The following is a 102,233-nucleotide window of genomic DNA, read 5'->3' as shown; positions in this document are numbered from 1 at the left end:
TCAGTGAATCTCTTGTATAAACTTTATTACACAAAAACCCGATTAATCATCGAGATAGTAAATTTTTGAAAATAAAATCATTTTTACCTCTTTGTCTAAAAATTTTATAAATTTAATAACAATTATTTATTATTTTATTCTTTATTTAGATTTAAAAACTTAACTGAAATTTTAGAAATTATTCTATGAATAAATTTTATTTTGATAGTGTGTATATTATTTATATTATAAATATTATTATTAATTCCATTTTTATAACTGATAAAATATATTTTGTCTATTCGGCTGTCTTCCTACATATACTATTGATTGTTCATGGTTCGGTGGAAACAATTTAATAAGTACAGGTATACCTCGAGTTACGTCGTTTGTCAAAAAAGTATATGGAAAAATAAAAATCAAGTTTAAGTCATTTTATTCGGCTTTACATCCGTCCGCCACGAATATTGAAGTCGTAATATCACTAGAAAAGCGTTAAAAACACATAAAATCATATTAAAATATGTACATTTAAGGTAAATGTTAATATAATCATCATAAATCTAGAGAATGAAACACGAAAACATCTGTGTTTCTGTGTTGTCGTCTTATTTAGCGGTCTTTAAGTGCTCATTATTGGCGTTTTCCACCGTAGTTTCGACTTACGTCGTAACTACACAAGTAAATTCGACTTACGTCGCCTCTCCTGGAACCAATTACCGACGTAAGGCGAGGTATACCTGTATATGCAGTAGAGGTTTGTTAATCCGGCACGCACTTGATAATCTGACCGGGTAATCATCTCCTTGAAAGTAATCGCGGGAATACTATAGATTGCGCCCTATGGAATTTCGGGACTTTGAGTATATTTGAACTCAGGGGACCAAATTAGTTCAACAATACCCTACTTTTCGACCGGAGGCGAAAAATAAGAAACTTATCATACTTTTTTCGGCGATCGCGCGATCGGGAGTCGCGTCGCTCTCTCTGCTAAGCCTATCGAGTGATTAACAGGCAGTCCGGAAAGTCGGCCATATATACCTTCAATAGAGACAGATGTTGATCCACGAGCACACTGATCGTCTGCAGTTCGAGTTAAGTTAAAGTGACCAGATATGTTAGGTTGAAATGCGGGACGCTTGGGTGTCGTGGAAGCTAAAAATGGGGTGGACCTCAAACATACATATATATAATAATAATAACTAATTCATTAATAAATAATTTAGTAGAAAATATATATAAATACGTAAATGCATAAATAAACTTAAAAATAATTCTTTATAGAAAAAAAAAATTGTTTTTTTTTCACAACTTGATGGCGCTGTTTGTATATTTGTCATGGTATGCATAGAACGGCCCCTAGATATTATTGAAATTAATAATAAATTCAGTATATTATTATTGCAATAGGAATTTTTTATTGAATTATTGATATGAATTTATTATTTATACCACGGAATGACACCGTTGCTGCTAGAACGCCCACTACGGGGCGTCCTGAGCTACTAGTAGTAAAAGAAAACGACAACTTTGGGCTCTTGACAACTTGAGAACATGTTGAAAATGTTACATGACCAAATGCGGGACACTTTCCGGGACGGTGTTCAATGCGGGACTAACAACCCACATCCGGGACAGTCCCGCACAATCCGGGACGTCTGGTCACCTTAAGTTAAGTCCACCGTCGTGCTCCTCCACCTCGGGGCCGAAGGCCCCTCAGCCGCCGACAAGCTCGCTATCGCTCGCGGTCGGCTAGTACTACGCGCCGCTATCGCGGCTTGTCCAAGAAACCTAACCTATCTCTCCGGGAGATGACCGTAGTCCGATGTCATGGTTGCAGACTTTACCGCAAGATGGCGGTACTAGCAACTACGGTGCCGTCTGCATGATAGCATTAAAAAAGTATGATAACTTAAAAAGTATGACGACTTTCTTATTTCTTGTCTCTGGTCCAAAAGTAGGGTACTGCTGAACTCGTCTCGGTCCTCTGAGTTCAAATATATACTCAAAGTTCCCAAATTCCACAGGGTGCAATCTATAGTACACCGGTACGGTGGCTAATCCGACATGTGTATTCCACAAATCGAAATTTGTTTGAACACGTGTATTTCTGCCCTTTTGAGCACCACGTGGTGCTCAAAAGGGCAGAAACCTGAAAAATAAATAATTATTATATATTCACAAACTATTGTTAATATCGTTTTCTGCAGGTTTTTCAATCGATCTTGACACAGTATAATTTTTATTTATTTTATTTTTGACAGTTTTCGATCTGTGGGGACTAACAAGGCCTGTTTTTCAAGCCATTATAGGTACAGCCAAGCCCACATTGGAAGAGCCGAGTGACGAGAGCCGGGGCCTGACATATCCGGAATAGACAAACCCCTGAAGAATTCTTGGTTGTTCGCTCACATTCTGGATCTCCCAAAGCGGCAGACTCACGTCTTACGCACCTCGACCATCCGAGCGAGGATACAACACAGTATAGTTATGCACTGTATCATTTTCAGACTACAGGTAACCCCCGTATAACACGGCACTTCTCTAGCATGGATTCACTCTAACACGGTTCGGGAATTAGGTAAAAACCCTCGTACAGCATGAAATGTATTAAAAACTTTTCCTTTTGAAAATTTCGTCCGATGGCGACAATTATATTTAGTAATTTGAAGACCTAGTCCTTTCCAAAAGAGGAACCACCATTTATTGCTTTTGTGTTCCAAAAATTTCGACGATACAGGGGTCAGTTTCCTAATCTACATTTACCAGCGCTCACTCAGTTGTAGATAAAAGCTGAAAAAACCCAAGAAAGTATGATGGGAAAGCAGAAGACGTCCAATATCACCAGTTCCTACCTTTTAAAAATGTTTGTATTTTTAACTGGATTTTTTTTTTGTGTTTTTAAAAGACTTTTTAACGTTTGGCGACTAGAAGCCTATAAAGAAAGGTCTGTCGCCAGATTGTATCGTCGAAATTTTTGGAACACAAAAGCAATAAATGGTGGTTCCTCTTTTGGAAAGGACTAGGTCTTCAAATGACTAAGTAATAAAAACTATTACCAGTTGATGATTCTCATGCTAAGATCATCATATAGGATGAATAATCTCTGGTAAAATATTTACTTAAATAAGTATTTTACCCATAAAAAAATCTATATAAAGCTGAAAAATTGGATTCTATCTCTGTATGCTAAAAACGGCCACTAGGGGCGCTCCTACCAATTATTTAAATTAACAATATAAATTATTTTATATATATTTTATATTTTTACAGTATAATATTCAGTATACAGTAATCCCTCAGTTATCGCGGTTAATAGGGACCAGAACCGGCCGCGATAAGTGAAAAACCGCGAAGTAGTATCACCCTCTCATTTTTAACGCGATCGTCGCGGGCAGCTTCGGATAGAGCTGGGGTAACTGCAGGAGGCGGCGTAGAGGCCGCAGAAGGAGTTTCTGCAGAACGTTTTCGGCACACAAGGAACATCGTGATGGGGAGTTGTGACCGTTGTTTTTTCTTCTGAGCAAAGATGCCCTTGTACAACGCCATTACACCGTCAATACGGTTACTGAATTCTACGGCTCTGACCATGTTGTCGTCGATTTCTTGGGCCAATCAGCTAACGAGATTCGTCTAGGAAGAAACATCTAGGCCAATCAGCTTGCGAGATTCCCGAGTCGGGAGGGATATCAAATGGCGGGATGCTAGCCAGCCAATCAGAGACGTGGATTTTGAATTGTGTGGGCACTCCCTGCCTTCTGCTAGCGTGCGAGCAACTTTCGCGCCATAATTCCTCAATTTTGAGTTTTTGATGAATATTTTTGAACAATCCGCGATATACTGAGGCCGCGATAAATGAAACGCGAAGTAGCGAGGGATTACTGTATTATTATTTTTATTTGTAACTTTGTATGCCCCGATGCCTGCATCGGGACATACAAAGTTACAAATAAAATCATACAACCCGATCCTGCATCGGGCCATACAAATAAATCTTTGTATGGCCCGATGCCCGATGCCTTTTGTGAATCATAAATCCGATTTAAAGAAGGATTTAATAGCATGTTTTTTTAATTTTTGGAACCTAACTCCCCTTTTCGCACTAGTTCTTTGTTTCGTATAACACGAATTCGCATAACACGAATTCGCATAACACGGCAAATTTTTGGAACGTAACTCCCGTGTTATACGGGGGTTACCCGTAATTAATTAAAGAACGTGCGTAAACAAATCTCGAGCATATGGCTTATTTTAGTTAAAGTTTAAACCACCTCTTTTCCTTGGTGGTCAAATGTGGTCACTAATCAATAAATTACGTGGAAAATTCAAGACCCTTTGAAAAAACTTACTTTATGCCATCGGAACAAAAATATAATTAGAGAAGTAAAATTATAACATAAGCTACGCTTAAAATTCATTTTTTAAGCCCAGGAAGTAAACTTTTTTCATATTGACTCTAATTCTTCGGTTCGAACCGGAGATCCATGGGGACACTATAAGTGATCAAGCTTTCTCTATTGACGCAAAGCAATTAAAATTTATTTATTTGAATTCCAAAACGTTTTTAAAAACATAATAGGAAATATGGTTTATCGGACCATCCACAATATAATCGTCTCGCACAAGGTAATAAAACACACCTATAATGAATGATTCAAATATTTTTAATTTTTGAGCTTGCTCCTTTTGAGTTTTTCTGGATTCGTCACTAATTCGAACTGCAGCTGCTTCGTTTTTACTATTTTCTCCAAATCTTCCAGAAGTTCCATTCTGTCTTCTCCCGATTTATAAATATTTTCATGATCTTATACTCGTACAATTAGTTTTACACTAAAAATTATTTTAAAAATCTATTGTTCTCCCGAATCGAATTGTTTTTCAATCTTCACATTAAAAATAAAGTATTTTCAATACAACAATGCCGGCATTGTTGTTTCATCGATAGTTTTTTAACGCTGTCTTCAACTTCAGCATGGCCGAGCTATTGAAGTAGCAGCCTACCGATCTGGAGGACCCGGGATTGAATCCGGAAGAGTCGAAAAACCATAAATATTTCGGCGAGTGGTCCTTCTGGATATATCAGGTCAAGTCTTTTGCTATCAAGTCACCCCATTGTGGGTCTTCCAAAATCATAATAGGCTTGCTAACAAAGACCTCATTGTGCCACAAGGCAGAAAGAGTTTTAAAAAACACTGATGCCAGAAAAGAAATTCGCTAATTTAATTGACTAACTTTAAAAATATCAATATATTACTAAATACAGTACATAATACTTTTCCAAATTCATTTATTTTATTAAAATTATTATAAACACGTGTTTTTTAACCCTATCCATTCATTCCCTAGTGATCTTTTCTCGTATCTCTTCTTTCCCTAAATACGGTTTATGAATAAAACCAACGAGCTAGAATATTCTACATAGAGTGACTGTAGTGACGCCATGTTTAGAGAAAATTGAATATACGTCCGCCATTTTCTTTTTATTCACGAGGGCGTGTCATTTGTGTTGTGAGCTAAAATATTTTACGTATGCAAAGAAAGGGAAGAGTTTTAATGTAATTAATGAAATTTGTTCTAGACATTTGTGTAAATAACGTAACGAACAAAAGATTAGTTCTTGCTAATATACCTTTGTTATCCAGAATGATTCATATCATGGACAATTTGTACACATCCTAATGGTGCAGTTTATACATATGCACTTACTGACGTGTTTTCTTTGTCTATTTTTGATGGGCAAATGCAACACTTCTTTCATTTTCCACAATTATTAGTTCCTTATTATCTCTTAGAAAGATTTTAACGTCAACAATGTGGTTCATAACATGACAAAGGTCAAAATGTAGTTTTTCATTGTAAATATTTTCACAAGTTGAAATAAAAATTTTTACAAACAAACTATAACTGTAATAAAAACACAATAACAATACTTATATCCTACAAAAATAAAAAAAAACACTGTCCGAAAAAAATCAACAACGTACTAAAAGTATGGTACAAATCAGATTGACCGTAGCACACTATAAATAAACAATCATGTGGCTGAGAGTAAAGCCCTTCAAGAACCGTTTCAAACTTAGATTATAAAAATATTGGTATATCCAGGATTAAGTACTACACATACTAGGGTTTCTCATTTCCCGGGGACAAAATTAATTATTTTTAAGATATACAAATTATCATGAAATCAAATGATATAATTATTTTTCGTCTTTTAAAGTAATTTAATACGTTCCGCAACCTCCAAAATCATATTAATAACGCTGTGTAAGATATATATTAAAAATTTCCTTTGAATTACGTAGAAATTTTCACCAATAGAAAAAATGTATTAAAGTTTGTTGGAAACTGCATACAACAACAACAAAATGCTTTGAATTGAGTTAAAAAAAAACTTAGATCAAACTTCTAACTTAGAAGGTAATTTTCGTTTTTTAAATAAAACATAATACAAAATATTGTAAATTTTTATAAGATTTTAAAAAGCAAAGATGGTCCATACTCCGATCACCCAATCTAATTCTTATTTTAGTAATGAAAAGTCTCGCTACCGAGAATGCCTTTTCCAATTCAATTGATGTGATTGGAATCGTGTTTAAAGCATTTAAGAGAAGACAGATGTGGTTTTTCACTTGTATCCCGAAAGATTTATAGTTCGTTTTCGAGATTTATTGCAGTACTTCTTTTGCTTTCTAGTATTCTTGATTTGTTTACCTCGACTGCTTTAATAGAAACATCATATCCCAATAATTCGGCAGTTCGTTTGTCTTTAATAATCGGGTTATGAAGAAAAACTTCATACTTGCAGACTTCGTACTCGTTTGTATCCTTGCCCAATTTGCACAACTTGGCGTTACGCAGTTATCGAAGCTACTGGGCATGGTTAAAAATTAACACAACGTAAGCGCAATTATTACAGATATTACAGGTAAAGAATTTTGAGAGTCTTGCCACAAATAAGCTACGTATTGATTATTGACTATTTGTGACGTGCCATAACGAGTAAAAATTAAAAAAACTAATAAGTAGGTTTAAAATTAATAAATACAAATGTATTCTGACAGTTTATGAGTTAATTATACTTTCTATTTGCAAAATTTCCTCAACCTTAACACAAAATAAGAAAAAAGTGAATTTTAAGAAATTTGTGGGATTTCCCGGGATATTTCCCGGGTTAAAAAAACAACCGGGATCCCGTTTGAGAAACCCTAACACGTACCAGTTTAAACTCCGATATTATCTTTTTTATAATAATTAAATAAAATCAAGAAAATAGCTAAATTCGAGATGAAACAATCTAGATTTATATCACTTATCTAATTGCCTAAATCTCAAATCTAAGGACAAACAAGACAATTTAGATTTAAATAAGAAAAATTGTTCTAAAGTGACAACCGGCCAAAACTTTTTATATTTTTAATTATTATAAAATGGCAAATTGCTTAATTTCAAGGGTAGGGATGGGTTTTATAAAAATAAATTGTAAATGCTAATAACGAGTAAAGTCGTCATTAAGTCCGATCCTTTTATCTCCCCACCCCTACAACCTTTAGTCACCCCAATTTAATAGCATCGATCCTCTAATAAACAAACCAACCTGCGAAATTTCAGAAATTTTCGGCAAAAAGCATAGGAGTTATTAAGCGAGTTTCTGATGTTGACGAGAAGGAGTGACACCAGGAACATTCTAAACGTCAATTCTGCAAGTAGATACTGATGGGGAGATGTATGAGATTGTCACCAATAAGGGCCGATTGGCTCAAAAGTATTCGACGAACCAGTTTGTCACTTTTCAAGAGACTTTCATTTTACAGGATGAAGTTCTCGATGTTATTATGGCTCTTCGTCAGTCTGCCAGAAAATTGTCTGTTACAGATGGTGAAAGGTATAAGAGATGCAACTGCAAGGGAAAATGCCTTTCGACAAAATGTAACTGCAAAAGGCATAGCATACTCTGAAATTCGTAATGTCACCACAGTTTGTCCTGTTCCAAGAAGCAGAAGTCGTCTGTTTAAAAATGATAACAATAAAAAATATTTCTTACTTTATAATTTATCACTTCAGTTAAAAAGATTTGGTTGTTACGTAGAATGACCAGTGAAAATAATTAATTGCCTGTATTTTATTACATTAACTATGAATATTGATTACAGTATTTTGTAAAATAACTAATGATTATGCATAGTAACATATTTATTTTTATGTCTTTTTACTCTTTGTGCACTAAGAAGACCTTTTTCTGTGGGTTCGTCCAAGCCCATAATGAAGTGGCCGGATGTTGTGGGACATGACCCGACTAACCCGGAACAGATCGCCCCCGAAAATTTCTTGGGACTATTTCGACCGCCTGAATTCGATTTCGGACCTTCCAGTGGTATTATAAGATATAGAATTAGTTTTAATTTTGCGTGTTTAGATTAAATTTAAATGTCTGTATGATATTTACAAGGTGCAATTTTTCGAAAATATGAATGTTCAAATTGAAAATAGATAAATTGTCCGAATTCGGTGGAAACATTCTGTTCAGAATCTGTAATAATAATCTAATTTGAGGATTTTCTACAGTCTATTCTTTAATAAACTCTTGTCTGGAAAGCAATTGATCTTCCTCAACATAAAATTCATCAAAGCAAATGAACTTAGAATAATACAATCATTCTTCTTCATTTTAGAACTTAATTATCTGAAAATAAAAACGAATAAGATTTATATTTACTTGTATATTAATCTTATTTAACAATGTTTAATTAATAAATAAAGGTTGATGTAAATTGAATAAACAAAAAATCATGTTATGAAACTATACCGTATAAATTTTTTTTAAAGCGATAAGTCCTCTTACATTATGGGAGAACGAATAACTAGAGATCATCAGTTAAAATGGAAACGTGTGATGAGGAAGTTGGTGTAGGGCCTATTAAGAAGCAATAAAAAAGCGATCACAATAATTGGAAATTTCTTTTACTATATTATGAAGGGCTTTGATTAAGTGTATAATATTTTAACCCTGTCATTAAATGTGGATTAAACTGAGAACTAAAGTAATTCAACATTTTGGCGACCTGCCAAGGGAGTGTCTTCCAGGAGAATTTTCTATGGGGAAACTAGTCCCTATTTAGGTGTTAGACACCCGAAGGAAACCCTAAAAATGCTACGTATCAGTTAGACACGAACTCATGACTAACTATTGGTGTTCAGTGGTTTTATCCACTCGGCTAATGGTGGGCAAATGATAAATGGATCTTCCTCATAAATATCAAATAACGTCTGTAATTCTTCAACAACCGTCAATTATTAAACTATGATTTTGCATTTCAAACTGTATTGGTGGTACAAAATCATGTGACATTCCATATTCAAACTTGGCTGCAGACTTCAATTACTGCGATGCCATTTTGAGACGTTCTGCACACTTCCGTTTTTATACTACATAATAATAAAATATATAAATCTGATTCTTTTTCTACCTTAATCATCTCATATAACACTATAAAATTATAAATAAAACCATAAAAGCATCTTAGCATTAGGCGAGGGATTTACACAAAATTTATTCAAATCGAAACGAAAATAATATATAATTTTATGATATAAAAATTAACAAAAACTACATAGAAATATATATTTATGTAAGTTTTAAATGATAATCTTACATATAAAGTATTATGTGAGTTCTCTCTGAAAAGCTGGATTATCATGCGACGATAACTTTGCAGCAGTAGAGCTTTTTTTCCTAAGTTTTAAAATAATAAAAATCTGTATTAATGAAATTTATTATATAATTTGTAAACTGAGCATTACCTTATATTATTATTATCCATAAATTAAATTGTTCGGAACTAAACATTAACAATAGCAACGCTAAATGCTAAATCAGTACGTAAACGTACTAAATTACAACGTACAAACGGTATAGTACATTAATCCTTATACCAGTGTGAATGTAGCCATTAGTGCTGCGGATAAAGAGTAAACGCTTATAAATTATAACTTATAAGCCCATATATGTAAGTGTGTTTTTAATATTCAAATCTTTTTCCTGTTACGTATTTGATTTTTTCTTCATTTTATTTATTTACAAAGTTAAGAAGTAAGTTAAGAGGAGACCGGCCTCTCTGGGCCCCTTCCTTGTTACAATACTGACCAATAGTAGCAATGATGTTATTATCAGAGATTGCTCCAGTGTGCTAATGGAAGTCCACTATGGAATAGATTTTATTCTGACGTATCTGTGACGCAATGAATTTCATGTAAAAAATAATTATTACATCACAGATAAAGAAGAGCAAATAACGATAAATGTGTTTTTAATGTACTGTTCCTCGTTAACAATAGATGGCACTTTAAGTACTGTACGGTACCAAGGTCTATATGAGAAGGTCAGGACACGCGTGAACTACTTCTTGAGCCGCCATTTTGAGGTATTTTGAGTCGCATGTTTTAAGCAAACTTGTACGAGCAGCCAGTTTTATACGACATTAATTAAACTAAAATTGCATAAATCCAGTGATTTCCAGTCAACATTATAATAATAATTTCAGATGATTATGCAACTCCAATTTTATGTAACTTTTCTATCAAATAGTTTAAAAGAAACAATCATCCACATCATTTGCTGTCGTGAATAAAACTAATTAAATAGGTAGTGTTTATGAAACCGTGCCGGTGCTTATTCTGCAACTTGAACACAAACTATATGGTGTATTTTCTCGGACACATGGCAAATTTCATCACTAAGTTTTCTTCAGTTGAAGAAACTGAATCAACTGAAGAAAACTTAGTGATGAAATTTGCCATGTGTCCGAGAAAATACACCATATAGTTTGTGTTCAAGTTGCATAATTAAATAGGTGCTAAAACTGATGTAATTACGTATATAAGCACTTCGTAAAGTAATGCAATAACATAAGTTATCCAAAATTTTATTTTAAAGCATTTACCAATACAATATTAATGCATTAAAAAATAAATACTGGACTAACGTTTATTTAATGAACATTTTTTACTTTACAAAGGCTTAAACGTCATATTTTCCTAATTACATAAAATTTAATCAAAAAGGATAATATTAAACACAATTTGATGATATTTTTAACAGAGCTTATCTAAGACATAACTTCTTTCTCTGTAAACACACAAGATACAAATATAATAAAACACCATTTTCGGAAGTCGGCAGAAGTACGCATAAATGAGCTTTTGCTTCCATACAGTTTTTTTACATTCAAAGTACTGTTCGTATCTCTGGCAAAAATATGTAATCTCACTGACATAAAAGTTGAGATTAACAGTTCAAACTGAGATTCTTCGACCTGAAGCTGAACAACAAATAATTTAATATGAGCTCACGTATACATCTCACAGACAGTACCTATAGAAAAATACATAACATACACTACCCTCTCATAGTTTAGAATGTTCAGTTGGCTGCCACTTATCCCGTCTGCAGTTCTGCACCCATTTCGCTTTCCTCTGCTTATATGCAGGAAATCTAAACAATCGAAGGTCGGTAGACTTACTTTTACAATTAGGTGCCGCAGAATAACTCATTGTTTAACGTTTTGAGTACGTATATACGTAATAATAGTCGACTCACGCAGGAACCACGTATGGTGGTCTCTATCGATATGCCCCAACATGGCCGCTGCCGCATAGAATCACGGGAGCGTGTCCTGACCTTCTTATACAGACCTTGTACAGTACATTCGTCGTATAGCTGTAATGTAAATTGCCAACCTCTTTCATGTATCGGCCACTTCAAGAAAATTGTTTTCTTGTCAAATAGTAACCCAATAATATTATATATTATTGGGTTGCAATTTGAAAAAACTTGTAGACTTATAAATTCCAACAATCCTCCTTCTGTCATCCTTTAAACTCGAGAACGGTGTTAAATAGATGGAAGTGGCGACGAGATGAGAAAAGCTTAAAGATAGGAGGCCCAGATTAACTATTTATGAAAAAGTTATCTTCCTAAATTTATTCGAAAGCGAAAAATTATGTGAAATTTTTAATATTTTTAAATAAATCTTTTATGTTTGCAAAGTTTTATTGGTTTATTATGTATCTATACCGACCAAATTGGAAGCACTACTCCAGATGTCCATAATAGCGACATCTAGATAATAAGTAAAATTCTTTAATACATGTTTAAAGTATTAAAAAACTTTTATTTTTATTTTAAAATTGATTATAATATTGTATTACAATTAATATAATAATTTTTGCAAAATTCAAATAAATTTAAATGCGAAACTGCGCATCATTAGCCTATAACAACCAAGGAAACATCGTCTGCTTTCTAAAAGTAAGACAATGCAAAAGTTTAATAATTAATATTTTATAATTAATCCTCGTCTGAATTTATAATATTGAAATTCGTTGAACGGTTAGTATTTTATATTATACGAATATAAACAGAGTATATGTCATACTCTGTTTATATATCAGTAACAGAGAATCATAGAAAACTGTTTTCATTTTAGGCTTACACCTAAGACTAAAAAATAAGCCTAAAATGAAATTCTAATACATGGTCGGTTAGATAGTTGGTGTTTATTGGCACAAAAGAAGTAAGTTTAAAGGCCAAGCTACGCCATATCAAACGGTAAAAACTGTATAAATGTATTAATAGATTCTATATACAGTAGAGCGTCGTTTATCCGAATCATTTGGGGACTGGGTTTGTTCGGATAACTTATTTTTCGGACAACCGATTATATACGGAAAAAATATATTAACCTATCTCATGTTGCAATTTTTATCCGTTGCGTGTCGCTTCGCGTCGAATTTTCGTCGATTTTAAGCCTAACGAAAATTTTTATTATAATAATCGTGGCTATTGTATCGTTAAAAATTATTTCTTTATTTTGTACAAACAAAATAAATATATTGAAAAATATAAAAACAAATATATATATACTTTAGAAGTTAATCTAGTATCAAAAACGTTCGATTCAGCACGACACAGTCCGACTGAAAAGCTTTCGGTTAACCGACGCTTCGGTTGATCGGCTTTCGGTTAAACGACGCTCTACTGTAATATTAAACACTAAAAATAATAAAAACAAAAAGTAACATGCATACAGAACTGTACAAATAAACAAAAACAAACAGCATATTTAATAGTAAAATAAAAGTAAACGAGCAATTATTTATTGTGACAGTGTCACAATATATAATTGCTCGAAATTGCAGCTAGTATTGTGACACTGTCACAATAATAGATACAATTTCTAATCATATTTTAAATTTATTTAATTTAAATTATATGATCTTCACCTCAAATTAGTAGTGGTCTTGCCCCTGTATATAATACTTTTCCAGTTAGCAAGCCCTTTGTACATAATACTTTTCCAGTTAGCAAGCCTCCTGTATTCCTGTTAGCAACAGAGTCGTGCCGGTTCCTCCTTTCAGGGGAAAAGTTTTGAATTGGAATAACGTGACTTTCAGCTTTTATTAGACATTTATAAACAGTTAATCGGGGCCTACTGCCCTTAGTCTTTTTACACTTGTCTCAGCTTTCAACTATTTAATTCCGTTCTCCAGATTAAGAAAGAACAGACAGGCAACAGACAAACCAAACGAACGACGGAATTTATAAGTCTACAATTGTTTTGAAATAATTCCTCTCTCTATACACATTAGTGTTTTTCAGAAAGTTTAGTAGCACATCAAGTCTCTGGATAAGAAATTCTATTAGAACATATTCATTTATTACAAATGCCATTTATCGTAATCAAGTTAAAATATAAAATAAAAGTGAGAATCGAACAAGGTAAAGGAAAACAATTTGATGACGATTTCATTAGAAGAGGTATAAGTCAACTTTCTGACTTGAGAAAGTGTCAGCTTAGGCTTTCTCAGAGTTCATATTGACTCCTTTCCCTCCACTCTTAGTTGCTTCTAGGGAATTTGCACCTTTGAATATGACGGAGAATGGTCGATTTTAGTCAATCGTCGGCCGTTCTTCCAGTCGTTGGGATTTGTACAGTAGAGAGTCGTAAATCGGAATCAATTGGCGACTGGGGTTGTTCAGATTAGTGATTTGTTCCGATTACCGATTATGTACGAAAAAATATGTTAACCTGACCGATGTTCAAATTTTTCTCCGTTGCGTGTCGCTTCGTGTTGAATTTTCGTCGATTTTAAGCCTAACGAAAATTTTTATAATAATCGAGGCTATCGTATCGTTAAAAATTATTTCTGCATTTTGTACAAACAAAATAAATACATTGAAGAATATAAAAACATGAAAATTATACTTTAGAAGTAAATCTAGTATCAAAAACGTTCGATTCAGCACGACACAGTCCGACTGAAAATCGTTCCGATTACCGGCGATTCAGATTACCGGGGTTCCGATTAACGACTCTCTACTGTATTTGTGTGCTTCATCTGCATTTCTGCTTTGACGTTATCCAACGAGGAGTGTATCATCCGAATTCGAAGCTCTACTACATCGAGGACTGTCTCCCTGTGCTATCCAACACGAAATGTATTTATCAGGATTCGTGAAATACCGATATTTGTAAAAATCTCTCTCCGCCATGATAACGCGCATTGATTTTTTGCAGCTTTTTTTTTTGTTTACGCAACCTTATATATAATATCAAGTAATTTTTAGTTAAAAAATTTTAAAGATTAATACTCTAATCTTGCATATATAAAGGAAGATTTATATATTCGTATTTATATATAAATTATTTTTTAAAAACTAATTAAAATTTAAAGATTTTACCTCCTTTTGTTTTCAAAAAATTTTAATAATAAATGAAGAAACATCAAAAGACAATATCCTAAAGTAGTTGCAATCGCAGCGTAATGAAACGTATATCTTCCGCCAAAAATATCCATTAAACATCCTCCTAAAATATTCCCAACTGCCCAGCCTGAAAAACAATATATATATATATATATTATATATATATATATTTAAAATAACAGCAATTTCAGGCAAAGGTTAAATGTAGGTTTGTGTTAATTTATTATTAAAATTGAAGTAAAAAGATTCCATATTATTTTCTGTTATAAGACATTGTAAAAAATAAAAAATTTGATTTACCAAATCCAGAAAATGCTCCTGCTAAAATTCCTTTCATCGTTACTTCAGTTCCTAGTGGAGAAATTTTTTTCGCATATGAAGTTAAAGTTACGTAAAAAAGTCTATAAGTTAATCCTTGCATCACTTCCACTGGTAGAACATACCAAGGATCTTCAAGTGCAGAATACATGAAATATCGAATACTGTAGCATACTAATGCAAAAAACGTTGTAATAAAATGCCCCAATTTTTCAATTATCTTAAAAGAATAAAAATATGTGGGAATTTCAGAAATACAGTTGATAAATAGAGCCATACCCATTAGTGTTTTCGATGCGCCGAGATCAGCAAGATACCAAAATAAAAAACTGTTTAAAAGAGTAGAAATGATACCGATATAAAAGGCAAAACAGATGAAAACAATATTTCTATAACACGAATAAAATAATTTTAAAAGCTCCATATTACTAGTCGCAGTTGAAACCACATCCACTTCGACACCACATAAAATTACAAAGTCGAGAAACATTACGCTTACCATAATGTAAAACCCAACTAAATAATCAGTTTTTTGTTGGGATGTAAATAAATCTAATATGTATCCAGTTAATAAAGCAAAACCACCGGTACCGAGTGACGTCCATAATTTCTGATTACCGTAAATTCGGGGGCTATTATGTACCAACTCGTAACAAGCGGTATCTGATAAATTGTTCATCATGGCAGCCAATAAAGATAAGAAAAAGTAAAGAATCAAAATCATCCAAAACTGAGTGTTAGCGTAATCATTAACAGTTGAACAGCAGCTGTAATTACAAGGGCAAACAATGGTACAGTTATAAACCACTTTTGTAGCACAGGTCGGTTTGCTGTCGTTTGATACAGCAACCATACCATTTTCAAGCGTTATCAGATGCATCAAACGTCTTTCCTCTTTCTGCTTACATATCATCGTTGTGGCATTGTCGTAATAATTTTCCAAAATTATATCTGGTATAATGTCGGTGATATTTGACGAAGGACTATAAACAGCGCAAGTTGTACACAACGTGCCACATACCATCGTTTCGTTTGCTTCTAACGTTCTAAATGGAGACTCTTCGGGTAGAGGCGTTGTCCATTCATACGAATCACAAGAAAACGTTGAGATCAACGTCAAACTATTCATTTTTGATGTTGGAATAAACATCACCACAATACAACAGATAGTATTTATGATAACTAATCCCATTAAACTTTGTTTTAGATTGTGTAGATAATTAGTAAATGCATTAAATAAAGGCTTGGCTACTGTAGCTATCAGAGGAGCTAATAACTGCACCACCCCTACGGCAATTGCACTAATTCCAGATTCTTTGGCGAATATAGGAAGATATGGAATAACAGCTGATTGAGCTGAAAATAAATAACATTTTTTAATTTTTTACTAAATTTAGATAATGTTGACACAAATTAATGTTTAAAATATATATTGTATAAGCTTAATTTTTACTATTGTTTACTTTTTTAAAATTTAGTGCAGTAATGGTAAAAAGTCAATTTAATTCAAATTTATGAGTAGTAAAAAAATTTCATTATGTTTATAAACTAAAAAAGAAGTTGATTGTTCATTATATTTTATTATAATCAGATTCTTTGTATGTTGTTTTAAGGCTAATTTCTTGACTTTTAATAATTCATTGGTGATTTCTAACTATTATTCTGTTTTCTCTTCTTTCTCTTCTTTCCTTTTATGCTAGTCTTATTACCGTTAATGATTTCTCAATTTTATATATATATAAAATACAAAGCATGTATTCATATACACCAAAATTGAGGTAAAATAACAATGCGTTTTATGTACAATTCTTAGAATGCTATTTTTCTAAATATATTAATATATATTATAGTAAATAACTAAGTTTAGATTAGACATATTAACAAGCGGTATCTGATAAATTGCATATATAAATTATACAATAAAATATACTTTTTATTGTATAATTTAAATACAGGAATAGGTGTTTTTAAACAATTTTATTTTATTATTCACATGCTACAATAACAAACTATTACGATTAATAATCATTGGTTTTTACACATTTGTAATTAAAAATAAATAAATAAAATAGTGGAAAATATTTCATATAGTAGAAAAACTTTCCTGTGTTTATATTCATTTTTATCTGTATATATTTGTTTTATAATTAAAGCTTGGTTTATTATAACAGGCCTGAACCCACGACCACGTTCTATTGATCAATGGTTTTATACGCTAGGTCACTGGAGAGCTGTCGTTGGAGTAAAAGTATAGAAAATGAAGTTTGTCATAAATTTTACGTGCAAATTCTGAACACCGAGCCCAGCATATATATATATTGGTCCAGGCCGCCCTATTGTGGATCTGGTCTAACCTGTAATAGGCTTGGTAAAATTTGTTATGTATATATATGAGAGTAGCACTTTACAAATTCGTAATAACAATGCAAATTAAATGAATAAAATTATTTCCGCAACATTCATTCCCGATTTAATTTGCTGAGTTTGCAGTTTCTTGGAACGCACGCTATTTTAAATATTGTAAAATAAGAAGCCATTGTTTGATAAACATTTTTATAAATCTACGATATTTATAGCAAAAGACAATAAATTATACAACTAGAAAATACTAGTAATGGTTCTTTAATGAAGGGATTGAATAATATATCATTTATATCAAAGAAGTAAATTATGGATTCAAAATTTCAACGAATAGTGTTTTTGAATTGAAAATATTTTACAATTAATATAGTATTGAAAACTAATCTTAAGAGTAATAGAGCTGCTTGTATCTTGAGACAGTTCAAGACTGAAATAATTAAAATAATTGTGAATACAGTATGAATGTGCGCTATATTGCAAATTATAAATTTTAAAATTGGTTCGATTTATAGAAGGGCTCACCAGTGGCCAAGCAGTTCTGTTCCCTAAACACTGGGCGCTCGCCAGGACGGGCTGACCACGTGGAGTTTTCCGGGTTTTCTCCACGACTGTAAAAACAATAGGGGTCAGTTACCCTTAAAAAGACCTCCCGGAAGGCATCCCCTAAGCAGATCGCCAAAGTGTTGCGTTGCCATAACTTAATAAAAACCAAACCAATCGATTTATAAGAAAATTTGAAGAAAATATTTAACCTATTAAAATTCGTTGTGTTCTTTTTATTCCAAAAGTACTGAAGATATATTAATTTTTTTAATGTAGTTACCTAGAAAGTCGTGCCTGGAAAATCGGATGGGATCCCCTTTTTTTTTATAAAATTTGTTTCGCTTGACCTTGAAAATCACGTTCAAGGTCAGAAAAACACTAATAAATTTAAAGCTAAAAATTATTCAGTGTTAAATATATTTATTTAAATTCAGAAAATAGCCGTACACTAATTAAGTGGGCTTTTTTAACCTTGTGTTATGGTATCGATTCGAACCAATACAATCCTTTCAATACGGGATAGTTTTGTACATTTGGTGATAAAAGTTGTCTCACGCCGTTATGCAACCCTAATTAAGTTGATATTCGTGACGAAAAACATTTAAACTAAAGAAGAATAGATGAAAATGAACAATATATTAGTAGTTTGCGTATCATTAGCATATATTATTTTAATACCTATTGTACTGGCGGTTAAGTTATGAATTATAATTATATATTAATCAGCAGGCTTTAAGAAAAACTTTATGCTGCAGAAGGTTATTCGCATATCTGTAAAAGGTTGCCCATCACTGAACTAGAAATATTTCGGTATTTAATTAAAAAATTAAAACCTGTTTCTCAACTTTCTCGGCAACATTTAACATTTTGGTGCCCTATCTATTATCATATTTTATTTTAAAAACATTTTATATTTTTAACTATTATAAAATGACAAAAAAGTTAATTTTAAGGGTAGGAATGGGTTTTATAAAAAATTGAAAATACTAATTGTGAGGGGAGCGATTTTCTTCACCCAGTTTGAAGCTTAATAACTTCTGTGCCTTTTATCGAAAATTTCTGAATTACACAAAGAGGTTTGTGTATTAGGGGCATTGATATTAAATTTTGGTGGCTATAGGACGAAGAGGTGAGGAGATAATGGTGGATTATTTGTCATATCTGAAGTAGGGTTTGACTTAATTAAGAATTTACTCGTTATTTGCATTTACAATTTTTTTTATAAAATCCATCCCTACCCTCAAAATTAAGCATTTTGCCATTTTATAATAATTAATAATATAAATAGCTTATTTTTAATAAAATCTCATAACAGATGGAGTCACACAATTTTGACTCTTGCAAGGAAAGTTTTTAATGGCTATCGTGGGTGAGGCAGAGTGATGAAGATTTAGTCTCTTCGATGTTCATCGATCTTTGTTGACTTTTTTATGAAATAGCACAATACTAAAATCTGTTTCGTGCTATTTTTTCTAGGATAGTCATTTCCTTTTTTCTTTTTCTTCATTAGAAAATCGCTTTAAAATCTCTTCCTACGTTTTAATTTTTTTAGAGTTTTGGTTAATAATGAATATTTATTAATATGTGTTTTCTTCAGAAAGAAAATGTAAATAAATTATTTATTTATCTAAAATATAATATTGCTATATTTTATTAAAACTAGAAATTAATACAAATTTAAGTTCTGATATCAATAATAATAATTTTTTGTTAATTTTATAAATAATTATTTACAATTTACTCGTTATAAATACACGAATTTTAAGAAAAAGTGATATAAAACGATTTTTTAATAATTAAAAATCGTAATTTATTTGAATTTTTTCGTAAATTCCAGAAGTTAGTTTCAAACTAAATACGTTAGACAAACTGTTCATGATATTTCAGAAATATTTATTGAATAATTAATGCCGATATACTGTTTTTAAATTACAATAAACTTTGAAAAGTAAAAGTTAAGTAAGATTTACGCAACGTTCATTATCTAAAATACGTGTTTTAATTGCATAATGTGGATTGTTTTAAATGATGTCACATTCGTAGAGAATGAGACTGCATGTGACAGTAATGTAAAGAAATCAGGGACATTTGTGACAAATAAAAAATAATTTTAGATAATTTTCTTTATTATATACACTTTTGTTTAATGTATAAAATGTATCAGACATCACAGTTGTCTACTGATCACACTTTGAGTTTTCAAGATCACTAAGCTAGGAGGTTTCATTTGATAGTTAAGGCCAATAATTATAGCAGTATAGAATCAGTATTTCACATGAATATTTGAGATAATGAGTTATTCTCTCGTAAATATTCGTGTAAAACACACACACACACACACACACTCTCTTTCTCAAATATTTGGTGAAAAATGCTAATTTTACATAGCGATTGGACTGTAATGAACTGTCTATCAAATGGAACCGTCTAGGTCAGTGATTTTCAAAGTATGACTCGTGGGCCACTAGTGACCGGTTTCATTAAAATATAAAATAGTATTGCTTTTATCATTATCTACAACCGCCACAAACTATAAAATAATAAAGTTTTCTAATAAAAATAAATTTTTAAGTTTATTAAACAATAAAATGTAAGGTTAAATTTCATAAACTTTTATCTGTTTTATACTTTTACTTTTCTGGCTGTTATATAACAGGGGGAAAGTATGGCAATCGGTCAAAAAATAAACCCCTGAAAATTTTGCATTTTTGGAATCAAAAAACCTTTGAAACGTCCAGAAATGCAGAAAAAAAAATTTCCAGTGTGCAATTTCCAGTGTTCCAGGATGTTAGTATGTGTGGGGAGCGTGATTTTTTCACGAGTTTGAAGCTTAATTCCTGTGCCTTTTGTCGAAAATTTCTCAAATTTTGCAGACAGTTAGGGAAACATTTCTAAATATTTTCAGGAAAATCGAAAATTCTAGAAACATTTCTCCCTAAAATTCTACGAAATTTCAGAAATTTTCGACAAAAGGTACAGAAATTATTGAGCCTCAAAGTCGTGAAAAAATCACGTCCCTTATACACACACTAATATTTATACATACAGAAAAACTCCAATTCTTATTCATTTCTCGACGTTTCAAGATCCCCTGAGACCGAAGGATATTTATATGTTTTAGAGGTGAGGGAAGGTAATGTTTTTAATATTTTTAAAATGGTTAAATCGATCCTCTTTTTTACCCGTAATCACTTATAATAGTAATTTTATGTATTTATCTGAAGACTTAATGGTAAAGCAGCAGTTATTAGGGATGTAAACAAATAAAGAATGCCGGGAAAGTCCACCAATAACGTTACCAGCTTTTTTTCCTTTAAAAATGAATGTAAGGTAATATTCTATATTTTTATATGACTATTGTAAATACACAATATAATTATAAAGTTAAGCGTATGAATATTAATATCATTATCTTAAAGAATAATTTACTAAAGAGCAAAATAGTAACTTACCTGCCGCTAAAAGAAAGTAATGTATTTTTAACGGTAAAAGTCTCCTGTTGATAAGGCACTTTTGTTTTTTCTTATTCGTTTCTATTTCTATAATCTCTATATTGTTCATGGCATCATTAAATTGATCCTCCATGATAGAAAGATACCATAACTACTCGTTTTTAATTCTATAATGTGGCATCAGATAATATATCCACGACGAGAAGAGATCATAAAAATGAATACTACATGATGATACCGCAATTTATAGTAAATAGAACTTTGTTTTGCAATATAAAAATTTACATTTCATACAATTGGATAGAAATATTTGTTAAATTTCGAAAGATTTTTGAAAAATATATGTTTAATATACAACAATATACAACCAAACACTCGATTTGTTCACATATCTTTAATTAATGTAACGTAAATTATATTTTTCAGTATAAAAATTTTACAATTTTTAAATTATTATGTAGTTTTATATATAATTTAGATAATTTTGTTGATTATTTTCTTAAAAAAAGCTCTAAGTGATCGATTAATAATGGCATCTTCAACAGTCTGTTCTGCTGATTATAGAAATCAGGTTGTTTGCTTCATATAAACACTTGGATGAACGTTCAAACTTAATTATAATAATTTATATTATTATTTTTATCTGTTTTAATTTTTTATTTAATTATTTATGGATAAAAAGAAAAACCATGTTGACAATTTTAGTTTTCCTGTAATAAACAATACAAAAATAGTAGCTTATAAATTTTAAAGCGATTATAAAATATATAAAAATTCTAAATATAAAGCATATGTTTTGTTTATGATTATATACTTTTTGCTTAATTAATTCGTTGGATTATATTATATATAGTTATATTAAATCATGTTTATATTTTAGGTACAAGTTACATATCCAAATTTTATTTAATAAAAAGTGTGTTGGTGAAAGTTTATACTGCTTATTGTTGATTTTCACACAATCTCCCATTCCTACATATTTACTATTGTTTTATATTAATATACTATCACTACTTATTTATTGCATATTTTGAAACACCCATGTGATTTTAATTTAAATTTGATTATAGATTCTCTTATAGTTTAAGCTGTAAATTCTAAAGAACAGAGCTAACTTAGAGCCCATTATATAGGTATTTTAGACCTCGAATTTAATTTCGTAAGTTAAGAATTTGTAGAATTGTTTTGAATGATGTTTCACCAGAAATTTATTTATGCAGGTCTTCCGTGTGGTGTTGTATACCTCCGGTTTCACTTATTCCGGCCTCACAATTAGCAAACGAATTCGTGTTGCTCGTCGATTCATCTTGCCTAATATTGTCGAGTATGTAAGACCCTAGTCAGTCTATCAGATAGATTCAAACAGAAAAATAGAAAGTAGAGGAAAGCCAATTAGCCAGTGGCACGTTATATCTTCACGAGGCCCAGTAAAATTTGAATTAGGAAGCACGCGTAGTGTTGACTTTAGATATTTTTTTTCGAGAAAATTTTTTAGAGAAATATCTTCCTATAAAAGATTGATTTGGGGCCTCTGTTGGTGGAGGCCCCGGGCATTTTTCCATTTGCTCATAGGTTAACGCTCCACTGCAATCAGCTAGAAAAGGAGTGTAGTAAGCATACTTGGCTTTAACGATATTTATATCTGCCAAAGTTTTAGACTTCGAATAACAATATTTAAAGAATTAAAGGAATATGCTTTAATTAGAAAAGAGTTTTCAAAGCTGATTGAAGAAATGATGATCAAGAGATAAACCAAAAGAATGATAAATCGAAATCGTATGATACGTTACGTGCCAGATTTAGTGCCCCTTACCTGCCACTTTGGGCACGCGTGTCATAAGATCGCCACTCCTGGACTAAGGTAATAAGTATTTTTAATTTCAGTCTAAATTTTTCCGTCATTATTAATTTAGACTCATTTTAAACTAGGAAAAATTCTTAACTATTCCCGAGATTCGCCATCATTAAAAATTTTCACGTAGAAAAATATGTAGAAAGCGCTTAATTCTCATTTTAAAACTAAAGACGGTAATTAATGAAATTCGATCTTCTACTAAATTATATCATTGTTATCAACAATATTAAATACAGTAAGACCTGTTCAAAACGGAAACCTGACAAACCGAAAACCGATTGTTTTCGTTTCATGGTAGAAGAAAAGATTAGTAATATTTCTCCATTGATACTAGTGATGTAATTTTTTTCTTTTCTTTTTTTTTGTTAATCCGAAATATTTAGAAGGCCCGTTTTGATCTTTCTACATTGAATTACACGATGTTTGTGGTGTGTATTAAAAATATTGTCATCGACAATAACTATGTATACATTACATCAGCGATAATAACTAATGATTTTATGAATGAATGGATTCTTGGTTGAGAATTTATGCATATTTATTTTAAATTTAGATGTTTATTCTTACGTTACGTATTGAATAAATTATAAATAACAGTTGCGGTTAAAATCAAAAATAAATTTAAGGCTAAACTTCTAACAGCAAGAAACGTATTACCATTAAAAGAAAAAAAAAAAAAAACCATGTGGGAGATCTGCTGAGGGAAGATGCCACTCGGAAGGATTTTCTATACAAAACTGGCCCCCATTTAAGTGTGACGTGAAGAAAACTCAAAAAATTCCAAGTAGCCAACTCATTATTAACCCATTTTTTTCGGTTCGAACGTGTGTTTTTACTTTTCCTGTTATAATAGAAGGAAAGTATGTCAATCCAGCAAAAATGACCTCTCCAGATTTTTAAATTTTTGGGCTGAGGACATCTTGAAACGTCGAGAAATGCAAAAAGTTCGGTTTTTTTCTGTGTATTTATAGGATATTAGTGTATGTATGTGGAAGGGGCGCGATTTTGTTCACCCTGTTTGAAGGTTAATAACTCCTATCATTTCTGTCGAAAATTTCTGAAATGTTGCAGGGAGGTTTGTTTATTAGGGAATTGATGTTACTAAATTTTGGTGTTAAAGGTAGAGGGAATGGGGAGATAATGAGGGTCGTGCGTATCTCCAGTAGGGTCGGACTTAATAACGATTTTACTCGTCATTAGCATATACAATTTCTTATAAAATCCGTCCCTACCGTGAAAATTAAGCTTTTTGCCGTTTTATAATAGTTAAAAAATATTATATTTTATTAAAAAATCTTTTTATAGCAGATAGAACATCAAAATTTTAAATGTTGCCGGGAAAGTTTAGCAACTCATGGCTGGTTTATTAATAAAATTAAGCGTTGTAGACAGACATGTTTAATCGGATATATGTAACTTAAACATGTTCATTTGAAAGGTATTTTCCGATTTAATCCAATTTCTGATTAAATCTTATTTATAAACAACACTAAAAATTAACATAATTCAGTCGGTACATTTTTACACGACTCCAACTCCGACTCCGACCAGGGGCGGAGTTGTTAACAAAGAAGGCCCGAAAATTCTGACGTCATCACGTGACTTCAGAATATTAGCATCAATAAATATAGTTCTAATAAAGATAGAACGTAGAAACTTTTTATTCCAAAGCTAAAATATTCCTCTAAGTGATGAGTCAATAGGATAATTTTTACTTTTCTGTTGTTATAGGCCTATATAACAGAGGAAAAGTGTAGCGATAGTTCAAAAAATGATTCCACCCCAAATTTTTGCATCTTTGGATTCGGGGCACCTCGAAATGTCGAGATATGCAAAAGATTTGGTTTTTTTTCTGTATGTACGAATGTTAGACTGTACGGGAAGCACGATTTTCAATCGGAGTCGGATGGTTTAACACAGGAGTTATTAAGCTTGAAAATGGTCGAACTAAATCGGTTGGTACACATTCTAACATCCGTTTGCACCTCTCTACGTTTCGAGGCTTCTCGAGTCCAAAAGAGTAAAAATCTGAAAATGTGATTTTTTGACCAATCGCCATTCTTTTCCTTTGTTATAGGCCTATACTGTATAACAGTCGGAAAAGTAATAATGACGACGATTGTGATTATTTTTTAAAAAAATACAAAATAAAACGATTTTAAAAAATTAATTAAACATTAAAATTTGACACATCTACCGAATATATAAATTCACATTTATTAACTCGTTTGATGACGGCATTGGTATTTGGTAAGCATAGCCTATATGAATAAAAATAGTAAATACATTCGTATACAAGCAAATTAGTTTAATAAAAATGTTGTACAGTACATAATATACGAGTATATTGGATAATATATAAGTATACAGATACATCAAACTAAGTCAAGAATGAGAAATATAACATTTAGACTGGTGGAAAACAGGTTGCTTATTTTGCCACGTTGATTAATTTATTATTTTTCATCTCTGTTATAAACTGAATTACTCCTTACAAAAAAAATCACTCCTATTAAGTCAGCATTCACCGAAGCTCTTAAATCATATTTAATAATTTTAAGAGCGGAAAATAAACGCTTTACCGAAACTTGGTTGGTGACAATGCTGTGACAATGAATGTTGTATTTTGGACAATGTCTGGATAGTGCAGTATTGCCGTTTTAACCCTCTCCCTCTTCTCCCCGCGAGAGGAATTTCGAAAAATCCCTTCTTAATGTACATTCTTATGATGTATCCTATGTACCAAACTTCAACTCTTAACCGTTCGAACTCTGAGCTTATCATTATTATTACAGTATTATTATTATTATTAACCCATCTCGATTATATTATAAGATTGCGAATGCTAATAACGAGTAAAATATTCATTAAGTACGACCACACTAGAGATACGACACACGACCCCTTCTATGTTTCTACCTCGTCGACCTTTAATAAAGAACCAAAATTTAATAGCATTAATGCCCTTTATACACACGCTACTGTGCCAAATTTTGTTTCTTAAACTTTACTCGTTTTGAGATATTGTTTAATAGTTCGGAACAGAATAAAGAAATTAAACAAATTAGACTCCAACATACGCGCGGACGGGCGAATTTTTCCCTTTATTTGACATTTAAATTGTTTTATTTGAATAATAAAAGTAAATAATAAGCGAAAATTTAATTGATAATTATTCTTTTTTATTTATATTAATTAAAATTAATATATGTATAAATCTTCCAACCTAAATGAAGACCTTAAATTAGAATTTTAAAATGGTTTTCTAACTTTCGTAATATTCTCAATCGTCGTAAGATAAATTATCCCGTAAATATTTATACGATAAAGTATATTTGAAATTATATTGTAAATATTTATAAAATTAAATTTAAATTAAAAATCACATATTTTAAATTAAATTAACACTTATTTACGGCATTTAATTTGCTATTTGATTTTTCTATCTACGTTTTCTTCTATGTTATATGAATGTGGTTTGAATATTTGTATATTAAATAAAATAGAGTTGTTTAAATAAACAATATTATTTCTGATCTGTAAGACTTAATTGCTGCATTTATAAATCCAGTATAATAAGTCCTGTTAATTGATAAAGTACTAGTAGACGAGATAAGTTTAAACTAGAGTTGTATTTCTACCGCTATTTTTATTTATTTTTTAGTCTAACATAAATTTAAATTTATTTAATTGTAGTTATTTATCAAATATGCATTAATGTTCCGTGTTTCCAAACTTTATTGTTAAAAGAAAAGTATGATGTACAGGGGCAATCCACCACTAATTTGAGGTGGAGAGCATATATTTTAAATGGTCAAATCTATTTAATAATCGAATAAAGATGATTAATGTTGTCTCCATTTAATAAATGATAACAAAAATATGATACAATTTTATTTTCTCTTGTTGTTTGTTTAAGAAATTTCATTTATATAAAAAACGTTTATTTTTAATTACATTTAAACCAGGCATACAATTGCTTATGTAAAATATTAAATGTAACTTAATACATATCAGTTAATTCACTTCAGTATTCAGGCGTATATTTTCAATTTCTGTAAAAGAAAATAATAATAATAAATAGAAATTTTTAAATTATTCTTATATTAATGTAGTTTATTAACTATTAGTGAATGTAAATATGCAACTATCCTATTATATAAGTATTTAATCTTAAGTTTCTAGTGTAAATCATTACAGAAATAATGTAACTTGCAAAGCATAAGCTTGATTTATTTAACCCAAAGAGAAATAAGTAATTTAATAATTAGAGTAATTGGTCGCACAGTAATGCTTCACCTATTATTTTATGTATTCTTGCTTAAAGGATCTCGATTTAACCGAATAATTGGGGGAGAAATGAGCGTTAATGTCAAAGTTCATTTAAAAAACACATATTAATGACGAAGTTATATATGTGTGTGTGTATACAACGTAGGGGACGTGTTAACACGTTATTTTAATGCATGAATAAAATATTATTATAATGTGCATTGAGTAATTTATATTCATCGACTCATAAACTAGGCCGTGAAGAGGGGGAGCTGGGGTTTTTCCCCTATCTGAGAGAAAAATTAAGAGCCTGTAGTAGCTCTTACCCCTATAAAATTAATGTTAGGCTGGATAGCCTATCCTTCCTACCGCTTTGGTAATCCAGGATCGAATTTGGACGTGTCAAAAAACCCAAGAATGTTTCGGGGTGATCCATACGGATATGTACAGGGGCAAACCAGTACTAATTTGAGGTGGAGAGCATATACTTTAAATTAAATTAATTAAATATATGATCAAAAATTGCAGCCCGGCATTGTGACCACGTCACAATAAATAATTGTTCGTTGTTCTTTGTTAATAGTTGGATAGATAAATGGATAAATAATTGGGATTTTCATATAATTAATACTGTATAAATAAATTTCTTTTATTTACGTTTGGATGAATGTTTATAAAAATAACAACACAATTAATTCGATTAACTGCAACTACAAACGTAATGAATACGTTGTTTATGGAAAGAATTCTTAGAATTTATAACGAGGATCCTTTCGTGGAACTTTTGTGAAAATTCTTACTTGTAGATGTTGGATAATTTTTCTTTCCTATTATAATTAAATCATAATATCAAAATGTTATATTATTATTAAACTTTATGGTATTATTTTTATATTTTAATCATATTTATGGTTGTCAAAAAGATTATTTATCTAAATTAAATTATTGTATTCAGTTTTTTCTATTTTTGAGATTAGTATATATAAAAGTTTAACATAGATATGAAATATAATAAACTTAATTAGTATTAAAAATTCTAGCAACGAGTTGAGTAACTTTCCCGCTGTTATGAGATTTTATTTTAAAAATCACTATTTAATTATTAATCATAATAAATAAAATTATATGTAGTGCCATCTGTTATGAGATTTTGTTATAAAAAATTTATATATTTTTTATTATTATAAAATAGCAAAGGATTTATTTTTGAGGGCAGAGATCAGTTTTATAAAGATATGTAAATGCTAACAACAAGTAAAATCTTCATTAAGTCCAACCCCACCCGAGATATGACGCGTGACCATTCTCTATCTCCCCTCCCCCTCGACTTTTCATCACTAAAATTTAATAGCATCAATGCCCCTTATACACAAGCTACCGTACCAAATTTCGTTTCTTAATCTTAATTTCATTTTTCGACATGAAGGACGTTGAAACGTCGTGAAAGTTTTGTTCTGTATATATGCGTGTTAATGTGTATGTGTGTGGGGGGCACGATTTCGTTCACCCTATTTGAAGCTTAATAATTCCTGTGCTTTTTGTCAAAAATTTCTGAAATTTGAAGGAAGGTTTGTGTATTACGGGGATTCGTGCTATTAAATTTCGGTGATTAAAGGTCGAGGGGGTGGGGAAATAAAGAGGATCGTGTTTATCTCCAGTAGGGTTAAACGTAATGACGATTTTACTCGTTATTAACATTTACAATGTTTTATAAAACCCAACCCTACAGTCTAAAGCTTTTTGCCATTTTATATTTAAAAATAGAAAACGCTTCAGTAACAAAATATCATAACAGATGGCGCCACACATTCAATTTTAAATGTTGCCGGGAAAGTTAAGTAACTGGTAGCTGACTTTTCAGATGGAAACTATGCAATAAAAGCTTGTAAAGAATTCAATATTTAAATCAAAACTGTAAGTACATACACCTGAAAGAGACATTTGATAACATTATTTTAGAATTTAAAAATACACGTGGATCTAAAACAGGTTTTAATTTTAAAGATAACAAATGTTAAATTATCACTTTCTGTAATATTATTACAATTCTCTTCATAGAAAAAAATGTTGTAATGGTCTGTATATATCTATATTAATACACCTTATATTTATTTTTTTTTAATAAGTTAAAACAAATAATAATATATTTTTAATGTAATGAGGAAGTCATCGTTTTTGAAGATGTTAATGACCCTTTATAGACAAAATAAGAATTTACATTTATCATTTTAATGATAAATCCGAAGATAAACTTTATATTATTTCAGATAAGCCTGATACTATTGTAATTGTTAAATTGGAATTTGTTATTAAAATGAATCAAAAATTGAAAAATTTTCCCCTCCTTTTTCCGTTCTGGGGAAATTTTTTAAGCCATTTATCAACAGCACTACAAACTCATTTATTTGTTTAATAAATATGGAGATACGAAAAGTAATTAGTTATGTAATTAACTATTTAGTAACTAATTACTGCTATATTTCGAACAAACTCAAAGAAAATTAACATAATGTTAGTTCTCCTAACAGTTTTCTTTTCTGTTAGGTTAGCTTTAGCTGGTTCTTTGTTTTATTTTTGTAATATCATTTGCCTTTCCTATCTAAAATGAAAGAAAGAACGAATGTCTGCATTCCTTAATACGAGGTGTAAGGTTAAACAGAATACAGAATCAATATTTTTATATAAAAGTGAAGAAATTACAGTTATTTACCTAATTTTGAGTGTGGTAAACATTCTTTTGTATTCTAAACAACGAAACAACGACTCTACACTCTTCAGAGAAAATGAAAATAAAAACTTTTCAAACAGTAACTTATATATTTTTAGTGTTTTGGTGCTTAAAAAGAGGGAAGACGTTCTATTTTATTGAAGAATAGAGAAAATAGACAATGGAAAAATAATGACAAAAATTTATTGGAAAAAATAATATGTTATACATGTTTAAAAATGTAGAGGAAAAGTAATAAAAATTAAGAAATTTAGGGCCTATAATGGAATGTTATTCGATCATTTCAAAACGTTTCTGTTTAACAAGAAATGAATACCAAATCACGAAGGTATTTGGAAATATGATAAATTGATTTTTACTTAGTAAGAGTAAATAGAAATAACTTTATCATTTTATGATGTAAGACACATTTTAAAAGATAATATTTTTATCTTAGCATTACGATATTTTTCTGTTAAAAGTTTCAATAATAATATAAAATAAGTCTCTTGGGAATTAAAGTGTATTATTAAATTAATAATGAAATTAGTCGACTTTTGTATATTTCTATAACAAAAAATTTCACAACTCTTTCTTCAAATTATCTTAAAATATTAATAATAATAAATTTAATCAGTTAAACATGATTTTGTGTATTTAAGTACACTTATAGATATGAACTGTAAACTGAATTGTTCGAGCATTGTAAGCGAACACTTTTATTTAATTTTCTTTGTATGTTTTCAAATCGTGCAACTCAAGTTTTATCCTCTTCTAATTATAGAAGTTAGAAAATAGAAGGCTGTAATTTTCAGCACAATCATTTTAATGATGTTTTAGAGGTGCTACATCCCTAAAACATCATTAAAATGCATACCCAAGCGTAGAATTTAACCATGATGTGCAAAACAAGACCAATAATAACATTTTTTTATTATTATTTTCTCCGCTGTTATATATAATAGAGGGAAAATATAGCTATCCGACAAAAAAATGACCCCCCCAAGATTTTTATGTTTTTGGACTCAGGGAATCTTGAAATGTCAAGAAATACAAAAAAATTGGGGGGGGGTTTTTGTATGTATGGATTTGTGTGGGAGGCATGATTTTGTTCATCCTCTTTGAAGCTTAATAACGCCTGTACTTTTGGTCAAAATTTTCTGAAATTTTGTAGGGTGATTCGTTTATTAGAGGAATTGATGCTATTAAATTTTGGTGATTAAAGGTCGAGGAGGTGGGGAGATAAAGGGGGTCGTGTGTATCTCCAGTAGGTTCAGATTAAATGACGATTTTCCTCGTTATTGGCATTTACGATTCTTTACAAAACCCATTCCCACTCTCAAATTTAAGCTTTTTTTTCCATTTTTTTAATAGTTGAAGATATAAAAAGTTTTTTGTAAAATATGATAACAGATGGCGCCACCAAATGTTGCCGGGAAAGTTAAGCAACTCGCTGCTGGATTTTTTTCACGAAATTCACTTTGTGTAGTAGCAACATAAAAGCATTTCATTGTAAATATACGGGACAAGGAATCTATTTCATATGTGAGATGTTCAACGAGCTTGAAACTTCACTTTCTATATGCTGACTTGTTCTGTTTTTCTGAAAATTTTGATGCAGTGAGCAATGTGATGGAAACAAGATAGCAGGATAGATGGAATGTAAATATGATGGACGACCATGCTGGATGCTACACCGTGATATTCTAGAAATACCGCATAAGATGAAGAACAACATCCGCACCATCGACAGCGAGAGAAACAGGAGGTAACAACATAAAACACGAAAACCAGCATGTTCATACCACATGTTCATGCTACATTCAAATAGTTAAAAAAAATATCCATATAAGTTGTGAGAAAATGTGGGTGCTACAGAAAAATTGAGATCATATTTTGAATTCAGCACCAAAAAAAACTTTTTGTGAACCTTCATTTTGTCGACCTCGGTTATTTGATTATTTTTAAATATATAAAGAAGATAGATAATATATAGGCTTTTATTAATTCTAGAGAATTAACCAAAGCCTGTTACTGTACGATACATTCTCTCAAGAAATCTTATGCTTATTCCTAAGGATTAAAACGAGAACGAGAGGCAATCAAGTACGAAGAGCATATTTGAATTATTCAAGAATAACGTTAAGTAATTCGAGTTGAAATTGTCAGGACACGAAAGTGAACTCTGAAAGTGAAAACAGCGATTATTTCTGCTATCAGAATTTATAGTGTAGTTTCAATATCAATAACTAGATAAAAATTTAATCTATGATTTCTTCATTGTTTGCCAAAATAATGAAAAACAATAATATAAAAAATTCAGTTCAATATCGTTTATTTGTCTCTTTTCATCTCGCTGTCAGTTCTCGAGTTCGTTCTTAAAAATATTAAGATACCTATTTTCACTTTCCTGACTCTGTTATACAGTATATAACAGAGGGAAAGAAATGACCAACTAAGATTTTTACATTTTTGGACTCGTGGATCATTGAAACGTCCATAATTGCAAAACGAAAAAATTCGAGTTTTTTCTGTATGTATTAATGTTTGTATGTGTGTGGGGGCAGGGCCGGCCTTCTCGATAAAGGGGCCCGGGTGCAAGAAACTATTTGGGCTTAAATGTTTTTCTAAAATAAAAAAATTTACAAACACGAACATATATTAATGCATGTTTATTTAAAGCGTGATTTTGTTCTTGCTAATACATTAATTACTTCAGAAAAATTACTAAAAATACTGCATTCTTGATAATGTTGGGGCCCCCTCAATCGCGGGGCCCCGGTGCGTAGCATCCGCCGCACCCTCCCGATGGCCGGCCCTGTGTGGGGGACCGGTTCTGATAGGTGTGCAGTGCGGCTAAATTCCTAAGGCGGCCGATAAGGTACGCAAAAAATAACCTACATTAAGATTATTAGATTCTTTCGTACTTCTAACCCTTCTACTGTATTATAGTATTTGATTTATATAACTAGGAATGTTACCTGTAAGAAACTGTTCCATTCACAACCGAATATCAAATGGTTATCTTACAATGAATCAAATTTAGCGAAAAACAAACCAAATATTTTAATTCGGCACCCTCAAAAACCGCATATTTTGTGCAGATTGGTTGGTAACCTCGTATTTTGAATTTTCCAATTCCAGTGCCACCATACCGCTGGTCCGATAGAAAGAGGAGACAGTGGCGGAAGGTGGTTTGAAGTAATTCGACCAAAAGTAGTCGTTGACCTCTTTCCGGAAGAGAGGATGATCAACGACTACTGATTAATACTGGTCTCTACTATTAATATTTAGAAAGTGATCTGTGTTAGACAGGTTGTGATAGCTTTATAGAAAAATTATTGGATTGCAATTTGGAAAAATTGTAAACGTACAAATTTCGACTGTCTGTCTGTCTGTCTGCCTTTCTTCCATCTCGAGAAAGGTGTTAGATACATGAATATTGAGACCAGATATAGAAAACTTAGGGCTAGGAGATCCAGATTACCTATACAGAAACTTCAGATTTGAGATGGATGTTACGTTACTTCGATTCAAAATTTTCCCCCGAACGAAGTTAGATAGATGACCAGCACGACTCTACTGCTAACAGGAAAAGTATGATGTACAGAAACACAACCACCACAAAAAATTGAGAACATTGTGACGAAAAGTTGCAAGCCGGCATTGTCATGATGTCACAATAAATAATCGCTGGTTAGAATTAGTTTGGTTTATTTGGTTACTGCAACGCGACACGTGAGCGATCTACCGAGGGGATGCATTCCAGGAAAATTTTTATGGGAAGCCGAACCCTATTTAGGTGAAGAAAACCCGGAAAACTCCACGTGGCCAACCCGTTTGCCATGCCCGAACCCAAGACTAACTGACTACCAGAGTTTGGTGGTTTATGCCCTCTGCTACCGAATTTAGCCGAGGGCATAAAACCCTCGAAAATCATGCAATCCTAATCATAAACCGCATTATACATAACATAACTTGGTTACCATTTTTACTTCTTAAACACTTCAAACCGCTTAATTAAGGAAACTAAAATTCTTGATTCTATTTTAAAAAGTATTTGGATTTTATTAACTTTCAATCATACTAAAAAGTATGATTCTAAGTCAAAGCGTACTGCAACAATGCGAACTTGTCAAAGATAATTTTACTCACGTTTCTTTCTGCTAGATTTTTCATTTTCTACTGCTTCTGTAATGAATTTATACAGTAAAGCTGAAGCTAAAGCGAAGAATCCAGCAAAACGAAAAGTCTTTCTACCGCCATACAAATCAAATCCAAAGCCTCCTAATAAACTTCCCGAACCGACACCTAAATTAAAGAATTATAATTTAAAACATTATAAACTTTACAATTATATTATTCGATTTTTTATAATTATATGAATATAACAACAATTATAAGATAATTATTATCTGAATTAACTTATATGTGATTTAATTGACAGACCTAATCCGTAGAAAGTGGCTCCCAAGATAGTTTGCATAGTGGCTTCTGTTCCAGGAGGAGCGGTTATTTTTGCAAATGATGACATAGCAGCATAAAATATACCATAACAAGGCCCTTGCGTCCATTCCATCAGTAATATCCACCAAGGATTATAAATATAAGATGCAGCCAGAAACCAGGAGGAAAATGCTAGTAATGCAAGGCACATGCTGTTATCTCTTCCGATAAAATTTATGATGTGACCAGAAAGAAATAAACAGGGAACTTCACCAAAGAAGCAGGAAACGATAGTGCATAATCCAAACAGCAATTTATTCGCTCCCATATCTTCCAAATACCAAAACTTATAACTCCATTGAAGACCGGAAAACATTCCAACTAAACATACAACGAAAACAACGAAAAATGGATGAGGTCTTGTGAATATTTTAACAATGTCTTTAATAATATCCGTCGACGATGCTCGTTTTCTTAAATCTGTATTTAGAAGTGCTACAATGTCAAAAATAACCAGAGGTATCATCATGTAGAAACCATGAGAATAATCCACTTTTTCTCTCCCCGTGTTTGCAACTTCCACTATATACGCTGTTAGCATTGTTATTAATGCCCATCCAATGGAGTACCATAGTTTTTGTTTACCAAATTCTTGAACCTCTTCTTCGAGCTCCTCGTAGCACGCTGCATCCGATAACGATATTATAACATTCGTTGTAATTAGAGACGAAGCCATGAGGAAAAGTATTGTCCAAAATTGGTACGATGAGAATATGTGAGCCTCTTTCTCTTCTGAGTATCCAGGTAGAATGCATTCAGTTTTGCAGAAATCTTTCATACTTTCAGAACAGTGTAGAGAAATTCTTTGATTATCCGAAATTATGCTATCTATGGCAATAAATTTAGAATTATTATTGGCATTTTGAATCATTAATTTAAGAGTTCTTCTGCATAAGGTAACAAAATTCCCTTCAGAAGAGTGGTTAAACAAGTCTTCTGTGAAACACTCGTGACAGTCAGCATAGCACACCATGCTGTTATTACTCGACAATGGCAAATATACACTCGATTCCAATGCATAAGAATTGTTACTGTTGCAAACTACTTCTGCACTAAAAGCTTGCTTGGATTTATTTATCGGAGGTATGTGATTAATTGCAAAGTAAAATGGCGTCTGAATAATAATCAGAATGATAATGATAAACTTTAAATGCTTGAATTTGTCAGCTATCCATCCAAAGAATGGGGAGACAATAATTGTCGTAAATGGAACTACGGTGTAAATGATTCCTACAGCTGTGGCGGTTATTCCCAAATTTTTGGCAATGATTGGGCAGAAAGGTAGTATGGTGGCAATGGCTAAGAAAAAGGAATAAGTATCAATAATTAAATGTGATTTAATTTTTAAAACAGATAAGTAAGCAATCTACTTACCTGACGCATATAAAAACAAATGACATTTTACAGGTAACAACTTTTTATTTACCTTACAATCCCATTTTGTACAAATCGCCATAACTAGAAAAAATGAATAAAAATCACAATTTAACATTAAGAGATTGTATTTGCATTTATTTATAACACATACAAATAAATAAATAAATATATATATATATCATATGAATGCATATAGTATTGTACTCGTATGCACTATATTATTGAGCTGCAATTCGAAAAAATTGTAGACCTGTAAATTCTCACTGTCGTTCGTCCGTCTACCTGTCTGTCTTTCTTTAATCTCAAAAACAGAATTAGATAGATAGAATTCGAAACCAGATGTAGAAAGCTTAGGGGCAGGAAGACCCGATTAACTGTATATGAACTTCCGATGAAAACTGGAAGTCACATTATTTTAATTCAAAAATTTCCCCCGAAAGGAGTTAGATGACCAGCAGGATTATATTGTTAAAGGAAAAGCATAGTGTACATTTTAAATTAAATACATTAAACATGTGATTAAAAATTGCAGCCAGGCATTGTGACTTAACGGAATGTTATTCGTTATTAGCATTTATATTTTTTTTTATAAACCCCATCCCTACCCTCAAACGCTTTTTGTCATTTTATGATAATTAAAAATATAAAACGTTTGTACATAAAATCTCGTAACAGATGGCGCCGCACACAATTTTTAACTCTTGCCCGGGAAAGTTACGCAACTCTTTGCTGAATTTTTTTACATTGCGACATTTAATTTTGAGTTTGGAATTTAGAAGATTTGGAAATTGTATTTAGTAGGAAATTACACAAATTATATTATATTTTGTCCTTCTTTTTATATATAAGATAAGTTAGAAACAGTAAAACTTACATCTTATTTTATAATATATATATATATATATATATATATACTAAATAACAGTTTAAAGGGTCATAGACCAGCAGTTCCCAACCAGTAGTACACGTACCCCTAGAAGTAGACAAGAAGGATCCATTAGTATTACAAGTCTATACACAAAAGGTTCAGCTAGCACACAAGTGGAGAAGATTGAGAACCGCTGTCACAGACCTTACATATAAATTCCCCCCTTTTTTACTCGAATTTTGATAACAATAAAGATATAATCTGGAATAATCAAATAGAATAGCATGAAATAAAGCAAACTGTAGTATTAGGTGTATTGTTCTAAATTTTTCGAATTTTATGCCTCCCCACTGCCGTATATAACTTTTTCACGCCGAGCCAATTTTTACGTTTTGTTTTCTCGAATCACAGAAAATATAAATAAGACAAAAAGATTTATTGGCCCGAAAACGTTAACACCTACTTGTAAAAGTGCCAAAAAAAAAGAAAGAAAAAAAGAAAGAAAGCATATATTTACAGTTAAATTTAATGAAAAATATAATTTATATCTCCAACTTATCTCTACGATTTATTCAATTATATAAAATAACGTCGATAATATAAAGCTTAAATATCTCATAAGTTAGTACTTAGTAATAGAAAAAAATAATATTAAATATGGAAATTAGAGTTAACATACAAGATTCGTTATTAACGATAAATTGTATCTTACTTTGGAACGGGTGAAAACAGTTAAAATCTTTACAATTAAGCAGACTTGTTTGTCGCTTTGCAGGTAATTTAACTAGAACTGTGCTGAAGACAAGCACGACGTTAAAGTTGCCAAGCTGTTTTTGTCAAATGCTCGATGATTTGGCAATGTCCTATTATTGTCTTCTGTCTTTCAAGGTTGTTTACCCGTATTATTGGCTTATTTTCTTTAGTATCTTTATTGGAAATTCTTATGCAAATAGCGATATTAATAAATGAGGGGTTTTATATTAATTTTTTGTAACTTTCTTTCATTTTATTGGATTTTATATCGTCAATTTTTAATTTGATAATGTTTATATTTCCATTAACTAATTGCTAATTTTTATTGTTATTTAATCTAAATATAATTTTAATGATAATATATTATACATGAGGTGAGAAAGTAGATATACAGCTGTGAATTGTATCAGTAAACAGATGGACACTTATAATAAATTTGAGTGAGCAGCACGTGATTCGAAATATTTCCCTAATGTAATCAAATAAAATATAAATCAGACTTTAATGATGGTCTTGTCAGTCAGAAAGTACTTAGACTATAAGTTTATATTAATAATTACTCAATTAATATTTTTTCCATTTTGGCAGGTTCCGTTTTGAACAGGTTTTACTGTATATGTTTAACATAAGACGGGATAAGATTGCCTTCTATTTTATGAAAAGGAATAATTGTAATTGAGTTTTATTAAAATAAAATATATAATAAACCTGAATAATATGAAAACCTGCATAAATGGGAAAATCTTATCGAAACGGAGAAATTTTCTGTTTAATTAAAGAAAAACCTATTCAATACGAAAATCCGGTGGCGTAGCGAACATAACTGGCGCCCGTGGCACGACACTTTATTGGCGCCCCCTCCCCTCCAGAAACACATATAGTTTGTCTTGGAGACCATTTGGGCGCCCCTCAGCGAGTGGCGTACGGTGCATCAGACACCCCCTTGCACTCCCTCGCTACGCCACTGCGAAAATCTACCAAATTCGGTACCGTGAGATTCCGGTTTACACAGGATTTATTGTAAATAGCTTTAAAATGTTAATTTTTTTTTAATCAGTTGATCGATCCATTTCATTTGAAGTGAAAAAATAAAAATGTGACTTGTCAAACTTCACCTGAAACAATTAACACGTCATAAACCCGGTCTCATTAATGAAATAGCAGATTCTGCTGATAGACAACGAACAAAGATCATTTGTTTTCACACAGAAAAATTCAAGGTGATTAAGTCTGATTGAAGATAAACCCTTCTGTTCATGAAACAACGTAGAATGGCGTGTGTTTTACAGGATCACATAAACCTCCCCCCCCAAAAAAACAAATTTATTAGATTAGATCCTAATTTAAATGGTAGTAGTAACCTGTCAAGTCGAACTTACAAATCCTATTTTAAATGCCCATTGATCTCCTATAACGAGCGACAGCAAACAGTAAATGAATAATCTTGATCTGTGTTTGGCACAAAGCTTATTTTAGTGATTTAAATCAGGAAAGAAATTTTTAATCATATTTTTAATTTATTTAATTTAAAATATATGCTTTCCATCTCAAAGTAGTATTACTGTAGTGTCTTGCCCTTGCACATCATACTTTTCCGTTAGCAATGGAGTCTTGCCGGTCATCTACCTAACTTCTTTCAGGAGAAAAATTTTGAATTGAAATAACGTGACTTCCGGTTTGCATCGGTAGTTAATCGGGTCCTCCTGCTCCTAAGCTTTCTATGTCTGGTCTCGTCTTTCATCTATCTCATTGGGATTGCTCTCCCGGATTTGATCCTAGAGCATACGGAGTGGTAGGATGATTCCTTATCTTATGGCTCAATGCTCGTGCCAAATAGTGTTCAATGGTTTTATCCACTCGTTCGTTGACGGGCATAAATTAAAATAGACAAAGTATACGGAAAGACAAACAGATAGAAAAATATAGAAGTGAAAGTAATGTTTAAACATTTACGTTTTAAATAATTGCCAAAAATTAATAAATTAATCTTTTACACATACAATGCTTGGCTTAATATCTTCAGGAATAAATAAATAAATAAATAAAATGGAGGCCTCGGAAATCGATGAATCGTCACGAAACATTTGAACAAATGGGTGAAGCGATTGGGGGCAAAGCCCTCCTAATAACTTTATTTATTACAATAGCATATTAATTAATGAATTTACTAAATTTAAAGAACTAATTGTAATTCGAAAAGATTTCATTTCAAATGATTAATCTACGAATTAATTAACTAAATATTTTAAAATCAATTAAATGAAAATATATGACAACACTTGAATACAAAAAAAAATTTATAGGATTTTAATTGGAATGTTTTAACGGGATGTAAACAAGGAAAACAACAGTTAAAAAAGTTAAAAATAACTGATGATTAAAAAAAACTAGATTGTTTCCTTTTGTTTAGAAGATAAGAAAGTGCTACGACCATACTTTTTTCAATTTTACTATTACCTGATATCATATTTTACTCGTTTATGCTGCGATTTCAGACAATTTGCATAAAAATAGACTGCATTCAAGATATTAAACATTATAAACACTAAATAGCGTTACACAGCGAGGATTTAAAATACAGCAAAGGTTTAAAATTACAAAACCCAAAGACAAATATCTAACGTACATTACAATATTCGAATATAAACCCTTAAAAATTGAAATTTTTGAAAAATAAAACAAAATAAAATTACATATTCAAATCAGAATGTTTCTATAAGTATTCTGGTTTAAATGTGTTAATCTGCAAGAATGTATGGGAAGATTAAACGCAGAGTTAGTGCAAGGGGGAGGTTTAATACTCTATGTTATAATTTTAAGAATATCTTCTGATATGTTGCTTACCGCTTCTATTGCCCCTTATTTTCCTTTTACTTTCTTTAATTTGTTTACACTCCAACAGTGGCCGAGTAGACAAAAGCACTGAAAACTGATGGTCGTGGGTTCGCGCCTCACCAACCTCCCGGCTGGCTACGTGGAGTTTTCCGGATTTTCTTCATTTTGTAACACTTAATTAAGGGCCAGTTTACCATAGAAAATCTTCCCGGGAGGCATTTTTCTCGGCAGATCGCCCGAGGGTTGCGTTGCCGTATACAAACAAACAAATAATCCCTTTGCACATCTATATCATACGTAATGATACAGCTATATAATTATTATGTTATACTGATTTATAAACTGTTCTTAACGTATTGTATAATCTGTAGGCTACACGTAAATTTATAAATAATATCGCTATATAATAGACAATATTTCATATCAGACATTATCATAATTGTAGAACGAAACTAGGCAAGTTAGTTAAATTCTTCGAAAGAAATTTGTATGCAAAATAAAGTGGACGTCCATTGTTTGACACACTGTTTCTCCAATTATAATAATATAGTAGGTAATTTGAATCATGGTTATACAAGTATATTCTTAACTAGCAGATGAGCCAGACGTTGCTCGGGAAAAAGTAACAACAGCAAAGATTAAGATTATTAGATTATCTCGTACTTCTAACCTTTCTACTATATTATCCTTCTTCCTCTTCCCCGCGGGGATTTCCAAAAAATCCCTTCTTAGTGTGCATTCTCATTCTCATGAAGTACCCTAACTTTATACCAAATTTCAACTTTCAACTCCTAACCGGTTGGGCTCTGGCTTATTATTATTATCAACCCCATCTCGATTATATTATAAGATTAAGATGACAAAATCGCTGAAAAAATATCATTATCTTAATTCAGACAATAATTATCTAGTTGACTGCTTGTAAGATGTCGACCTAATGCCGTGGGGATTCAAATTCGAGTGCGATGGAAAAAGTTTAACATGGCTAATATAGCGTTTCCCATACAAAGTAATCCATACTGGACGACCCTATTGCAAGTAAATCCTACTGGCGGACAGTGACCGAGTGGATAAAACCACTGAACAGGAGGGTGCTTAAAAGAGGGAGTTTCAGGGTTTTCTTCACACGTCTATTCTAAATAGGGGCCAGTTTCCCATAAAAAAAACCTTCTGGGCGACATTCTCCTTGGCAGATTGCCCATATGTTGCATTCTTTATACCAATAATCCAATCCTATTGCAGATTAGGTCATCCATAAAAGGCAGGCCACGCAGTTTTAGAATGCTGGTTCTCTCGTTAAATCCAATTCAATCAATTAAAACACAACGCTAATTATATCTTCGAGAAACAAATACGTCCTTTCCACCGGATAGTTCTGACGATCATTTGGCAGATATGATGCTGGCAAGATGATCGCTTACTTCAAGAAATATTTAAATTGTTATTAAATTTGTTTTGTATTCTTTCCTTCCTTTGGGCTTACAGGTTCAACAATGGCTCAATACAGAATTACAGGTAACCAAACAATTTCCAATAATCCTGAGTTCTTTACAGACGCGATCAGACGGCTTAGCGTCTCGATTATCCGACCTTAACATTTATAATAGTGGCGTGCCGTAGTTGGAAGCGGTGGAAGCGCCGCTTTCACCTTCCAATGACCTTTCCTTGTATTTTCTTAAAATATAAATTTTCATATTTTAACGTACAGACTTTGAATTAATTAAAATTAATATTTTATTATAACCGCATTAAGTATCTTATTACAAATTTCTATACTACATGTGAAAAAAACGATAGGATTGCTATTGTATATTCGAATATCTGTGGCGGAATGGAAGCGCTTCCGAGACAGCTTCCACGGCGAAATAACTGAAATGGCGTAAAGGCAGCCAGAGGACATTGGCGTATGCGCTTTACAGAGCACCAACCTCACCCGGTTTAGCTGGTGGAAGCTACACACGCGTAACGCTTCCAACGATTCTATCCCTTAGCCACTGGTAGGGAGCTAGTCTGACTAAGTGAATTGTTTTAAGATTTAAAACGTAGAGTACTCAATGTTATTTTTATGTACTTTTTTTGCAAAGTTATATTTGATTATAATTTGATAAATTGATTATATTATTAAATTATAATTTGATTATAATTTTCTTTTAATTATACTGTAATTATATTGACAGATTTTCAGACAAAGTCTTTAGAATTTTTATCACTTTTACATGTTAATAATTTTAATATTATGAAAAACAATTTTTCCAAAGCGTGTTTTAATTCTTTAAATTAAGTAAATTTTATGGGAAATTTTTTGCTTTATCTATTGATAAATTACGTGGCGAATTGCACATATTTTTATTCGTGTCCGGACTATATCGACGAGTAACTCTTAGACATAAAAAGTATTAATTAATGACGATCCGAACAAAGACGTACTGAAAGAATTATATACGATTTAATATTATTAATTTTTACGGTACCATCTACCGGTGGTCTGTCGAGCGCAGTTTTTCGACCACGAAGCAAATTCATACATTGGCCAGGAACACTCACTCGGTCGGAGGAAAGATTGTGGTCGCTAGCGTCACTTTCGATAGAAAAAGAGCTTTCAAATACGTCGATGGAGTCGACGATCGGCGACTTTTATCATAAAGTAATGAATTTGCTATCGACTTTGCGGAAAAATCGCCGAATGGAGTTGTTTTTTTTTTAATTTTTTATAAACCAAGTTTTTCTATCATTGTTTGTATCGTATCAATTTGTATTATGTATGTATTGTTTGTATTTTAGTTCTAAAATACATGAATTGTTTATTTTTGTCATTTTCCAGTACTTGTTTAAAACTTTATGGAAATGTGAGGTTCCGGACAGGTCCGACCCGTAACGAAAGAAGCGAAAAAACGGTTAATTTAGAGAAAAATTTATTAGTTTAACAAAACATAGGTAAAAGTCTTTTGTAGTCGGACACCCATTATTTACATCAAACTGCCAGGCAGAAACCATAAACCGCGGAAGAAAGTCCTCCTATGATCGGTGGAAGATCGAATTCGTCTTCGGTTTTGGACTTTTCTCCCGCTCCGGGTAAGAGTCTCGTTACGTTTAGTAAAAAGGGACCAACCACTCGGGAAGCGTAATTGAGGGAGAACGACCAATTAAATGGACGAAAGAAAGAACGGAGATTGATATCCCCCGACAATCGAGGACACCTGGCACTCGGTTAACGTTCCGAATAACCAAAACGCCGTGTGTCGACGCGCAAAAACAACAGTCTCTCGTCTATTGTGCCAACCTGTAACCCGTGCCACTTCGGACTTAGACCGTGTCCCCGATGCAACAGAGGAAGTCTCCCCGTGCCCTACAGACTTGTCAACGCCACTGTCCGGGACCACCTTCGATCGACATCGAAAAACCACATCGACGTCCAGGATGTCCGAACGGCTGATTGTCCTAAAGCAAACTATTTTGTAATTAGTATATGTTTATTTTATGTTTCTTTTTTGTCGGTTTTTGTCAGATACGTCTCTTCCGCCACTGCGCACGTACGAATGGACTCTAGGCCAGGGACGGCGAACCTATGGCACCGCGTGCCCAAAGTGGCACGTAAGAGAAATCATCTGGCACTAATGTATCATATGATTTCTGTCTTTTTTGAATCATCCTTTCTGTTTATCACCTGATCATCTTTTTTTCAATCAGATTTTTTTACATTTATTCGAATTAAAGCGTATTCGTTTAATTTCTTTAAATACCATTATTCGAAGTCTAAGACGTTGGCACGCATTAACATCTTTAAAGCTAAGTATGCTTACAATATGGCACGCGGATTGAAAAAGATTCGCCATCCTGCCCTAGGCCAGTGTTTCTCAAACTTTTTGGTCGGCGACCCCCTTTTGCACTTAAAAATTTCGAAGGACCCCCGAAGAATGACTATGTGTAGAAAAACATCTCGGAGGGAGGGGGTTAATTTAAATTCGGGAGGAGTTAATTTCTTTTGTTTAATTAATCTATTCCATGTTGAAATTTCTCTTCGTTGCGTGCCGCTTTGCGTTGAATTTTTGTCAATGTTAAGACTAACGAAATTTTTTTAAAATTATTTCTTCACTGTATTTTTCACAAACAAAATAAATATATTGAAGAATATAAAAACAAAAAACATTATATTTCGGAAGTTAATCTCGTCTCAAAACGTTCCGATTCAGCACAACACAGTCCTCAGAAAAACAAGCAAAACTTACCACTCACGATAGGAAAAAAGTCTCGTTCAAATACTGGCGCGTCCTTAAGTACCCTCTCATGATCGCGCCAGTGCTGCCAGCTAAAAACACATATCAACTAAAATAATATCTGAGTATCCCAAGACATAGCCAAATATTGCAGCGCCACAGCACTAGCGGAAATTCGAATTAGCCTACTGAAACGCTTTCGATTGATCGGTTTTCGGATAATAGACGCTCTACTGTATTTCTAACTCGACTTGTCTACAGACGCAATGCTGCTAGCGACCACCGTTCCAAATGACAATGCTGTTCTATCATAGTTTAGATGGAGAGTGGAACTCGGGGGATTCCCCAATAGCGCACAAATTTATTAATATTATATTTAGGCTCGTATTTTAATATTTATATTGTTTTTATTATTTATATGTGCAATAGTAAAAATTAATTTATATATTTTTTATTTCTATTATTTCTAAACATGAATCCATAGTAAATTTATAAAATATTTGAAAAAACATTGATCTGGCATCAATTTTTCAGCGACCCCCCAAATATTTTTCACGACCCCCACTTTGAGAATCACTGCCCTAGGCCATCACTGACGCGCAATTAACTGATTGCCCCTGGAAGTCGGCATATTACGGAAACACAGCTTCCCTATCATCAAATGTCACGGCACGCCACTGATTTATAATAAACATTTCAGAAAGCTTTTCATTTTGCTGTTTATAGAAAAAAATATGCTTGAATATTTAATTCGATATTTAAAGATAATTATATTGATTAAAAGTGAATTTTTAATCTCGTCTTCCACGATACGTGTAGTGATAATCTCGATTTCATCAAGAAAAGTCAACAAGAGCGACCTCTGCACGTAAGCTTTACAGACTCATTGCAACTTCAGCTCGATTTCCTTGTTAAGCACGTGGCTGTTGGCTGGATTTTTCGTGCTTCTGTTTAATTTCAAAAAGCCGTAATCTGCGACTAAATTAAGGTAAGTCGATTTAAAACATATTCGAAAATATAAATTACGTAAATTTTACATAAGTCAGCATTAAATATTTCGTAATTTAAACTCGAAACTTCAGTTTAATGAACTAACGCGAGATAAAGAAGTGATACAAGGTGGCGAAAGTACACTGCTAATGATAATTTATGTTTATTTGTTTAAAGTATAGTAAATAAATATTTTACTTTAAAAAAGCGAATAGTTTAAATTATGCTGAAATCCTTCCTAATCGAAGATGAGTAATGAATAATGGGTACCGAATAATGATGGTAATAAGTACTCTTCTATGCCATTTGCAACAGTCTATTTAATTTTCTTGCGTAACGTTATGTACAGTACACGTGGGGTCGTGGGTTCGCACCTCGCCAACGGCCTGGGCACGTGGATCTGTAATAACTTGAAGAAAAACCCGGAAAACTCTTTGTGCCCAGAGGCGCGAACCCACCACCGAACTCCCAATGTTTGGGGAACGGAACCACTTTGCCACTGGTGGGCCAGCATATTTACTTACTGTAGCAGAAACTTAATAATTTTTTTTCTTTCTGTTAGCAAAATGGATATATTTACTTTAAATGTTTTTAATTGTACCGTTAAGTTTTTAATACTACAATGATATATAAATTTACACTTCCTACCAGGATCTGCCTATTAATTACTGTACAGTTTAAGGGGAGAGGTGAGAGTAAATTTATGAGTATTTTTTAAAAATTTGCATTATAAGTTTGTCAAGTCAACTATTGAATAATTTTATGTAAGTTGTTGAGAAATTTATCTTGTTGTTAATTGGTTAATTTTTTTTATTATGTGTTTGTTTTTATTTATTTTTTGTTATGATGTAATCATTTTACTTGTCATTGTTTTGACTATAAGGATGATATTTCATAGTTTCAATTTTCTCTCTTTGTTGTTAATTGTAACAAGTGTACAATATAAATAATGGTGTATATAGTTTCAAATAAATTACTCTGTGATGATTTACATCAATGATGCTTAAACTTTTTGATTGGTGGACCCAGTTGTGCATAAGTTGTAATAGGTGGCCACAAATATCTTGTATCTATTTGTCATTTGAGTGATGTGTCATATGTTGGTGGGGCAGATTCTGCCCAGCAACTGTTGTAGTTTGATTTATATCATTCTGTCATTAGACTTTGCTTATTATCTGCATCCTTCACTTCAAGATGTTTTATTAATATGGCAGTTTTCAATTACATTTAAGGTTTTTTTTTCTTCTTCAGTACAGTACAAGTCTTGCTCTTAAGGTTTTTTTTTATTTTTAGTTTTGCATTGTTTTAGGCTTAGATCTGTTGTGCACTTAATACATGATACTATATGTTTTTAGGCTTTTATATTTACTAGCAAAAGTAAAAATATAAAATAATGGTGTTTAGCTTTAAGGCAGTGGTTCTTAGCCAGGGGTCTGCAGACTCCAAAGATTTGATAGAAAATTATCAGAGGTCTGTGGGCTTGTAAAGATAAAAATTAACTTCTTTTATTATTTTTGTATTATTGTGTGAAATTGTTAATTATTGTATTAAGAAAGATGCACATATATTACTATATTGTATCGTGTGTTGTTTTTCTATGGGGTCTGAGAAGGGATCCGTGATCTTTACCTATCTAGAAAAGGGGTCCGTGGAATAAAAATGATTAAAAACCTCTGCTTTAAGGCAATATACTCCAAACCACAACTTTAAAGCAAATAATCTATTGTGTTAGCAAGATATGCTTGTAATCACTTTCAGATTTGCATAAACTGATAACATTAAGCAAAGTAAATAGACTAAAATTACAAAAAATTCTGATTATATTTAGAGTAAAGGACACATTAAAACAATTTAAAGATTAATTAATTATAGTTATTACTAATAATAGTGTAATTTATCCAGATTGTTTGTCTGCTATCAGATTTATTGATAGCATAATGCCAGTAATTTAAACTGTTGTATTGTAAGCAAATAATGATTAAAACTATTAATGTTTAAAAACACTGATTAAGACTGATAACAGTAACTGATGATTATATTTTATCAGCCACATGTTGAGACTGATAACATGAAAAGAGAGTTTTAAAATGACTGTTCACTCAAAGATAAAGATGATAAATGAAGATGATAAATGAAGTTTTTGTAGTGTATTTTAACTTAGTTTTGGCACCTTCTAATTTTGATAACATTATTTCTGATTACAATAATTAAAAGTTTACTGTATTTGTAATGAGTCTAATAGTAAGCAGTGTTGCATCCAACTATATATCCATGTGTGTAATGATACATGATAAAAAGAATTAAAACCAAATAAGTTATGCTCACTAATTTGAGGGTTTTTCCAATATTAGAACAGTAATAGCTTTCTTTAAACCATTTTTCTAGTTGAAGAATGATAGAACAAATCGTAATTGGGATATGAAGGTTTGTAGAACAATAAAAGTCTTTAAAAAAATCTTATGCAAATAAAATTGATTCCTGAAATCTCTTAAACATTTGATTTTCTGTTTATATTTTAGTAAATAATAATCTGATGTAATTATTTATACTATTAAAATCAGTTAATAGTTGGATTGGGAATACAAATTTCATTTTTCAATGATATACTTCAATTTATTTTTAAATTTTAATACCTAGATGTGGGAAATTATAAATATTTCAAATGTAACTTAAATAAAAATAGTTTATTTTCTGATGATATCAAGATCAAGTAACTTTATACTATGCACACCACTCCATTATTTATTGTAATCTGATTAGATTATTTACAATATTTTTTAGTTGAATTCTTTAAAATTATATTAATTCACTATTCTTATAAATATAACAATTGCTAGTATTAGCCATCTGTTGATTCAGAAAAAAAGCTATAAAAGTGACTAAATTATATATCAGAATTAGTTTACATTGAAAAGTTTAAATGAAATATTGTAACAATTCTGAAACATAAATAAAGCATTGAAACATAATGTGTCAGACAATTATTGAAGAATTACAAATAAAATTGCAAAAGTTTTTAAATAAGTATAACTATAGTTACTAATTTAAAATGGAGCTGACTAATAAAAAAAAATACCTTGTAATTAATCAAGTCAATTAAAGCATAAGCTATCTGCAGTTAAATTTAGAAAAGAGCAGTTTTTTTTATATTTTTATATTTGATTTTTAAATATATGTTGTTATTTATAAAATTAAACTGCTAAAAAAATATTTAAAAATTTATAAACAATACAAATATTATAAATTTGCAATAAATTTGTAAATTTAAATGAAATGTTCATGTTTGCAAATATGAACATTTCATTTAATATCGTGGACTATAAAAATATCCTAAGTTTATCTTTAAAATACATTTCATGCTAAAATAATTTATTTATGTTTATTATTATTATATCCCATCAATTTGATTTGCTCTTGAGTTTTATCAGTATTTTCTTTTATAGCTGATAAATATATAGCTAACCTTATAATGCTATATATGATGCTTACCTAGTAAATGTTATAGTTAACCTTTAAATACGATAAATTTTATTATTCATACTTGATTTCGTTTTTTAAACATAAAAATTGAATTTTTTTCTCATTCTTTTGAAATTATAAATAAACTTGATTTTACTAATAAATATTGTTTATCCTGATTGTCAGAATTCTATAATAGCTGAAAAATTTGTTTTTCTATAATTTTGCTACTGCAATTCTGATATGATTATTCATCTAGTAAATTTGTTTTGATTGTACAGTCCTAATACATTTAAGTTTTGATTCAATTCATGCCTGAGAAAAATTACCATTAGTAAGTTTCCATATAAAAAAATCTTCAAGTCAGATGATATTTGAAATTATTGGGCTGCAATAAGGCTAACTAAGCAATTAAATACAAAGTAATTTGTCTCAAGATAGGTGGTTAGGCCACCATCTCAAGATAATTTTGATAATTATAATAAATTGTCAGGAAAATCTTATTTGCTGAATAATACATTATGATCTACAATGATCTTTATCTGTTTCTTTACAGATAGTTATATTTGAAAGTACAATATTCACTTAGAAGAGATAAAGAGACATTAACCCCTAGTGGTTATTGACAACAAATTGAAGAACTATTAATATGAAATTATTAATTTTACAAATCATCTAACACCTGATGCTGAGAAAACATTTATTAAAGAAACATATAATTAAAGACACACATGTTTCTTTAATAAATGTTTTCTCCGCATCAGGTGTTGGATGATATATTATTTATGGAGCTGAGTAGGCTACTTGGTTATTAATTTTACTTAATTTTATTGTTTATTCTTTTAGAACATATTTTTGAATTCATTAATAAACTTGATAAATTTGAATTCTTTAAATATGAGTTCTTGAAAGTTAAATCAAATTTGTCAAATTACTTTTGATAAACTTTAGTGTAGGATGTGGCTTGTAAGTTTTATGGATAACTTATCATTTAAAAAACAAATTTTTATAAAGAGCAAATTATTTTTTTTTCTTCTTAATGGGAAAATTCTCCATACTTTGTATTTAAAAATTTCTATAAAAGAGGTGGTTTTAAAATAAAAACTTACTGTCAAGTCATTAATAAAATCATGATTCTGCCAGAGTGGTCCTTAAAAAAAATAATAATGCCTTTTTTTTAAAGAGTACTTTCAAATACCAAGGAAATTTGTCATCTAGAAGATTCTATCTATATTGGTACATGTCTTATGGAAATTTTAGAGGTTTTTCTCAAATCCTTTTTATCTGTGGTGGTTTCAACTTATCATAATATAGCTTATATATAAACATCTCAATAACCCAATGTATTATTAATCATCCAACCATTAATCAAATTAATTGGGCAATATTATGCTACAATTAAGAATTAGAAATTAGAGGTAGGTATTAGGTGTTATCTCTTATTGAAAGCAGGAACTATAATTTTAATATGATTTAGAATAGTCTGGAAGAAAACAATCAGCCCAGAGTGGAGTTGAACCTGCAACCTCAACTTACAATGCAACTGGCTATCACATTACTTGGCATGGTATATATGTAATGCAATAGCCAGTTGAGTGCCATGTTGGAGTAGGCCAGTGGGTGTTAAATACATCCCCAGTCGGAGCCATAGGTAACCATTGGATTGTTATATATAACGTTTGTGTGTGTCTGGAAGGGAAGAGTTGCTCGGAGGTCTAGGTGGCATAACTGGTCGGCGCATAAGAGGTGGTTACCTCTAATTTCTAATTCTTAATTGTAGTATAATATTGCCAGATTAATTTGGCTGATGGGTGGATGAATAATAGCACAGCTTTGTTTATGTATTAGGAAGGAAACTAGTTTTAGAAGAGTTAAAATTACACTTAGATAAATTTTTCATAATTAGATTATTCCGTGCGATTGACCATATTTCTAAAATTAAGACAATAATTTTCATTTTTTTTGTCATAATGAAAATATTAATATAAATGAGAACAACAAAGTGAAAGTTTATAATTTCTTCAAAATTGAATAATTATTATTTAGGAAAATATATTATTAAATTTAGTTATCTGCTTAATATGTGAAAACAGGAAAACTTGGTAGAGCTTATTCTTTTCCTCTTACAATAATTATCTGTTTCATTTTAAATAGTCTGTTTATAGTATTTTATTGTATCTTTGTATTTATTTCAGCAAGCAGTGTTGATACTATAATGCAATTGTTAATACCTGTAGTTTAAAACATGATATTTTGATATGGTATATCAGTATTATCAAACTATTTCAATAGTAATAAAGTCTGGTATTTTATAGAAAAGAAACTATATATGGAACGTAGAATGTCCTAGTTGCTATTGGAAATTCTACAGTTTATTTTGTAAAATTATGAATAGTTATTATTAATTTAGCAATTATTATACAACAAACTGAAGATGACAGATCTGTTGGCAATTAATTTAATATTGCTGACTGACATTTACAAAAAAAAATTATAATGAAATGATAAAATCTCCATTTTAATACTTTGAAACTTTTATTTCAAATTAGGTACATTCCATCAAACATCATGAAGATATTTAATCAAAACATTAACAAGGGTCTTCTGTCCATCAAGATGCATTATTTTCTATACTTCGGAGGTAAAAAACTTTTTATAATATTAAAATTTTTTAATTAATAAAAATAGTATGTAAATATTAATTATATCGTTAGTAGAAATAATTGTAAAACTTTTAATTAAATGCTCAAAATAATAGAAAATTATAACAAAGAAACTGTATTTTATCATGATTGATCAATAAGAGAATCATAATGAATGACATCTTTTAAATGATAAAATGAACCATTCTTTTATTTACATTGATTATTAAGATACCAAGAAATTGTAGAATGAGACATATCTGATTCGAAAGTTCTCGAATTGCAAGAGTGTGTTCAAATGTGTATTTCCATTTCAAAATTTCCAATAATTTATGAAATGATTTGATAAAATGTCAGTTTTTAGGTTCTAACACCAACAATTCCATAAAAAAACACATTAAAAATGCTCTGATTTAGGTTTAATTAAGATATAAAATTTTTTTAGATAGCAACATCTCATCCTCAGATCCAACTGGTTTTCAAATATTAATATCTTAAAAAATATTTTGGTGCCGATTAAACCCGACTCCTTTTAATGTGTATATATTTATATTTAAATATATATATCTGAACATTTTTAGTATGATTCATAGCAAACTCTTTTGGAACTATTCATGAATGAGTTTTCAAATACTGTATTTACTTGCATATAAGACAAAGTTTTTATTTGTTTTTCATTGCTTCAAAAACCTAGGTCGTCCTATATGTGCGAGCAAAGGATTCTTTGCATTATTGCAATAATTTTTGTGAATCGTGTATTTGTATTTTTTACTGGATACTCACCTTTTGGTGGTGTTTAAAAACAAAAGCATTTTATCTGGGTCGTTTAAATAGTTCTTGTGTACTGTCAGGAGTAAAGTCGAATAGTAATAGGAAAAGCAAAGTTTTTGAATTGAATTCCAATTAGAAATTCCAAAATCACACGGGAGTCTAATATAAGTTTTAATCCATTCCCACATGAAAACGGATGATTATTTGGAAATCAGAATTCGGAGAAACTCGTAAGTGTAATCGACTGTTGAGAATTGGCAAAAAAGTTCCCAATTATCCAACTTTACATGAACAAATTATGTTGTCTATTTTACGAGATTTTCCTTAAAGTTTAAAATACCTGTAATTTTTGCTGGACAGTGTGTGCATTTGATATAAGATTAGAACTGTATTAATAAATCTAATTTTTATTTTGATCTTTAAAGTCACACCTCGTCCTATATGCGAGATCATCTTATAAGTGAGTAAATACAGTATATATAATTTTTAAATTTAAATCAAAATGCAGAATATATATTTCATTTAAAAGGAAAAATCTGGATTGCTTTTGAAGATTCGTTAAACAATTACCTTAATTTATGGATAATCGTTTCTTAGCGGTCTTTTAACATATTAATAATAGAAAATTAATTTGTTTATTTGTGAAGTTACAGGAAGTAATTGTTTATTGATATCAATTGCAAAATTTTAAACGTTATAGAATTAGGATTTTACATATCATTTTATATTTATGTGATTGTGTAATTTAAGTCATCTGATATATTAATAATAAATAATCTTTGTTTATTTATAAATTTGTAGTTATAATTCTGTACTGTATCGTATTGTATTTATTGGAAATGTATTCAGTACATTGAAAAATGATTTTCAAGGTCACACAATACAAAATCACTTTTACTTCTCTTAAATTTAAAATTGCAAGTTATGCAGTTTGAAAGGTATTTATTTAATTCCAGAAAGTGGTCTTAAAATAATCAAATGGTGCTCTTAACTTTGTTGACTTTCAAGGTCAACAAAAAGTCACATCTGATTTTATATACATGACTTCCAATGTAATTACATAAACAAAATTAATGTATCTTCAGTACTTTTTGAATGAAAAGGATGTAAATGACTTTAGATACACTATGTATATATAATTAAATTTTTTATATACAGTATTTTAGTTCATTAACATCAAGCTATTATAGATGTAAGAAAATAAGTATTTGAAGCATTTCACACTCATAACAGAATGAAGGCATACTTTTTTCTTTTGTAGAATTATATTAATTTATTTGCATTTTTTTATTAGTATTTGTAAAGCTTTCCTTTGTTACCCTATTTTGATTGTTTTATTTTTTAAAATTTCCTTAAATATGTATGTTTTAAAATTAAATACTGGTTAGTATTTCTCAGACAGGATTTATTAGGATATTAATATTAAACAACCCGAAGCCCTATATATATTTATAGCCAAACGATTGCCGTAAATACTCGGCTATAAATCCGCTAAATTAGCAGATTTATAGCCGAGTATTTACGGCGATTGATTAATATTTTTTCTTATATGGTTTCTAATATCTTTATTTAAATTTTTTCAATCAAATAGGGACAATATTTCATTAAAATGATCTTAATATGGTTTTTTCCCCCTTGCGTTTTGTTAATACAGTTTTATATTTTATTTGTTAAAGAGTTAAAAGAATTCTTTTGGATTTAGTAATAACGTTTTTCATTACTAAGTACAAAAACAGGCACACTGTAATATTTTGTGTTTTGTTTATAATTAATTATAATTTAGCAGATAAAGTAAAATACTTTTAACAGTACAAATTCATTTCCCTCTACTCAAAACTTAAAACTAAATTTGTTGATGATGCTGTAGAAATATCTGATTGTGAAATTATAAGAATAAAATATTAATTATAGTTTAAGATATTACTTAATATAGGAAATTAAATGAGTATAGTTTTCTAACACTGGTTTTAAATATGCCACATTGTTAGAATCTATTATGCTAAGATGTTTGGAAATGCAATGTGTGTACACAAGGTAATGATTTGATCAGGATTCCTTTCTTTTTTGCATTCCTTTATTAACACTAGTTTGTTTTACATAACTTGCATATCCTTATCATAGTCCCACTGTGTTAAAGAAGTGGTTGTTCTCAAATGTGGTGCTTTAACTGATTGAAAGTGCTCTGTAATTCTTTTGTCAAGTGACCTGGTGGCAGAGCCTATGTAATAAAAATCACTGTAGCCATATTGCATAAATACTTGACTTAAAGCAAACTCTATTTTCTCCATATCACAATGAAGGATATTCATCACAGTGGATGTTCTTCTAACACCTAGGTTAATATTGCATCTTTTGGTATATGTTGAAAATGTTCATTCCATTAATAAACATTTTTTTTTACTGGATTTTATCGTTTTTTGGTATATTTAGATGCAAGTATTGCTAGGAATTTGCCTTAATTGCTAAATACTTTTACTATTTTTTCTGTTAAAATTAATCTGCTACCTTTCTTTGAGCTCTTGAAACAGCTGCTTTGATGATATGGGCTATGCTGTTAACAAGAAGTCCGAACTCTTTAGCTACTTATCTGATGTAATACAGTTATAGTTCTCTATCTATTAGTAGAGTGGAATGAATAAATGCTCTATTTGCCAACTCTCTGAAAGCTGCTAATTTGTGATTAATTATATCATTAAACTTCCAATAGATGAAGGATTTGATTGAAGTTTGATTGCTTTTTATAAATGTTTGTATTGAGGCAGCCATTTTATCTGTGTATTGACATAGCTAAACAGTTGATGTTAGAGCCACCTCAAACTACTGCTTTGCAAGAGCAAAACGCTAATGAACGTGCGCTAGCATGCCTGATGGCGTCACAGGACCCACTCCTTTCTTCACGCCCAAGCAGTTATTATTCACAGTTTTTAAGAAGTCCTGAACTCTATCTCTGTCTTCCCAAATTATTAGCATGTCATTAACATAATGCATGATGAGACTAATATTTCTTAAACTTTGCAACAGTTTGTGTTTTCACCCAATCTAAAACTAGTTTACATTAGGTTAGCAATGTCTCCTGAGGTAATTTTAGATAAGCGTATCAGATGATGCTGGCTCTGTAGAGTTAAGAACATTTTTGATGAATTTCTTAATTTTTGGCTTCCTCAATTTAGTAAAATAAAGAACATAGGTGTTAATCATGGTACCAAGATTTAAATATTGTAGTAGATTGATAAAAAACAATAGTAAAATTATTTATAGTTCTGATATATTATCAATATTTTTAAAACTGAATTTAATTATAAATTAACATTAAGGATGATACTAATAATTTATTTATATTATTGACTTATTTTTATAAATTATATATTATGGAATCTGTATATTTATTAAAATTAAAAATGTGATTAAAACTAATCTCATCATTACATACTCAAACAAATTCTTCATAATGCTTTTATTCGTCACCGAATGCCACTAAGATGACTTTAGAATGAATAACACCATTCTATATTTCTTACTTATAGAATTCATTCATAATGTTTGTTCCCTGTATTATTTCTATATTACTGTAACAAATTTAGGTAACCTTGTTCTAACATTTTATCTACAAGTTTGGTTTCAACCTAACATTTTTAGTACATATTATTCATGTAATGATACAAAACATATTTAAGTGTTCAAGGAATTGGTTTGCGTCCCCTCATTCTTTTATTGAATACTACACCAGTGGCGTGCCGTGACATTTTATGATAGGGAAGCTGCATTTCTGTAAGAAGCCGACTTACAGGGGCAATCAATTAATTGCGCATCAGGGCCTCGTTCGTATTCGTTTGTTCGATAAGCCAGTAAAAACCGTATACTTCTTTAAATGTATTTTTAATAGATTATCTGACGTACTTATTAAATAAGAAAGTTCAATATAATTACCTCTGTTATTAGATTCAATAAATTCCCTATGTTTTCTAAATGTCGTTATATCTTGCTTTCTCAAAGCAAAAATATGTCTATTAATTTAGATATATCTATTAATCGTAATTATCTTGTTATAATTTTCAATATTTATTTTATATTGTCTACCAATGTTAAATTTTATTCTATTTTGATTTCCAAATTGCTTCAATTTTACAAAAGAATCGTCATTCGTCATAAATTTTATCGTCAAAATGTCAAAATTTTTTGTTGACGTATTTATATTTAATTTAGGCATTGGTCTTTCTCTTTTAATAACGTTTTCTTTTCCATTATATGGTCTCGAGCCAAAACTTTTTAAAATAAATTTTTGAATCACTAGCCACAATATAAGGGCTAAAATTAAAATTATAAAAAAAAAACTTACTTAGTAAAACAAAATGTGTGATGAATATACATACCTAGTACAAAAAATTCTTCAATTGTATGAATATACTTTTAAAGAAACTTATAATTAAATATAACTTTGTGAAGAAACGTACATAAAAATAACAAAATATTCTTTACTTTTTAAATCTTAAAACAGTCCACTTAGTGAAATAGCTCCCTACGAGTGGCTAATGAATGAAATCGGAGACGTCCTGGTAGGTGTGTGCGTGCCAAATCCCGAGGGTGCCGATACCGGTCAATGTCAAATGCCTCTTTTGTCGCATCACTAGTATATCTCAAAGGACGCCACAGGGCTGTTGTAGATTTTAAACGTTTCTCACCATAGCTGTAAAAATCTAAATATGTCAAACTTAACAGATTGTCCGTCGTTCGTTTTCTAACTAATTCGTTTTAGGGCCAAGTGTCAAATGTCCACGGAAATTTCCAAAATTTACAACTTTTCGGTCACTCTCATTGAACTGGAAAAATTTCAGTCTTTATTACATCTAATATTATGAAGAGATCAGAACCCCACTGTACTCGGCAAGAGATTGGTTCGGTTAAGCTTCTGTTTAAGTAAAATTTCGGCTCTTTCATCAGGGTTTTATTTATGTTTCTAATTCCCTAATCGCTTAATTATTTAACTACTACTTAAGTAGAAATAAGTCAAAACTAGTTACTTTGTACTTGGATATCTGTAGTCTTGGGAAAAAAGTGGAAAGAAATTTTTATGACAACTGATACATAAATTGTAAATTTAAAGAAAATAAATTCTAGAACTTTTTTTGTACCTCCTGCATCTCATTCATTAAATTTAGTTTTAAATAATGCTGCCAAAGTAACAGTTAATTTTTTTAACATTACACAAGAATTGTACATGTTTTTTCTGCATCCCCTTACAGATGGGACATACTAAATCATAATATCACCGGTTTAACATTGAAATCCGTAAGTAATATAAGATGGGAAAGCAGAATAAATGCAGAATAAATATATCAAATGTTTTAATGGATTTTTTTTAAACTCCTGTCAACTATACAGAACTATCATAAAAACATGCCAGTAAACTCCTATCGGTTGGGTTAAGTTGTTAATCTAGTCTAGGATGGGCAACCATTTTTATAACACGGGCCAGAATAAATTTTACGTTTTTTCCGCGGGCGTAGTAGTTAATTGACGCCTTCTTGTGACTCGTAATTTTTTTAGTCTGCAAATATGAAATAAATAAATAAAAAGTTAATTACTACAAACAAATAACAACTAACCCATTACAAAGCTATACATCCACCAAAGCCGAATTATCGGGCTAGAGTCGGCTATAATAAATAAATAAATAATTAATAAGACAATTTGGCACTAGAGCTTGGCGTTAGGCGCTATCTCTTACTAAACTTAATAATTATAATTAATTTAAATAAATAATTTTAATAATTTGGAACTGGAGGAAAAGTGGTAACATGTCTGCACGGATAGCAGAAGTTGCGGGTTCGAGTCCCGCTTCGGGCCGATTTCTTTTCCTCCAGTTCCAAATTATTAAAATTATTTATTTAATTTAATTATAATTATTAAGTTTAGTAAGAGATGGTGCCTAACGCCAAGCTCTAGTGCCAAATTGTCTTATTAATTATTTATTTATTATAGCCAACTCTAGCCCAATAATTCAGCTTTGGTGGATGTATAGTTAATTACTACGTTTATTTCTCTTATCGTTTTCAAAAATTACAAAGAATTGGAAAAATAACTATTAATTAGTTATTTTTTCAATTCAATAATCTATTAAAGATCTCATGGGCCAGATAGAAACTTTTCGCGAGCCGTAGCTGGCTCGCGGGCTGGGGGTTGCCCGCCGTTGATCTAGTCTACTCATGATTCACATAATCTGGCGAGGGCGGCCGAATATCTAGCAGGCAGGCGGCTAACAGCCCACAACCGGTTCGGGATATAAAATTAGAAGCTTTATGTGTGAAGCATCCACCAGCTAAACTGGGTGACGTTCGTGCTCTGTAAAGCGCATGCGCCAATGCCTATAATCTGGCTGATTGGAAACACCTTGTTTCGACATTCCTTCCGCCACTGAATTATTCGAATATACAATAGCAATCTTATCGTTTTTTTCACATGTAGTATAGAAATTTGTAAAAGATACATAATGCAATTATAATAAAATATTAATTTTAATTAATGCAAAGTACGTTAAAATATGAAAATTTATATTTTATAAAATACAAGGAAAGGTCATTAGAAGGTGGAATCGGCACTTCCATTGCTTCCAATGACGGCACGCCACTGTACTACACTACCAGGTTTTGTGTGCCATTTTCCTTATTATTGCTGGAGTAACACAACCACACACTTATTGCATTAGTTCCTGTTCTTTCCTTTTTATAAACGTAACAACTGGCAATTATAAATTCTTCAATGATTAAATTACTTGTATTGACCACAATTCATGTTCTTTTATCTGAAACAAATGACAAATGGAACATACAATTAATTTTCTAAAGTGGTAATGGGATTTTGTGCCCACCCGTGTATTAAAAATTCCTGTAATTTGAGAGCTATTTATACAGTTCATGAATAATGCTTATCTGGATTATGAAGGATACTTAGTGTTATTTTAACCTCCTTCTCAATCTAACTTTTTTGAAGTTGACTGTCCAAAAAGTGACAATTTTTTTTTTATCATTGATATTGGTATATAAATAATTCTAATGAAAAACGTGCAAAAAAGAAAGCTCCTACATCTGTTTTCTTTTTCTAAAAATAATTTTATTTGTTTACATTTATATTATTTTAATAATTATAAATAAAACAATTTTTTTTTTCCAAACAAATAAAATTATCAAAAACACTGCATAGACGCTAGCAGATTCCAAAATGAAACGAAATTTTCCGCCAAACGGCAAAGTATTTTTCGCAACATAATGCCATCTGTTGGAGAAATAGTGAAATAAAGATAAAACAACAGCAAATGCAGAGGCATTAAAATAAAAGTTTCTAGAGCATTTTTTCACAACAAATATGTGACATATGTCAAAGCCAAAAAAATGATCACTGTATATACATATGGGGATGCGACAGTGACTGAGAGGGGGTTAAGACATTACCAAATTGCTATAAGTCACATTATAAACAGTTTGTATATTTTTATATATAAGAATAAATATATTATTGTAATAAAACTTCTTGATTTTTTTTTTTCAGCTCAAGCTGGCATATTACCATTTCTTTCTGTGATAGCTGGACAGCAACAAATATCAGCTTCAGCAGTAGGAGTAATATTTACTATTCTTCCTTTCATTACCCTCATGGCAAAACCAATGTTTGGTAGTATTGCTGATCATCTACAAAGATTAAAGATTATTATAATTATATTTATTGTGGTATTGACTATATCTTATCAATGTATGAATTTTGTACCAAGAATATTTGCAAAAAATGAAGAAAGGAATATGAATATATCACTACATTGCAATACGGCCAGTACTTACTTTTCATTAAATGAAAAATATAATTCATCGTGCTTTCATTCTAAAACACACAATAATCACACAGCATGTGGTTTATCATGTCAACCTTGTAAATATGCTACAAATAACTCGGAAACTTTTGAATTTGAAAATTTTACAACATTGGACTTTGCTCTATGCAAACAAGATCATTTACAGTATTCAGTGAACATTGACAAACACAGAAAGGATGAAAATATTTCTGATACTTTTGTTATTAAAGAAGCAGTGTGGAGAAGTATGTCAGTAAAACCAGTATGCTTTGATGAACAACAATTTCATTGCAGTATGAAATGTAATATATCATTTGAAAATTGCATCAATAATGAAGTTATTTATAAAACTCCACAATTTTGGTTATTTTTTGTTTTTATTACTATTGCGTGGGTTTCGTCGGGTGTAATAACATCATTATCTGATGCCGCTTGCTACGAATTACTAGATGAAAGGAACGATCTCTATGGGAAACAAAGGTTGTGGGGTACTGTAGGTTGGGGTTTGTTTAGTCTGTTTACTAGTTTTTTAAATGATTTTGTAACAGGAGATTCACCAGAGAAAAATTATTCTGCCAGTTTCTATATGCTTGTTGCACTTATGATATTAGACTTAATTATTTTAATAAATTCAAATATTAAAAATGCTAAATTCTCTCAAACCTCTCTAAAAAATGTTTGTGTGCTGTTTTCTCAGATTCGTGTAGTTATCTTTATAATAACTGTTTTTATTATTGGTGCTCTTACAGGTCTTCATTGGTCGTACTTTTTTTGGTACATGACAGATTTAAAAGCTGATCAATTAATAATGGGTTTAGCTTTAGGTGTAGAAAGCTTTCTTGGTGAATTGCCATTTTTCTTCTTTGCAGGAATAATAATAAAAAAATTGGGCCACGTAAATACTATTAATCTTACTCTACTCTGTTTTTCAATACGTTATCTATTGTATTCTGTTATAAATAATCCATGGTTCGTTTTACCTGTGGAATTACTACAAGGACCAACGTTTGGTATATTTTATACTGCAATGACTTCTTATGCAAAAGTTGTGGCACCAGTAGGAACAGAAGCAACAATGCAAGGAATATTAGGAGGAATATTTGAAGGTTTAGGTAAGTTTATTATTATTTAAAATTGTTTTTATTTTATTTTTTAAATACAGTAGAGCATCGATTATCCAATCCCCGATTAACCGACTTATCAGTTAACAGACCGCGTTCTAGTCGTAAAAATGTGTCGCGATCGACTTGTCATCGGCATAGTCTAATTGTGGAGGGGAAGTGTGAAATACATACTATGTCTATACACTGTGTTTCAGTACGAAGGGCACTCACTGCTTATGAGTCGAGTCATAACTGCTTGCATACAGTTGCGTCGGTTACAAATATAATACATTAAGTCAAGATATCGCTAGCAATCGATCAAAATTGGCTTGGCGATTGACTTGTTGGCCACCCCTGCAGAAGAGCATCGATTATCCGACCCCCGATTAACCGACTTATCAGTTAACAGACTGCGTTCTAGTCGGCAAATTCAAGTGTCCGCTAGTGATGTGGCACTACGATATTTGGTTATGTCTTGGCTACTTTAATATTATTTTTGTTAAATTTTTGCATGTTTTAGCTGGCAGCACTGTCTCGACCATGAAAGGGAGGCTAGTATTTAAACCAGGCCTAATACACTATACTAATAATGTATTTTTTTATACTTTTTGGTTATCCGACCAACCCCAGTCCCCAATTAAGTCAGATAATCAATGCTCTACTGTATAATCGTCAAATGTTGATATTAATCAATTTGACAATTGTATCGAATAATGGAAGAAACTTATGGCTAGAAATTATCATTATATTACTATTTAAATGGTCTGTTTTGGATATTAATTTTGTGGTCCTAAATGTATAAATTTTCAATATAATAATTACTGGCTAGAATTTTAAGAATTATCATATTGTAAGGGTTTGAGTACTGCCTATCTTTGCAGAGGTTTTATTCCTCAATAATTATTGCTTACTAAATGAATTAATTATGAAAATTTTACATCAGTTAACTGAAATTGAATGTATAGTTGTTGAATGAACTGTATAGTTTTTTAAACATAATTTCACAGTATATAATATAATCTAAAAGCCAACCAATGCTGTATTTCATTGGGCTAGTTAACAGCTATAATACTAATAAATTATGAACCAGCTTGATACTAGAGGGAGGTATTATGTGCCATCTCTTAATAAATTTAATAATTATAATTTTAATTAAATAATTTAGAATAACTGGAAGAAAAGAATTGGCCTGGAGTGGGATTCGAACCGGGGATACTATAGATTACCACCTATGGAATTTTGGGACTTTGAGTATATTTCTGAACTGAGGGGATCGAGATGAGTTCAACAATACCCTGCTTTTGGACCGGAGATGAAAAATAAGAAAGTCGTCATACTTTTTCTGGCCATTGCATGATAATTGGGAGTCACGTTGCTCTCTCTGCTAAGCCTATCGCGTGTTTGACAGGCAGTCCGGCAAGTCAGTTATATATACCTTCAACAGAGGCAGATGTTTATCCACGAGCATACTGATTGTCTGCAGTTCGAGTTAAGTCTTTTTCCCACACCCTTGTACACCTTGACTTCAGGGCCTACGGCCCCTCAGCCACTGACATGCTTGCTATTGCTCACGGTTGGCTAGTACTACACACCACTATCGCGGCTTGTCCAACAAACCTAACTTATCCTTCTGGGAGATGACCGTCACCGCTAGGCAGCGGAAAAATCTGAAATGGCATGGAATGCACTGTGAAAGGCAAGAAATCGTAAATAATATAACTTTCTTATTTTTGGTCTCTGGTCCAAAAGTAGGGTATTGTTAAACTCTGTCCCGAGTTCAAATATATACTCGGTCCCGAAATTCCATAGGTGATGATCTATAGTACAGTCTTCAAACCTGCAACTGCTGCTTACCATGTGGATGCATTGCCAGCTGTGCTACTTGGACCTCAGACTTGATCTTGTCTTCCAGTTATTATAATTATTAAATTTATTAAGAGATGGCACCTAATGCCTCCTTCTAGTATCATTGTAATTTATTAGTATTATAGCTGTTATCTAGCTTGATGACGTACGGCATTGGTTGGCTTTTAGTAATATAATGTATCTGGTTTTAGTGGAGTTGTTTGTTTATAATATAATGTTAAACTTGTTAATCCAAATACTAAATAAAATGTTTTATAAATGTATTAATTAGCATTTCTGTAACCCATTTATTAAGTTTTTGCTATGTGATAGATTATACATGTTCTGCTGTTGAAAATATTTAAGAAATTTTTACTTTGCTGGCTGTTTCTAGAGGAAACGATGATACAGTAAAGGATATTTAAAATTTTTCATTTAGGTATTGCAGTAGGAAGTTTATTGGGTGGTTTAAATGTTGATTATAATGGAAGCCATGACACATTCCAAAAGGCTGGATTGATAGCTATTGTATGCTGCTTATTTCATTTAGTAATAAATATAATATTATCATTTAGGAAAGGCTCATCTAATATAGGTAAGTTTTATTTATTGTACTTAATTTTAAAATTTTTATATAATTAAACCATTATTCTAATTTTATGAATATGCTTTAAGGTTGGCCATCACTTTTTATTTTATGAAAAAAATATGACAATGTCCAAACTATGTGGCCTTTTTAGTTACTATCAATTGACATCATACACTTTCTCAATCATTCTGGAAAGGCTTGAATTACAACACTTTATGAAATTTTCCATTCTTATTATAAACAACTCGGAATACAACTGTGGAAGGTATTGTTTATTGCAAACTTCTTTTCACTTAAGTGCTTCTGTAATTGCCAGAATAGTTGAAGGTTGCTTGGAGCTAAATCTAATCTCTACAGATATGGCTGAGGATTTTCCAGTCCATTGTCACTTGAGCTGTTTGTAGATATGAATTATGATGCAGTAAGATAGTCTCCAACAATTTTTCTGCTCTACTTGATGATTGCACTGCAGGACTTGTTTTTCAGAAGTGCAGAATATGTATTGATTTTCCATGCTAGGAAATCCATTATAATATCATCAGCATTCCAAAATGACACTTACATCATCTGCAGAACTCATCTGTGATGATGATGATGATGATGACAATGCTACATTTGACGCTTGATCTGAATTTTCACCAAAATTGCTGTACCGATTGTACACAATTTTCCTTGATAATATTTGTTCCCTATACTGCAATTTGGGACAAATTTCAGCAAAATTTCTTTCATAAAAAATTTTATGATGCATTGCTTTTCAGTACTTTTGCAAACATCTTCCTATATCTTGTCATTTTACTTATTTTGTGAAAGTGACAAAGAGAAACATTAATTCTTTGCAGGAAGTAATGTCTATATCTATATAACAACAAATTTACATCATGATCCATAACATAAGTTACACCAGAATGTGCAGGTCAATCTTGAACTTCCCTTATGTAAAGATGGATATGACATTATTGCTAACTCTGGATTAAATAAGATTATTAATTGTAATAGAAATTTTTATAATCTGAATTTTATCAAAAATAAATATATAATTAGCACACATCATTTCTATACACACATTACTTTTTTTTATATTAGAAAAAATATATTAATACTATTGAAAACATAATTTTCAGCAATTTGCACTTAATTTTTAGATAAAAACAGTATTCAGGAAATTTATATTTATAATAATCATTAATAAAGATTGTCAGCTTTCAGTCAATGCACCTATAACCTTTAACTATTTAAATTACCATTTAAGAGCAACTATTTCACCAATGTCAGAAATTAATGGAAAATTAAGTTTCTAATCAAGTTGGGAGCTTGTGTTTGTTCAGTTAATAAAAAAAGTTATTGGTTATCATTATTTTTAATGATAATGGGTGCTATGAATCTGTTCATTCAATCAATGAAAGTATGATCTTATTTGGTACGTAATCATGGTATCCAAGAAGTAAATAGAAGTCATGTAATGTGTAGACTATTGACATATAATTGATGTATTTTTGAAATTATGATTTTAATAATTTGGTCACACCTACATCAATTCAGCAGCAACATTGTTAATTATGAATTATCGTGTCTTCCAGAATTAGTGACTTGTGCTAGTTCAATACAATTTAGATATACAGTAGAGACTCGTTAATCGGAACCCCGGTAATCGGAACGATTTTCAATCGGACTGTGTCGTGCTGAATCGAATGTTTTTGATACTAAATTTACTTCTAAAGTATAATTTTCATGTTTTTATATTCTTCAATATATTTATTTTGTTTGTACAAAATGAAGAAATAATTTTTAACGTTACGATAGCCTCGATTATTATTATAAAAATTTTCGTTAGGCTTAAAATTGGACGAAAATTCAACACGAAGCGACACGCAACGGAGAAAAATTTGAACATCGGACAGGTTAATATATTTATTCATACATAATCGGTAATCGGAACAAATCACTAATCTGAAAACCCCAGTCCCCAATTGATTCCGATTTTCGGTTTACTGTATTATCTTATAATTGTCTAACTTTAGAATAGAAGTCTTTCAATAGCATTGTCATCATGACAATAATGACCAATTTTTTATAATAATTTTATCATTATTCTGTTATTAGTTGTATATCTTATATAATATTTAATAGCTTCATATAAGGTTTTCCTTATTTACAGAAACAAATGGAGAAAGAAAAAAATCTGGGGAGACGACAAGTTTTTTATAAATTTTCTAGCAAGTATTATTAATGGATAAATGAAATTTATTTAATTTATAAATGAAAAGTATGGAATCTCTATTTGAAATATGTTAGCTTTTACAGAGAGAAGTTATTGTATAGTTTTTTATTTTAATAAAAAAAAACTTTTAAATATTGATTGAATTTTTAAAAATGAATCTTTAAGAAGTCTTTAAAAGCTGATTTACTAAATATTAAATATCCAATGACACCTTAACGTAATTTATCAATAAGGTCTTGATGAGTTTTATGAATTATTTTTGAGAAGACTTTCTCAAAAATATTAAGCTCCTAAAATGAAGAATGACAGGATTTTATTAGTAATTTAATGAAATAAATAGCAAGTTTAATAAATATAATAAGTTTAATAACCTGGCAAAATTCCGAATTAGCTTGGTTTCGGGTAAATAAAATAATTAAAAAATATAGAAGAAACTACATCATCATCACATTTCCATCATGTCCAATTGCCAGGAACAAGAGAGTCTTCCTTTGCAGACACACCTTTTATTAGAGCCTATACCTCTGTAAAATCATATAAAACAGTTTAAGATGTTCACTGTCAATAATTAAAAACTATATATGTATAATTTAAATTAAAAAGATCATCTCTGCAAAGGATGACTGTTTTGTTCCTAGTGATTGGACATAATGGCACTGTGAAGACAACTTACTTTTTTTATTTTGTAAAAATACTGTCAGCTGATAGTAATTGAATCTTTAAATCTTGTGATTTCTATTTTAATTACTGTCAAACAGAGACTATATTTCTAAAGATAAATACTAGTCCAAGATGTGTTTGTTAGCTGAACTATCAAAACTACAAATCTCAACTAACTAAAATTTTCCAGGAATTTTTTTTTTGTAGTTTAAACTATCAGACAAATATACAACAAATAATGTCATATATTGGCAAATTGTTTGCATCATAACATGTAAAAGTTTTAAATTGAGATATTAAAGGAAACAAAGAATAATTCTGTGAAACAGGACTTTAAGATTTAGTAACATTAGCTGACCTTTCTAGCAAATCTTGAAGTAACAAAATCCACGTTAAATACACATTGAAATGCTACAATATATCTTTTTGTCAAATTAAGGAAGTTTCAAATTATATATATTTTGGTTTTATCCGCTCTTGTCAAATAATTCCAAGGATATTAGAATTATTGGATCACATTACAGAAAGAACAGATAACAAATATAATTTATATATATATTATTTTTAATTTGTTACTTTTGGTCTCTAGTGCCTTTTAATGTAAAATAAAAATAATAATAAATCATCTATACTTTACATGCAGTTAGGGTTAGAACCTCAGTAGAAATTGTATTTGTTTTATGTCCAGAGCCTTAAATAAAACAATGCCCAGCCAATCACAAATATAAGTGTTTCCACATTTCTCTCAACACACAAAAACAAAAATAAAATCAATAAAAATAAAAGTAAATTTTTTTACCATTTATAAAAAAAAATAATTTTACATCAGTTTAATGTGATACTTTTTACATAGGACAAAACTTTGGGACTTGAATTTCCTGATATTCAGGTTAAATAGCTGCAATGGACGTCGTCTATCCGGTTCTTCTCATGGTTAATGTACTTAATAATGGTTCAAAAAAATGGAGGAACAACAACTAATGAATAACCTTGCAAATTAACATGTCAATTTCTGGTTTTACAGTTATTTTTGTTCATGTCAGAAAATAGGCATAATAAAAACAAATTCAATTTCCATATCGGTTTTCTGTTTTTTTACTTTTTACTTAAGTGGAAAATTTTAACTATTGATTAATATAAAATTGCTACATTTGAAAATTAATCATTAAGCAAATATAAAATTCATGGTATTTTGTTTACTTTTCTTAATTAAAATTAAATATATAAATTTTTTGATATACACTAATTTAATCTTTAAAAATTTGAACAATAAATTCTAAAGTTTTAAAGATTTAAATAGAATACATTCTGAATTTTGAATTTGCTATCAAATATATCTTATGTAAATATTAACATCAACTGCCAATCTGTCGTTGCTAAACTCACTCTTCTGATGCCATTTTGATTTTGTATATTTTACAGGGTATTTTATTATATAATTTTAAGTAATGAAAATTCTTGGATTTTTATAAATAAAAAATTATTTTGAGTTTCGATTAAAACTTTATGTATAACATCACTAGACCTAATATACTATAAAGCTAGACTCCAACCAATGTTGAATTCTATCGGTCTAGATATGGCTAATTATAATACTAAATAAATTATGCAACCAATTTGGCATTAGAGGGAGGTATTAGGCTCCATCTCTTAATAACTTTTGGCATTGGAGTCTAGCTAAAATTTTGTGTCTTGATAATCGAAAATAGTTTGTTTAATTTTTTCAAAATTTTAATATAATTACTAAATTATATAATGATTTATTTTATTTTTATGACATTGTAATTGTAATAATTTTTAATAATTATATCTTTATTATAAACACTGAATTAATAAATTTTTAAAAATTGATTATTTGACTACTGACAGATATTACAAGCAATAATTTCTTATTAAGAAAATTGTTTAAAGATTAATAATTACTTCATTTGTTCTTCAACATAATTCACAAAATACTTAAATTAGTTTAAGGGTGCGACTATGCAGACGCGAGTGACCAAGAAGAGGTGGTAATGTTTCTTGCTTTTGTTTATTACAACCACACAGAAAAGAGCAAGAAACGTCGTCGTCTTTTCTTGCCACATATTCTTGCTCGCTTGGAAAATTCGTTCGCTCGTATCTGCATAATCGCAGCCTAACTTTGAATATAGACGTAATCGTATTCATTTCATATTCATACACAAGTGCCTATTGTTATATTCTCTGTAATCACTAACAACTTAAATCTATCAAAAGTAATTAAGACATAAGAAGCAATGAATCAAACCATAATTAAGTCATAAATTTTTCTTCTGTTGGTCCATTATATCAGGATTATTACAAATCCTGATAGATTTATAAACAAAATAATAGAAAACTTATAATTATTGTCATATTTAGATTTACAATTAACAAGAAAAGACATAAGATTAAAATAATGTGAGTTCTTTAACTAACAAATTATTTTTTCTATAAATTAACAAAGGAAATAATGGTCAAATATTGTAGTACCCAGACTTTAGTGCTGTATCATTATATTTAACAAAGACTAGTGCCAATTTGTTAAAAGTAAAACTAATACTCATTACACTTAATTGTTTATTGTAACAATTTTTCCATGAGGAAAATTTTCATTTAAAATTTAAATTAAAGAAGACAATCCTTTAACTGTAAAAATTATATTTAGATTCACTAGAGATTCCATCTCAAATTTTTTTTAGGTGGTTATGTGGATATTAGTAATGAGCAGTGAGATGAGGTCTCTAAGAAGGTGAGGCCTCCTGCCATGGTCAGATAGGTTCGTTTGGCACTTAGGGGCTATCCATAAATTACGTAAGGGCGATTTCAGCCATTCTAGACCCCCACCCACCCCTGTGTAAGAAACCGTAATATTTTCTTTGATCCTCCCTCCCCTTCCCTCTTACATAATATTTAGGCATGATTTTATAGAAAGATTTTAACAAAAAAAACTTTTTTTATGAAACCCTAAAAACCTTAGGTCTAAAATATATAATTATTAATTAGTTAATTAATATGTATTATTATTTATTAAGCACTTTATGTGAACAAATTTAAAAATATAAAAATTTAATGAATTCGAATGAACAATTTATTTTAAGAATTTTATTTTTTTATTAATAACAATCTTTTTATTTTCTTCTTTTAACTGCACTTAATTGCTATTCAAGTATCAACACAAAAACCTTTCAACATGGCCAAAAATGTTAGAAATTTGAATTAAAAGGCTGCATTACAAAGGTTTTTGTGTCAATACTTGAATCTTTTTATCATCATAATCATTAATCAACATCATAAAATTCATTTTTATATTAATTTTAATTTTCACAAAAGGACGCAGAAAACTTTGACAGATCGATTATCTAGTGCATGTGTAAACAGAAACATCATACAAAATAAAAGAAGAGAGATTAGAGAGAAACCACATTCTGTTGCCATATTGATTACATCTTGGCTAAGGCCAAGAAAATAAACTACTGTACATGCTGCTAAAATGTACTAGATGTACCTGGGGACAAAATCATAAAGCTTATAAAACTCCATATAATGGGGCAATACTACCAATGCTACTTTATGTGGCCTCTAGCTGGGATCATGTAACTAGTAAAAATTCAGTAGCAAGTAAGTTACTCTCTCTTCAAAGACAGTTTGCCATCAGAATTTCAAAGTGCTGCAGAACTGTTTCTACTAATGCGCCTCTGATTCTAGCAGAACTTTTTCCTTTGCCACTATGTATTGTAGAAAAGGTTCTAAACTACTACATCAGAACTATAAACATCAATGTTCAACAACGGTATCTACTTTTATCTATGGCTGTTCATATGCTACCACATTGCAATTACCCTACTATCTCTGATTGTCACCCTGTAAACAAGGTTATCCCCAGTGTACATTTGGTTTCATCTGCTTCCTCCACATATAACCATGCAGACATTAATATCTACACAGATGGGTCTTCCTGTTGGCTCAAATATCTGTATCTTCTTCCAAACTGACATATTTTAACCAAAATATGTTAGAAGTACAGATACCTCCATCTATCAAGCTGAAGAAGATGCTGTCTACCAAGTTGTTCAGTGGGCCACTTAACTACCAAACAAAACTCTTGTCTGTCAACATTTACAGTGATTCTCAGTCTGTCCTAAAAGCTCTATTAAATTCCAATTGCAATAGCAATAAAATCACATATATCCAGCACCATATTAAAAATCTTGTTAATAAGAACTTTTATATTTGTTCCTGGCCATAGTGGCATACTAGGAAATAAAAAAGCCAACTTTGAAGCTAAGTCAGCTGCAAAGGAAACTGACTTGGACTACACTCACATCCCTCTCTCATGCAGCAGTGTTAAAAAAGTATATTTATGACAATGCTATGCAAAAGTGGAATCAACAATAGTTGAGCAGTAAAACTGGTAGAATAAAAGACTTTATTTTCCTAGTGTTGAATGCAGGTTGTCATCACCACTTAGAGATTTAACGTTTGCTACTGCTCAACTACTTACTGAGCATGATAATTTTAGAAGCTACCTGGGGATGTATAACCGGGCAGAAACTGCCTCTTGCTTTTGTTCTATAGAAAACCTAGACACCGTCGACCATATAATCTATCATTGTTCAATTTATGATCAAGATAGACTTATTCTGAAATTAGAAATCTTTACGCTTGGTTTCAGGTGGCCATGTCCACTCAATAAGTTTGTTCAGAAGCCACTGTTTGATGCTTTTTACAATTATGTTCAAGAAATATGGAAGAAAAGACTATTCATAATTTCTAATTTCTAGTTTTACATTTTAGTTTTCACTAAAAGCCAAATACTAATTTTATGTTTACTTTGTATCATGTATTTTGGTTTATGTATTCTTAGTGTTATACACCCATAGGAGTGGTGCACTTATTCTAATAAAAAAAAGAGTGAGAAACCACCACATGGTAGGACACTTCTCCCATGGTAGAGCGTGAGTCTGCTAGCGTTATTATTCTACCACATTACGTGAGATGGCGTTAGTACAACGAGCATTCTTAATAGAAACCACCAAATTGAAGCCAAATTCAAAACTCCACCACTCAACGAGATCAAAAAATAAGAATATTACATAAGACGATCTATTACCCCCCTACCCGAGTAAGAAATCTTTGACCCCCACCCACCCCAAAATACCTTATGTAATTTATGGTTGGCCCCTTATTATATTAAACTACATTGCAACATTAATATAATTATCATAACTAATACTAAAACACCAAAACAGTCTGGATCTTTCTATAAAAACTACTTAACCATTTGTAAAATGTTTAAAATATTCTATCAAAAATCCGTTTGTGGATGAAGATTCACTTTGAAGTCTTCAAATGACCAGTTTTCATTCTTAGAAACACTTTGTCATACTTAATAATGAAAACCAAATACATTATCAAGGCAATGTTAATGCTACTGTTGGGCTTTGAAAAGTTTAGTAATATAAGCAATTACAATGACATTCACTCATATCATTTTCACTCAAAAAAATGATTGCTGGATGCTAGAAGCCAGATTTTGGAAGTAAGATCAACAGGCTTTGATGAAGATATTGGTGATATGTTATGAAGCAATCAATGGATTGAGGATCTTCAAACTGTGATTGTTTAGTGTTGAGGTAAGTTGGTTATGTTTCACTGTGTGAAAAATTTTGGGTAAATTCATGCATTTTATTGTTAAAGGATGATCCACACTCAACTGCTTTCTCAGTAGAAAGCAGTAGTTGGGTGTGGAACATCTTTAGTTGGAGTATTGACCTATAAACTAGATTTTACATTTATTCTGACATTCCTTGTTTGAAATTGGTAATAATAGTCATGGAAAGTGTTTCACAGGAGATGATGCTTATTTTCACCAGAATGAAAGTATAGATACTCATAACTGCCACATTTAGGCTGAGACAAATCAATATGCAATGCATAAAATTTTCTTTCACTTCTAAACTTTAGGTTATTATATAGTAAGAGTTAAAGCAAACTGTATCATTAATCTGTTATTTCTCAAAGAAACTATTAGCACTAGAATATAAATTTTTCCATTTGTCTATTGTCAGATATGAAGATATGTTATTCTACAGTTACAGAATGAAGATCTATTGAATTGATCGCTTGTATGCAAGATGGAGCATCTCCTCATATTGGAGAGTCTGTATCATAGCAGTTGTCGGTAACAGCCGACAGAGTGATTAATTGCTCATTTCCAACCAGCATGGCCGCCTCCATTACCTAATCTTAGAAATAACCAAAATATTGCAAGTTATCTTTTAAAACTCAAAAACCTAATTTTGTAGTTTTAGACAATAGAAAGAAAGTTTCTCATAAACATTAGTACAGATTAGTTGCATTCTACTATTATTTATCGTTTAGCCTGCCATTGAAATGGAATTTGGGCTTCCAGATTGATAACTGTCGATTTTTTCACTAGTATTGGCTGCCCTTGTGGAATGTCTGTTTTGTCTGGCAACTGCTGGACCTAAATGAAGAAGCTGTTGCTGCCTCCATGGATTTTCAGATTCCAGATATTTTGATCTTCACCCTTCAACTTTCAAACCACTCTGATACAATAGGCATTTTGTAATCTAAACTATTTGTGATGCAGATTTGGAACCATCAGGAGAACACGATCAGCAGTTTGTCATGTACTCTGCTTTAGTTTGGCACTGAGGCATGATGCAAATGTTAACGTTCTGATAATTCACATAAAGCAGTGTTTTTTCAAACACTGGTCTATAAAAGTTTCACTAGTCTGCAGAAAAATATTTGACTACTTAAGCTGACACAGTTGATTACAGGTAACATTTAAATAGTAATGTAGATTTAAAAAATACAATACGTAGAAAAGACTAAAATGTCTTGATTTTTGCCATGTCAAATTACCAGGAGCAAGTCTTCCATTGCAGAGATGACCTTTTAATAAAATAAAATAAAAAGCAGTAATCTAGAATTATCATATGTACTTTGTTATGTATGGTAACTCTAGATAAGCATAATTTATATTCACATGAAATTATTTGGTCCGTGTAAAATTCCATAATTTTACCTGTCTGCAATGAGAGGAAGATTGAAAACACCGACATAAAGGATAGCTCAGAATATTAAATGTAAATCAAATGAGCTATGTGATGAAAACTTTTCAACTCTGAAATTACACCATTGATATTTTCTCTCTGCAAATTCTCCCTGTTGGTAAATTAAAAAACTTTTTTTTTTGCATGGAAATTCTTTCATATGTTCCAAAGAGTATTTTAACTAAATTTGGTTGAGTTTCAGGCACTATATATTTCTACAAATGACTTTGAGTAGGCTACTTTAACGATGATCAAATTAGATATCCAACTTTAGTAAATAAGAAACAATAATTTATGTTAAACAGTCAGATTATATTTGTGTATCTTTAACTGTAATTACAACAAAAGTTTGTTTTGAAATTTTATTTTAAAACTAGAAATATTTCTCTTTCAATTTACTATTGAAAATGCTTATCATGTATTTTTTTTCTTAATAACATTCTTTTCCTATCTAGAAACTATTTCTAAATCAATTATTTTTCTTGTTTAAAGTGTTATGTAAACAGTACTGTACTGTACATTGAATTCATAAACAACAGGTCACATGATACAAAGTGCAACATGGTTTTAAATTTAATGTTTTTTGCCTTGTCTTTTATAATATATGCATTTTAGATCATGTTGTAGAAGAGTCTAATTATCATATAACAATAACACGTAATCATTTTACAATATTTCAAGTATAAGTTACTACAGTGTGAAGTATTTAAAATATAAATGTATTAGCTGCAGGATATTGTAATTATATATGTTAATGTTAATCAATGTCACGAAGGTCACCGTTAGAACTTCAAGTAATTTATCATTTACACACCAGACGTCAAGAAGAAACATTTTGATAGTTTTAATCATTGATTACTTGTAAGTGGTATGTTAAAAGTTAATTCTTTAAAAATATTTTTTGCATTTTGGCGTAATTTTTGAATCGGTCAACAGTATTTTTATAGAATTTAAATTTTTTATTAAAATACAATAAAATCGTAATAAAACTAGATTTAATATTAAATTTACATTATGTGTTAAATGTTGACATTCTTAATATTTTATTAAAAGCAAAACTAGAATACAAATCTCTAAAAACTCTATCTTAGAGACATTTTTCAAAACTAAAAAGATAGATCAAAAAATTAATGAATCGTCTGTTGTACCAAAATTAATCATGTATATTATGCAACTTGGTAATATTTGAAGGTAACTGTTATCTGTATATTTATTATGAGTGAACTATCATGAACAGAAGATAAAATTGATTATTTCAGATCAAAAATATATTATTTACATAGGTTAGTAACACTTGATTAATGATTAAAAAAACTGACTTTTTTTATTGCACAGTTATCCATATATTATAGATTCTTACGTAAAAAAATTTAGGTGTCGTGTGTAGAAGGAAATTAATTACCTCTCTGACATAGCAGGAAATTATATTTAGTACTAAATGGTGACATTTTTGATATTATTTTAAATAAAAAACAAAAATATTATAAAAACTGACTTTTTCCCTCTCCCAGTTTTGCAAGAATAAAATTTTTATGTCCATTTTTGTATTGACCTTTTCAGAATTTGGGAGATGATTGCATTAATTTTATATGTGGCTAAGCAAACAACAAAATTAATAACCTAACTTATTTAAAAATATCAGACTTACTTAAAGGAGGGGAGGGATTAAATATTGATAAATGCTTACAAAGCACTTTACTTCCTTTTCAGATCTAGAACTGGTTTTTTTGAACTGGATCTGAAAAGGAAATACTTTGAAAGCATTTATCCCTGACTCTTTCAAGTAAGTTTAATATTTTTAATAATGATAGATGCATTGTTAACTTAATTTCTTTTACTATCATATGGTTTTTCAGTATTAGAAGCTATTTATTAATTATATTTATTCATTATTTTTTAAATATGAGTTAATTTTTAAGAGTAGCTACCAGATTATTACAATATAAAAATACAATTTTTATAGGAAGTTGTTTTTATTTGATCGGATAAAGCAACACTGGGGTGATCTGCTAAAAGAGGGTGCCTCCCAGAGGATTTCTCGTGGGAGACTGCCCCTATTTAGATGTTAGACGCTCGAAGTAAATCTCCATTCAGTCGGTCCATTGATCGAGTGCAAACTTGCAACCCGATCGGTGGTTTTATCCAATTGGCCACCGCTGGACTATTTTAGGAGTTAGAGGGAGGAAATGGGGCCTCGGCCAGCCGAAATGTGGTATATCCACTTCTCTCTAAAAGTCAAATAGATATATATAAAATAAAATCTTATTTTAATATATAATTAAAAGTCAAATTTTTGTTGGTGATATTATTTTTATTTATAAACACAAAATACTAAATTGTCTGGAACCTGAATTTAAATGCCTTACTGATCCTCTTTTCTCAGGGCCAAATTATTTATGTAAGATGTTATTTACACTTGATTACCAATTGGTAATCAAATTAAAAATAAACAAAAAACAAATTGCAAATATATTCTGCTTTTATTTTTCAAAAGAAAATTTATTTATTTTATTTAGCATAACTGGTACAAAGACCCTGATGCAGGGATAAAACAAAAAGAAACCAAAAACACAAGTATACACAGTGTTACAAAATCATATAACATATTCCACAAATATATACATCAATTAAAATAATAAATCACAAAAATTCATAAATTATTAATAAATCAATCATTCTGAACTTAAATTCAAATCAAAACCAAAAAAAAAAATACAAAACTTAAAGAACTACATGGGAGAACTATCCGAAACAAACAAAATAATTACCCAACTAGGTAAAAACTTACATAGAAAAAAATGACAAAAACAACAGTTTATCTGATTTTTTTGAACAAGTGATTAGTCTCCCAAGCAGTCCAAGCAGCCACAGGTTAAATAATATCAAAAGAAAACTACTCTATAAGCAAATTGAAAGATTGGAGCTGCCTATAAATATCACACCTTAGGAATGGGATACTTTAAAGTATTGTTTTGTTTGCATTTATCATTAGCCAGCATCATACATGCTTTTTTAACACAATATGTCACATTTTAAAACATTCTCTTTAAAATTTAATTTCCATACTTTGATATTCTGTAAAGAAATTTTTGCCCCTTCATTCAAGCTCAATTACACCAAATCACTATATATTCCACATTCCTCTTCCACGTGATAAGGTGTATATTTATTATTTGCTGTTATAGTATAATTTCAGTGGAATAGCTTGTTCTGTTACTATGAACAGAACAATATATTCCATTATACATTTATAGTCTTTGTGACTTTGCTATTAATATTGGAATAAATAATAAATAAATGCAGAAATGTTTCACCAGAGGATCTTTTATCCTTTTTTCAATTTATTACTATGATTTCCTGGTATATCCCATTTAAGATTTATGTACAGTACTTATCAGTATTCCATAAATCAAAGTACTACTTTTTGTTACATAAAGCCAAATTTACAATATTTAGCTTTAAATAGGGCTGCTGAGTGCCTGTATAGGATGTAGGGATAGAGTAGATCTCTCATTGCCTTAGTGCAGTGGTTCCCAATTAGTTTTTCCTGCGTACCACTTCAAGAAAGAGCTCAAACTCGTGTACCCCTTTCGGGTAGGAAAAATTTGGGGAAAAAACATGCTTGCAGTAATCGCTATCGTCGATTGTGAGCATCTTTTCTCCCAATAATTTTTTATTATTTCAAGAAAAAGATCGATTCAAGCCCGATTTAGAAGCGAGATGTCACAATTAATTATTAAACTCAGTGAAGTCTCGTTATACTCTGCGAGAAGACGCATTGTCACACGCGAGAAATAGCAGCGACAAAAATTTTCAAAATTATTTTTGCGAACACAAATTATGTTAATTGTACAATTTTTGTTTCTTGTGTAAGAATTTCATTTAGGTATTGTCACAAATGCATTTTTTTAAATGAAATTTCGAGAATATTTTTAGTTATAAATAAACGAATTTGTGCATTCGACATCATGTTGTAAATTGCCGAATTTTTGATGGTCCACCCATTGTTTGTTTGATTGCTTCATCTCGTGCATTTAAATTTTAAATTGACCGATTTTAGATTGTCACGCGTATCCCTTCATGCAATTTTGCGTACCCCCAGGTATGCACACTATTAATTGGGAACCATGGCCTTAGTGGATCTCTTTGGCTCGGTTTTTTTTTTTTGAACAAATGAAATATGTAGAATGTTTCTTTACTAATTGAAAAGTTTCAAATATTTTATGTTTTATTAATAAAAATAATACTAATTTATAGGGTTAAAACTGCTACAAACCCTAAGTTTTCTCTAGGCCTGGGGGAAAATCCCAGCTCCTCCTCAACTGCTCTGGCTTTAAAGACATGATTTTTTTAAGCTATATTTAATGACATCCTGGTGAAATAACTAGCAAAATTTATTTTTGTTTACTTCATTTTCTAAGCAATAGAGAAATAATAAATACTAACTAATTTAAAAACTAAAATTTCTTTTTTTATCAAGTCTGCATTGGAAAGATTGCAGGTTATTCAGGTAAAGTGAAATCCTAACTTTTTTTTTTTCACTTTATTCAAAATGGTTCTATAAAAATTTAATTCAAAATGGTTCAAAAGTTTTGTTCTTGCTCTATCCGTCCATTTTTATGTTATGTTAGTTTTTTCTGCTTGTGACTTAAAGTTCAAAATGACTAAATTGTTACTCGCTTCACAATTCATAGGCTTTATCTTTGTACAGTGGTGCCCACAGACTATACAAAAGGGGGGCACAAGCTATAAAAATGGGCATCATACTTATGCAAGAAGTTTCATACGATGATTCAACGTTGGATCAGTGCTCTCACCAAATGGCACTAGTTGCAATTGGGACCAACTTGGCCTCGAAAACAAGGAACATTCCTTGTTTGACCCGTTGATCAAGGTCATTACATGTTTTCTTTATATTGAGATGATTTAGCATAGTTATTAGGAGTGTGTCTGCCATTCTTAACAAAAGATTTTACTTATTGGATAAGATGATCTTAGTTTGGTCACCATTCTGGTGTTGGAAGCAAGATAGACTTAATGGTAATGAAGCAGTGTATAGTGACTTGACCAACTAGGGTTGCATTACCACTGATAAACAGTTTACTGGTAATCAGACAAAAACATGCATATAATAAATATGCTGATATCAAATTATCTGCAATATTTACCAGTTAAAAAATATTAAATTAGTTTTTACCAGTAAATTTGGTAAAATATTTTGAATCCAAATATTTATTTGTATACACTTTAATAAATAAAAATAAGTATATAAAATAGAAGTATCAAACATTTTTATTTAAACTGTAAAAGTAGTTTGTCATTTATCTTTAAAATTATTACTTTATTTTTTGTAAAATAAGTTTTAAATATATAATAAGCAATACTGTGGAACCTCAGTCGACGAATGTAATCCGTTCCGTGATTCTGTTCATTAACCAAATTGTTCGTTAACCGGAGCAAGTTTTCCCATAAAAATTAATGCAAATACAATTTATTGTTCTAGCTTCTGGAAGTTTTGTAATTTTATTTGTAAAATGGGTTTTTTTTGAAAATATAGGAAAATGTAGTATCTATCATTACAGTAACAAATATGTATATTTCATTTAATAAAATAGCACTGTATACATGCCTCCGTTGGTTGTAGTTGGTGGCAGAGGAGTGGAAGTGTATGGAGCTTAATGCTTGGAAGGGGAATCCCCCTCCATAAAAGTATCGGGTAGCACTGCATTAGGAGATTCTTCAAGTCGAGGTCTCTTTTGATAAGGAACAAGAAAGTGGTCTAAAGTTGATTGTCTTACTCTTTTAATCAAAATTTCTCTAAAATGGAATTTCTCAATAAATTCCTGCACATCATTCCATTTTTTGCAAATTTCCTTGATCTCAGCACTGGTGATTTCTTCCTCTGACAAATGCTCCTCTTGTAAGACTTTCACTTGTTCTTCCTGCAAGGCAACCAGCTCTTCTGTGGTTAGTTCATTTTGATGTTCATTTATGTACTCCTTCACGTCTGCATCGTCTACCTCTAATTTTGACACAAAAATCCGTTACGTTCGCGTTATCCGAGAGAAAATTTTTGCGAAATAAAAGTTAACCGATTTGGTCATTAACCGAGGTTCCACTGTATTTGATTTAAGTTCAGATAAAAATGGTAAATCTTTTTCACTTCAAGATGTACCAGAAATAATGATTTCTATTTATTTTTATATCCAATTTTTAAATTATTGATAAAATATGATTTTTTAAAATATTTTTAGTAAAACTTTTCCTGTATTAAAAGGTTTTCTTTATGTAAATCATGAAGATTTTTAATCAAAACATTAACAAGAATTTGCTTTTCATAAAGCTACACTATTTTTTATATTACGGAGGTAAGAAACATTTTCTGCAATTTAACAGAAATTATTTAATTTTGCATAATTAATTGATTTATATTATTAAAATCTGATAAATGTTATAGATATATAACATTTATCAGATTTTATGATAAATGTTATATATATAAATTTCATCAAATATGATAAATGTTATAGATAATGTCATATCTATAACAATGTCATATCTATAACATATATAAATATATGTTATAGATATGACAAATCTTTTTCATTAGTAAATGTGATAAACAAATATATGTTTAAGACATTAAAATCATCACATTGATATTCTGGGAGACATGGTTAAAATATGGGTTAGTCTCAGAAATTTTTATGGTTGGCTTTGTTGTGAGCCTGGCCAAAAATTCAGAAAAAATGGCCTTCTTAATGCCAGCAAGACAAAAAGAGTTAAAGAAGTCAATCCATGATTCCTTTCATGTTAAATACAAACAAAAATCACATAAACTGCTTTCAGAAACAAAAAAAAAGCTTTTACTCTGTAAATTTTAAAGCATTTGTACTCATCATTGGATTACACTGTTCAGATTTAATGATCTGTACATTTTTCCACTATAGGAAACAATATATAAGTAGTAGTTAATCTGAGATAGGTAACCTGATGCTGGGTACAAGAGCACTCAAAAATATTAAGTAGAATAAATTTTGTTTTTATAATTACATTATTTTGTCATTCACATTCTTTTGAAAGAATTTACCATATTTTTTATATATATATATATGTATAAAATAATATATTATCATCACAAATAATACTCTATAAGATGATTACATATATTACAGATATAATAATAATTATACATAATCATCTTATCATATTTTAATTATCAATTGAATTGACAGATGGTTCTGAAAACATTTGAAAAATTTGCATTGATGGCATTGAGCTTTATATATATGTAAATGAACTTTAATCAGGAATACAATGCATATTCATAAACTAAAGATATGAAGTCCAAAAATATTTTTAAAGCATTTTAATTTTAGATTGATTGATTTTTAGAACATATTTTTATTTATTTTTCAACATAGTTGCCATCAACCTCAATGTGTTTGATGAGCCTGGAAATGAGTTTCTTGATGCCGACGTCGTAGAAATCTCCTACTTGCTAGCATAACCATGTCATTGCCACATCTTGAACCTTGTTGTTGTTATCAAACTTCTTTTCAGAGAGATGTTCCATCAACTTAAGAAGTGATGATTGCTTTGTGTGATATATGAACTGTGCAATGGATATTTCAAAACTTTTCATTTGAATGTCTGTGACAACTCTTGTGTGACAGTGTGGAGATGGGAGCTATCGGGCAATAGGATACCATTTTATGTTTTGCCTGTTTATAATATCTTTGCCATAAATGGAAACAAGTTGCCAATTAATTTCAGTGGCAGTTTGTCCTTTCAGGCAAATGAGTTGAATCATCAAACAAACCTCATACTTGGTGGGATTACAATTGACATGTATCATTGCTAAGCTTGCAGTGTGTGTTTAAAATGGTCAATTTAAGTGGAGTGAGCTGGATTAATTAGTTTATACTGGATAAATGCAACAAGGAATCTTAGTGTTTGTTTTTAGGGTTTAAGAAGTATATACAGATGAAATATTTTGAGACATTTCATCTCACATTCAGATTCAGAGTTGAGAATTAAATTTAATATAAGATGGTACAGCTGTCTAACTGTATTTTTAAATTATATTGTGTATTAATTTAAACAACTAAAGTTATAGTTTAGTTATAGGATTACTATCCAGAGCTATTTGGTTAATATTTATTTTAAAATGTATTGGAAATACAGCAAACACTCAATTTAATGGACTAGTAGAAGCAAGTGGGAGTTAATGCCAAAAGTCCATGACATTGAATGTTATCAATGAAATGACAGTTGATATCATTTTAAATTGTGAAGATTAAGAAATTATTTAATAAATAAATAATTCAGAAATCATAGAAAAACACTGTTTCATTGTATTCTGTGTGAAAATAACACACAAACATGAGACAAAGAGTTGGGACTTGTGGAATACATGGAATCTCTTGATTCTAACAGAATATGTTCCAGTGCCAACATGGAGTAAACTCAAATTGATGAACTTGAACAGATTTTTTAATCCTCTGTTCTGATCAGCCCCATAATGGAGGGCAGCTAGGTGGTAAAGAATAGGAACTGACATATCCATGACAGACCACTGTGGAAAAATACTTTTTTTCAATCAATTTGGATTTATTTTGGGTCCCCCAGATCAGTGGGCTGATACCTTATCCACTCAGCCATCCTGCTGTCAAGCTTAAATAGCAGATGAATCAGTTTCCTGTTAATATACCACATACTCCCTTCTATTCATTACTTGTTAGTCAAAATGAATGAATTATGCAGTTTGTTAAATTGAAAGTTTACTGTATTCATTATTGCCAGTAATTAAATAACGGGAAAAATTTTAATAAAAAAAATATTCATAGTTTAAGAGCGAAAAAATAAGTGAAATTTTATAACAAAATATTTTTGCTTTTTTTACATTTATAGTTTTAAAATTTTCTTTTATAGCTGAAGCTGGAATATTACCATTTCTATCTGTGATAGCCGGACAACAGCAAATTTCAGCTTCGGCGGTAGGAGTGATATTTACTATTCTTCCTTTTATTACGCTAGCAGCAAAACCATTCTTTGGTAGTGTTGCCGATCATCTACAAAAGTTAAAACTTATGTTGATATTATTTATTATAACATTAACATTATCTTATCATTGTATGTATTATATACCAAAACTTTTTATTAAAAACGAAGAAACAAATTTAAATATTTTGCTGTTTTGCAATACGGTCTCTTCCTATTTCACTTTAGATGATAAATATAATTTGTCGTGCTTCCATTCTGCATTGCAGACTAATTATGCAGAATGCAGCATGTCCTGTCAACCTTGTAACTACTTAAAAAATAAAACAAGAATACAAAAATTTGAAAATTTTACATTATTGGACTTTGCTTTGTGCAAACAAGAACGTTTACAGTATTCAGTAAGCATTGAAAATATTTCCAACGCTTTTGTTATTACAGAAGCAGCATGGAGAAGTACATCAGTAAATCCAATATGCTTTGATGAACAACAATTTTATTGCAGTATGAAATGCAATATATCATTTAAAAATTGCATCAATAATGAAGAAGTTATTTATAAAACTCCACAGTTTTGGTTATTTTTTACCTTTATTAGTGTTTCCTGGGTTTCCTCGGGTGTAATAACATCATTATCTGATGCAGCTTGCTACGAATTACTAGATGAAAGGAACGATCTCTATGGAAAACAAAGGTTGTGGGGCACTATAGGATGGGGTGTGTTTAGTTTATTTACAGGTCTTTTAAATGATCTCATAACAGGAGATTCGCCACATAAAAATTATTCTGCCAGTTTTCATATGCTCATTGCACTTGTAGTTTTGGATTTAATTATTCTAATAGATTCTAATATTAAAAATGCTAAATTTTCTGAAACCTCTTTCAAAAATGTATGCATGCTATTTTCCCAGATTCGTATAGTTATTTTTATAACAACTGTTTTCATTATCGGTGCTCTTACGGGCCTTCAGTGGTCATATTTTTTTTGGTACATGACGGATTTAAAAGCTAATCAGTTAATAATGGGTTTAGCTTTAGGTGTACAAAGCTTCCTTGGAGAACTGCCATTTTTCTTCTTTGCAGGAGAAATCATAAAAAAGTTAGGTTATGTAAACACCATCAGTCTTACTTTATTTACTTTTTCAATACGCTATTTATTGTATTCTGTTATTAATGATCCGTGGTTGGTTCTACCAGTAGAATTGCTACAAGGACCAACATTTGGTATATTTTATACTGCAATGACCTCTTACGCAAACGTGATGGCACCGGTAGGAACGGAAGCAACAATGCAAGGAATATTAGGAGGAATATTTGAAGGTTTAGGTAAGTTTTTTGGATTCTCAAAAATTTTTCAAAACTTTAAATTTTTTATATTAGTTATTTGTATTGCCAGAAATCAATTATCCAAAACAGTTTTTTGAAAATAAAAAGAAACCAGAGTGTGTAGCATTGTACAAACAATAAATTCTTCATGCCACTAGAAATTGCTTTATCATTTGCCAATTGAAAGTACTGTAGATCAACTACGTAACATTACATTAGATTTTGAGTAAAGTAATTTACTTTCATATACAATAATTACATTACAGTATTTATTGTTTGTGAAACTTTAAATGCACATTGCTTGATGCTGTACCCAAAGCACAGAGTTTCCGGATTATCTGAAAGACCCAGTCCTATCAACTTTGGATAATTGAGTTTTCACTTATTTAGAATTATCTGATATTCATTTTTTCTAGTCTTATTTGGACATTGAAATTTTGGAACATTAATAAGAATTCATGCTCAAATATATCAATTATAAAACAGTTAAGTTTTATTGGACTGAATTCTTTAAATATTAAAAGTAGTCTTTCATGTATTTTTGAGGGATGCCAAATACAGTATTTAGAGTGCCCATCAATAAAGAATTACTTTTATGGTTTTTCTTTAATACATCTGAAAATAAATTGAATTTATATTGTAAAAATAATGACACTAATATCATCATGTATATTTTTAATTCTAGAATATGATTGTAATATCTATATAAGATGTTTCCTTAAAAATAATTTTACTTTTACTTCTTATTAAAATTTAGAAAGTAAAATTTATGTTTATATATTTGAAATGCAGTAGTCTCTGTAATCTGACATATACAGGTATCCCTTTTTGAATGTGGGATTTGATTAACATCCGAAATTAATTGCAGCAATCCTTTTATACACATAGCAGAAGTTTTAATTAATTAATGTGGCTTTAATAACCATCTTTACTTAAAATTGTGTTAATCAAATACAGTATTTATGTTGATATATGTGGTAGCATTGAGGGATTAATTAACCAGGTTAATCGAGGGATACCTGTATATGAACTAGTAGATTTTGGATTACAGCAGATTGTCAGATTACTGGATTTTATATGTATGTATAGTAGAATCTTATTTTAATGGATTTTTTCCCAGGTTCTTCCAAATCAATGTAATTTTACTATCTTTTAGCAGATCTGTAACTCAGAATAACATTTTTTCTAGCCCCATTTATTGTAAACTTTGTGTTCTTTCAATGTTTATTAAAGATCTCAAGAGACTGAATACAGTAGAGTTCCACAAACTCGATTTAATGTGGACCGAGAAAGTGCTGAGCTACAAAAATGACGAGTTTTATTGCATACCAATGATGCTGGTCTAAACAATGGAATTCCATTACATAACCTTTAATTCCGGTAACGTAGCATTTAACACAATATCGAATTAATGCTTTCAACCTTACCCAAGGTCTGCTTCAGGTTCTTAAACCAATTATATTCCAAAAACGGAATGCTTAAAATCAAATGTTTTTTATATACATTAAATTTTAAAATTTGGAACATATAAATCAAAATTAAATCTTATGGCGGCATTTATATTGATACTGGTAATTAAACTAGAAGATATCGTTATTTCACGGTGGAATTTTTGCAAAGGTGTTATATGTGTAAATTCATAAATGTATTAACTAAACAACAATAGTGATATTTCTATTTGTAGTTAAATTTTAATTTAAAAAAAAATATTGGTATTTGGTGGCTATTTTCAATTTATGTCCTAGTGAAATTTTATAGTGGCACCTTGGAAAAAGGGTTATATTGTTAATATGTAGAACTGATGCTGTTATCAAGTATCACCAGTGAATAATGATAAGTTATTTGATCCTAGTGTTAAGTTATAGAGGTAGAAATTAGATTACATATTAATCAAATTGAAGACAAGTCTGCCCAAGAGGGACCACCATTTATTTTGCGTTTCAGACTAAAAATATACACATATGGCGACAGGCCTTCCTTTTTAGGCTTCATGTCGCCAGTAGTAAAGTCCTTTAAAGAAAACACAAACATCCGGTTAAAACTAAAAGGAGTCGGTGACATACAGACGTCTTACTCTTCAACCATCCGGCCAATGGGTGTTTCCGCTTTTTATCTGCTGGAACAGGTGCTGTAAAATGCAAATTTTGAAGCTGCACCCTGGCGACGGTACTTTAAAATTTCTTTTTGTTGATTTTTCCGTCCGATAGCGAGATTATTCTGTGTATGTTTTTAGTCTGAAATGCAAAATAAATGGTGGTCCCTCTTAGGCAGACTTGTCTTCAATTTGATTAATAATAATCTTGCCATCGGACGGAAAAATCAACAAAAAGAAATTTTAAAGTACCGTCGCCAGGGTGCAGCTTCAAAATTTGCATTTTACAGCACCTGTTCCAGCAGATAAAAAGCGGAAACACCCATTGGCCGGATGGTTGAAGAGTAAGACGTCTGTATGTCACCGACTCCTTTTAGTTTTAACCGGATGTTTGTGTTTTCTTTAAAGGACTTTACTACTGGCGACATGAAGCCTAAAAAGGAAGGCCTGTCGCCATATGTGTATATTTTTAGTCTGAAACGCAAAATAAATGGTGGTCCCTCTTGGGCAGACTTGTCTTCAATTTGATTAATATGTAATCTAATTTCTACCATCTACTGGAAAAATCAACAAAATAGATTACATATATTATTATTTTTTTTTTACAATTGAACGACACAAGTTTTACAGAATGTAGAGTTATTGTTAATCGAGTTTCTGGGACTCTGCCATAATTTCAAGTACAGGTATTTTTTATATGTATAAGGTTAAATTTTCTTGGATGTGGAGGAAGTCTGTTTGCAATATAATGGATTCTCACAATAATAGATGATTTTCAGCAGTCCAAGTGATCTGTTAAAAGAAGATTCTACTGTACGAACTATACAGTAAAAAAATGCACTTGGTTTATAGGTTAGTTTGTATTAATCATGATTATTGGTCATGCGATCAGCAAAACAGTCATAAACAACTGGTGACTGGCAGTATACATGTACATGTGAGGCCCGGAAATAAACTCCCAAAAGGGATATGTACAAGTTTGTTAAGTCAAACCGCGAAATGATAACTTTTATAAGTGTCGAGTCAGCGACACCGGACTTTGATGTCGACGCTCATAAAGAGTAACGGGAAAAACAAAATTTTAGGTAAAGAAAATTTAGAAAGAAAAATCTTAAAAATTAAGACGCAGTTTAGAAAGCAAAACGAAACCTGAAAGAAAAAAAAATATATCAAAATGAGCGTTGGTGTCGTAGTCAACAATTAAACGCGATCATAGTCTAAAAGACGGTGTCGGATAAACCTTCTTTTGTCGACCTTTCCTGCGACCTAACGAAGCTCCATTTACACCTGGAGACAGGTGGGAAACCAATTGGGAAGCGAGGAGGAGAAGAGTTAACCAATTAGCGATGATTCGATCCCGAGAAAATTATAAAGCCTCCGATGTCAAGGACAGAAGAGCTTCCTCTAGACTACCTGTTCGTGTTCGTTCACCTCCAACAGTGGTGTTTCCGTTCATCTTTTGTGCACCGTCTCTTCAGAATTTCGAACTTTTTACTCGACGTTGCTACGGGGCCCCTACAGCGTAGGACCAGACCGAAACCGAAAACAACCTAAAGCTCTGAACTCAAGGACCATTGCTAAATTTATGTAAGCATTTACGACTAAAATAAACGGTTTCTATGTGAAACGCTTGTTTTTCTGCCTCCTCAAAACCGCCACCCACATGCGAATAGCCCTTAGCCATCCCGACGGTTGGGAATAAAACTCCCCCCCCATTTCGGCGAACTTACAGTGGTGTCAGAAGTGGGATATTTTAAGTCCCACGAATTTAGTAAGTACGCCGACGAAGGCATTGTGGCCAAAATACGTGGGTGAGAAAAATGGAGGCAGAAGCAAGTGCGGCGCGGCCTCGTGACGGAAGCGGGACTCTTCCATCCATCTCCACCTTTGGAGGTATGATCCCAACGTTTTCGGGAGAAGTTGGACGTGTCATGGACTTTTTCGACACGCTGGAAGAGATCGCGAGCCTAGCGGGATGGACGCCGAGACAGTGCTTGAGTATTGCGAAGTGCAAACTCGCAGGTGTAGCTAGAGACTTCGCATGGCGAGATTTAAATATGAAGTGCGTGACAGACTTTGCGCAATTCAAACGCTTGATGATCACTCGATTTGATCAAGAGCCTTACTCGATTAGGGTTCAGAAATTTCACGCGTGTACCCAAAAGAGAGATGAAAAGGTGCAGGAGTTCGCGGTTCGCCTGCAGACTCTCGCCAGCGCAACGGCCATAGATCACACAGGTGCAACCGAACAGGAACAAGCAGTTATCAAACGCTGTCAACAGCGAGAATTGGACGAAAAACTGCGTGTCCAATTCTTACATGGCCTAACAGATAGATTAAAAAGACAGGTAATGGGGCATGATCCAGCGACCTTCGCGGAAGCATTAAAAGTAGCGATCCGCGAGGAGACAATAGATCAACTGACAGGAAAAACACGGAGTTTAGTCGCCAGCGTAGGCGATACCGAAGAGAATTGCGACGCTGAGTCGGAGGAGACCAATTCGCGGAGAGATTCGGCTCTCGACACAAAAATTGCGCAACTATCGAAACAACTAGCAACATTTGGGAGAAAATTAGATCAACAGCCAGCGCCAAAGCAAACAAACGCCTTCCGACGAGATGAACCTTCGCAACCAAATCGAAACCGAGAAGCTGAAAGGGCGAACAATGAGAAGCGAAAGCCGCGTTATCCCCCAAGTCCGCAGCGTCGTCCACAGCAACAATTTTCCCCGCGATCACAGCCCGCCTTCCCGCAAAGACAATTCCGCGCGCGATACCCTTTTTATAATCAGTACCAGGAACAAGGCCCAAATCCCCCGTGGAGAGGGAACAGAGATCAATACCTACAAAATTTTTCGTCGAATCGGAATCCGTGGGAGTACGTCCCATCACCACCCGAATGGTACGGAGGAAAGGTCCCTCCACCGTATCAGGGAAGATGGGGAGCGAAGCGTGACGCTCCTGAATGGGTAGTCCCCGTGCGAAACGTGCCGAACCCCTTTCCAATCAATCAGTTAGGACAGATACCCTTTTTTCAGGCACGATTTGGGCAATTTGAACCCGGATGTAGCGGGAACTTTGCGCCCTTTTCCTTTTGTCCACCGCGTTACGGTCAGGGTGGTACAGGTGGTTTTGATACCGAACGAACGCCATCCAACGCGACCCCCTCTAGATATTTAGCATTACCCGCACCAGAACGCAACTCGTCAGAAAATAAACAATCGCGAGATTTAGATAGAGTCACCTCGGTACAATTTCGAGAACGCAATCGCGAAATAGAACGGCCACTAGAAGGCCTAATTCAAACTCCATTAGCGGGAATAACCGAATCGAAAGGTAGAAACTTGCCTCCCTGTACGATGATTTGTGAGATCGAGGATAGAGAGGTACAGTTGACGATCGATACAGGGGCAGCCGTTACCCTAATATCTCGAACTCTTTTCCCCAACATAGAACAACTATCGCGAGCCGAAACGAGAACGGTAGATTTAGTTAGCGTTACCGGTCACGTTATAGAAACGATCGGGAAGTTTAGATTAAAATTCAGAATCGGACGATTAGTCTTTTATCACGATTGTTATTTAGTAAAGCCCGAAATCACAGAACCAAATCACGGAATTTTAGGCAGGGACATCATCGAAAAATACGACGTCACAATTTCTGTTAAAAACGCGACGTTAAGCTTTCCCTCGGGAGACACCGTGACCTTTTGGGGGACAGCTGAATTACAAGAAAATTTTAGCAACCCTAAGCAGACAGGAAAGGTAGAAGAAACGCGAGAACAAATCAAAACAAATGAAGTTGCAGCGACAGAGGACGATTCTACCACTAGTAGAAATGGGAGAAATAGGGATAATAATTATAACAACAGAAACGTAGATAAGAGGAAAAAAACGAGACACACACAAAGAAAAAAACGAAAGGAGAAACGAAATTTAAGATACACGAAAGCTGATAGCTCAGACAAGAGAGAGAGCGATACGTCAGCTGATGTAGTATTGTTAAACAATTACGTAGTTCCTCCGCGATCAGAGGTTATTGTAGAGGGAAAAGTCCATTCACACACGACAAATCGGATAGGAGTAGTTGAACCTTCACCCTTTGAAAGAGAAGGAGTCTTTGTTGCGAGTACATTAGTAAATACCCGGAAGCAAGGTAGAATACCTGTTAGAATTTTAAATACAAAAACGCGGCCTGTAAAAATCAATAAGGGAAGTAAAGTAGGGACTTTTGTCTTAGCGGAACAAGAAACACAGCAAGAGGCCGAGCGAAATGAAATGATGCGATCAAATGAAAATGAATTAACTAGAGCTCAGTTTGCAAATCTGTTTAACCTTAGCGAAATAGGAAAAGACAAGTTAACCCCTTTATTGGACCTACTATATAAATATAAACACGTGTTTGCGAAAGATGATTTCGACTTAGGCTATTGTGATTTAATAGAACATAAAATAGATACAGGGAATAGCCCTCCTATTTGTCGAGCCCCATACAGAATCCCTTACGCGCAAAGAGAAATAATGGACGATTTAGTAGAAAATATGATTAAAAGTGGGGTGGTTGAACCGTCTACCTCCCCTTGGTCAGCACCGGCCTTATTGGTCGCTAAGAAGCCGCAAGGCTATAGATTGGTTGTAGATTACCGCCAATTGAATAAAATTACAAAAATAGATCCTTATCCTTTGCCCCTTGTTCAAGAGTCATTAAGTTTACTAGGAAAGGCAAGATATTTTTCCACGATGGACACCTTAAGTGGATATTGGCAGTTACCATTAGACCCAGACTCAAAAGAAAAGACAGGATTCAGTACCCCGTCAGGGCATTACCAGTTTAACCGCATGGCTATGGGACTTTGCAGTGCAGCCGCAACCTTCCAACGTCTTGCAGATTTGATACTAACGGGCTTAAAACACAAAATCTGTCTGGTTTATATGGATGACATCTTAGTGTTTAGTTCTGACGTCAAATCGCACTTAGAGCGCTTAGAATTGGTCTTTCAACGTCTGGCAAGTGCAGGGATAAAACTTAAACCCAAAAAATGCAGTTTCTTGAAACGACAAATAAAATTCCTGGGACACGAAGTGTCGGAAGAAGGCATCCGACCTGACCCAGCGAAAATAGAGTGCGTTAAAAATTTTCCCCGACCACAAAGTGAGAAGGACGTTAGAGCATTTTTAGGTTTGACAGGTTACTATAGGCGACATATTTCTCAATACGCAAAGATTTCGAAACCCCTTTCCGATTTACTGAAGAAAGATGAGAAATTCCATTGGACCGAGAACCATGAAGCAGTATTCGAAAGGTTAAAAGAAATATTAATATCGGCTCCATTACTACGATCACCAGACTTTGATAGCCCCTTTATATTGGCAACCGATGCATCAAACACTGCGATAGGTGCGGTGTTGTCGCAGAAAGATGAGCGTGGAGAACTTCCGGTGGCTTACGCAAGTAGGTTGCTCAAGCCAGCCGAAAGGAATTATAGTACCACGGAGAAAGAATGTCTAGCTGTAATTTGGTCAATCAAACACTTTAGACCCTATTTGTATGGAAAAAAGTTTAAAATAATCACGGATCATAGACCCCTTAGATGGCTCATTAATGTTAGAGATGAAAGTTCGAGACTAAGTCGTTGGAACCTAGCGCTCCAGGAATATCAGTTTGAGATCATACACAAACCAGGCAAAGCGCATACAAATGCTGACGCGCTGAGCCGCTTGCCCGTAACGAAAATAGACGAGGTGCAGCCGATTTTTAGTAAAGAACAAGTTAGCGAACAACAGCAAAAGGATTCTTTTTGTAGTCGACTAAAAAAACAATTAATGGGAGACCCGTCCTCCCAAGAAACAAACCTAGATGCAGCAAACTTTTATCTAGACGCAGATCAAACTCTTTACCATAGAAAGACAATAGCTGAAAGAAATGAGGTTTGGGACAGATTAGTAATTCCTCAAGTAATGATAGGATACATCTTAAAATTATTTCACGATATTCCTAGCTCAGGACATTTAGGTGCTAAAAAGATGCGGAAGAAATTACAAAAACTATTTTTCTGGCCAGAAATGAACAAACATATTACGAATTACTGCGACAGTTGTCAGGAATGTGCGATGAGGAGAAGACCCCTGCAAGGTCATCAAGCCCCTTTGCAGACGTTTCCGAAAGTATCGAGACTTTTTGAGCGTACTGCATTAGACATTCAGGGTCCACTCCCTGTTACCCATAACGGCAACAAATATTTATTGGTTTTCATAGACCATTTCTCTAGATGGGCAGAAGCGATCCCTTTGCCAGATATTACTGCTAAAACAGTGGCGAAAGCGTTCGTCACGCAAATTATTTTAAGACACTCTGTCCCGAAACAACTGCTTACTGATAGAGGATCCAATTTTGTTTCTAAGGTAATGAAGGAAGTATGCGATTTACTGCGTATAGAAAGACTCCTCACGACCGCATATCACCCTCAGTGTAATGGAATGGTAGAACGTCTGAATAAAACGCTCATAGACATTCTAACCCATTATGTTGACAAGGACCAACGTAATTGGGATGAAATGATCCCTTACGCACTTTTCGCGTATAACACAACCGTGCATTCGAGCACAAATGAAACCCCGTTTTATTTAATGTATGGACGTGACCCTACATATCCATTTGATATAGTTACGGAACCGAATAGACTCAGTTATGACGTAAGCGAAAATTTCGCGAGCGAACTCAGAATCCGATTGAATTCAGCACACAAAATAGCGCAGGAACATGCAGAAAAAGCCGCGATAGACAGAAACGAATATCACCAGCGCAAAAACAAACCGTACAAATTTTCGGTAGGAGATCGAATCTTTGTAAAGGAAGTAGTAGTCCCCTCTGGTTTGAAACGAAAATTAGCTCCCAGATGGCAGGGACCCTTTCGGATCGTTGCCGAGACAAGCCCGGTAGATTTCATCGTTCAGCACATACAAACCGGAAAGAAATTGCATACGCACGCCAATCGAATGAAACCTGCGATAGCTCGTTTAGAATTTAAGCAAACCCTAGAAGAGGATGATAACCCAGGAATAGGAAATTCCAACTCACATTTAGGTAGTGACGCGGAGTCACCTCAATCGGAATTAGTTGACCCCTGGGACGAGATCATATTACACTCGATCCAACCGGAAAGGACAGACTCAACACGAGCTACAGAATCCGAACAACCCGTGGGCCCTTTTCAAATTCCCCACAATTACGCTCTTCGAAGCAGAGGACCCGTAAGTGAGTACCCTTGGGTTCTTCCAAAATCATCAGGTTATATACCACCTCGCGTAGCGACGGTCGCGGACGCAGAAATCACGGAGGCTCCATCCCGAGGCCAACGTCACGAGCGCCCGTCACCGCCTACTCCCATTGGATTATTTAACGAAAATTGTAAATGGTGATCTCTTTCGCCCGCTCAGAAGAGGTCATCATCCCCAGTGAGGAGGAGGTTAGTTTGTAAAAATACGCGTGTGCTTTCAACGAATTGTCGGAAATCGGAACTAAGCTAGTAATGTGAAACTCTTTCTTTCATAGATGATGGGATTGAAACCTGTAACTTTTATTCACTGGTAATGATACTTTGTATTGCGAGCGAAACTTTGACTTTGTGCCAACGTAAAAAACAAAAAAATTTTGATTTTAGTCGGAAAAAGAAATATGTGAAAATTGTCATTCACCAACGCGTTGTTCAATTCAAAAAGAAGTTGTCGCGAGAAAAGAAAAACACTCATGTATAGATCCGCATAGATTGAGCAACTTATACAATTGAAAAATGAGAAAAAGTGACCCTCCCATTTAAAGCGCGCAGAAAACAGTCAGATCTGTCACCCGAAACAACCGTCAAGGAACAAAGTCAACCAAGGAAACAACCATGAAGTGTCGAATGAGCATCAGAGTCGAGGGAAACGTCCCCTCAGATTCAAGTGACCTCGATTTGCGGAAATCTGCATCGAAAAAGATGACAGAAAACTGTCACGTGTTCAAAAGGAGGACACCTCGAAGAAGCGGTTCTGCTAAGGATGTAGAGGTTGACAAACGACCACCGTCTGCGCAGACATTCGTTCGTTCGTCATCCCAGAGTCTGGCAAAAAGAAAGAACTCAAAAGAAAAGAAGACAAGGAATGGTAATCTCGTGAATGACAGACTGATCAAACAACTTCAATTTAGATCCCTTTTTGGCTTGCAGAGAAAAATGAAAAAAAAAAATTTCAAAATTGATATAACTTGCTCAGTCTACAAAATTTGAAAAAATGTTCTCAAAGGAATCCGTACCTTGATGAAAATCAAGAGATGTTAAGCGAACGTAACAAACAAACGAATTTGTTCTTGTTCAAGGAATGTTTCGAAAGAAAACTTTTTGTTGTAAAAATGTTATTCAAAAAACACTATTGTTCAGTTCATCAGATGTAACTCATTCTATGCTCGAACGTAAAAGAAGTTACGAAAAATTTATCAATCAAATGATCTTCTAGAACGCTTGCATGATGTGACCATCCAGCATATTGCGATGTAACGCGAAACCAAACGCGCGCGAGAAAGAAAAAAAAAGGCAGAGAACGAGTAACAATTGTTTTCAGGAGATCATATTTCTAACCGGACGCCGTCGGTCAGCGTTCGAGGTTGTCAGAGAAAATGTTGCTAACCCCAAAGCAACATTTTCCTTTGGTAGGGAGCCCTGTGAGGCCCGGAAATAAACCCCCAAAAGGGATATGTACGAGTTTGTTAAGTCAAACCGCGAAATGATAACTTTTATAAGTGTCGAGTCAGCGACACCGGACTTTGATGTCGACGCTCATAAAGAGTAACGGGAAAAACAAAATTTTAGGTAAAGAAAATTTAGAAAGAAAAATCTTAAAAATTAAGACGCAGTTTAGAAAGCAAAACGAAACCTGAAAGAAAAAAAAATATATCAAAATGAGCGTTGGTGTCGTAGTCAACAATTAAACGCGATCATAGTCTAAAAGACGGTGTCGGATAAACCTTCTCTTGTCGACCTTTCCTGCGACCTAACGAAGCTCCATTTACACCTGGAGACAAGTGGGAAACCAATTGGGAGGCGAGGAGGAGAAGAGTTAACCAATTAGCAATGATTCGATCCCGAGAAAATTATAAAGCCTCCGATGTCAAGGACAGGAGAGCTTCCTCTAGACTACCTTTCGTGTTCGTTCACCTCCAACAGTGGTGTTTCCGTTCATCTTTTGTGCACCGTCTCTTCAGAATTTCGAACTTTTTTACTCGACGTTGCTACGGGGCCCCTACAGCCTAGGACCAGACCGAAACCGAAAACCACCTAAAGCTCTGAACTCAAGGACCATTGCTAAATTTATGTAAGCATTTACGACTAAAATAAACGGTTTCTATGTGAAACGCTTGTTTTTCTGCCTCCTCAAAACCTCCACCCACATGCGAATAGCCCTTAGCCATCCCGACGGTTGGGAATAAAACTCCCCCCATTTCGGCGAACTTACATACAGTACATCAGTCTCTGTCATATTGACAAGGGGAACACAAAAATTAATGTGCATAGTCTGTCACATCAGTAATCAGATGTGACAGACTATAGCAAGACTACTGTATTTTTAAAAAATTCTAATCATTTTCTCAATATATTATGTGTATACATTTTACTTGATATAATATTAATTACATAGTTTCTTTTGTATATTGTAGAATAAAGGTTATTTCAATAGCAAAGCAAGTATTTCACATTTACAATAAATAATTGAAAATAAAATTATTTAGAATGGCTGACTATTTTGCATAGTGACTTTTCAAAGCATTAAAGCAGTTTCTGGTATATCAGTTTATAAAGATATCAGAGAAATGTGAAGAAAAGCTACAGATAGAAGTTATTTGTGTGTTTAAGTTTTCAAATGTATCACAGCAGACTTGACAATTTCTTTTGGAGCATTATAAAAAACAGAAATTCCTGATGTGTTAAGTTTATACAATTAAAAAAAAGATTGATTTCTTAGATTTAGACTTATATTCATTCATTTACTATCATATTAGAGCTATATTGGGGGAAATAATAATCTAAACAACAATTTCTTACATAGCAATTTTGTTGCCATTCTGTTTCTCAAAAATATGTGAAAGATCTTGAAGAATTTTAAGTAAATTATGATATTAAGTACCATAATTTCTTGTCTATAATCTACAGATTTTGTTAAAATCTTTCAACTGAAATAGTGAAGATTGGCCACTGCATAATCTGTGTCAGTTTTATCACAATATTAAAAAATACTTTTAACTTTCATTATGGCATGATAGTGACAAGATGTTTTATTATTCGTGTCTGAATGACACAAAAGACAAAGGTTTCCACAAATCTATTCTCTTCAACTGACAAATAGAATGTAATGTTTTATTGGTAAACCAAAGGACATGTAAATAATGTCTCCAGTCTGATCTTTGTTAAAACACATTTTAAAGCTTTGCTTAGCTTAATCAATTGCAATTAATAGTGTCTGAGTCTTACTCTCTAGATCACAGAGAACATCTGTTTCAGTAATGAATCCCCAACTACTTATATGCTGTAAAATACAGTAAATTGTTCCTTTGGTTAATGTTACCTATGGTTCCAAGATGGCAGCTCGTCTCCGATTCCAGCAAATAGAAGAAGGGAAACAGTGGGGACGCACGTTCTAACCTAACCTAACCTATTCTAATAAATTACCATAATTATTACCAACAAAATTATTAGAATAGGTTAGAACGTGCGTCCCCACTGTTTTCTTGCTGGAATCAGACGAGCCACCATCTTGGAACCATAGGTAACATTAACCGTTCTTTTATAAGACCACCTTTCAGCTTAGAATATTTAGGAAAAACCTTTTTCCCCAGATAAATATGTCATTTACGGTTAAAATATTTTACATGAATATATATCATGCAAAAACCATTTAGTTGTAGCAAAAAGTAATAATAAAACCAATGTGTTATTATTTAAACATTTTTATTCAAAAGTTGGACTAGATGGAGGTTATGTAATCTAGTGGCTGTTTAAAAAAAAAAAAAAAACACAAGAGACAATACCTACCTACATTGAAAACTTAATCAGACAATTATTAAAGCCTAACCTGCATAATGGGCTCAAAAGAAACTTTGTACCCTCTGATAAAATTTCTCATGAGGCCCTGTTGAGTGCTAATGTCACAAGATATTAGGTGTAAACATGAATAAAATCAGGTTATTTTTAGTTAGTGCAATTGATTGGACTAAAATACAAATACATTTTAGTAACTAGCTTTGACTGAATGACTAATTTTAAATTAATTTCATTATAAATATTTTATAACTTTTTGTTGTGCCACTTTAGAATAAATTGCTTACTTTCTTTCCTAGATCTTTTTAATTATTAAATGCTTTTGCAAATTGCATCATTTTATTGCTGACATGTCAAGAAAATAAATAAATGTCATAATTTGTGCAAGTTGCATCCTCAAACCCCTTTTTTTGTCAATGAAAAATTTCTCCTGCAGATCACAGGCAGGAAATTACCATAATTTATTTTAGTTATCACAGATAGTATTTAAAGATAATATGACTTTTATATATAATATGACAAAACTTACATTTTACCAGTCACATTTATCTTTAAAAGTTATTGATACACAATAAATAACTTTTATAACTTAACACATAAGATAAACGCACTGGTAGTGGACACTTTAAGGGAAATTTTTTTGAAACGAGCCCTATTTGGAAGCCTTATGGCTTAAAAGTTATATTGTCTGTTAGACAAAATCTTCTTTCACTCACTCTAAGGATTTTAATTGTGTCGGTCTCATAGAATACATTTTAATTTAATTTATTTTGTAAGGTTGAAAATGTTTCAGTAGTGGACATTGAAAAAGTTGAAATATTTAGTAATGGACAGGCATTTGTATCATTAGTGGACACGAAATATAGAAATGATTATATTCAAGATGAAATCGTTTTTATTTTTCACAACTTACAGAATTTGACAATATTTACCATAAAGAACAAGAACTCTGTATTAATTATAATGGCAACTCTAAATTAAATTAATTAAAATATCAAATTGTACAAATGTAAATTACATGTGCATAGTTTGTAATGTTTATATGAAAATTGAACTAGTAAGTATTATGAAACATAAATATAAAACATTACAAAGTTAGTATAAGAAACTTTGTTATTTTGTTATTGTTGCATTATTCTTAACGAATACAAATTTTGAAGTAAACGAGACCAGTTTTAACATACTGGAATGGATTATTGTTACACTCGATATAAACACTTAGAACCCAGTTTTATACTATTATTTTTAAGTTATATTTAGGCAAACTCAAATATTAATGCCAGCATAGTTTAAGGAAATATTGTTACATTGTTAATTTCTATCGAACTATTTATCTATGTCAATGCCTTTTGGGAATTGACAGCGACCATCTCTTCTAAAAATTATGAGAGATATTTATCATTTGTACATCTTTTTCATTTTTAGCAAATATGCTTTTTATCCTATTTATGGAATTAAACACAATCACTTCCGCACATTATCACTGATTAAACTGGTAACTTTGCACACACATTTGTACTTTCTTTTCTTACCAGACAAGGTGGCAACTACAAAATCGTTCTCATGCAGGATGTTTGATTCCCTTTCCTTTTTAATGGTATTCCGACTGTGACTTTCAGACATATCCTTCCTCTGAGTCCCATTTAAAGTCCCTTCAATACTTTCTCCCCTTTCTTCTGTATCTTTCAATTCCCTAATTGCTGAACTTGGTCCAATAGTTTCATTCGAAGGGGGTTCAATATTTTCCTGAAACTGCATAATGTCTTTTCTTCGTCTTCCATAGTGTCTTCTACGTCTAACGTAACGTCGTTTGTACTACTACTGTCCGATGGAATCCAAGAACTTTCATCTTCTGATGATGTCTCTTCCTTTCTCATTTTCTTCTTTCATTGCCTTCTAGTCTTCATTTGCATAGCTTTCTCTTCAGCTTTCCTTTTTTTCTCAGCAGTCTGTTCTTCCTTCTTTCTCTATCTTGCCAAAGCTCTCTCCCTTTTCAGTTCTAGTTCTGCTATTTTCTTCTTTTCCTTATTTTCATAATATTCCTGCCAAGCTTTTGACATAACTACAGAAGGCATGATTCCCTTTTTCTTCCTTTTGTTAGTGATTTCCCTGGGTTCTGGCCAGAGAAATGACCTTTTGAAAGGACTAGGTGCTGTTTCAGAGATCTGACTGTTGTTGCGGCTATTGTGCGTACTTGTGGCAACAATGGTATTGCCAGTGTTTGAAGTACCAGGTCCTTCATTTCGATAGTGGTAGTCATTATGAATATCGTGAATATATGATAATGTTGGAGCGGGTCCCATTTTCTTAAATTTGTAAGTGTCATCTTTCACGAACCTCCAGAGTGTTGACGGAGGAACTCCATGTTTATTTGCAGCTGTGTTAAGTGGAATCCCACGATGGACATCATTTACTGCATCCTTGATTCTGTCTTCTTCATAAGACCACCACTTTCGCTTTTGTGATGGCATGTTTCTCGATCTGGAAAAAAATACTGGATGTGCATCTAAGGCTTATGATTTTAAAACTGAACTGAATGAAGAGGATGCAAACAACCTTTTATCAGAATATATATCTACTGGAGACTTTGGTATGAATCTCTACTATTAATGCATGTTTTGTCCATTATTGAAACACTAATTTCAATAAACAGACATTCACAGTTTAATAGTGGACACCCCCTGTCCATGACTAGACAGAGTAACCAAAAAATGCCTGAATCAACACTGTATGTTACTTAATGTTAGGTGATTTAATTTTTGACTTGATACTGATTAAAAGTGAAAAGTTCATTTTCACTAGTTGTGGCCACCTCTTGTCCACTACTAAAAATATATGATATTTTTGTTTCATTAGTGGACATCTCATTAAATTGACTTAGGAAATAAAAATGCTATCAGGAAGGTCTTAAAACATATCAACGAAGCTCATATTAATAGTATATCACCAAAAAACTTCCATGAAACTAACTGTTAATACAGCAAGTGTGATTTCACTTACCTAGTTGTTAAGGAAATGGACAGCAGACTCACTTGTTTTCATACATCAGCAGGAACACCATCACTAATGAGCACGGGAAAACATCCCATGATGGACTAGAAAAGGGTCGGTGTGAGTTACCACTACTAGAGAGTTCTGTCTACTGAATGATTTGTATGTTTGAACAGTGAAGCAATCTACAACCTTATTACTCATATTTGAAGTTCAAAGTGTCCACTACTAACGCAGTGTCCACTACTGGTACATTTACCTTATTTAGAAAAGAAAAGTTATATAATAATTAATTCTCTTTGTATACAGGGGGTGCAAAAGTAGATATACAGTTGTTATTATGGAAAAAAACATACAGGGAGAAAAATAGGGGGAAAAAAAACATTTATTTTTATGTACAAATTAAATCACAAATAAGGAATATGAACTAATAAAAGATAATAATAATAATGAGCACCAAACATTTATATTTCTCAGATTCTCAACTGTATACTTCCCCCATGTATAAAATTCTTCTAGAGAAAATATTTTTATTACATTTTTTGTATATTGACATAAATTTGCATGTGTGTCTAAAGTGAAAATTTATTCTTATATTTAGGTATTGCAGCAGGAAGTTTATTGGGTGGATTAAATGTCGATTATAACGGAAGTCACGACACATTTCGAAAGGCCGGACTGATAGCTATTTTATGTTGCTTGCTTCATGTAGTAATCAATGCAATTTTGACGTGCAAGAAATCATCTAATATACGTAAGTTTAGAAAATTTATTAAATTATTTTTTACAATATATTATAGAATAGACATTTACAAGCAAATTTCATAAATAACTCTGCTATCAAACTAAATATTTATTGACTGCTTTTTTGGAATCTAAATCACTTGAAATATATGAGGTAGATTCCCACAACTAAATGCAAAAATTAAACACTGATATTTTCAAACTGTTTACACTCCCAAAAGGGCTTAGAAAATATATATTAATAATTTAACTAGATATTTGTGATAAGGGCTCTTCCGTACACAGGAGTTGATAGATTCCCAATATGTTATGGTCTCTCGACTTCCCAAATGATCTAGTTGTGAGGGGGTAGTAACTCTTAGACATCCACCTCCTGGGGAACTCTTAGACATCCACCTCCTGACATGAAACTTTTTCTTTGAATCTGGTCTGCCTGTGACATCACTGTTACTGTAAGGTGCCAACAAACTGTTGCAGTTTATACATCAAGGACATTTGACTATATCCTAGGTATTTTTATTGTCTGCTGCTTATTTTTTACACTTGAGTGTACTTGCAATGATGGCTTTTTTGTTAAAAATAGAACTTTTTAGCTGATTACTTCATACTTCATCAATCAACCCTCATATATTTCAGTAAACCACACAAAGTTTTCATCTTGGTTTAGTCACATTAAAACTGGGAAAGAGAATAAACATTTCAAAAAATGGTACTTTTGCATTCCTAGCCTGAAACATTAGACTAATTTATCACTTTATTATTAATCTATTCTTGTACAGCAGTTTGAACTTTGGCACCATCTTTAATTTTTGAGAACAACCAGTTGATAGCCCATATCTGACAGTGTCAGGCCTGGATTATATAAGCATAGTGCAGAATAATCTTAAAAATTTTTTCTTGTATCATGAAGATAAAAAAGACAGTTTCTTCTGACCTTTCTCTGCCAGTACTTGGCCAAGGTTTTTCCAAAGCTGATTGTTTGAATGTGTTTATATCTGCTTATGTA

General features: G+C 31.7%; 4 protein-coding genes across 5 annotated transcripts; 2 read left to right on the top strand and 2 right to left on the bottom strand.

The window, feature by feature from the left end:
- Positions 1-8,121: 8,121 nt before the first annotated feature.
- On the bottom strand, positions 8,122-21,648 carry LOC136982215 (major facilitator superfamily domain-containing protein 6-like). Its single transcript, XM_067278652.1, has 5 exons — positions 21,418-21,648; positions 15,044-16,417; positions 14,720-14,870; positions 9,633-9,712; positions 8,122-8,662 (listed from the first exon to the last, which is right to left on the bottom strand). Exons 1-4 carry the CDS (start codon positions 21,548-21,550, stop codon positions 9,643-9,645), a joined length of 1,728 nt encoding a protein of 575 aa, XP_067134753.1. The 5' UTR covers positions 21,551-21,648; the 3' UTR covers positions 8,122-8,662; positions 9,633-9,642.
- On the top strand, positions 12,289-66,402 carry LOC136982216 (major facilitator superfamily domain-containing protein 6-like). The gene is made up of 6 exons (XM_067278653.1): positions 12,289-12,367; positions 45,624-45,792; positions 51,803-51,894; positions 60,209-61,618; positions 63,894-64,049; positions 66,202-66,402. The coding sequence occupies exons 3-6, from the start codon at positions 51,822-51,824 to the stop codon at positions 66,249-66,251; spliced, it is 1,689 nt and encodes a 562-aa protein (XP_067134754.1). The 5' UTR covers positions 12,289-12,367; positions 45,624-45,792; positions 51,803-51,821; the 3' UTR covers positions 66,252-66,402.
- On the bottom strand, positions 27,174-37,855 carry LOC136982166 (major facilitator superfamily domain-containing protein 6-like). Its single transcript, XM_067278595.1, has 5 exons — positions 37,715-37,855; positions 36,132-36,215; positions 34,701-36,056; positions 34,407-34,562; positions 27,174-27,327 (listed from the first exon to the last, which is right to left on the bottom strand). The coding sequence occupies exons 2-5, from the start codon at positions 36,211-36,213 to the stop codon at positions 27,290-27,292; spliced, it is 1,632 nt and encodes a 543-aa protein (XP_067134696.1). The 5' UTR covers positions 36,214-36,215; positions 37,715-37,855; the 3' UTR covers positions 27,174-27,289.
- Positions 66,403-74,072: 7,670 nt separating the features above from the next.
- LOC136982214 (major facilitator superfamily domain-containing protein 6-like) lies at positions 74,073-101,404 on the top strand. 2 transcript variants are annotated; one of them, XM_067278649.1, is made up of 4 exons: positions 74,073-74,867; positions 80,261-80,374; positions 82,941-84,335; positions 101,085-101,404. In XM_067278649.1, the coding sequence occupies exons 2-4, from the start codon at positions 80,302-80,304 to the stop codon at positions 101,309-101,311; spliced, it is 1,695 nt and encodes a 564-aa protein (XP_067134750.1). In that variant the 5' UTR covers positions 74,073-74,867; positions 80,261-80,301; the 3' UTR covers positions 101,312-101,404. The 2 variants fall into 2 exon arrangements, with proteins under 2 accessions (XP_067134750.1, XP_067134751.1); XM_067278650.1 differs by lacking the exon at positions 80,261-80,374 and having other exon boundaries at positions 74,073-74,874; positions 101,085-101,401.
- The last annotated feature ends 829 nt before the right edge of the window (positions 101,405-102,233 follow it).

This window comes from Centruroides vittatus, unplaced genomic scaffold, assembly GCF_030686945.1.
Source record: "Centruroides vittatus isolate TY-2023 unplaced genomic scaffold, ASM3068694v2 contig_817, whole genome shotgun sequence".
Taxonomy (NCBI): Eukaryota; Metazoa; Arthropoda; class Arachnida; order Scorpiones; family Buthidae; genus Centruroides; species Centruroides vittatus.
This window is presented reverse-complemented; position numbering and strand designations above follow the sequence as displayed.

Excerpts from the sequence above, each read along its gene's own strand:
- LOC136982215 (XM_067278652.1), bottom strand. The coding sequence starts at position 21,550 with ATGGAGGATCAATTTAATGATGCCATGAACAATATAGAGATTATAGAA. Across the intron at positions 14,871-15,043 it reads AGGAGCATTTTCTGGATTTG|GCTGGGCAGTTGGGAATATT; the intron begins GTAAATCAAATT and ends ATTGTTTTTCAG. Across the intron at positions 9,713-14,719 it reads TTTTTTGAAAACAAAAGGAG|GAAAAAAAGCTCTACTGCTG; the intron begins GTAAAATCTTTA and ends TTTAAAACTTAG.
- LOC136982166 (XM_067278595.1), bottom strand. The coding sequence starts at position 36,213 with ATGGCGATTTGTACAAAATGGGATTGTAAGGTAAATAAAAAGTTGTTA. Across the intron at positions 36,057-36,131 it reads TTTGTTTTTATATGCGTCAG|CCATTGCCACCATACTACCT; the intron begins GTAAGTAGATTG and ends CCTTTTTCTTAG. Across the intron at positions 34,563-34,700 it reads AGCCACTTTCTACGGATTAG|GTGTCGGTTCGGGAAGTTTA; the intron begins GTCTGTCAATTA and ends TCTTTAATTTAG.
- LOC136982216 (XM_067278653.1), top strand. The coding sequence starts at position 51,822 with ATGAAGATATTTAATCAAAACATTAACAAGGGTCTTCTGTCCATCAAG. Across the intron at positions 61,619-63,893 it reads AGGAATATTTGAAGGTTTAG|GTATTGCAGTAGGAAGTTTA; the intron begins GTAAGTTTATTA and ends TTTTTCATTTAG. Across the intron at positions 64,050-66,201 it reads GAAAGGCTCATCTAATATAG|AAACAAATGGAGAAAGAAAA; the intron begins GTAAGTTTTATT and ends CCTTATTTACAG.
- LOC136982214 (XM_067278649.1), top strand. The coding sequence starts at position 80,302 with ATGAAGATTTTTAATCAAAACATTAACAAGAATTTGCTTTTCATAAAG. Across the intron at positions 80,375-82,940 it reads CTATTTTTTATATTACGGAG|CTGAAGCTGGAATATTACCA; the intron begins GTAAGAAACATT and ends TTTCTTTTATAG. Across the intron at positions 84,336-101,084 it reads AGGAATATTTGAAGGTTTAG|GTATTGCAGCAGGAAGTTTA; the intron begins GTAAGTTTTTTG and ends TCTTATATTTAG.